The sequence below is a fragment of the Balaenoptera acutorostrata genome, chromosome 12 (assembly GCF_949987535.1).
Source record: "Balaenoptera acutorostrata chromosome 12, mBalAcu1.1, whole genome shotgun sequence".
NCBI classification, from domain to species: domain Eukaryota; kingdom Metazoa; phylum Chordata; class Mammalia; order Artiodactyla; family Balaenopteridae; genus Balaenoptera; species Balaenoptera acutorostrata.
The window spans coordinates 33,651,011-33,795,189 of record NC_080075.1 but is presented as its reverse complement, the minus strand read 5'-3'; the positions used below and the strand labels follow the sequence as shown (position 1 = coordinate 33,795,189).

Here is a 144,179-nt window from a genome sequence, read left to right as displayed (position 1 = left end):
GCAACTAAGCCTGTGCGACAACTACAGAGCCTGTGCTCTAGAGCCCGTGAGCCACAAATACTGAGCCCACGTGCCACAACTACTGAAGCCCGTGCGCCTAGAGCCTGTGCTGTGCAACAAGAGAAGCCGCCGCAATGAGAAGCCCGCGCACCGCAATGAAGAGTAGCCACCACTCGCCACAACTAGAGAAAACTCGCGTGCAGCAACAAAGACCCAACACAGCCAAAAATAAATAAATAAATTTATAAATAAAATTAAATTAAATTTAAAAATATGAAATGTTTAAAAAATATCTATACCCACATACACACATGCTAGTGGATGAAATCAACAGTTTGTGGAAAGTACGATGGACGTTAAGCCAAGAGCACTTGCAAAGAGTAGTAAATAAGCCCTAGAGATTTAATGCACAGCGTAGTGAATATAGACAGCAATACTGTATTATAATCATCAAATCTACTGACAGACTAGAATTGAATGGTCCAACCATTAAGAAGAAAGGATAGTTATGTATCATGACAGAGGTGCTAATTATTGCTACAATGGCAATCATATTACAATATATAAAGGTATCAAATTAACATGTTGTGTATCTTTTTTTTAACTTCTTTTATTCTTTTTTTAAAATATGTATTTATTTATTTATTATTTTTATTTATTTTGGCTGTGCCAGGTCTTAGTTGCGGCATGTGGGATCTTCGTTGCCCCATGTGGGCCTCTTAGTTGCAGCATGCAAACTCTTAGTTGTGGCATGCGGGATCTATTTCCCCGACCAGGGATCGAACCTGGGCCCCCTGCGTTGGGAGCATGGAGTCTTAACCCCTGGACCACCAGGGAGGTCCCAACATGTTGTGTATCTTAAATTTACACAATTACACAGTGTTGTATGTCAAATATATTTCAGTTGGAAAAAAAAAAGCCAAGAGCACTTGTCAACAGGTCCAGTCTGCCCCTTCAGAGATCTCAATGTCCCCATCTGTAAAATGGGTAGGTTGGCCTAGACAGGCCTAAGGCCCCTTCCAACGTGGACACTGCAGAATTCTAGATTGAAGTCAGACTCTGCCTTAAATTTTGTGTCTGATTCCCCAGCTAGAGAACAGGGCTGGTTCCCTCGCTAGTGCAGATCCAATGCTGTTGGCCATGACGGAGACAACTTTTGAAAAAGAAATTTCCTTCTGCATCCTATCTTGCTTATCCCCACCCTCCTCACTCCCACCCTCCTCATGTAAATCAGCCTGGGGAATCAGATCTTGGAGAAACTTTGATCTCTTTATCTGAAGGCACAAAGATAGCATTGCAAAGCCTGATGCTGGTGTGGAGGTGGCATGGTTCGGAATGCTTCACATTCTTCTAGCAAGTTTCACTGCTACTGTATTCTCAGAGGAGGGACCTTCCTGCAGCAAGGCCCTGGGGAAACTGGTGATGGAATGTAGGGAAGAACAAGGACAGGGTAGGAGGGAGCCTTCTTTGAAAGGAAACATCAGCAAGTTCTGATATGCAAAGATTTGAAAAATCCTTCACATCAGTCACTCAGAAAGAACCTGGGACTGGGCTACGGACTTGGCTCTCTCACTGTATCATTAAAAAAAGACGTTTCATGTTTCCAGGCTACTAAGTGCAACAGGCCTCTCACTGAGCCCCTGAGTCCCTCCAGCCCACCATCTGTCTGCACGGCTGCCAGCGCTCGCTCTGAAATGCACATCTGACCATGTTCCTCCCTAGTTTAGGATCAGTCTCCAGCTCGACTCCTACCCCGCAGCCTCCATGATCAGTAGGAAAAAAAAATCTAAACTCTTCTCTACGTCCTTTGAAGCCCTTCAAAATCTGGTCCCAGGATGCATTTTTTTAATCTCATCTGCAGATCTGTGCCTTTCTCCTGCTCTCCAGACCACTGAACCTGTTGCCCTACCACCCTGTGTGTCATATCCGCCTCTGGACAGCCATGAGCTCCACCAGGAAGGGCAGTGGCTGGGTCCCTCTGGCCGTATCCATCCTCCAGCACCCATTCCAGTTCCTGGGACACGGACTCAGTTAAGGTTTGATGCCTGAATGACCAACAAAATGAGCAACCATGTAAATTAAGGCCCTTGTACTGGACAATTCCTAAATTCTCTTCTGGCACTAGCTTCTGATAACTGTTCCCCAGGGCCGAGCTCAAAACTGCTTAGAACTTGACCCAGTTCATACTAACAGTCACTGCAGTTTCCAATCCAGAAAAATAGAGACAAGTGGTCTGACAAAGGGTTTAAAAGTTTTTGTTTATTTTTAGTAAATCATAAAAATTTTTAGTAAGTCCTATGGTTGCATAACAACATGAAAGTACTTAATGCCACTGAACTGTACACTTAAAAATGGTTAAGACAGTAAACTTTATGCTATGTGTTTTTCACCACCACTTTTTATAAAAGACCTCTCTGAGTGTTCAGTTGCTACCACAATGCCCCTAGCCCTTCTGTCTAGTGAGATTTCAAGGTGATCAAACAAAAACCCCTTTGAGTAGGAAAGGTATCAAAACCTTTATTCTTAAAGAAAATGGAGAAAGAGAGGATTCCTGGTTTAATAAAATGTTCAAATGCAGTGATACTCAAAGTACCCTAATATCACACATTTCCAGAAGCTTCAACTATCTATCGCGGAGCCCAGGACTAAGAAATAAGCAAAAATAGCCTCTGAGTGACCACAGTAAATGTCACTAGACATTAAAGAACAGATTTTATGAGGTAGGCGATCATCTCCACTTCATGATCAAGGAACTTGGGGCTTAGAAAGAGTTACTTGCCTACATTTATACAGCTGGCCAGTTAAAGAACCAAGATTCAAGACTACTCTGGATGTGGAAAGATTTTAAAAAGAAAAAAACCCCAAGTTCATGCTCTTTCTACTTCACCATGCCTCTACTTCTTGGATGCTATAATATTTATAATGTCTTTCTTGTTTCGCTTGGTTTGGTTTTTGTTTTGTTTTGTGTCGTTTTTATTGAGGTATAGTTGATTTACAATATTATATTAGTTTCACTTGTACAACATAGTGATTCAGAATGTTTACAGATTATATTCCATTTAAAGTTATCATAAGGACTTCCCTGGTGGCGCAGTGGTTAAGAATCCACCTGCCAATTCAGGGGACATGGGTTCGATCCCGGGTCTGGGAAGAAGAGAAGCCACGGAAATGAGAACTCCACGCACGGCAACGAAGAGCAGCCCCCATTCACGGCAACTAAAGAAAGCCCGCGTGCAGCAACGAAGACCCAACACAGCCAAAAATAAAATAAATAAATAAAGTTATTATAAAATATTGGCTACATTCCCTGTACAATATATCCTTGTAGCTTATTTATGTTATACATAGTAGTTTGTGTGGTTTTTATTTTTTGTTTTTGTTTTGAGTCCTCCCAAAACAACTTTGACTACCTGCTCCAAATGGGACTTTATTGGAAGGAGACTGTGGGCTCAGAGAACTGAAGGAACAGTTAGCAAACGGGGCCAGACTGGCAGGAACCGGGCAGCTGGGGGACCGTCTCTCTAGAATGTGGCAGTTCATGTGACGTACACCTGAGCTTGCCGGGCTCAGAGACTCTCTGTTCAGGTTTCAAAGTCCCAGGAGGGAGAATCGGTTTGCCTGCCTGGGTTAGGTGTCTACAGCCCTATTAATCAGCTCTGGCCAGGGAAGTGGAGGACTGGACACCAGTTTTGGCCACTGGGGCTCATCCTGGGTGTTGGCTCTTCTCAGAGAAGGGGGAGAGTCCCTGTGGGCCAGGCAGACCCCCAGATGTGTCTTCAGAAGGAAATTTCCTGGGGGAGGGAAGAAGGCAACAGGAGTACCCTGGCACCCCGAGAGGCCCCTGTGGAAATGCTCTGAGCTATAAATTCAGCCTAAGCTTTGCATATTGTTCCATTCACAGTTTCATCGTTATCCGGAGTTACAAACTTTGACAGCATATCTGCAATTTTGACCTCAGCGGACTTAAAGTGTTAAAATTCATCTTACCTGTGCCAAGGTGGTTGCTCTGGAGCTTGCCTTCCAAAGTAACCGTATAGGGGGTTTAGTGGGTCAGAGGGCTGCTCATGGCAGGAAGAAATGAAGGCCTACAATCCAGAAAGCTCAGAGCTGCCTGGGTGGCAGGCTGTGCTCACTCTCCAGGAACCCCTGAGGGCTCTCTGAAAAAGACAATTAATATGTATGTCATGCATTTGACTCCATTTAACTGTGTGTTTGGGCTCATTGCATAGAAACCTGCCCCACACAGCCAGTCTCATCAAGCAATAACCAAGCCTGGCCTAAATTCTAAAACTCATTTAAGGCTATTAAAACCATTAGCTCTAACTGAAGTTCAGCTTATAGGCACAAACCACTAACCACATTAAATGGCCAGTAGTTCAGTCACCCTTTCAAAGTCAGGAAGGCCTGTATGTGAATACACAGCAGCAGCAACTACCATTGCACAGCACCTTACTGCTAATTCAATTTCACGTCTCTACAATCCTGAGAAAGCTGCTATTATTAAAACTATTTATGGATGAGAAAAATGAGAGGCACAGAGGAGTTTTGACTTGGCCCTAGAACAGCATATTGGGAAACTCCATATAGAATGAGGTCTTGAATTCAGGTCTTCTAACACCAGAGTATGTTACCTAATGATTCTTCACCTTTACACAGAGGGACTGGCTTCTCCATGCCAGTGTACCTTTAAAGAATGCATCCGATTAGTTTCTCTGCCCAAGAAAATAGTGTCACCCTTTTCTTGGGCTCTAATTGCAAGAACAGCTGAGCTGGAGCAGATCCTGTTGACCATTTGTTGCCAAATCCCGGATTACACAGTAGACAAGAGGAGTTTTCTAGGACTACATTAAAGTGAGTATAGTTAGGGTGAGGATTTCAGGACCATGGAACTAGAAAGAACTTTATTCTAAACCTCAGGATTGAAATCCAAAACCAGTTTTTGCTTTTGCCTGTTAGATGTCAATCAAAGCTTAGTTCAGCTTCAGTGCTTAAACACAAGGTCTTCAGTGTTCTCTATGGATTGACGATTGTCTGGCCTCTCCATCACCCCTGGGTGTGGGAGATGAGTGAAAGTGGCATGGAAGTTGGTACGATTTGGGGAGAGTGAAAATCAGCCTCTTCATGGTTCTGATCTGGTGTTTTGCAAACTCTAGGTCAGGCTCCACTGATGGGTTAAGTCAATTTACTGAGCCAAGACTGACACCTTTTTTAAATGAAATAGAATAGAATTAGTCAAACAGGAAATAGACTATATCACATGTAGTCAGGGTAAGTAATGTTTCATGAAACATTTTAAAATACATACATTTTTTAAAAACCAATTTTTTTTTTAATTAATTAATTTTTTTTTTGGCTGTGGCTTGCGGCTTGCGGGATCTTAGTTCCCCAACCAGGGATCCAACCTGGGCCCCAGCAGTGAAAGCACCAAGTCCTAACAACTGGACTGTCAGGGAATTCACTGAAATAATTTTTTAAAATAAACATTTTTGTGGGTAGTGGCTTGCAATGTAAAATTTATTTTTTACGAGTCACAGTTAAACAAAAAAGTTTGAAAGCCACTGGCTAGGTGGACTGAGCTGGAATGCCTAGGTTTATAATCCTCTCCACTTAATACTAGGTCTCAGCTGTCAGGGAATATCATGGGGGCTATTTAAAACCTGCCACATAGAAGCATGAAACCAAAACCAAAAGCTGCAAAGAAAAGATTTAGAAATTTGGTTTTGAAAATATTTCTAAATTTTCTACATTAAAAGGTGTAAAACAGAATTGAAAGGTAAAAAACTGAAAAAAAAATACTTGCACACAAATTTCAGAGTAAATGTTCTTAATATAAAAATGACTATACTAACACAACATTGCAAATCAACTATACTGCAATAAAATAAATGTTTAAAAATGATTATAAATCAAAAAAAAAAGTCTAAATACCCAATAGAAGGAAAAAGGGCAGAGGCAAATCATTTAAAAAAGGGAAATAAATGAAAATGTGTACAACTTCACCAATAATGTTAATTAAAACAAAATATCATTTTTTCACCTCCCAGTGTTTTGTTTTTGTTTTTTTTTTAATTTTTATTTATTTATTTATTTTTAGTTTTATGGCTATGTTGGGTCTTCGTTTCTGTGCGAGGGCTCTCACTAGTTGTGGCAAGTGGGGGCCACTCTTCATCGCTGTGCGCGGGCCTCCCACTATCGCGGCCTCCCTCGTTGCGGAGCACAGGCTCCAGACACGCAGGCTCAGTAATTGTGGCTCACGGGCCCAGCCGCTCCGCGGCATGTGGGATCCTCCCAGACCAGGGCTCGAACCCGCATTCCCCGCATTAGCAGGCAGACTCTCAACCACTGCGCCACCAGGGAAGCCCCAGTGTTTTTTTAAAATACCCAGTTTTGTCAAAGATGTAAGAATATAAAAGGCATCACATACAGCTGGTGAGACTATAATTAGATAAACTGGAGGAAAAATTGGCAATCCACACCAGAAGCCTTCAAAATCGTGTACCCTTTGACTCAGTAATTCCTCTTCAAATAATTTATCTCAAGGAAACAATCATGGGTGTGTTCAAGGTTACCGACAATAGTAAAAACTGGGAAAACACCCTAACTCTCCAATAATAGGAATGTTATGATCTCCTTTGTGTAAAAATTGAAATAAATAAATAAATAAATAAATACATACATACATACATACATACATACATACACACATAGCAGAGACTCCTAGCTAAGCCCAGCCTGGGCTTAGAGTTCGGGCCATTTGTGGGGCTGGAAGGCTGGTAACTCCTCTGGGAGTTCATTTTCCTGAGCTGACAGGTGAAGGCAGGAGGAAGGAGGAGTTTGGGGAACACAGGACTGGGGGCCGGGAAAGGCAGACAATGGGACTGTTGAATATCAATGGAAAGAGAGATTTGAGACAGAAGCAGAAAAGTTGTTTTCATGAGGGACTTTGTGAGACTTTAAACTGTTGCCTGGGATGAACGAAAAAGATATCATAGGTGTGGTGGTGAAAACTCTTCTGGAGAAAAGTAAAGCAGATAAGAGAGTATAGGGAGTATGGGCGATGGGGGACTTTGCAGGTTTATTTAGGGTGGTCAGGGAAGACCCCTCTAATGGATTGACATTTGTCAGAGACCTGAAGGAAAGGTGAGAACTACCAAAGGAGTCTAGGCAGAGGGAACAGCAAGTGCAAAGTCCCTGAGGCAGCAACACACTTGCTGTGTTTGAGAACCAGCAAAGAGGCAGTATGGCTGGAGTGCAGTGAGCCAAGGGGAGAGTGAGAGAAGACAGGTCAGTGAAGTAGACAGGTCAGTGAAGTAGCCAGGTCAGGTCATGTAGGACATTGTAGCCATTCTAAGGATTTGCCTTTTACTCTGAGTGAGTTGGGGAGCTACGGTGGGATTTTGGGTAGAGAAGGGACATGACCTGACTTACGGTTTTAAAGGATCGCTCTGGAGAATGCAATGTAGTTAATAGACTTAGGGGTCAGGTGTGAGGGCTAAAGATAGAAGTTGAAGACTAGTTAGGAGGCTACAGCAATAACCCAGGCAGAAGGCAGTGGCTTGGACCAGGGTGATGGCAGAGGAGGTGTTAAGAAGTATTCATATCCTAGATATATTTTGAAGGTAGATTGGCAGGATTTGCTAATGGATGGGGTGAGACGTGTGGGCTTATGTGTGTTTGTGTGTGCGTGTGTGTGTCTACATTGGGACCCCCCCCCTCATCTCAAGTGAATCAGATCGTCTGCATGCAGATAGTTCATGATATTTCTTGAAAGTTCCCCAGGAGATTCTAACCAGGGTTGAAAACCAATGCTCTAAATTGGTATAGGTTATAGGAAACTTTTGTTCTTTTTTAATCTTTATTTTCTACAATAAAAGTTGTAATAAGGGGGAAAGATATTTTAAACAAAACATCTCTCTTCCCCCACTCTGGGATATAAAATGTGGGTAAAATAACAACCATAGGGCTTTATTTTAATGATACCTCCATTTGCCAAATTCCTACCACCCTTCCACGACCAACATAAATGCTACCTTCTCTCTGGAGTCCCTTGAGCTTCCCCAACCCCCTGTGATGGCTAATTTTTGCCCATTCCTGTGGCCCGTGGCCCTTCCTCTTGGAGCTTAGTTCTCTAGTGTTTGTGCGCGGAGTCTGCGTTTGGCTAGAGGGAGTGGTCTTGTAAACCCAGTCTGGAAGCTGTGAAAGCAGGCCCTGAGGGGTTCTATTTGTCTGGAGGCCACAATCCAACTGGAAGAAGTGGTGGAGAGATGACCTGGAATATCAGCAGGGGGAAACAGGCAGGCCGAAGGCCAGCCCTGGATCTGGGACAGGCTGTGGCCTCCCCTTAGGCACTTGGCTCCGGGTTCATCTGTCCTGAATCCCTGACTCTGGGGAGGCAGGGAGTGAGCTATTTGTGTAAGACTCTGGCCCTGGAATGTATCCCAAGTTCTCCGGCACCAGGCGCCCAATTTGGAGGCCTAGTAAAAAGCTAAGAAAAGAGGTGGGGAAAGCTTCTTACCCTCTTACACCTCTTCTCCACATGCACTATTTAGTATCCTGCTTTTTAAACATTCATGTCAAATTATGACTAGTTTCCCATGTCATTAAACATTCTTCAGAAATATAATTTTGATGACCACATATTATTCCCACTACCTAACCATCCTTTAGTCATTCCCCCATTGTTTAAAATTTAGATTATTCTGGGAGGGGGGGAAATAAAAAATAAATGAAAAAGAAATAAATAAAAAGAAATAAAATATAGATTATTTCTAGCTTTTACTACTATATTTAATACCATATATTTGATCTAAAAGGAAGAATTAGAATGCCGTCCCCAAATTTTGAGAATGCAACCAAGAGGAAAAGCTCTCTCATTTTCCAAAGATTTCCCCAATTTTTTTTTTCTGCTTTGGAAAGGCAATCACTCTTGCCAGCATCTGAGTTATATTATCTTTACTATTATTATTTAGATCTGTATATAGCTTTACGGTTCACAAAGCACTTTTTCACACGTCATCTAATTGACGCACCAACACTATGAAACAGGTTGTTATTCCCACTTTACATTTGGAGAAATTGATGCTCGGAAAGGCTATATGACGTGTTCAAGATAACAATTATTGAGTGTCAGAGCTGAGACTTGGGTCCAGGTCTTGGGACTCCTAAAACCATATCCTCTACGATGTACAAAGTATTATGCTGGGGGTCGTGGGGGAGAGGTAGACAGCAGTAGAAGAAGGACAGGTATGGAACAACTGTACAAAGCAGAGTGGTCAGTGCCATTGATGAGATACAGATAAAGTGCTACCAACAGTGGCCTTGCAAGAACAAAGCGGTTCCTCTCACTGGGGGACATTGTAGAGGCTTTTAGAGAAAAACGACTAGAAGTCAGGTCTTCAAGGATTATTAGGATCTGGATATTTAGAATAAGACGGGGGCTTTCCAGGGGCGCAGTGAGAGGGAAAGGAAAGTGTGGCTGATTGGGGAAAGGACCAGCACAGGGAGTGGGAGATGGGGTGGGGCTGGAAGGAATGGAATGGTAATTGTAGCCTCACAGAGGCTAGAGCCAGAAAGGCCTTGGAGCTCATCTGGTGAGGAAATCAGAGATGGGAAGGAATATGCTGAAGGCAGTAACAGGCAAGGAAAGGGCAGGGTCTCGATTCTACCCTGGTCTCTGGTCACCCAGGCCAGTGCTCCTTCCATGCAAGAGACTTTTTATCAATCTCCAGAAACCAAGGGGCCATTTCCTTGGCATAGTCTTTGCGATGGATCAACGGCCCGCAGCAGGATGAGGGATCAGCACCAGAGCTTGGGAGGAGACGGCCAGGAGGCTACTGCAGTGGCCTGGCAGGGTGACCGATGAGGCCCGAAGAAGGAGGAGTTGGAGGAACAAAGAGGAGGGATCAGAGAAATAAATATTGCAAAGGTCACACTGCCAGGACCCAGCACCTAATCTGATAAGGGAGGCAATCCAGAGGAAGGGACTAGACCTGAGTTTCCAGCCCCTCAGAGAAGGCAGCTTTGGTGGTGTGAGGAGACCAGAAGCGGAGAGGGGCTGAGAAGTCAGGTGAGGAGCCAGAGAGAATAGGTAGACTGCCAAGAAATCCTGCAGCATTGTAGAGCAGTCTGCACCTCTGGCTACTGTTTGTGAAAAATATATATGTTGCTATAATTCTTCTGGAAAAATACGCAAGGAAGTGGTATCACTCGGGGGCCTTGGGAGGAAAATGGGTGGTTAGACAGGGGTCTGTTGTCTCTCCCTTTTAGATTATAGCGTTGGACAATGAGCCATGGGCATGTAATATCTAACAGCAAAATAATTAGAAGAAGGTTTTCAAGTTGTGTAGAAAATTGAAGGAAAGAAGTAGGACACAAAGGAGTAACAGCTTCTTTTTTCCTTATGAAAGGGAGACTTGAGCACCTTTGGAAGATGAAATTGAAAATGGGAGGGGGAGGGGGGAGGTGAAAAAGGGCCCGGGAGTGGAGTGGGAGGAGAGAGCTCCGAGGCCCAGGAGGAAGTCAGTCTTGCCAGGGAGGAGAAAAGACCTTCAGGAGGAGCAGGGTGGAAGGGAGGGAAATGGAGGAGACGTTGCCGGCGGATTCCATCTCAGAAAGCAGGCATGATGAAGTGACACTGACACCCGGCGGGCCGGCAAAACGCTCATGGGCCTGCGGAGAATGACCTCTCAGACCTCACTGGTGAAAACGGGAATTGTTCCGGCTCTAGGGGCTGGATATTCAAGACAGCACCGTTTATGGTGGTAAAACACAGGAAACAAAGGGAAGAGCATAAACAACAGAATTATTAATTAAACCGAGGTGCTTTCATGCCGTGGATTAATATTCAGCCATTATTAGGGAGAATCCCAACTGGGATTTGGGGTTTCCATGATGTACTAGAAAAGCAAGACGCAGAGTAGTGCAGATTATATGAAGCCATTTTGGAAAACAAAAGGAAGTACTGTGTGTGTGTGTGTGTGTGTGTGTGTGTGTGTGTGCGCGCGCGCGCGCGCGTCTGATTTTACGTGGTCATGGGGAAAATCACGTAAGTATATAGGTTAAAATTGGGATAGTGGAAGATCAGGAAGGGAGAGGGGGAAAATCCTTCCAACTTACACAGTAAAAGGAGCAAGTGCAAAACAAAAGCAGAAACTACCCAGGTCCCGAGATCGGTGATAAAGACCCTGAGGCCAAGGGTCGGGGCGCAGTCAGAGGAGCAGCAGAGCAGTGGAAGCGCCCGGCAGCGTCTTTTCCAATTCGTGGGCGTCGGTGCCGGCTTCCTCCCTGCTCTTTGTTAAGGAGGACGTGAAGAGGGGAGGGCGTGCCGCGCCGCGAGCGCCTGGCGAAGGGCAGGGGAGGGTGCGCGGGCGGGGTCCGCGACCCTGCCGGGCCTCGCCCCGCCGTCCGTCGGCCGGGCCCTGTGCCCGGGTTAGCGTTTCCCCGCGGGCGGCGTTCCCCTGCCTGGGCCGCCCCGCGCCCCGCCTTCGCCGGGCAGCTGCCGCCTTCTGCTCAAAGATGCCTGCGCCGGGCGCGGACCTCCGGCGCCCCGCATGCACCTCCGCCGGCCCTCTGTCCTCCTCTTCCTGCCGTCGCTCGCCGCCCCGCTCCCCTCCGAGCGGCCCTTTGCTCCGCACCCACTTTTTTTTTTTTTTTTTTTAAATCTCCTCTCCCTTCCGCCCCTCAGCTCCCGGTAACCTCTTATCTACTCTGTCCATCTCTACAAATTTGTCCGTTCTAGGTATCTCATGTAAGGAATCGCACAATATTCCCCCTTTGCGTCAGGTTTATTTTCCTTAGCATAATGTTTTCAAGATTCATGTTGTAACGTATATGAGGATTTCATTCCTTTTATTTTTTATTTTTTAAAATCTATTTATTTATTTTTGGCTGTGTTGGGTCTTCGTTGCTGTGCCAGGGCTTTCTCTAGTTGCGGCGAGCAGGGGCTACTCTTCCATGGGGTGCGCGGGTTTTTCATTGCGGTGGCTTCTCTCCTGGAGCACGCGCTCTAGGCGCACAGTCTTAAGTAGTTGCGGCGCGCGGGCTCAGTAGTTGTGGCTCACGGGCTCTAGGGCACAGGCTCAGTAGTTGTGGCACGCGGGCTTAGTTGCTCCGTGGCATGTGGGATCTTACCAGACCAGAGCTCGAACCCGTGTGCCCTGCATTGGCAGGCGGGTTCTTAACCACTGCGCCACCAGGGAGGCCCCTCATTCCTTTTACTTTTTATTTTATTTTATGTTTTTGCGGTAAAATGTACATAACCTGAAATTTACCATTTTAACCAAATTTAAGTGTACGGTTCAGTGACACTAATTACATTCACATGGATGCGCAACCGTCGCCACTGTCCATCTCCAGTACTCTTCCATCATCCCAAACTAAAACTATGTACCCATTAAACAGTAAGTCCTCCAGCCCCTGGCAACAACCATTCTAATTAGTCTCTGTGAATTTAGGGCATCCATCACCTTTGTGGGGTATCTGCAATTGCCCGTGTTCCCTCTTTGGGGGTTTGAGGGGGACAAAGCCATACACTGGAGAATATCCAGATGTGGATAACGAGGATGAAAAACCTGGTCATAGGAGAAATCATATATAAGAAAGAGTAGAGGAGACTAAGAATATTCAAGAAAGTGAGGTCCTAGGATGATTTTAATTCATGTTTTAAAAATAAATAAATAAAAGGAAGGCAGACATTTAAAAAAACCCTCAAAACCCTGGAGGTTTTAAGTTAACAACAAATTTTTTAAAAGTCAACAACAGGCTCCCTTTCCTTCACCTGAGGACATAGCAAGAAGATGGTTCGCCATCTGCAAGCCAGGAAGAGGGTTGTCACTAGACAGTAAATCTGCTAGCACCTTGATCTTGGATTTCTCAGTCTCCAAAACTGTGAGAAGTAAGTTTGTTGTTTACACCATCGGAAAAAAAAAAAAAAGCCAACAATGTGCTGTGACTGGAAAAGACTCAAGGGACCACAAAGACTCTTCACCCAAGTGAAGGATGGCAGTGGAGGAAAATGGTTAGAACTGTCCTGTCAATAAAAATATAAAGTGATTCATATTTAAAATTTTCTAAAAATAAAAAAAGGAAAACAATAAAAAAATAAAATAGGGAATTCCCTGGCAGTCCAGTGGTTAGGACTCTGTGCTTTCACTGCCGAGGGCGCGGGTTCGATCCCTGGTCAGGGAACTAAGATCCTGCCAGCCATGTGGCGTGGCCAAAAAAAATAAATATAAAATAAAATTTTCTAGTGGCCACATCAAAAAAAATTTTTAAGCAGTAAAACATTTTACTTAGCCCAATGTATTAAAAATTATTATTTCAACATATAATCAATTTACAAATTAATCATGAGATCTCTCCCATTCTTTCATACTTGGGCTTCAAAATTAGGCTGGCCACATTTCAAGTGCTCAGTAGCCACATATGGCTACTGTACTGGCCAGTGCACGGTTGGAACCTGGGATGGGTGTCAGATACCAAGACCCATATTCCATCCCTTACTAAGGCTGTGTAATCACAAATTACTTGTTCTCTCTTACCTGTTTCTTCATCTATAAAATGGAACTAACAACAGTACCCACCCTATAGGGTAATTGTGAGGATTAATGGCACATGACGCACTTAGTACGTGCTCAGTAAATGTTGATTATTATTAGTGGTAAATTAGGTGATTATTAATTTGAATTAATGAGATTTTGGTATTACTGTTAGTGTGACCTCATTCATTCCCATCAGATGGTGTGCTTTGGAGACAGTCCAGAGGGACAAAGTTAAAAGAAATGGACAAACTGGGAAAACTTATTTGCAACATATATGATAAGCAATATGTTATTTTCGATATGTAGGAAGTGCTTGCAAATAAATAAAATGAAGAATATGACTGGGGAATTCAAAAAAGGACACAAACATCTGAAATTTTTTTGTTTTTTTTTTAAAGGAAGACCCATTTGAAGTTAAGTTCAACTATCCTAGGGACTGGATGAAAATAAACACATAATACCATTGTTCAGTAACAAATTGGCAACAACCAGAATTTGGTGGCACCTAATATTGAAGACGGTGTGAGGAGATCAACTCTCTATTCAAATCAAGATTTTCTGAAGTTTCCATCCTCAGATCTGATCCTAGATTATCAGGGTAAACAAGCTGAGTTCTGGCTTCAAGGGGGTGCTAGCCAGACACCCTTTTCTACCCACCTTTTCCGTCTTCCAGGTGAAACTGAACAGCCACAAACACCTTCTAGCAAGTTTGATTTATGTTTCTTTATCACATGTGCAGTCACTTCATATTTGCTTCGCTAATAGTCCTTTACCACTGTTGTTGACATTTCACATGGCTTGAAATAGCCCCAACATTGTTCCAAATTTGGGCAGGGCTAACTGACATTCTTACTTAAGCCACAAAACCCCCAGAATGTTCTTAGGCTTTGGCTAACTCCTTCAGGAATGTTTTATCTGCCAGCAGGTTCAGCTACATATTTGTGGGGCCCAGTCTGAAATGAAAATGTGGGACCTCTTTTTCATAAAAGAAGGAAAAAATGCTTTTCCCTTTCTTCTGCAGTCTCTCTCTCAACCTGTTATGGTGTTTTTTATTTGCTATGTTTTTGTTGCACTCTCAGGCATGGGAATACTCAGGGGGCAAGTGCAGACCCTCACAGGTGCCTGGGGCCCTGCATTCTCAGTCTGGGAAAACTTGATCTTCTGGTAGGGGAAGAAACTAACTCAGACTGATCTAAGTCGGTCTTTGCTCTCTGAATTCTGCTCTACAGCTGTACGTTGAGGTGAAAGATGCCTCATGGTGCAGTCATCTCAAAGGGAGGGAGGGTTACAAGTTAACAGGAAACAGAGAAAAAAATATGTTGGTTAGGAGGTCAAAATATTATCGCTGCGCATCATCAGTGTCTGAGAGTTGGGTTAATGAGTCAGCCCCCAGAGAGCTGATCCACTCTTCGCGTGTTAATAAATCAGGTCTTGAGCCAGGCAAGGCTGAGGGCCAGTCAGACTAAGCTCTGAGGTGAGTTGACACCACGGGGAATCTCTGTGGATGGTCGGCCAGTCTTACGGTGGTGACCCCATTCTGTCTCCTTTCACACACTTATAGGAAGTTCCTAGACTGTTCAGGGGCCCAAATAGGAGAGGGGACGGTTAGCTAAAATCCTGTTTTATTGCATCACAAGATGCCTCTCTTCAGGCACTTCCAGGCCCCTACTTTGGAGGGAAAAGCTTTCTGTACATTCAGTAAAAGATAGTTATGTTAGAAGACAGGGCTAAGGATGCCTTCAGTTACAGTTTAGGGACCAACGTGTCCCAATTCACGTAAAGCCAGTTTCTACACGTGTGTGTTCCCTGCCTCCCCCATTCCCTGGAAGTCCAGCATTAAAATAAACCAATGCAGGTCCCTCACTTTAGTCAGCCAAAGGATGAGAAATGATTCTTTCCTGACTCAGAGGGATGGGCCTAACACCCAAACACTGGCAACTACATGAACCAAAGAGGAAGGCAGGAGGGGGGGGTGGGAAAGCACCAAGCTGGCCTCATTTGGTGTCCTTTCTGACATCTCCCCCGCCCCTGCAGTGTCCTTAGGGCTCAACTCTTCCCTGAGAGAGTTCCCTCCTGTCTGGTCGTTATGGTCACCCTCTGCCCCACCTGGACCATGTTCCTGTGACCACTTGAGCTTTGAGAAAAAGAGTGAGAAAGTTGAGGGCTTCTTATTAGTCAACATCACTCTTTTCCTGTCGGCAGCATTTATATTATTAACCATCTTCTTCTGAAAAGCCTTTTTCCTCTTTTTCAGGGGGTGGGGTGAGGATATATTATCTCTATTCTGGTTCATTCATTTGTTTATTCACTCAATCGTGCCTGTTGTATGCCAGGCATAGTAATGGATATGGGGACAAAAGGTAAGACTCCTGGTGTCTGTCTTCAGGTTCATCACTCACAAAGGATCTCCCCTTTCCCTGGCTACTTTTCCACCTCCCCACTTCCTCCTCTTCTTCCTCTCAGTGCTTAAAGATGACATCTCCTGAGGCTTTTTCCTTTGCTCCTCTTCTTTTCTCTTGCATGCCTTCCTTCACTCCCATAAGTCCAATGCCACCACAGTGCAAAAGTCTCTGAAATCCTACCCCCAGTGTAAAACTCTCTCCTGGCTTACATTAATTGATTTTTCCAACAACTGACCAGTTATCCTGGATGTCCCACAGTAACTCAATTAATATGGTCCAAGAAAACAATTCTCTAACTTTCCATCACTCCCACCCCGTCCTGCCTCATGCCTCCTGACCACCTTATCCTACTGACTTGAATGCTTGTGTGAGCATAAACACTCTTTCCCAGGATAAAAAGTATGGTTTGTTTGACTCATTACCCATGGCCCTGCCCTTCCATAGCCAATCAGTGGTCAGTTTCTATAGATTGTACAGCCACGCTGTGTCCCACAGATGTCTCTTTATTTTCATTCCCACCTCCACCCTGGCTGAGTCTCTCCTGGACTGCTAAAAAGCCATCTATCTGGTTTCCATGCTTCTGACTTTTCCTCTTTTTAATACAGAGCTCCCAGCATGCCTTTTTCTTATCTGCAAAGTCTTCAGGGGTTCACCACTATCACCAGAATAAAATGCAGAATCCCAAACCTGGCATCCAAGGCCTCATCAAAACAGCCCTCTCCTTTCCCACATATTCTACTTTTCCTCAACACAGGCCCTGAGCTTCAGCCAAACTGAACCACTATTTTCTCTTTTTTTGCTCATACTGTTTGTTCCACTTAACATGCTTTCCTAACTCCTATTTCTCCCAGTCCAAATCAAAGCCCAACTCGGATCTTTCCTATTCCATGAAGACTTTTTCTCCCAAATAGTTGAATTTTCTTTTTCTTCTCTAAAGAATCACAGCCCTCAATGTGTACCTGAGAGCCACTCATCTTGTTTTGTCCTACCTGTCCTAATGAAGCATAATCCTGAGGCAAGAAGAGTTGATTTCCCATGGCTGCATCTTCCAGGGCCTAGCACAGAGCCTTATATAGAGTAGCAAAAAAATGAAGTAGAAAGAGCAAGAACTTACAATGAGAAGGCCTGGTTACTGTTAAACTTAGGTCATGTCACCTAATCTTTCTCAGCCTGTTTCCTTATCTGCTATTTCCTACCTCATGGGGTTTACTGTACATCAAGTAGATATATATGTGAAAGGCTTTATAGATAGCAAAAATAACCTACATGAATTTATTTAGTCAATAATATCAATATTTATTTCATTGAAAGGGAAAAGGTTAAGGAGAATCATAAAGGGAACATGGGGAGATATTCAGGAATAAGAAAGCACAGTGGTAAGCACTATCGTAGAGGGCTTCTACTAAGTTGCCTAAAGATTCTCCCCTCCGATTGCACCTGGTCACACGGTGGAGACAAAGTCATCAGGCCCACTCCTAGCATGTGTGGGGCTTGGGACAAGCATGTAAATGGAGGCCCATATACCATATGCCACATACCTTCATGACAACAAAATTGCAAAATATGAGTGAAACTATGGCTTTATACAATTGAAAGTCTCACCAAAGTCGACCGAATTTAATTACTTTTACATATATTGAAGTATACTTTGATAGACTGCTAATATAAAGTAATAAACAGAAACTTAATTCTTAAATTATCATATGTTCCATAAAATTATTTTTCTTGTACTCATTTTGGCAAAACCTCTAAAGATGTGTTATAAGTGTAAAATACACATGGATTTTGAAGACTCACTACGAAAAAAAAAAGAAATGCAAAATATCTCATTGATAATTTTTCTATTGATTACATATTGAAATGATAATATTTTGGATACATTGGGTTAAATAAAATATATTATTAAAATTAATTTCACCTTTATCTTTTACTTTTTAAAATGTGCTACAGAAAATTTAAAGTTATGTTTTAGCTTGTGTTATATTTCTGTTGCATAGTGCTGACCTAAGGATTAAAGATTAAAATGTATTTGAAGTGTATAAAATTTTAATAATTCATAAAATTTTAAACTAATGTAAAATATTATTTTTCATGTTTTCACAAATATTTCTTCTAAGATATTGAAAAATATTAAAATTAAAAGGAAAAATATAAATTATAATTAATGAATATCAAACATTTAAGTCAAAATTATTTAAATGAATTCAAAATTTTATTTAATTTTTTAAAAGTTTAAACATAATGACATATTTCTATAAAACCAGAACTATTTATAATTCTAGGAATATATATATATTGACTTTACAAAGAATTATGCATGTTACAAATACATTTATGTACATTTAAGAGTAATATGAGTCTTTTAATATTGCAAAAGTTCATTTCCTAAGGTGTCATATGCAATGCTGTGAATATTTGGTAAGTCATGACTATGTCTGTAACCATGAACTAGAACACAAAGAAAGAAAATTGATAATCTGCACTACTGGGAAACCATACTTTATTTTGCAAGAATCTGTTGTATCTCAGCTATGGTACGTTGATGGTAGAGAAGGCCTTATCCTAATCCCCAGAACTTGTGAATATGTTGCTTTTTACGGCAAGAGAAATTTTACAAGTGTGGCTAAGGTAAGGATCCTGAGTGGGGGGATTATCTTTGTGGGCCCAATGTAATCACAAGGGTCCTTATGAGGAGAAGGCAGGAAGGTCAGAGAGAGAAAGATAGATTGGAAGATTCTACATCACTGGCTTTGAATATGGAGGATGGGGCCATAAGCCAAGAAATACAAGTGGCCTTTAGAAGCTAGAAAAGGCAAGGAACCAGATTCTCCTCTAGAGCTTCCAGAAGGAACCGAGACCTGCTGACACCTCAGTTTTAGGACTTCTGATCTCCAGAACTGTAGGATAATAAACTTGTATTGTTTTAAGCCATTAAACTCGTGGTAATTTGTTACAGCTGCAATAGGAAACTAATACTCCTGCTATCTGAGAAGGATCCAACAATTAATTTGTTTTTTCTCGTAATAAAGTGGTCTGTTCCTCATATCTTCCCTGACCCCCAAAGCAATCTTCCAACACAGAGGCACACAACCCACAACCTTCATAGCATCTGGATGTAGTCCCCTTTTGTGTTGAGGACACAGGTTAACAGATGGAGAAGAGTGTTTCCAAAGGCCTGAATACAGTTAGTCATAAGAGTAGGTGTTTAGGGTTATGAGAGGGACTGGACTGGAATTGAATACAAGATCCTGAGTGACAAAGATTCCTGTGAGTTCTTTAAATAATTTATTATTGGGCTTCCCTGGTGGCGCAGTGGTTGAGAATCTGCCTGCCAATGCAGGGGACACGGGTTCGAGCCCTGGTCTGGGAAGATCCCACATGCCACGGAGCAACTAGGGCCGTGAGCCACAATTACTGAGCCTGTGCGTCTGGAGCCTGTGCTCCACAACAAGAGAGGCCGCGATAATGAGAGGCGTGCGCACCGCGATGAAGAGTGGCCCCCGCTTGCCGCAACTAGAGAAAGCCCTCGCACAGAAAGGAAGACCCAACACAGCCATAAATAAATAAATAAATAAAAAATTAAAAAAAAAATGTTGTGAAAAAAATAATAATAATTTATTATTTTATGTGTTTGTGATATATGGGGCCCTCTAAAGTATAGGTTACAGACTAGGCACTTCTTGCTTTAGTCTAAGCTCTAAAAGTAACAATTTGTTACAATTCAGTAACAAAGCAGGAAAGAGTGAATTAGTTGGGTTTTGTTTGTTTGTTTAGCACTGATCTAATTAATTTCAAATCTAGAAGCAAAGGCATTGACAGAAGACCTCTTTTTTTATGACTAAAAGATCATAGAATTGTCTTGTAAAAGTTTGCAAACCAATAGTTTGATTATACTCAATGGAGTAATTCTAGAGTTATTCCTTTAATGGCTAGAACAAGGAAAGAATGCTCACTATTTTAAAACATTGTTCTAGAAATTCTAGCCACTGCAGTAAGACAAGAAAAAGAAGATATTTGAAAGAAGACAAAAGTGTCAATATTTGCAGATGATATACTACTTTACCTGAAAATATTAGAAAAATTTCTGAAAAACCACTAGCATTAATAGGCAAATTCTTGATTATGTATATCCCAATTACAAAATATCTACAAAATAAACATACACAAAAGTGACAGATTTTCTATATGCCAATAATATAGTTAGAAAATATAATGGTAAAAAAAAAAACCCCGGGCTTCCCTGGTGGCGCAGTGGTTGAGAATCTGCCTGCTAATGCAGGAGACACGGGTTCGAGCCCTGGTCTGGGAAGATCCCACATGCCACGGAGCAGCTGGGCCCGTGAGCCACAGCTGCTGAGCCTGCGCATCTGGAGCCTGTGCCCCGCAACGGGAGGGGCCGCGATAGTGAAAGGCCCGCGCACCGCGATGAAGAGCGGTCCCCGCACCGCGATGAAGAGTGGCCCCCACTTGCCGCAACTAGAGAAAGCCCTCGCACGAACCGAAGACCCAGCACAGCCAAAAATAAATAAATAAAATAAATTTAAAATAAATAAATAAATAAAAGGCTGCTAGTAAAAAAAAAAAAAAAATTGTTTAAAAAAAAAAAAAAAAAAAAAAAAAAAAAAAAAAAAAAAAAACCCTCAGAAACACGCAGAGCCTATGTGAAGAAAACTATCAAACATTACCTAAAGACTTAAAAGAATAACTAGAGAAACATTCTGATTTGCATGGAAAAACTAAATATTATTCCAATGTGTGTGTTTCCAACACCACCAAATACTTCTCTAATTCTTAGTGGACACTGACTATAATTTAACTCAATTCTGACACTATCTTCCTGGAGGAGGTGTCAGATCCCACAGGTTAAGGGCTCAGTCCCACAAGGCTGCTCCCACTTCAGACACCAATTGCAAGTCCAGGTTGTTACCTGTGCTTCTGAGTGACCAGCTATAAATTGGGAGGCTCTCATGACCCCCTCCTTGGGTTCAATTAGTTTGCTACAGTGGGTCACAGAATGCAGGAAAACAATTTACTTACTAGATTACTAATTTATTACAAAGGATATTAAAGGATAGGAATGAACAGTCAGATGAAGAGATGCATGGGGCAAGGTTTGGAAGGGTCCAGAACACAGAAACTTCTGTGCCCGTGGAGTTTGGTATATGCCACCCTCCTGGCAAATAGATACATTCTGATTAAGCAAACTGGAAGCTCTCTAAATCTCATCTTTTTGGACTTTTTATGGAGGTTTCATTACATAGGTATGACTGATTAAATCATTGGCCATTGTTGATTGACTCAACCTCTAGCCCCTCTCCCCTTCCTGGTGGGTGGGACTGAAAGTTCCAACCTTCTAGTAACGTGGTTGGTTCCCCTGGCAACCAGCCCTCATCCTTAGATGCTTTCCAAAAGTCACCTCAGTAACATAAACTCCAGGGGACTTCCCTAGTAGTCCAGTGGTTAAGACTTCGCCTTCCAATGCAGGGGGTGCGGGTTCGATCCCTGGTCGGGGAGCTAAGATCCCGCATGCCTCATAGCCACAAAAAAAAAAAAAAAAAAAAACCAAAACATAAAACAGAAGCAATATTGTAACAAATTCAATAAAGACTTTAAAAATGGTCCACATCAAAAAAATCTTTAAAAAAAAAAAAAACAAATACACATAAACTCCAGTGTGGTTCAAAGGGGATTGTTATGAATAACAAGACACTTTTTTGCTCTTATCATTTAGAATAAAATTCCAAGGGTTTTAGAAATGGGATGAAGACAAATATATTTTTTTATTATAAATCACAATAACCCAATTATAAAGATGTCAATTTTTCTCTGTGGTAAACTGAGAAATGGTGCCCTCAAAGGATATACACGTCCTAATCTCTGGAACTTGTAAATGTTACCTTATTTGGAAAAACTGTCCTTGCAGATGTGATTAAATTAAGGATTCTGAGATGAGGGGACTGTTCTGGATTATCCAAGTGAGCCCCAAATGCCATCGCAGGTGCCCTTATGACATAGAGGCAGAGGGAGATTTGACACGTACTGAGGAGGGGATGATGTGACCACGGAGATCAGGGTGATGCAGAATTTTATGTTATATGCACATTTGGTTAGAGAAATAACTTGAAAGACAGATCAAAAGTTAGCAGTAATTTTTTGCAGTGGTACGAATATGGGCTATCTATATTTTCTTCTTTTTACTTACCTGGATTTTTTTTAAAACAATAAACATGCATTGGTTCTAAAAAAAAGTATTTAAATTTATGTGATTACTCTATTTAATTAGGAGCAATCAAAGTATCTTCAAAGTCAAGGAAGGCCAGTAGCCACCAGAAACAAGAAGCAATGAATGGATTCTCCCCTAGAGCGTCCAGGTGGAGTGTGGCATTGTTGACACCTTCAGTTCTACTCAGTGACACTGATTTCAGACTTCTGGCCTCCAGAACGATGAGAATTAATTTCTCATCGTTGTTGTTAAGCCATAAAGTCTGTGGTAATTTGTTATAGCAGCCATAGGAAACAAATACATCCTCAAAGGGATGTATAAATTAAATATAATTCAATTTTTCATCCAATTCCATTTTTCTAGAATCTGGAAAAATTATTCTAACATTCTGAGAGAATAAGAAAATTTAAATGGCCAATACATTCTTGAAAAAAAGAACTGTAATGAAGAAGGACTTATACCAGTAGATATTTAAGCGTACGTTAATGAAATTGTGATTACTGCATGAGAACAGAGAAGCCAATCCGCAGAATAGAATAAAGTCTAAAGTCAAATCCATCTATACATATATAAGGATTCAGAATATGATTAAGATAGCATTTCAAACTGGTGGGGTAAGTGTGGCTTGTTCAGTAAAGGATGTGATGTTGGGCAATTTGCTAACTACCCATTTGTAAAAAAAATAATAATAATTTAGATTACTTACCTCATACCATGTATCACCATTAATTCCAGAAAGACTAAATATTTATGTGTAAAAATATCTACGCAGAGAGAATTTTTAATAAATTATTGTAAATCCAAAGGATGACATACTAGGCAGTCATTTAAAACAATGAGAAAAATATTTTATGACACGGAGAGATGATTGCAACCAAAAAGCATGTACAGCACCATTCCATGCAGAATTTTATATTATATGCACATTTGGTTAGAGAAATAACTTGAAAGACAGATCAAAAGTTAGCAGTAATTTTTTTCAATGGTACAATTATAGGCTATCTATATTTTCTTCTTTTTACTCATCTGGATTTTTTTTAAACAATAAACGTGCATTGGTTCTGAAAAAAAGTATTTAAATTTATGTGATTATTTAATTAGGAACAATCAAAGTATCTTCTTTTTCAAGATTAAATTCTAATATGCCCAGTTGCAAGGTATATTTTTTCACTGAGCACCTACTATCTCTCAAGTTCTTTGTATATTATTTAATCTTTCACAATAATGTTATGGGACAGGTAATAAAAATATAAAATAATCCCCATTTTATGGATGAGGCATTGAAGGCCTAAAATCAAGCATCAGACTAGGATTTGAAGGCACATCTGTTTTTTTGGGTTTTTTTGCTTTTTTAAAATTAATTAATTAATTAATTAATTTTTGCCTGCGTTGGGTCTTCATTGCTGCTCGCGGGCTTTCTCTAGTTGCGGAGAGAAGGGGCTACTCTTCGTTGCGGTGCGCGGCTTCTTATTGCGGTGGCTTCTCTTGTGGAGCACAGGCTCTAGGTGCGCAGGCTTCAGTAGTTGTGGCACGCGAGCTCAGTAGTTGTGGCTCGTGGGCTCTAGAGCGCAGGCTCAGTAGTTGTGGCGCACTGGCTTAGGTGCTCCGCGGCACGTGGGATCTTCCCGGACTAGGGCTCAAACCCGTGTCCCCTGAATTGGCAGGCTGATCCTTAACCACTGCGCCACCAGGGAAGCCCGGCACGTCTGTTTTTAAGGTCCATGCCGTCATTTGTAATACCAAAAGACTGGAAATAACCTAACTGTCCATCAGGTGAACCAGTTAAATTACAGTACATTCATACAATGTAAAACTCTGCAGCCATAAAAATAAAAATGAGAATGCTCTCTATACACTTATAAGGAAATGTTTCCAAGACATAGCGTTAAGTCAGGGGGAAACCCAACAAGGTGCAGCAGGTATGCATAGCATGGCACCATTTATGTTAGAATGGAGTAAAGAAGAGCGTATGCCTGTTTTAGATTGTCTATGCATAAAAACATCATTAGAGGGATAAACAAAAACCTAGCAACAGAGTTATCTATATGGGGTGGGGGAAATGGACAGATGGGGCACAGGAACAGGAGAGAGACTTTTCACTATATACCTTTTTATACTATTTTAGTTTTGAGCCATGTATATGAATTACCAATCCAAAAAAGTAAATACGTATAAACATTTTAAAAGCAGAATAAAATTAAAAAAGACTCCTGTCCTTTCTGCTCTTCCACATGCCTTAGACATCTTTGGAAGGCAGTCTGCATCCGCTTTTCAATGAGACACGCAGGGCAGCAGGCCTCTCTGGACTCCTCTGGTGGCTGGAACAACAGCGTCAGCACACAGACCAGGAAGACTGCCTGGCCAGCAAGCAGCGCCAAGCCAAGCACAGCCTCTTTCCTTATCCCTGACTTAGAAAAACAAAACCAATACACAAATCCACTCATCAGCATTTCTGTAGCCAGCTGTTAACCAATCCTCTTCCTGCCCTTTACTCTTTCTTTTCTTCCTTTTTCCAGAAAAACCTGGAAAGCTCTGCAAAACTTTGTAAAAGGACTTACTAGCTCTGGCTGCCTTGTTGTTTTCCTTCTCTCCTTTGGCCTGTGTCATCCTCTCAGGCAAGGACCGCAGTCTGACTTCCTGCCAGTTCGCCTGCTGGGTTCATTTCAGTGTCTTTAAAAAAAACAAAAACAAAAAAACCCCAACTATATTTTCCTAAACCTACAAACCTCAAGTTAGAGGTCATTTTGTCCAACTTCATCCAAAGTAGAACATCCCAGTTGTAAAATTTAGCAGAGTAAATGTATTTGGTTTTAAAAACACAGTCCCTTGGTTTCACTTTGTCTATCCAATCAACTCGGAGTGACAGCTCTCATAAAATATCTGCTCTTGCTAAGAATCCCACGGGGCAGGTCTATTTGTGTGTGGAGTTTAGCAGAGCAGAGGGCCCAGTAAATTTCCATTTAATAATTCAGTGACTGTCAATCAACACCTAATATGTATCCGTGGCTGTCTGAGGCCCTGGGCTGGGGACAAAAACAAACATGACACTCAGCTCCAGCCCTCAATCACTAATAACCCTGTTAGGGCACCTTCAGTTCATTAATGTGTCTGGACTCATTCGTTCTGTTCTTTAAATCCATTTGCAAGGTAACAAGTATATCACTAAGTTGTGGACATTTTCATGGTTAGCTGTGTGTCAGAAATATGATGTACAAGAATGGCTTTCTCCAGCTTCTCCCTTTTTTTAAGATTTTGCGGAAATAGCTTTTGCATTACAAAGATCATAGTCAAGAGTTCAAACTCTAGGTAATGTAATCCACACAAGATTCTCTAACCTTTTAGGGTGTTAATTAGTTGTAACAGTGTCAGAGCGTTCAGCTTTCATTAGCTATAATTCCTTGGCTCATATGCAGGAAATTTGAGACATATGTCAGGTGCATTCAATGAAAGGTTCTGCTCAAATCAAGTGAGTCTAAAAGCAAGTCATTCTCAGTGACACTGAGCCTGGCAGGGATTCAGGTGTCCAGAACCATACCATATACCTCCCCTGAGGGTGCTGGGCCAGAACACTGCCATCGAGCGAGTGCTGCTAAATTTGCTGGGAACATGGGGCAGAAGGCCCCATGGAGACTGCAGGCCCGCTCCTGTTACACAGTGTACAGCATCACCACGAATGATACCATGAGATCCATTCTGTACTGGCTTATTCTCAGAGGAAAACCCCAACCGGATTGAGAATAAGGAACACCGCAGACTGAAAGAAGCAGCCAGAAGCTACTGCACCACTGTGGCTTCCACAGATACATACAAAACACACTGGCAGGAAGGAGTGTTGTGTTTCTCAGGTTTCCTGTCAGGACATCCTGGCTTGAAACACAGTTTGTCACTGAAAAATATAAGCTAATTGACAGATGGGAAACTGCCAGATTGTGTCCTTGAGAATCTCAGAAATCTGTCAGCTTGCAGAAGAGAGCTCAAAAGCAGGTATGAAAATAACCCATTTCCATTAATAACAGGTAGATTTTCTTCCAGGGAAAGAAGAACACGGGAACATGGGGGGTATGAATTGATTCAAGGAATGTGGCTTGGGGAAGGTTCCATGTACGGATCCTGAGCAGCAGGGCCCTATCGGTTTTTTCATTTTGGCTGTGCCTCAAGGCTTCTGGGATCTTAGTTCCCCGACCAGGGATTGAACCTTCGTCCCCTGCAGTGGAATCGCAGAGTCTCAACCACTGAACCACCAGGGAATTCCCAGGGCCCTGACTTAAACAGCCTTGGACCAAATTTACAATAAGATTTGACAAACTCGGGGACTTCCCTGGTGGTCCAGTGGTAAAGAATCCGCCTTCCAATGCAGGGGACGCGGGTTTGATCCCTGGTCAGGGAACTAAGATCCCACATGCCACGGGGCAACCAAGCCCAAGCGCCACAACTACCGAGCCCACGGGCCCTGAAGCCCACATGCCACAACTAGAGAGAAGCCTGTGCGCCACAACGAAAGATCCCGCAGGCCTCAACGAAGATCCCGCGTGCTGCAACTAAGACCCGATGCAGCCAAAAAAGTAAAAAGAGAAAAAGAAAAGAAATTGTTAAAAAAAAAAAAAAAAGATTTGACAAACTCAGAGTACAAGCATTACAGCATAAGGTGGTAGGCCCCATTTTGCTTGTGATTCTGAAGATCACCTGTGAATTCCCCATTGCCCCATGGACTCTGCTACCCACATTGAACAGTTCAGTTCAGCATAACAGTATAAGGCTATATATTGAACACTATAAGCCATCTCCCTGGGAGAACTGCAAGATAAAAGAGGACCCATTAAAAGGAGAGTGTAGGCCAGGGCCCTGTTCTCCAGGTTTTTCATGGCAAGCTCCGGATTACACAGAGCACTCATACATTAATTAATTTATTCATTTACTCATTCAACAAACATTTTATAGAACACCTCTGAGGTTGCAAGCACTATGCTAGGTACTGGGAATGCAAAGGTGCATAAGACCCAGATCCCTGTCTTTGAGAAGTTTACGGTCAAATGGTGGAGAGCCAAGAACACCAACACTTAACAGTAAGGCAGTATGTGGATGTTTGCACAGAGTGTGCCTGCCTTGCTCCAAACGTGGTGGCACAAAGAGAGTTAGGGAAGAGTGATCAGAGACTGTGATGCTTCAGCTGAACACCTGAAGAGTAAATACGAGCCAGCCACGGGAAGCAGGGGAAGGAAAGAATGTTCAGGCAGTGAGACCAACATGTGCAAAGGTAGAAGAGCGAGAGTAGACATGGCTGTGTGGATGGAGAATAGAGGGTGGGGTGGAAGAGATGAGGGTGGATGAGGAAATTAGAACCAGGTGACCAAGGCTCTTGTTGTCATGCTTAGGCAGGGGCTGAGTCTCATGTTCGTTTTTGTCCCCCATGGGGCTCAGAGACACTGGTAGATACGTATTAATTGCCAATAAATATCTGAAGACAATGAGGGGCCACTGATGGGTTTTAAGCAGGGGAGTAACATGACCAGGTCTGCACAGGACACAGGCATATCCGGGGAAGACTTGAAGAGGCTTAGAGTGGAGGCAGGAAGACCATGGAGGCACCTGCAGTGATTGAGGTAAGAGATGAAAATGGGCTGAACTAAGGTAGTGCCAGTGGGAGTGGAAAGAAGTGGGTGGACACAGGATGGGTACATCATATAGGAGAGAGGGGGCTGCCATTTTTAGATCAAAGAGTATGGATATATCTATCATGTCTCATGGGCACTGCCAGACCACATGCAGAAATTATTGGTCAACCTGAAGATTCTTCAAAACCAGAGACTAAGACTATAAAGCTGGTGGTCTCCGCTGCCCATTACTGTGTCTGGGTGAGATGCCACTTCTCAGGTCCCCACAGAACTTCTCTTGTGCTTATACCCATTGCCTCTTCTGTGCAGAGGAAGCAAAAAGGGAAAACACTGTTCAGAAAAGAAGGACACCTGATTAAGTGACCAACCTCTGTCCACATGAACAGGTTGGGTTATAAATGAAGAGGCCCCCATCTCTTTACAGAACGTCTAAGGGAACAACAGGGATCAATTCACGTCCTTCTTGCACAGAAGAGGAAGCCAGAACTCCAAGAGGGAGAGAGACTTGCCCAAGGCCAGAGCTAGAGAGGAAGAGAGATAGCCAAGAACACCCCCCCACCAACAGAGGAAGTCCTTTAACTCTGCCCCGACCTTATCATTAACAGAGGGGGGAGGAGGAGGGGAGAGGTGAAGCCAGGAATGTAAGCCCAGCAAAGTTCAGTTACAGGCCACACCCACTTCCCCAGCTTCAAAGAACAGAGATGACTACTGACTTTGACACTTGCAGGTCAGTGTAGACTTTTGAGGCCCTGTTGTACATCCCTCAGCCTTGTTCCAGTGGGTACTGTTAACACTCGTAGTCACACTATCCACCTTTAATCTCTCCCTCCTCAACCACAAGCTTCTACCTCCTTGACTATTCTGTCTTATCATGCTCATAAGCCATCAAAACATCTTCAGAATGCCAATATTTTCGTCCCAATTTCACATCTGGCACCAAGAAGGAGTATGATAAACTTTATAGCTCTGAAAGCCTTGGTCAGAAAACAGTGCTGTGACGCACAAGGTGGGCAGGCTGAGATCCCTCCTCAACTTCGTATCGCCAGCCTCACAGCCCCATCTGTGAACAGGGAACCTCCTGAGGAAACACATGTGGTCTCTGCAGATTCCACAGCCACCCTGTCTCAAGACCTGACTTCCTCCCCTCCCCTCCCCCACCCCCTGAGCAGGAAAAAGAGCATAGAAGGTGCTTCTTTAGCTCTTTCCTCTTCCCCGCTTAGCTCTATCACATCTCACGAGGTCAACACCTATTTTCTTAGAACCATGATGTTTATATTTAGGGGTTTAGGGTACAAGTCTGTTTTCCTCTATCATTGCACCTGGTTTTTCTGGCTTTCAGAAGAAGTGCTCCATTCATAGATCGTGGCTTATTTTTCCCCAGGCAGTGAGTCATATTCACAGACAAATTTTATCTCCTCGGTCACAACTTGGTCAGCTCCCGCAACTCACAGAAAATGATCAAAGACTATGTGTACTTTTACCTTTATATTAGCTTGCACATAATTCATTAAAAATTTAGAAGAAAAACACCTCAGCACATCCTCCAACCTCCCCACCCCTTGCTTTAATTTTCTCCACAGCATATCTGATATACTGTATAGCCCTTCATCTAACCCTCCTTCTTTCCCTCCCTCCTTCAGTCTCTTCTTTCCTTCCTTCCTTTTTTTTTTTTTTAATACATTTTAAAAAATTATTTATTTATTTATTTAGTTTTGGCTGCGTTGGGTCTTCGTTTCTGTGCGAGGGCTTTCTCTAGTTGTGGCAAGTGGGGGCCACTCTTCATCGCGGTGCGCGGGCCTCTCACTATCGCGGCCTCTCTTGTTGCGGAGCACAGGCTCCAGACGCGCAGGCTCAGTAGTTGTGGCTCACGGGCCTAGTTGCTCCACGGCATGTGGGATCTTCCCAGACCGGGGCTCGAACCCATGTCCCCTGCATTAGCAGGCAGATTCTCAACCACTGCGCCACCAGGGAAGCCCCCCTTCTTTCCTTTCATAGTCTTTCTTTCTCCTCACTAGAATGTAAACTTTTTGAGGGTAGGGCTTTTGTCTGTTTTGTTCATTTCTATATCCCTAGGACACAGCTCAGTGCCTGGCACATAGTAGAAACTCGATAAATGTTAAACGAACAAACTGTTGAATGAACAGTTGATTTCCCTTCCTTTTCTCTGGAGCCTACCACTCCCTCTTCTGCCACAACAGTGTTTTTTCTTTGGCTAACAGCTAAGAGATCAGATGACCATGTATTTTACATCAGCTCTAGAGGGGAACTTCACTGAAACGGCAGTGGGTATTTCTTCTCCACCTCCAACGTCTCCACCTATTGAAATCGTATCCATTTGTCAAGTCCTACCGAACTCTTCGGTGGCAGCATCCTTTAACCTCCTACAGTAATCTCCCCTACTGAAACCACAGCACTCAATGCCTGCATCACTCATCTAGAATTCAGCACCTCCTGCCTTATGCTGATAATATAATTTTCCTGAATGTGACTGCAACAGGAAGGTCAACAATAAGACAAGGGTAGTATTTCCTTGGCAAAGCTGGCTTCCTGCCCCTGCTCCCCTTCCTTCTACCCTCTTTCCCACAGATCCCCACTTAGCAGTGCTTATCTTGCTGAATTGAACAAGGACCCAGATCTGGGCCTTACACTTTCAGGCTGGCCCATGTGAAGGGACCCACCTCTCAAACACCTATTAACCAAGTTCACACAGAGGTCGCAGGGCATATAAACCAAATGCCAATGTACTGATGCATACCAAGGAACGGTGGACATTCTATGGACTGGAATGCTTGAATTGGCCTGACTAGCTGATCTTTTCCTCATGGGCTAAAGAGTGTTTGGTAAACAGGGACTCAGAACAAAAGTAACCGACCTAAAGTCACCTCTCTCCTTTATGGCAGGGCCCCCCTTCCCTGCTACAGGAGCAGTAGGACCAAGGCAATCACAGCGCTCAAGTCCCCTTAGTCAAGACCTGCCCTTCCTCAGGCAGTACCAGGCCCACTTCTTTACTTCAGAGGATGGCCAAGTCCCTTCTGCTCAGTTCTCCAAACTGCTTTATAACTTAACCTAAATTACAACCACTTTTCAGCCCTTCCTTCCTGAGATTGCTCCCAGACATCTGATTAGTGTTCAGAGTGTCCTCAAACATTTGGGCAACAACTTTACAGACACTTTCTAGGTTTACTTTCATGGAGAGCTAATCATCCATTACATGTGGGTTTTACTGGTCTGAAAGCAAACTTATTTCCTGTCACTTAGGTATACAAGCTACACTGACAAAATAGAAGACATTTCTCCAAATAAGCACCTGAGGGCCCATGCCTTGTAGATTTCAGTAAGTTCCTATGACAGTATAGAAAGGACTGCTTTGGCAGCAAAGAGGAAGAAAAGAAACTCACCCTCCATTTAAAGTGGCCCAGGGTCAACTAATGAGGCTCATCTGCTCTCTTGATCTAAAACACAAAAGCTATCTGCCTTGCTCAAAACCAAGGAGTATTTACCTACAAAGCCCTGGGTTTTGAGGAATGACTCCAAAATACCTGGGCCCTTATTAGTTTACCTTATCTTGGGAATTTCTCTACCTTTTGCTCTAGCCAAGTTCAAGAATTTACAAAAAGAAAGAAAAGAAAAGAAAGTGGAGAGGGGACTTCTGTGTTTGTTGCCTTTCTTTTGTCTCTTGCAGTTCCACGTACAACTTAGCAGTGAGTATGGGCTGCCATTCTCAGGACATAATACAGAGAACACAGACCCCCCCGGAGGTAACAGTGAATCTAACTTACACAGGCACCACATTTCTGCCCTTCGCACCGTTGACTGGCAAATGAGCAATGGTTTGCAGATAGAGCAGGTGCAGGAGAGGTGGCTCCTGCCAGATGGTGCTAAAAAAAGGCCCAAGTGTGATACACAAGAGTCCTTCCATTAACCCATCCATGACCAAGGCAAAGTATGTGGGTGGGGTTGCTCTTTCTCTGACTTTTGGGGCTTCTAGAGTCTCAAAGGGTACCCTTAAGTGATCCATCGCTTAACCTGGTTTTGCCTTGACACAAATGGCAGGGATGGCCTAGAGACAGGGGATATGGAGGGGAAGCCTTTAGTGTAATATGCCTTCACTCATACCTTCTAGATGGTCCTGAGCTTCTCATACCCCAGAAAAGGGCTGACTAGGTACTGCCGCTTTCTTGCCAGAGTCCTGCAGTGGAACTTCAGTATGGCCTCTGAGAGCACTTCGTCTACCATATTCTTGCTGTAAGATGTGATGCATGCCATTTACCCTGCTGAACCAGTTTCTTCCTCTATATAAAGGGAGAATTCCACCTAGCTCACACGACCAGCTGTGGGAATCTAATGAGATAACTTGTGTGAAAAGGCAAATACAGTCTCCGATGCATGCTAAATAAGCACTCCAAGATACATCAGTTTTCTTCTTTCCAGGAGATAGTCTTGCATTCTGTTTACTCAGACCAACTTCCTATAAACTACTGGAGGCTAGCTTGTCCCCAGGGCTCGGGCCATTCCAGGAAAGATGTCTTGCCCATAGCAGTGTAACATGAGATGAAAAATTCCAGGAAGGGGCAGCTAGAGGAGAAAGACAACTGAAGAGTGCCACAAGGCAGAGTGTGCCCTAGACAGGACTCCCAGCAGGAAATCCTGCGGCTTCTCACTTCAGCAGTATCACAGATGCTTGGGCCCAGAGAAAATCCCCCTAACCACCCTTCCCTAAATTCTGACCAGACCCCAGGTTCAACTCATCAGATCATGGATGAACCCTATGCCTTTTCCTCCAAACCCACTGGGCAGGCTGTGGAGCTCATGCTAGGAAAAGGGAAGCTTCTGTCCATTAAAAATCAGTACAGGGAACCACACAAAGCCTTTTGTTTTAAGGACTACCCTGGGATTAATGCCCCTGCAAAGTGGCTCTAAGGACCCGGTGAGAAAAAGTGGAAAAGCAATTTTTATATTTTGACTGACCGACTACCACGTGCTAGACACAGACTAGTGAGTCTGTGGAGTGGGTATTTTGCAAAGGAGAAAACCGACAGAGATATGAACGACTCGCTCAGGGCAAACAGGCTGGCCAGAGCCCACGCTCCCTCTCGTTCCCCACCTGGCAGGCCAGCCAGGGCGAGGCTCGGCCAATACCGGGAAGACGGGAGGGGCCCGGGTCCCCGGACGCAGCTGCTCCTTCCCCGCAGAGCCGCGCTGTCTGCAGCTCAGGGTGCGGCCCGGCCCCACGTGCCCCGCCGCCCCGGCGGACCCGTGGGCAGGAGTCCAGGATCGGCCCCGCCCGCACGAGGGTGCCAGAAAGTCGGTGCCCAGCCTCAGAGCGGATCTGAAGGCACCTGGGGCACGCCTGGGGGCCCGGCCGACTAACGACCTCGGGAAGGCCTCGCGCCGAGCCCCGGCACCCCTCCCCTCCCAGCTCGCCTCGTCAGCACCTTTCCCGCAGCCCGGCCCGCCGCCCTGGCCCACCCCGGCCCCACAGTGGGTCACGAGGCAGCGCCGGAGCATCATCGACGGGTGCGGCCCGGTCAGTCCTGGCGGGGCCAGCGCTCGGCGCCACCCCCCGCCCCCGCCCGGCGCGCGCCACGTCCCCGGCCCCGCCCCCGCGAGCCACGCGGGGAACCCCGGTGACGTCACCGTCCTCCAGCTCTCGCCTTCCCGCGCTCTCCAGAAAAGACGCGAAGGTGGTGACGTGTCCGGGGGTTTAATGCGGCTGCGCAAGAGACGCCCGCAACAGAACGTCCTGCGGCGCCGCCTGGTGGAAGAAAAGCACCAAACCCGCCGGAAGCGGCGGAGCGGGCGAGAGGAGAACGTGACTGACATCAGCTCGCTGAGCCGAGGGGGCGGTAGCCGCGTGACCAGCCCCCGCCCTGGGCGCTGGGAGCCTTTCTCTTCCTCTTTTTTTCAGTACAGTGTGGAAGCTTGATTATTATGCCCCTTCTTTTAAGGTTAAAACCTTGCCTTTTCTCTAACTTATCAATAGAAGTTATATTGCTCTAGAAAATTTGGGGGGGAAAATAAAGGAAAAGATATGAAGATAAGGAGTAACAGTACCCCTTTTCATATTTACTTCCAGACTTTCTTTTACTTTAATCTTGCTGTATAGCAGTGTAAGTACAAAAGCTCTTAAGGAGGGACAAAAAGCAGAGCTAAGTTAGAAAAACACCGTAGAGACTTCCCTGGTGGCGCAGTGGTTAAGAATCTGCCTGCCAGTGTAGGGGACACGGGTTCGAGTCCTGATCCGGGAAGATCCCACATGCCGCGGAGCAACTAAGCCCGTGCGCCACAGCTACTGAGCCTGCGCTCTACAGCCTGCGAACCACAACTACTGAGCCTGCCTTACCTAGAGTCTGTGCTCCGGAACAAGAGAAGCCACTGCAGTGAGAAGCCTGCGCACGGCTACACAGAGTAGACCCCGCTCACCACTAGAGAGAACTTGCGCACAGCAATGGAGACCCAACGCGGCCAAAAGTAAATAAATAAGTAAGAAAACACGGTAGAAGAGAGAAGTGCAGAACAATAGGCGAGACGAAAGGGTAATAGTATTTAATAAGCGTTTAACAGACTATCTTATTTACTCTGCACATCATCCAGACGAGGAAACTGGGGCTCAGAGAGTTAAATAATTTGCCCAAGGTTGTACCGTTAATAAGCGGGTAGCAGAGTGGGGGTTTGAACCCAGGGGTTAAAATCTGAACCTTAAGATGGTGGTCTGGGGAGAAGGGCGAAAAACAGCAGGGAACATACGTGGGAGCAGACTGGCTTTGTACTTCTGTAACTGTCGGATGGGAACTAGTTCCTAGGAACAGGGCTACTGCCTCCATCAGTTGGATCAGGTTTGCAGGAGCGTGCCATAAAGCAGCCCAGACTAATATGCTGCCTTGAAACACCTGGCTATATGCAAGGGCCACTAGTTGCGGAGTGTCACTGACCCCAGCACTGCCAGTGAAAGGTGGGGGTCAGCGCCTGCTCAGGTATTAGGTCCTGCAACTCAAAGTGAGGCTTGCAGTCCGGCAGCGTTTCTTCAGTCCATCAGCTTTCTTCATTCAGCTTGATGTTACAAATGCGGAGTCTTGGACCCTACCCTGGGACTTCTGAATGAGAATATGCTTTCTAACTAGATCCCTGGGTGATTCCTAGGCACACTAAAGAACTGTTGTTAACATGTCACCCTGCTCCCTTGGTGATACAGGTGGGATGGTAGAAAGATGTGAAGGGAGCTTGTGGAGCTGGATGGTGGGAGGGCAGGGACAGGAAGGAGGTTTTGGTTTTTTGTTTTGGCTGCGCCGAGTGCCCTTTGGGATCTCAGTTCCCCGACCAGGGATTGAACCCAAGGCACAGCAGTGAAAGCCTGGAATCCTAAGCACTAGGCCACCAGGGAACTCCCTGTAAGTGGGTCTAAAAAGAGGATCAAGTAAGGAGTATCAGCAAATATCACAAGATGTGAAGGAAGAAAACTAGGAAATCGGAATCTGGGAGATTTTTTTTAAAAAAGGAGTATGTTGAGGGGGGAAGCAGGTCCATCTTGGGAAAATTCACCAAAAAAATAGACACAAGGGCTGTTCTCTGTGACTGACTTTTCTGTGTTGTCTGTGACTTATGCCTGAGAGGGTCCATTCACTCGAAGGGCTGGAAGAGGGCAGCCCTTGCCCATTCCCTCACCTTCAGCACACAGAGTGGGATTTCTCTGAATTCTAGTGGAGGGCAAATTTTGGCCTGTTTCTGACATGGGACACCAGGCAGTGACAGCAGAGTGCTTCTTGGATGACATATACAGGTTGCACTCTGTAAGTGGCCAGGCCTGGGGGCTGGTGTGGGTGCATGTGTATGCACATGTGGGCTGGAGGGGAGGGAAGTGATTGGCAGATCAGACATGACAGGAATCAGTGAGAGATGGGGTGGACATATGTGACTGGAAATTGCTAGGCCCAGAAAGTCACAGAGCTGATGACATCGGGTACCTTGAGAGAGCCAGGTGGCAGGCCTACAGAACTTCACTTAGGTGGGTGCTTCTTGGAGTCAGATTTTCTGGAGGTCTCTGAGTGGCCTATCACTCCTCTAAATAGTAGCAAGCTGTTGAGATGATAGCAGTTCTGGTAGAGGCAGGTGTGAACCAAAGTGTTCTAGGTGTAGGAATAGCAAGCTGTTCTCATGATGCCCATCATGTTAGGGCCCCCCCCCCCATGTTGCCTGGAGGAGGAGTTAAGATGCCATCCATCTCAGACCCAGCAATACACTCAGTCTGAGGATGGTCCGTCTGTGCAGTAGACAGGAGGCTGTGTGGACCTGGAGGGTCTTGCGCTGCTCACTTCAGAACACAAATAGTGGCTGCAGCTTGGGAAAGCAGCAGGTGGGCAACCCTCAGAGCTGGGAGATTCCAACAACTAATGGGGGTGTGCAGTGGATGGTACAGATGGGAGTATGTGTGGGTGGGTGCAGGGTTTGAAGAGCACTGGACTGATGGGAGTAGCTAGGACCACTCTACTCTTCTGGCATGGGGCAAGTCTGAAATGAGGTCAATACTGATGGTATCCCAAAGGTGTCTGGATGCTGGGAGTGGGTGCAGCGACCCTACTGGTACTCCTAGGACCATGCTTGACCTGGTAGAGAGGGTATCAATGTAGAAAAGGTCAATGTAACTCTGAACCCCATTTCAGATTATGATGAACTGTGTCGGTGGGCTGGGGTGGTCCTGGGTGGAAGACCTTAGCACTTGAGTGGGGGCCTCTTTGGGTGAATTATTTGCCCCAGCCATGTGTTTTACGGCTCCTGTGGTTCTTCTGGCCCCTGTGGTTGGAGTCAGGTACTGCTAGACCCAGCCAGGATTTGCCTGTCACTCACAGGTTTGGCTTGATCAAAAACTGTGACTGATGTCCTCAAAAGTACTCAGGTTGAAGGACTTCTCAGAATAGGCCAACCACTGTGTTTCCTTGGGTGTTTTTGCTTTTCAGGCAGACACTCTGCCTCACCTAGTTTTAATTTCTCCTCTTCTCTATACCTATCCAAGCCCTTCCTCTCCTTTATTTTATATTTTATTTTATTTTGTCCGTGCGGCACGGTTTGTGGGATCTTAGTTCCCCGACCAGGGATCAAACCCATGCCCCCTGCAGTGGAAGCGTGGAGTCCTAACCACTGGACCGCCAGGGAATCCCCACCTTCCTCTCCTTTAAAGCCCAGCACAAGGTCTAATTCTCCATGGACCTCTGGATTCTCCTCAAGGATTTTCCCCATTGTCAGAAGCACTTGGGAGCTCCCCACACAAGCTAGCTCCTCAGTCGTAGATAGACAACCCTTAATTTGCCTACCCATCCCCCTCTTGTAGGGGCACAGCTCCCCCTTGTACCTAAAATGCTCACAGACTCCCCCACCCCCACCCCAGTTAGGCCCAGCAGAGCCTTTCTTTTGGGGATTTTGAACTTTGGATCAGGGAGAGTAGAGCAGTCAGTCCTGCTCTAGTGTGGAAGTGAAAGCCATACTTTTAGGTGCATTAGGAGCCAGAATTCCTACCAGAAGGAGATGCTCGGTGCTGAGAGAGAGTGAAGCCTCAGGAGAGGTGGAGATGGGTCAGATGGACCCTGGCTGCAGGGCTTCAGAGGCCTAGCCACACCCCAGCTCCACCCCAGGATGGTTGTCCAGCCCTATTTTAATGTCCATGAACCAGTCATTCATTCGCATTTTTGCCTGAGCTGGTTAGAGTTGGGTTTTTGTTATGTGCAATCAAAACAAAAAGCCTACCTAAGGACTTTTCTTGTCTTCCCAAGGACAATGAATTATAAGGAATTTATATTATAAAGCAACATGACAGAGTGGAAAGAACATGCACTTTGGAATAAAATGAAACATTTTTAATGCTGTTTCCAGCAAGATACTTAATCTCAAAGAGACTGTTTAAATTTATAAAAGAAGGGGTGATGGCTAAACTCAAAGAATGATGAGGACTAAATGAGAAAAATTATCAAATGAGAATCTAAATGAAAATGCCTGGAATGTAGTAGGCAAACAGGAAATGTTGATTCCCTTTTTTCTCCTTAAAGGCAGGCTTTCATTCTGTATCTTTCAGTATCTCCATTCTGTGATCAATGAATTAAAAAACAGGAATTGAATTTTACCACCTGTTAAACTTTTTGGAGAGTAAAGAAGGAAATAAAAATCAAGTAAACAAGCAATTACAAGCATTAGTTTGAAATGTCAAATACTGCCTTGACACCTGGATCTCTTTTTCCTGTTTTACTATCACCTAAATCTCCCGAAAGGTTTATAATTTTATAATTAGGCCAACATGAGATATAATTTGGAAAAACTAGTGACACTGTGCTTTGAGAAGAGAATAAAAGGGCATGACTGGAATTCTGCCAGGATGATCTTCAACATTCTGCTCTAACCAGGGTATTATTAACTTTCCAACACTGCTGGTGTGAGGTGAGTGCTGCGAACTTCTTAGAGAATTAGGAAAAGATTGAAACAAACTCTAAAGGTGAGTTCTTCGAGAAGGTATGTGGCCTGGTTTTCTTTTTGTTCCTTTAAAAACTAGCCAGGAATACCACCCAATTTATAATGAAGACTATACACAGCAGCACCAAAAGGGCTATGTACAAGAAGAGTTTTTCTTCAACAGAATCCACTTGAATGTGTTGAGAAACCACATCTTAGCTAAGAGTAGTTCAGTAAGGAACAGAGCCATCTAAGTGCCTAACTAGTATTTAAAGTTGTCAAAGGGTGGGGATGTGCAAATTTAGCAGCGAAAGACTCTTTTGTTTTGCCTCAAGGGAAAGTGATGGTGGTCAGAGGGGCCAGTTCCAAGGGCTGGTCCAGGGGGGGCCGCTGTTCTTGGTACTCCGCCACATGCCCATTGCGGTGGTGACCATACTCAAACTTGATCCGCAGCTCGCCAATCTTGGATTGGGGAAGAATATCTGGGATCCACTCAATGATGAAAGGTGTTGGCTCCTTTTGATCTGGGGAAGTGTTGCCTGAAGAAAAAAAAAAAGAAAAGAAAAAAGATTGATTAGTACAATTCCAAAATAAATTTGAGTCTGGACAGGACTTCCCTGGTGGCACAGTGGTTAAGAATCTGCCTGCCAATGCAGGGGACATGGGTTCGAGCCCTGGTCCAGGAAGGTCCCACATGCTGCGGAGCAACTAAGCCCATGTGCCACAATTACTTAAGCCCACGTGCCACAACTACTGAAGCCCGTGTGCCTAGAGCCCGTGTTCCAACACAAGAGAAGCCACCGCAATGAGAAATGAGAAGCCCACGCACTGCAATGAAGAGTAGCCCCCACTCGCCGCAACTAGAGAGAGCTCGCGCACAGCAACAAAGACCCAATACAGCCAAAAATAAATAAATTAATTAAAAAAAAATTGAGTCTGGACAGATCTTACCCTGTTTACAAATTTTAAAAGGAAATGAAAAAGAAGTTTAAAAAATATATATATATGAGGAAAAAAAAGGGGGGGGCAACAAGAAGAATCAAGGGAAGGGAAAAGTGATTACTGCTGTATCTATCCAAAACAAAGTTTCAGGGAACTGTCTGGCATCCTCGAATAAAATAAGACCCAGCTTTTATGAAAATAGGGCCAAAAGAATCATAAGGAGAGCCCAGATGAAGAGGAAAAGAATGCTTTTGAAAAAATATAAAATACTAGCAGAATTAAAAATAAGCATATGGTATCACCTTCAAAACTATGGAGACAATTAAGCATAGAAAACATAGTCCATTTAGCAAAAAACAGAAGAACAAAACAAGGAGACAGAAGACCAACTATATCAATTATAATAAAGGGGATAAACTATTGAAATTGGACAAAAATCAAAACCAACAATATAACATTGATAAGAGATTCAATAAGAACAAAGTGTCACAAAAAAGTTAAAAGGATGGCAAACATCAGAAAAATGTAAAACAGAAAGCTGGTGTCACCGTTGTAATATTGAACAAAGATGAATTTAGGGCAAATGTTATTTTTACATTGATAAAGTATTGCTATAGACTTAATCTACATTCTCCCAAAATTTCTCCCAAATTTTGTATCCTCCCAAGATTCATAAATTGAAAACCTAATCCCCGATGTGATAGTACTTGGAGGCGGGGCCTTTGGGAGGTGATTAGGTCATGAGGGCAGATGAATGAGATGAGTGCGCTTATTTTAGACCCCAGAGACATCCTTGCCCTTTCTGTAATGTGAGGACACAAAGTGAAGACTGCTGATGGCCGTCTTTGAGCCGAGAAGCAGGCCCTCACCAGACATCAGATCTGTTGGTGCCTTAATCTTGGATTTCCCACCCTGCAGAACTGTGAGAAATAAATTTCTGTTGTTTGTAAGCCACCCAGTTTATGGTATTCTGTTATAGCAGCCCAAATGGACTACGACAATATATTTACATTGACATCTTCAATAACTCTGACGTACCAAAAACATTGCATTACAATACTCAAAGCCTTTTTGCAATATCAGAAGACATTTAGAGAAACATAACTGTAGTAGGAAATTGTATCACAACTCTGCTAAGTTGTACAAGTCTTAAAGCTACACAAGACTTTACATTGGATAAATAATAACATCTTTGCTAGCACAAATTAATATCATACATTAGGTTAGTGAGAAAATATTTTTAAATCCCTAAAATAAATAGAAATTGAAAAGGCACATCTTCTGACCTCAAAATAATAAAAGTAGAAATTGATACCTAAGAATATAAAAATCAAACCAACCCAACCAACTGGAAATTTTAAATACAAAGTGTTGGGGACTCAGAGAAACTAAACTATGATTAGAGACTATTTAGATATTAATAATAAGAAGAAGAACCTTAAATGTTCTTATTATTGAGCATGAATTTTAAAAATTAACTGATAATTCCAAAAGGTATAAAAATTTTAAAATTCCAAGAAAATATTAGAAAAAATTTTTAAAGAGTTAGGAGAAATTTTTACAGACAAAAGCATAAAATAGTTCAAAACAGACATTCAGATAAATACAAGAGCCAGTTCTTTGAAAAAGACAAAAAATTCTTGGAGTATACAACTATAGACCCAGGTTTTAAAAGTTATGTGATTATCCTCTATACCAAAAATTATAAAAATGTACACAATTTACATTTTGAACAAAAATAGAAGAATTTTTTTGGGAAAAAACAATTAAATTGACTAAAGAAGATATAGACACCGTGAGTACAAATATAAATCAGAAGAAATTAAAGAAGTTTTTAGAGAACTGCCTGCAAGTAAAGGTTAGGTCCAAGAGAATAAATTCTTTCAAACACTCAAGGAACAGATATTTCCTAAGCTATTTTTTTTTTTTTTTAAATTTGATTCAGTAACAACCAATTGCATACCTCTTTTTTTTAAAGGATTTTCTTATTTATTTATTTATTTATTTATTTATTTTTGGCTGTGTTGGGTCTTCGGTTCGTGCGAGGGCTTTCTCCAGTTGCGGCAAGCGGGGGCCACTCTTCATCGCGGTGCGGGGGCCACTCTTCATCGCGGTGCGGGGACCGCTCTTCATCGCGGTGCGCGGGCCTTTCTCTATCGCGGCCCCTCCCGTTGCGGGGCACAGGCTCCAGACGCGCAGGCTCAGCAATTGTGGCTCACGGGCCCAGCTGCTCCGTGGCATGTGGGATCTTCCCAGACCAGGGCTCGAACCCGTGTCCCCTGCATTAGCAGGCAGATTCTCAACCACTGCGCCACCAGGGAAGCCCCTAAGCTATTTTTTAAAATTAATTTTTATTGGAGTCTAGTTGATTTACAATGTTGTGTAAGCTTCTGCTGTACAGCAAAGTGAATCAGTTATACATATATCCACTCTTTTTTAGATTCTTTTCCCATATAGATCATTACAGAGAATTGAGTAGAGTTCCCTGTGCTATACAGTAGGTTCTTATTAGTTATCTATTTTATATATAGTAGTGTGTATATGTCAATCCCAATATCCCAATTTACCCTCCCCCCCAAGATATTTAATTTGGTCCAAAGCTTTCTAAAATCATTTTCTATATAACTATTATAAAAACCCAAAAAAGATAGCCTCTAAAAAAGAAACTGTAGGCAGTTAATACTTATGAATCAATAATAAAAAATCCTAAAGAAAGTATTACCAAATAGAATCTACATACATATTAAAATAAAAAAGACCACACAGGATTTATTCCAGAAAGGCAAGATTACTTCAATATTAGACATTTATTCATAAAACTCACATTGTAAATCAATTATACTTAAATAAAATAAATAAATTTCATTGCACTTGGGTCAAAACCATTTATCTTTTGAGGTTTCTCAAAAGATGGTAAAAAGGTATTTCAGGGCTTCCCTGGTGGCGCAGTGGTTAAGAATCCGCCTGCCAATGTAGGGGACACGGGTTCAAGCCCTGGTCCGGGAAGATCCCACATGCCGCGGAGCAACTAAGCCCGTGCGCCACAACTACTGAGACTGCACTCTAGAGCCCACGAGCCACAACTACTGAGCCCGCGTGCCACAACTACTGAAGCTCGTGTGCCTAGAGCCCGTGCTCCACAACGAGAGAAGCCACCGCAATGAGAAGCCCGCGCACCGCAACGAAGAGTAGCCCCCTCTCGCCGCAACTAGAGAAAGCCCGCGTGCAGCAACGGAGACCCAATACAGCCAAAAATAAAATAAAATAAAATAAATAAATTTATTAAAAAAAAAAAGGTATTTCAAAAAATTAAATTCTAGGGAGTTCCCTGGTGGTCTAGTGGTTAGGATTTGGTGCTTTCACTGCTGTGGCCCAGGTTTAATCTCTGGTTGGGGAACTCCCGCAAGCCATGTGGTGAGGCCAAAAAATAATACATAAATAAATAAAAATAATTTAAAAAACAACTACATTAAAAACAAATCAATTCTAGTTCCTAATAAAAATACTTAATAAACCAAGAATACGATATGCTGTTATAATAAAAAATTTTATCTGAAATCAATAACCAATAGTTCATTATTTAATAGTGAAACACAGAGCAGCTTTTCCCAGAAAAATTCTATGAAATGCTAATGGTATTCCCCTGAAAAGTGTTGACCGGTCAAATAAGCTGGGGAAAACTTAAGTTAAATAAAGTTCAACAGGTATTTTAATTTCAGAATCTTTTTAATATGCAAATTTATAGGATGAGTTACTAAGAGAGATACATTATATTCTAAGACACTACTTTCTACTGCCTCCCTACTCCAGTTGTAACATTTTCTGAGATCTGAGTATATCATACAACCAGGGATGTTCTCATGTGGCAAAGCTTCTTTTCCCACCAAAAAAGTTACTACAAAATTGACTGAACATCTTACAGTCAAGGGTCTTAGAATCAAAGAAATACAGTATGTAGCATTTCTCAAACTTATCAGATCATGGAACACTTTTTTCACAGCATGCTTATCACTATCTCTTCTTCAAGACAGAGTTGGAAAATGCTATGCTGGAGGAGTTTTTACTATAGTAAAAATGATAGTTTTACTATAGTAAAATGAAAATCTCAGCTGCTAGCTTTACTATTATTCATTGTTGCTCTTGAAGTTGTAGCTAATTTAACAAGAAAAAAACAATGAGATATAAACATTTGAAAGGAAACAAAATTATCATTATTTTTCAAGTGATACAATTGATTTCCCAGAAACAACAGGTAAACAACTATCATCACTACTAGGAACTCATTAAGGAGGGCAATTTGATAGTAATTATATCAAAATCAAGAGCTTTTCATACATTGGCAGTAACAAGTTAGACACATGATAAACATCTTATTCACAAGAGCAGCCAAAATATATTTCACAAGAATTTGACAAAATAATTATAAATTCTAAATTTCTTGGTGACACAGTTCACTGCCCTGACAGTGCTTATAGCCTAGTCAGTGGAAAGACAGGTAAGTGTTGGATGGCTAGGAGTGAAGGCTCTGGAGTCCAGAACTGCCTGGGGTTGAGGACCAGCTCCACCACTTTACTAGCTGTGTAACTCTGGGCAGGTTACTGCACCTGTCTTCACCTCAGTTTATTCATCTGTAAATGGGTATCACAGAATCTACCTCTGAGTGGGCTGATGAGCATTAAATGGATTAATCTAGGTAAAAAACTTAAAATAACAGCTGGCACAGAGTAGGTGCTCATTAAGTGCTACTTGTTATAGTTGTCATTATTATTATTAAATTATTATACCCAAGTTAAAAATAGACAAAGAAAAAGCAATTCATCAAATACAAATGACTAATATGAAAATTTACTCTCATTAACATTTGAGGGTAATGCAAATTAAAAGAATGATAGAACATTTTTTGGCCATCAAATCAATAAAGATTAAAAAAAGAAACTCTTGGGGACTTCCCTGGTGATGCAGTGGTTAAGAATCCTCCTGCCAATGCAGGGGACATGGGTTCGATCCCTGGTCCAGGAAGATCCCACGTGCTATGAAGCAACTAAGCCCGTGCACCACAACTACTGAGCCCACATGCCACAACTACTGAAGCCCGTGCACCTAGAGCCCATGCTCCGCAACAAGAGAAGCCACTGCAATGATACGCCCGTGCACCGCAACAAAGAGTAGCCCCTTTCTCGCCACAACTAGAGAACGCACATGGGCAGCAATGAAGACCCAACACAGCCAAAAGTAAAAAATAAAAAAATAAAAAAAGAAACTCTTTCATGCATGGCTAGCAGGAGTAAACTGTAGAAATATTACAATCTTTCTGGAGGTCAGTGTGACAAAAACAATCAAAAGTCCTAAAAATGTACATAACCTTTGACCCTCCTGTTTAACTTTTAAGAATTTACCCGAGGGCTTCCCTGGTGGCGCAGTGGTTGAGAATCTGCCTGCTAATGCAGGAGACACGGGTTCGAGCCCTGGTCTGGGAAGATCCCACATGCCACGGAGCAGCTGGGCCCGTGAGCCACAGCTGCTGAGCCTGCGCGTCTGGAGCCTGTGCCCCGCAACGGGAGGGGCCGCGATAGTGAAAGGCCCGCGCACCGCGATGAAGAGCGGTCCTCGCACCGCGATGAAGAGTGGCCCCCACTTGCCGCAACTAGAGAAAGCCCTCGCACGAACCGAAGACCCAGCACAGCCAAAAATAAATAAATAAATAAATAAATAAATAATAAATAAAATTAAAAAAAAAAGAGCACTGCTAAAACCACTGTTATAAAAAAAAAAAAAAAAAAAGAATTTACCCGAAAGAATATCCTAAATAAATTAGGAAATAATTAAGGCTATAAAAGTTTTGTCTAAAAGGAAGTTAATTACAAAAGGAAGCATTATTCATAATAGCAAAAAGTTTGAAACAACTTAAATTCAGGATTGACTAGAGTGAGATAACTTAATGAATGAATTTTATGAAGCTGTTTAAAAATGTTGTATTCACAACAGCCAAAAGGTTGAAGCAATCCAAGTATCCAAACAGATGAATGGATACACAAAATGTAGTAGATACATATAATGAAATATTTTTCAGCCTTAGAAAGGAAAGAAAATTTGTCACATGCTACAACGTGGATGAACCTTGAAGAGATTATGCTAAGTGAAATAAGCCAGTCACAAAAGGACAAAGATTGTATGATTCTAATTTGAGTAGTCAAATTCATACAGACAGAAAGTAGAATGGCAACCAGGTCTGGCGGGAGGCAGGAATGCAGAGTTAGTATTTAATGGGTAGTTTCAGTTGAGAAAGATGAAAAAGTTCTGGAGATGGATGGTGGTGATGGTTGCACAACAATGCAAAAGTACTTAAGGCCAGAAAACCTTATGCTTAAAAATGGTTAAAATGTTAAGTTTTATATTACATGTTTTATAATAATAAAAAAAGTTTAAAAAATACTGTTGAAGACAGACATGGAAAGCTGTTCATGATATATTTTTAAGTGAAAAAAGCTGTTGAGATATGATCCCATGTTTTAGAAACCCTTTTCTTTTTCTTTTTTTTTTTAAAATTTATTTATTTATTTGTTTGTTTTTATTTTTGGCTGCAGTGGGTCTTCGTTGCTGTGGGTGGGCTTTCTCTAGTTGCGGTGAGCGGGGGCTACTCTCCTCTAGTTGTGGTGCGCGGGCTTCTCATTGTCGTGGCTTCTCTTGTTGCGGAGCACGGGCTCTAGGCACGCAGGCTTCAGCAGTTGTGGCACTTGGGCTCAGCAGTTGTGGCTTGCGGGCTCCAGAGCGCAGGCTCAGTAGTTGTGGTGCACGGGCTTAGTTGCTCTGCAGCATGTGGTATCTTCCGGGGCCAGGGCTCGAACCCATGGTCCCTTGCATTGGCAGGCAGGTTCTTAACCACTGCGCCACCAGGGAAGTCCCTAGAAACCCTTTTCATGCACAGAAAAAAAAGTCTGAAAGAGTATACACCAAAGTCTTAATGATGATGTCATCTACAGTGGGTGGGATTACAGGTGGTTTTTATTTTTCTCCTCCTTTATGCTCTATAATGAAATCTATGATTTCTGTATAATGAACAGGTATTACTTCTCTAATTTTATTTTTTTTTAAATAAATTTACTTATTTATTTATTTATTTATTTTTGGCTGTGTTGGGTCTTCGTTGCTGTGCGCAGGCTTTCTCTAGTTGCGGCGAGCGGGGGCTACTCTTCGTTGCGGCGCGTGGGCTTCTCATTGTCGTGGCTTCTCTTGTTGCGGAGCATGGGCTCTAGGTGTGCAGGCTTCAGTAGTTGTGGCACATGGGCTCAATAGTTGTGGCTTGCGGATTCTAGAGCTCAGGCTCAGTAGTTGTGGCGCACGGGCTTAGCTGCTCCGCGGAACGTGGGATCTTCCAGGCCAGGGCTTGAACCCGTCCCTTGCATTGGCAGGCAGATTCTTAACCACTGTGCCACCAGGGAAGCCCTCTAATTTTATTTTTAAAGTACTGGCTCAAATGAAACAAAACACCTTATCCCATGACTGCCTTTACAAAATGTGTGAATGTGTCTTCTTTGTTCAAGGTCAAGCCCCAAAGTCGAGGATAGCGTAATACACACAGGTGACCCTCAAAGGAAGGTGTGCTATTGAAACCACCAATTTACTTACCAACTTTGAGAAAAGTTTTTAGTTCCAAGGGTCGCAGCACTGGTTGCTTTTCTATACGACCATAGGTTTCTGCTATGCTCTCTACTTCTACTTTAGGGCATTTAAACAGCTCGTAAGTCCCATCCCGGTTCTGGATAAAACTCCGGGTGATTTCCAAAGGCATCTGCATATGGAGACAATACCAAGAAAGGTGAGAAAGGAAAAACTTTCAAAGTAGACAAACATTTGATGACAACAGATTTTATTCATTCTTTTCTGCTAAGTACACTCAAATTAACTAAAATTTCCCCTTGTATTTTCAAGTAAATTTTTTCAACAGTTCTGCCTTTCCTTTTTCTCTCTGTAACTTTCATTTGAACCCTTACCAAACCATACTGAACGCCTAATACCTTCATGCTACATGACTGCTACTGGCACAGACCTGCTCTAAAATCAGTTTTATTCCCTCCCTACTGCTCTGCTAGCAGCAATCTTCTCCTAAAAACCCTACCAATGGCACCTATAGCTGACCTCACATCCTGTGTGCTTCCACCATCCTTGGGACTAAGCCAGACAGAGCTTGAACTGAATTTTGCCTTTGCCACTAAACAGCAGGCTGAGCTTCTCATAGCCTGTTTCTCATCTGCAAAATACAGTTAATACCAGTGCATGGTTGTGAGACTGAATGGGGTGATACAGGTAAGTAACGTGCAACACAGAAGCTCCACGACTTGACTTTGCTCTGGGGCTGCTGCAGTGCCTCCCTGAACCCCACCCTTTTCAGGTTAGAAGCTGTTTCTGCGACATCCTGCATTTAAAGAAGTTCCTCAAGTGTCTTTAGTGCGAACATAGGCCTTTCCTAGAGTTCCCATGTAAGTTCTATAGTTACCAAACAATTTACTTTCTGAACATAACAGTGCCTCGCAGTTCAGCTAATCTTAATGTATTAAATCACATGATGCTGAGTTTTCCACACTATTCCATTGTCATAGGAAGGGAAAATCCTCACATTTTTAGGATCTGCTTGAAAAAAATGTTTAAAAATGTCTAATATTGCCCCTGTGAAAAAGAACACAAACTAATTAAGAATCATTTCTCTAATGAGAACTAAATTGCAGTTTGGAGAGGAACATTGAATTGTGCTGGACCCACGGACTTCACAAACAGTATATCATCTCAAATTATATATATACTTTCTAGCTGCTTGCCAGTTAACCTAGGGCTCACCATGGCTAGTAGGGGATCATTATTTAATTTACAAGAAAAAGCATCCCTGTTTTCTGATCCCAAAGGCAAAGAAAAAAGGATACTCCAATTTAAAATACAGCCTCAAGCTACAGGGAATACCTATTAAAATCAGAGTTGGAACAATAAAGCCATGAATATTTCTGAATAATCTTAGTATGAAAAAAGGAATTCTCTTTGGTGTCCATGACTCAAGGAGCTGGTGCAAACATACTTCCCGCACTTGCTTCCCTCTCTTCCCCTCTCTGCCCTCCCACTACTGTAGAAATAAACTCTTACCTCTGGGGTATCTAAGATTTGTTTAACTTGCAGGATATTCGTGATATGCCAGGTATACTTGGAAAAGGTTCCCAGTGGCAAAGCATCTTTGCGAACAAAAGCTTCAAGGTAAAAAGGGGGTAAAATTAGACTATCGAAAAATAACATGCTCTTTCACTGAATTTGTTATCCAGTTTCTGGAGAGTTCAGTGAAGTGATATTCCTGCCTTATAGAATCTCAGCCCTCTAAAAAAGGTATTTTATACACACACACACACACATATATGTTTTGGGTTGGCCAAAAGGTTTGTTCGTTTTTTTCCATAAGATGGCTCTAGTATTGCTTAGTGGTCTTTAACTTCATTTGAAACAATCTTGTTAGATTGTATTGTGACAGCTGTCATATCAGTTGCATTTAAAAAAAACTTATCAAAATTGGTGAATTTTTGTGTAGCCATTTTAATATTGAAGATGGAAGAAAAAAAGCAACATTTTCGGCATATTATGCTTTATTATTTCAAGAAAGGTAAACACGCAACTGAAACACAAAAAAAGATTTGTGCAGTGTATGGAGAAGGTGCTGTGACTGATCGAATGTGTCAGAAGTGATTTGTGAAGTTCTGTGCTGGAGATTTCTTGCTGGACGATGCTCCACGGTCGGGTAGACCAGTTGAAGTTGATAGCGATCAAATAGAGACATTAATTGAGAACAATCAACATTATACCACGTGGGAGATAGCCGACATACTCAAAATATCCAAATTAAGCGTTGAAAATCATTTGCAGCAGCTTGGTTATGTTAATCGCTTTGATGTTTGGGTTCCACATAAAAAAAACCTTCTTGACTGTATTTCCTCATGCAATTCTCTACTGAAACGTAATGAAAATGTTCTGTTTTTAAAACAAATTGTGACAGGCGATGAAAAGTGGATACTGTACAATAATGTGGAAGGGAAGTGATCGTGGGGCAAGAGAAATGAACCACCACCAACGACAACAAAGGCCAGTCTTCATCCAAAGAAGGTGATGTTGTGTATATGGTGGGATTGGAAGGGAGTCCTCTATTATGAGCTCCTTCCAGAAAACGAAACGATTAATTCCAACAAGTACTGCTCCTAATTAGACCAACTGAAAGTAGCACTCAATGAAAAGTGTCTGGAATTAGTCAACAGAAAACGCTTCATCTTCCATCAGAATGACGCAAGACCGCATGTTTCTTTGATGACCAGGCAAAAACTGTTAGAGCTTGGCTGGGAAGTTCTGATTCATCTGCCGTATTCACCAGACATTGCACCTTCAGATTTCCATTTATTTCCGTCTTTACAGAATCCTTTTAATGGAAAAAACTTCAATTCCCTGGAAGACTGTAAAAGACACCCATAACAGTTCCTTGCTCAAAAAGATAAAAAGTTTTGGGAAGATGTGGGATTATGAAGTTGCCTGAAAAATGGCAGAAGGTAGTGGAACAAAAGGGTGAATACGTTGTTCAATAAAGTTCTTGGGGGCTTCCCTGGTGGCGCAGTGGTTGAGAATCTGCCTGCTAATGCAGGGGACACGGGTTCGAGCCCTGGTCTGGGAAGATCCCACATGCCACGGAGCAGCTGGGCCCGTGAGCCACAATTGCTGAGCCTGCGCGTCTGGAGCCTGTGCCCCGCAACGGGAGGGGCCGCGATAGAGAAAGGCCCGCGCACCGCGATGAAGAGTGGCCCCCGCTTGCTGCAACTGGAGAAAGCCCTCGCACGCACCGAAGACCCAACACAGCCAAAAATAAATAAATAAATAAATAAATAAATAAATAAATAAATAAATAAATAAATAAAAATTAAAAAAAAAAAAGAAATACTTAGAAAAAAAAAAATAAAGTTCTTGGTGAAAATGAAAAATGTGTCTTTTAATTTAAAAACCGAAGGAACTTTTTGGCCAATCCAATATATATATTTTTTGTCCCTGCCGCGCAGCTTGAGGGATCTTAGTTACCCCACCAGGGATCGAACCTAGCCCCGGCAGTGAAAGTGCTGCGTCCTAACCACTGGACCACCAGGGAATTCCCTAAAAAAGGAATTCTAGAAGCAAATCTATAATAGAGTTTTGGCAGAAATGTGATGAATCAAATGATAAGGATTTCTGCTATAAAAAGTCTCTGATGCTTCTTTTGAGATACTACTTATTTTTGACATCTTGGAAACTTGTTTGTTTTGGTAAGTCTATACACAGAGGACTCTTATTATAAAACAGCCTCTTACAACTTTAGATAAGTCACAGGTCAAATCATAGTCCTTAAAATAACTACATAGAGTTTAAGCCTGCTCATGTGGTTGCCAATCTATTGCCCTGCCTCCCAGATTATAAAGGGGTTCCACTGAAGGACCCAAAAATATCTAAGCAATGGGTTAAAATTAATGTATTAGGCCTAAAATGGTTTGTTTTTGTTTTTGTTTTGGCTGCACTACTCAGCATGTGGCATCTTAGTTCCCCGACCAGGGATTGAACCCATGCCCCCTTCAGTGGAAGTGTGGAGTCCTAACCACTGGACTGCTAGGAAATTCCAGGCCTAAAGTTTAAACTGGAAGCATCAACACTGTCTTAAGGGACTTCCCTGGTGGCACAGTGGTTAAGAATCCACCTGCCAATGCAGGGGACATGGGTTCAAGCCCTGGTCCAGGAAGATCCCACATGCTGCGGAGCAACTAAGCCCGTGCGCCACAACTACTGAGCCTGTGCTCTAGACCCTGTGAGCCACAACTACTAAGCCCACGTGTCACAGCAAATGAAGCCCACGCACCTAGAGCCTATGCTCGGCAACAAGAGAAGCCACCAGCCCCTGCTCGCCGCAACTAGAGAAAGCCTGTGTGGAGCAACGAAGACCCAACATGGTCAAAAAAAAAAAAAAAAAAAGATAAATAAATTTATTAAAAGAAAAAATACTGTCTCAAAAGTCAGATAGATAAGGTGTAAAGACAGAGATTTTTATGGCCCTAAACAGAGAGATTCACAGCTTGTACTATTCAAAGACAGAATTAAACATCAGTCCTGGGAATTCCCTGGCGGTTCCATGGTTAGGACTCTGAGCTTCCACTGCAGGGGCACAGGTTCGATCCCTGGTCAAGAACTAAGATCCCGGGCTTCCCTGGTGGCGCAGTGGTTGAGAATCTGCCTGCCAATGCAGGGGACACGGGTTCGCGCCCTGGTCTGGGAAGATCCCACATGCCGCGGAGCGACTGGGCCCGTGAGCCACAATTACTGAGCCTGCGCGTCTGGAGCCTGTGCTCTGCAACAAGAGAGGCCGCGATAGTGAGAGGCCCGCGCACCGCGATGAAGAATGGCCCCCACTTCCCGCAACTGGAGAAAGCCCTCACACAGAAACGAAGACCCAACACAGCCATAAATAAATAAATAAATAAATAAATAAATAAAATATTAAAAAAAAAAAAAAAAAAAGAACTAAGATCCCGCATGCTGAAAGGCTTGGCCAAAAAACAAACAAACAAAAACACTTCAGTCCCTATTACATCATCAAATAACAATTTACTGAAGAAATAGCTCTGATTTCTAGCTGTAGTTACTCTTGGGCTATTTGTCCCTGAGCAACCTTTTCCTTCTCCTTTTCTCTCCCTTATTTCCTTATACTACCAAATAAGTATCTTGAGATCTCTAGTAGAAAGATATTATATAAAACCAAGAAATAAGTATCAGAATACTGTAATTATAAAATGTTCCAAGCCTAAGAATCACTCTAAAAATAAAATCTCTCTTTATCATAAATGGGGAATCATGAAAAACAAGTTTTAGTTTTTGACACATACTGTAATATGCTTCCAAGAAGCCAGCCCAAACAACAATTGGAGCCTGCAATGCTTTTGTTGAAACTGGTTCATATCCAGAAAATATCCAACTTCTTGGTGGGCACCTTCATTGTGCTTCATTGGTGATTCTTTTACCAACCTTGTGCTTTCGGAATCTTTCCATCAACTCTTACTAGCATAAGCATGCGGCCTTTGAAGAGTGTGATCATTATTCTAAGAGCTGATGGGCTAAGGCTTCATGCTCTGAGCATGTAACTAGAAGTCCTAATCATGAAAATTCCACACAATTTTCCCCAAACATTATTCTCTAAGGTCAAGACATCTATTGCTATTCCTGAGGGAAAATCCCATACCTGTGGTAGAGTTGGGAAGCCGTTTTTTTGCACTTCCTATGGATATTCTCTGTTGCAGGGCATCAAAAAAGGACTGAGGAATGTGGAACACCAGTGGCTCTGGTTTGCCTATAGGAAATAAGAAGAAGCTCATTTAAAGAAACTCAGTGGGCTTTCTGGTGCGTAGGGGAAGGTGGAAGAAATGGAATTGATGGGTAGTAATAACTAAAAATACCACTGAGATTTCTTTATACAGGGGCAAAAAGAAGGCTTTGATTGACCTTTATGAGTCAAGCACTGTCACCTGCCCTACTCTTGATCCCTTGCAATTATAACACATACAGCACACCCTTGTCATCTACCAAAGATAACTTTTCAAATCCCTAATTTTGTAAACACTGCCACAGCACAGACTTCTCCCTTTAAAGAGGACATGAAATGAGATGAGAACATTGAGGCTGAGTTGAGAAGGTAAACTTGATTCACTCCTGCTCACTATCCCAGGCACCTGCTGTTTGCATTCATTTTCTCAGATGGCCAGGACCGTGAATACCAGAGACTGCAAAGTTAGGACAATTTATCCAATAAGCATCAGTCTTCTCTCTGATGTGAAGACAGGCAAACTGTTTGAAAATACATAACAAACCTCTTTTAAAAAGTTGCAAGACACTAGGTCAACAAAAAGTCAACAGAAAGAGTGTTCAGGGGAGAGGGTGAAAGAGTTCAGAGTTTTCCTTAAAAACTCTGCCCAAGAAGCAAGCTCCAACAGAGGGAAAACATCCAGAACCACATGGCTTAACATGTAACTTCCACCTGCCTGTAGAAGGTGTACTTCTTAAAGACAGTTCAGCTGCCTTTCTGAAATAAAGATCAAGCCAAGAAAAATGAAAATGAAAGGTTTTCTAGAATTCCATATTAAGGTGTTACATTCTATCAACTGATTTTACCTACTTAATTGAATGCAGAATGCCAATGACAAAACTGTCACTGCTTCTGAGCCACTAAAATTTTTTTTTTAATTTTTATTTATTTATTTTTGACTGCATCAGGTCTTAGTTGCGGCACGCGGGATCTTTTGTTGTGGCACGCGGGCTCTTCATTGCGGTGTGCAGGCTTCTCTCTAGTTGTGGCGTGCAGGTTTTCTCTCTCTAGTTGTGGCGCATGGGTTCCAGAGTGCGTGGGATCTGTAGCTGTGGCGCCCGGGATCCAGAGCGCGTGGGCTCTCTAGTTGAGGGGCTCGGGCCTTAGTTGCCCCACGGCATGTGGGCTCTTAGTTCCCCAACCAGGGATCGAACCAGCATCCCCTGCATTGGAAGGCAGATTCTTTAGCACTGGACCACCAGGGAAGTCCCAAGTCCCTAAAATATTAATATCTGGGCAGTTTCGAGAAGTCACTACAGAAAGGTTTTTAAAATCTTTCATCTTGAAATTAGATTATGGGCTATCTGCAGAGATCATTACAACTCTAAAACTGCTAACTTACCACAACTCAGGTGATGGGATGCTAGGGTTTAGGTAAATTAATCTTGAAAAGTCCTTGTACAAGACACGGAATCACAGTCCAGGAGAGAGCTGACGGTGACTTTGACAAAGGTGGTGGTAATGGAGATGGTGAGAGGGGCTGTTACAAGGAATGGGATGAAAAAGGACCACAGTTTATAGCTTACGTTATTGTCAATGTTCTGGGAGGTGGGTTAGTAGGTATTTATTATATTATTTAAAACAATATATAAATAAATTTTTAAAAGAAAAGGAAAACATAGACTTTCTCTTTAACCTTCCCTAGCTTATTTTGTTTTTCTAAAAAGTAACTTCTGAAGTTTTATTTATTCTGAATTAATATAAATAAAACTAAGCATGTATTTCAACACCTCCATTCTTGTCCCTTTCTTCACCATGAAGCCACAACTGATCTAATCCTTCAAAACTCATGTCCTCCTACTGAGTGTCTGCAGTTGGGCTACTATTCAGTTTGGGGTGCTTTATTTTTAAAATGATGTTCATAAACTTCAACATGTTCAGCAAAGAACATCAAAATGATGTGAGGTTTGTAAATATGCCGTGAGGAGTGTTTGAAGACCTGAGATGTATCACTTGGAAAAGAGAAGACCTGTCAGGCAGAGCAAAGGGTGTGTGCAGTGGCAGGGACTGTTATTTGAAAACAGGAACAGACTTATTCCATGTGACTAGAGCACAGAATTAGAACCAACAGGAAGTATTATCAGCAAACATTTCCACTTAGTATGAGGAAGACCTTCCTCACAGTTCTCACTGTCTAACAATGTCAGGAGCTGCCTCAAAAAGCAGTGAGCCGGGGCTTCCCTGGTGGCGCAGTGGTTGAGAATCTGCCTGCTAGTGCAGGGGACACGGGTTCGAGCCCTGGTCTGGGAGGATCCCACATGCCGCGGAGCAATTAAGCCTGTGCGCCACAACTACTGAGCCTGCGCGTCTAGAGCCTGTGCTCCTCAACAAGAGAGGCCTGCGATAGTGAGAGGCCCGCGCACCGTGATGAAGAGTGGCCCCCGCTTGCCACAACTAGAGAAAGCCCGCATGCAGCAATGAAGACCCAACACAGCCAAAAATAAATAATTAAAAAAAAAAAAAGAATAACAATGATTTTTTAAAAAAAGTATTAAAAAGCAGTGAGCTGCTCATCACAGTACAAAGCCTGGAAAACCATCCATCAGGGATGCTTTTAAGGCAATGGGCAAGACTCGGTTGGATGGTCCACCTCTGAAACTGCTGAGGTTCTATGAGGCTATCACGATCAGCCCAAATCCAGCTTGTGTTCTCCGATCTTCCTTAGCATGTCTGTGTAATTTTATATGACGATATTAGTCTCACAGGTTTAGATTTTTTCTAAACTTTTTCCTCCCTTGCTTTAAGTTTGAGGGTTAGAATGATCTTCTAAGGTTTTGGTATCTCCCTTACCACACACCCATGCATACCCCAAGACCAAGACTCTCTACCTTTACTTATTATTTGCTGTGGTTTTTCTCTTCCATCTCTAAATTCATTTTGCTGGTCCTGCATTTTGATTATGTGATTATTCCTTCTTTTCATTTAGATTTCTACTCTCTTGAGGCCCAGTGCACTCTAGACTAAAGCCCAATTACTTTTTCTATCAAAACAGAGTAGACCTATAACACAATTACTTTAGTTTCTCCTACTTTCAGCAGTAGCCCAGTTGGATGACCAATACTTACCATCAAACTGATAGTGCATGGTTTGATGGATGCGTTCTGTGACACTGGCCAGCCAGTCCTGGAAGGATAAGGTCACTTGTGCCTCATCTAACAGCTGACTACAGCCTAGGGAAAAACAAAGCAAAACGCTTCATTAACTTTTTTCTTACAGAATTTAACAGTTAATTGAAGTTTGAAAAAGCTAAGGAGTTTATACATAAAAGAGGAACAAGCTGAAATTCAAAGAAAGTAGATACAATAAGTGAAATGGAATATTGCAGGATTCTTTTAAATAATCCAACTAGAAAAAGAAATAGAAAGCTCTGAGAGACTAATGGGTTTAAGATTATTAACCACAAAAAATTTGCAGCCTTTCAACATCAAACTGCAAATTGAAGAATGGCCTTGTATAATGGTTGTTTTAGAGCCAATAATTGGCCCTATTCCTGATGAATATGTCTATATACCCAATGACCTACCATTCTATTCTATTTCTTCTCCTGAAATGTTTTCATATGACTGAAGTATATATCCCATTTTATTATTATTATTATTTTAATAAATTTATTTATTTTATTTTTGGCTGCGTTGGGTCTTTGTTGTGGTGCGTGGGCTTCTCACTGCGGGGGCCTCTCTTGTTGCGGAGCACAGGCTCTAGGCGCAGAGGCTTCAGTAGTTGTGGCTCGCAGGCTCTAGAGCGCAGGCTCAGTAGTTGTGGCGCACAAGCTTAGTTGCTCCGCGGCATGTGGGATCTTCCCAGACCAGGGCTCGAACCCGTGTCCCCTGCATTGGCAGGCGGATTCTTAACTACTGTGCCACCAGGGAAGCCCTATCCCCTTTTATAAAGAGATAATGATGCCAAAACTACTATTCATTTAAATTACAATTCTCATAAATAAATGCATATAGTGATAATTTGGATTAAAAGCTATTTTCTTTTTTCTTTGCACCAAAGTGATAAAAATTTGTTTAAAATCTGCTACCAGATACTTTTGATTTGTTTACTTCCTGACCTTCCAAAAACATTTATTCTTGGACTGTGTAAGTTCTTAATTAATTAGTCAATTAAGATTTGGTCTTGTATTGTTTGCTATTTATGTATCGGTCTTGTCTTCAAAACCAGAGTATGAGGGCAGGGATAATGTCTAATTTTTAACACCCAGCCATATTATACGAGAGTTAAGAAAATGTCGACCCCCAAACATACAAGATTAACTATTCTGAGTAGAAAATTGACGTATATAAATTTATAAGTTATATTCAAATTAAGTCATTCTGTCTCTTAAATGCTACTGCTTTTAGGTGTTTTCAAAGTGCACTAACTTTGGAGAACAGACTATATTTGTCTTCCTCAACAAATATTTTCAGTATAATTGTAAGATATGTTTCTTCTTCAATTTGGAACCCCTATACCAAATTGCATATGGGTAATCAGCAACAAAAGGAAAATATTTTACAAAATATGTGCTGCCAAAACATGTCAGTAATTTTTGTTGCATTTGTTATTTAAAGACAATTTGGGGGACTTCCCTGGTGGTCCAGTGGTAAAGAAATCACCTTACAATGGAGCGGACGCAGGTTTGATCCCTGGTTGGGAAACTAAGATCCCCCATGCCACGGGGCAACTAAGCCCAGGTGCCACAACTACTGAGTTCGCGAGCGTCAACTAGGGAGCCCGTGTGCCGCAAACTACAGAGCCCATGCATTCTGGAACCTGCACGCCACAACTACAGAGCCCACGCGCCCTGGAGCCTGTGCGCCACAGCTAGAGAGAAGCCTGCACACCACAACGAAGAACCCGCGCGCTGCCACGAAAGATCCGCACGCCTCAACGAAGATCCCAGGTGCCGCAACTAAGACCCGATGCAGCCAAAAATAAATAAAATAAAGAAGTAAATAATAAATAAATCTTTAAAAAAAAAGACAGTTTGGTTTTGAGCCTGATTTGAGACCAGTGGGACCGACAGCACAGATCTTAGCCTCAGTGCCTGCTAGTATTTATCTAGGGGGACAATATGCAGCATTTCTTTTGATTATATTGCTTTGGGCATCTTTTTTTTTTTTTTGCCACCCTGCTCAGCCTGTGGGATCTGACCAGGGATCCAACCCACGCCCCTTGCATTGGTAGCGCAGAGTCTTAACCACTGGACCACCAGGGAAGTCCCCTCTTTGGGCTTCTTCAGGATGATTTTCCACCTCTTTCGCCTATCCTGGGGAAGAGAAACTTACCCTGCCTTTTTAATGAAGAAGCAACCACAGGCTTTTTCAGGCCACTTTTCCTTAGATTACTGCTCACTGCATCTTGAGGCAGCAGTGAACTGTTCGTCTGTGCACCTAAACCACAAATCATTATAGTGTTTAATAAAATGTCTACAGAATATAAATCGATTCAATATTAATTTCTGAAGTCTGAAACATAAAAAGTCTTTGCTAATTTCTAAGTTACCTTCAGTTTCTAGAAAGAATGAGCATTAGCCTTTATACATAACATCTTAAGTGTCTCACACCCTTTACAGGAAGTTGGTGGGGGGGCTAGAAGTGAAAGGAAGAAAAAAATTCACCCTTTGTTCCCACCTTTCATACGATCACTATTAATTTTCTGGTGAACTACTGTCCATTTTCCTTTTTGTAAATAGTTTATTTTGCTGGTTTTGTGCTTTAAGTAGCTCTAATTATACCGGGATTGCCAGATTTAGCAAAAAAAAATTTTTTTTGAACTTCAAACAAACAAATAATTTTTTAGTATAAATATGTTCCAATGATTGCATGGGAAGTACTTATACCAAAAAATTATTCACTGTTTATCTGAAATTCAAACTGAACTGAGCACTATGTACTCTATCTGGCTACCCGAGTGAGCTAACATTTCTCCAAACTCTTTATAGTCATTTTTCATGGCTGCCTGCTATTCTATCAAGTGGTTTATCATGGGTCATTTAACTATCCCCAGTGGTTGGCCCTTAGTTGTTTCTAATTTTTCAATATTATAAATAACTACACAATAGGCATCTCTGGACAAAATGCTTTTCCTGTACAAAGGATTATTTCCTTAAAAAAAGATTATTTAGAAGTGGGATTACTGAGTTAGAGGGTAAAAAACAATTTTTTTAATTTCAAGTTTTCCTGGGAAAGACCCATAATCAAACATTTAACCACAATCTCTGCTCTATATTGCTGCCAGAATTACCCCTCAAAAACACAGAAATAACCATGTCGCTTTGTTTCTCCATCTTTCTCCAACTTCCCAGCACCTGAATGCCTGTGCCTGACCATCTGACCCACCTGCAGCAATACTCCCTCTATGGGTAGGAACATTTTTAAGGTTCTTAGCAGATACTACAAATGATTAAAGCAACTTACACTACACTAGCCATGCTGAAGAACACTGATTTTACCTTTGCCTCTGGTCTCGTCGCTTAAATATCTTTGCTAATTTGGTATCCCAAAGTATCTTGTTTTAATTCTGCATTTATAAAATGTTTGCATTTCTCTCTTCACTAGTGCATTTGGAGTTTGGTCCTCAGGTGCGGACCGGTAATATTTTCCTTTTGTTTACAGCCTAGGTCTTTTTTTTTAAAATTATTTTTTAAAAGATTTATTTATTTGGCTGCGCTGGGTCTTAGTTGTGGCATGTGGGATCTTCGTTGCCACGTGTGGGATCTTTAGCTGTGGCATGCTAATTCTTAGTTGAGGCATGTGGGATCTAGTTCCCTGACCAGGGATCGAACTCAGGGCCCCTGCATTGGGAGCACAGAGCCTTAGCCACTGGACCACCAGGGAAATCCCTAGAGCCTAGGTCTTTTAACGCTTACCGACTAGGACACTTCAGCATTTTCATACTGATTTATATGCGTCTTTAACTGACACTGATATATTTGAATTTAAAAAGAAAAAAAATACATATATGGTGCCACCTGCTGAAAATGCAGATAACTATATTGCTAAATTATCGTTGAAAATATAATTAACCATTGTCACAAATTTAAAAAAATATATCTATTGATGAAAATTTCATAACACTGTCCTAAGGCAGAGTAAGGTGTAAGACTAGTCTGAATGATTAAGGGATGAGAAAACTAAAAGTGGAGTTTGGTCAGATCTTATACTTGGCCAGTAGGACCAACTCTTAGCTTTACTTGAGAAAGAATCATCACGGGAGAGTAAAACTTTTTTCAGGAAACAACAACAACATTATTTCTTATACTTGCTGAGATTCAGTGAAACACATAAAACACAGTAAAACCACCTCTAAAGGTAACACCACCAAACAAACAAACCCAACAGCTTCTCACCAGATACTTCCTCCTTTTTCCTCTTCTTTGGCTTACAGGCAGTAGACTCACAAGCTGATACTGTTGATTCTGAATGGCAACCTAGCTGGGGCACAATAACCTCCTTTAGACCTAAAATATAACAAATTTCTGAATTATTAATACTACCCAAGAGTAAGTATGGGTCCCTATCTAGAGAAAATTAATTTCTAAAAATCCAAATCCCCCAAATTATAGAGTGACCGTCTTCTTTAAAATCAGTTCCTTTAAAGAACTCTCCCTAACATATGTTTTTGTTCATAGACCATTAATATGATAAAAGGCTCTACAGAGAAATGTAAAACTAAAAAGTTGGGAGCTGCTGCCAACTAAAGATCGTTCAGAAATGAAAATAAAAAGCATCTACAAGATAAAAATGTAAAAAACATAAGATGATGTAGAAACATTTAAAGATCTTTTGAGCAAGGTACTAGTTTTCCCCATCTTCAAAGATAAGAAACAAGCAAGCAAAACAAAATAAAAGGGATTTTGTTTGTTTGTTTGTTCTTTGTTTTTACTAACATAGGGCATCTGTGGAATAAAAAAATCAAAGCAAAGCTAACTTTGCTAGATTCATTGTTTCAATGAAAATGCACAAGTAGTCTCTTGATCATTAATTTCAACTAACCAACCAACCAAACTTTATGCAAGTATGCTCACTGGGATAAAAAGAAGGAATGCTTTTCATTTGATTTATCTAGCAACTGCTTCTGAAGGTTGCTAGGACAATCTCCAAACGCCATCAGTGGGACACTTTCATTGCCATTTTAGAAAAACAGAGTAACTGTGTCAACGACACCACCTACCGCTGGAATCAAAATTCAGGAAGTCTGAGAATTCCTGAGCCAATGTCTCGTCACTGGCAAAGGCACAGATGCAAGCAAAGAAATGAATGCATCTCTGGACCGCCTCATCCTTGGAGGCATTCGACTTCTGTGATTTCAGAGTCTGGCAGGAGCAGAAGAAACGGCGCTCAGGCAAGCTTTTGGCACTGATTTTCTGCACAAACGATGTATGCAAATACCCCAAACTATGCTTCTGGCTTGCCTTGCATTTCACCACCAAAATGTTTTTAGTAATCCTCTGTACAAGGGGACCTGTGGGTTCCGTGGCCAACTGCCAGATGGTTTGCTTGGTTTCTGGGGAGGCCTGCACTGCATTCAGGACCGAGCTCTTTAGCGTCAGAGGGGTGGCCTCTGCCCGGCAGTTCACGGCCAGCTTGATGTGCTGGCACTGGTTTTCCACAACACCCTGGGTGGCAGCTTTCAAGCATGCGGGGACGTAACACCGTCCAGAGCTCAGCTGAGTGATGATCGTCCCATCCACTGTCTGGATGGTCGTCTCTGAAACACCTAGCTCCACAAAGCATCGGTAATCAGGGCCCCGGTCTCTTTGCCGCACCGAGTAGACTTGCAGATCAGAGCCTGTTATGATTTTGACAGCTTCAACACTAGGCTGCTTCCGCGCACCATACCGGAAGATGGTTCCACATGTCTTGTTCTTACAGCTCAGTCCCCGGGTTCCATTGTATGTGCCACAGCGGGGACACTTCCTGATTCCCCTCAATGTGGCCTTCCCCAAATCAGATAAGAAAGCTGGGACTTTTGTCCTTAGAGAGTTTGGTTCCATTTTTCACAGGTCCTAGAAAAGGCAATAAGCCCATCAGCATGAGTATACATGCACACACACACACACACGAAGTTAAAATCACTTATGATATTTAGTATACAAAGTAAAATGTAAGAAGCTATCCACTATTTTCAAATTGTACCCTCAAAGAGAACATCCACTTAAACCCTCAAGCAAAATAAAAGTGGGAGGAGATATGGGGATATACGTATATGTATAGCTGATTCACTGTTATAAAGCAGAAACTAACACACCATTGTAAAGCAATTATACTCCAATAAAGATGTTTAAAAAAAAAAAAGTGGAGGAAACTTTGCTTTTCACATTTCACATCTCTCTCTCTCTCTCTATATATATATACATAATTTATTTTTTGGCCGCATCTCATGGCATGCGGAACTTTCCTGACCAGGGATCGAACTTGCGCTGCCCCTGCGGTGGAAGCACGGAGTCTTAACCACTGGACCACCAGGGAAGCCCTCTCTCTATATTTTTTAAGTCCTAATGTAACAACTGAAGCATTTTTCTAGATTCAATCCTATTCTATACCACAACCTAGATTAGTTAACCTACATCTTTTTCTGTTTTTTTTTTTTTGGCCACGCCACGTGTCTTGCGGGGATCCTCAGTGGTGAAAGCACAGAGTCCTAACCAGGGAATTCCCTAGTTAACCTAATCTTTACATGCACAGATGTCTGACTTGAGCAAAGACTGGAGAATGGGAAAGATGAGTTCTTTCCCTTCCACCATTCCCCACAAAACCCAGCCCAATCCTACCTCTATCAGTTGCCAGAGCATCCAGAAAAAGTGTAACCTCAATTCATAAGACCTAAAAGGTGCTTCATTAGTTTGTGATGATCATATAGGACAGACGAAGACATAATCATGTGCATAGTAAATGACACTGCTTAACTCAAAGTCTTCTGAAGTTTGAGCTCTGTGGTGTAACAATGCAGACATTCTGCCTTCTCCTTCTCAACCAGCCAATGGCAAAGCTCATGTCCAATGTTCCACAGTCAAAGATTCCCACTGCCCTAAGTGGAGACCTTGGCAGTCTATAAGTAAAACAGGAAAAAAATATTAAAGTTATACAAAGACAGAATGATTCTTTCATCCTAGAAAAGGAATCTAAGTCTTTCACAAATACTTGAGAAATATTTGATAGAAATTGTTATGGTTGCTTTATACTTTGAATCTCAAGAAGGTAAAACAGTGTTAATGTCATTACACAGGGAGTTGTCAAGAACACCTAGAGCCATGGTATATAATTGGTTGAACACTCATCCTTCCTAATAGTAATGCACTGCATTTTTAGAGTACTTTATGCTTTTCAAAGTGATTTCACATTCACTATTTCATTTGAACCTCACCATATTAGTATCTTTTTTTTTTTTTAAATTACACTATACTAGGTGTGCTTTATTTATTTATTTATGGCTGTGCTGGGTCTTCGTTTCTGTGCGAGGGCTTTCTCTAGTTGTGGCAAGCGGGGGCCACTCTTCATCGCGGTGCGCGGGCCTCTCACTATCGCGGCCTCTCTTGTTGCGGAGCACAGGCTCCAGACGCGCAGGCTCAGTAATTGTGGCTCACGGGCCCATTTGCTCCGCGGCATGTGGGATCTTCCCAGACCAGGGCCCGAACCCGTGTCCCCTGCATTGGCAGGCAGACTCTCAACCACTGCGCCACCAGGGAAGCCCACCATATTAGTATCTTATTTGAGCCAAACAACAATTGTTCTTCAGATGAAAATCAAAAAGTTAAGTAACTTGCCTGAGGCCACCCAGCAAAATCAGCAATGTGGTTTCTACTAACCCAGAGTCTGCTAAAAAGAGTGCGAATCTGTTTTTGATTTCCCCCAATATTATGAAAATTTTCAAACATATAAAAAAATTGAATTATACAGTCAATCTTCATATACCCACCAACTAGATTCTACAATTAACATTTTACTATATTTGCTTTATTACATACCTACCCATCCCTTTCTCCATCTATCAATCCCTTTCATATTTTAATGCCTTTCAAAGTAAGTTACAGGTATCAGCTTTCTCTAGTTGCGGAGAGTGGGGGCTACTCTTTGTTGTGGTGCGCAGGCTTCGCATTGCGGTGGCTTCTCTCGTTGCGGAGCATGGGCTCTAGGCGTGTGGGCTTCATTAGTTGCAGCACGCGGGCTCAGCAGCTGTGGTGCACGGGCTTAGTTGCTCCGCGGCATGTGGGATCTTCCCGGACCCGGGCTCGAAACTGCATTGGCAGGCGGATTCTTTTTTTTTTTTTAATTTATTTGTTTGTTTGTTTGTTTGTTTATTTATGGCCGCGTTGGGTCTTCGTTGCTGCACACAGGCTTTCTCTAGTTGCGGCGAGTGGGGGCTACTCTTTGTTGCGGTGTGCGGGCTTCTCATTGTGGTGGCTTCTCTTGTTGCGGAGCACGGGCTCTAGGCGAGTGGGCTTCAGTAGTTGTGGCACGTGGGCTCGTGGCTCGTCAGGCTCCAGAGTGCAGCCTCAGTAGTTGTGGCACATGGGCTTAGTTGCTCCGCAGCATGTGGGATCTTCCCGGACCAGGGATCAAACCCTTGTCCCCTGCATTGGCAGGCAGATTCTTAACCACTGCGCCACCAGGGAAGTCCCAAGAATGGTCTTGATAAAAGACTCTCCCTTCACATCTTCTATAGTCCACTGATTAACAGACTGGGAAGTACAAATAAAAGAAGCCTAAGAATGCCCACCTTCTCATTGGCTATGAACTAATCCCCCAACTGTAATATCTGCTGAGTGAATAAAGCTTTGTGAAATATGATTTACAGCAGGGTTCTCCACCTTGGCACTACAGACGTGTAGGGCTGGGTAACTCTTTGTTGCGGGGGGCTATCCTATGCATCACAGGATGTTTAGTAGCTACCCGGGTCTCCACCACCAGATGCCAGTAGCAGTCAACACACTTTCCCCAAGTTGTAAAAAAACAAAAATGTCTCCAGATATTGCTAAATGTCCCCCTGGGGGCAAAATCACCTGTTAAAAACCACTGACCTAGAGACATTAGCCTGTTTACACAGCATTTCCTTCTTAGGTCAATAAACTTCTTTGATAGGTATTGTCATTCAGCCAAACATGGGTTCTTAGGAGAAAATGTTCCAAAGTCAATTATCTCTGTGACCAAGTCTTTTAACTTCTGAGCTTCAGATTGTTTTATATATAAATCAATTCTTTAAAAACCTTTTTTATTTTTAATTTTTAATATTTATTTATTTTATTTTGGCCAAGTCGGGTCTTTGTTGTGGCACATGGGATCTTCGTTGTGGCATGTGGGATCTTTCATTGCGGTGCACGGGCTTCTTTCTCGTTATGGCGTTTTCTCTTTTCAAGTTGTGGTGCGGGCTCCAGAGTGCATGGGCTCTGTAGTTTGCGGCACAGCAGGCTCTGTAGTTGAGGCACGCAAGCTCAGTAGTTGTGGCGCGTGGGCTTAGTTGCCCGGTGGCATGTGGGATCTTAGTTCACCGACCAGGGATCGAAGCCACGTCCCCTGCATTGTAAGGCAGATTCTTTACCACTGGACCACGGGGGAAGTCCCATATAATTCAATTTTAAAATTACACTGATGATGATGATGTCATATTATTAAAGTGTAAAAACAGAACAACTTTGCTCGTTAAGGGAGGAATTATTTGCCAGTTATAGTTTATTTTGTAAATAAATCATGTAGAGCCGTGGTGTTGTGCTGTGGGGAAGGGATTTGTAAACCCCAGAGCGAGGTTCTGCCTACCCGAGGCCACTGCTGTGCAGAGACTCTGGGGGAAACCACCGTCACCATGTCTGGCCAGGAGGCAAAACCTTCAACTGAGGACTTGGGGGATAAGAAGGAAGGAGAATATATTAAACTCAAAGTCATCGGACAGGATGGCAGTGAGATTCACTTCAAAGTGAAAATGACAACACATCTCAAGAAACTCAAAGAATCATACTGTCAAAGACAGGGAGTTCCCATGAATTCACTCAGGTTTCTTTTTGAAGGTCAGAGAATTGCTGATAATCACACTCCAAAAGAACTGGGAATGGAGGAAGAAGATGTGATTGAAGTTTATCAGGAACAAACAGGGGGTCGTTCAACAATTTAGATATTTTTATTTTTTTTCTTTTCCCTTAATCCTTTTTTATTTTTAAAAATAGTTCTTTTGTAATGTGGTGTTCAAAACAGAATTGAAAACTGGCACCCCATCTCTTTAGAGCATCTGGTAATTTGAATTCTAGTGCCCATTATTCATTATTGTTTGTTTTCATTGTGCTGATTTTTGGCGATCAAACCTCAGCCCCATTCATATTGCCCTCTCCTTTTTAAAAATTACGTGTGTGCACAGAGAGGCTGCCTTTTCCAGGATTGTGCATTTACAGGCTTGTGATAAATAAGATTGACTAATGCGAGTGTTCATAATGACTTTCCAATTGGCCCTGAAGTTCTAGCATGTGATCGCTTCACTCCTGGACTGTGACTTTCAGTGGGAGATGGAAGTTTTTCAGAGAACTGAACTGTGGAAAAAATGACCTTTCCTTAACTTGAAGCTACTTTTAAAATCTGAGGGTCTGGACCAAAAGAAAAGGAATATCAGGTTGGAGTCAAGGTGACAGAGGTGGTGAAAATAATGACTAACTCCAAAGATGGCTTCACTGAAGAGAAAGCATTTTAAGATGAGAGAAAAATCTTGTCAGAAGATCCCAGAAAAGTTCTAATTTTCATTACCAGTTAAGTTATTCATGCAGAAGTGTATACAGCAGAACGCTGTTCTTTTTGACTTTATTTGTACTTTTTGGCCTGGGATATGGGTTTTCAATGGACATTGTCTGTACCAGCTTCGTTAAAATAAACAAAATATTTGTAAAAAAATAATAATAATAAAAAAAAATAAATCATGTAAATCTATGATCTTTTCAAAAATGCAAATTGAAAAAAATGTTAAAAGACAAGAGTCATCTTACAAAATAACAGTGTAAAAGCAAACTAAAAAGCTAAAGACCCTTTTATGCCCCACTATTATCACTACCACTATCCCCACATGCCCCCCAAAATCCTCACTTTTCAAGAGTAAATACAGTTAACAGGCTGCCATATATCCATCAGATTATTTTCTTTATAAATGAATAAATACATATATGTACGGATGTGGGTTTTTGTTTTTAGAAAAATTGAATTATATTATACTCATTGTTCTGAAGTTTGCCTTCTTAACATTTTTCCACAGATTTCTTCCCATGTCAGCACAAATGGCTTTAACACCATCTTTAGCTGCTGAACAGTAATCTGTAGTGTGAATAGACCATAGCTGAACCAGCTCTACCAGTGGGTTTTTAGTTCTAGACAATGCTGCAATGAACATCCTAAACACTGACCTCAGCACATAGATGCAAATATTTCAGTAGAAAAGATTCTGAACATTGTTTTTAGTTTTCTTAATTTATTGGGTACAGAATAAGATTTTATTGGGAGAAAAAAGTTCTACTTCTAAAAATATTATCATCATTAAATATATCTTATTCATCCTATCTCACTTTCTATACTCAAATACATTCCAGGCAGATAGAACATTCAAATACAAAAGATGGAACTGCTAACGCAGTAGAATAAAAAAAGGAGAGAGTATTTTTCTTAAAATATTTTTTAGGGGGCTTCCCTTGTGGCGCAGTGGTTGAGAATCTGCCTGCCGGTGCAGAGGACACGGGTTCGAGCCCTGGTCTGGGACGATCCCACATGCCGCGGAGCAACTGGGCCCGTGAGCCACAACTACTGAGCCTGAGTGTCTGGAGCCTCTGCTCCGCAGCAAGAGAGGCTGCGATAGTGAGAGGCCCGCACACCGCGATGAAGAGTGGCCCCCACTCGCCGCAACTGGAGAAAGCCCTCGCACAGAAACGAAGACCCAATACAGCCAAAAATAAAAATAATAAATAAATAATAAATAAAAAATTAAAAAAAATATTTTTTAAGGATATCAGATTGAGGATGGCCTAAATGACACAAAACCCAGAATCCAGAAAATATTAAATATTAAATCCAGAAATGATTAATATTTTCCTATTTATTTCAGTGGCTTTTTTTTAAACTTCTTTATTGAGGTACATTTTACATACAATAAAATTCACCCATTTTAAGTGTACAATTCAATAATATTATAAAATTTATAGAGTTAGGTATTCATCACTACAATTAAGTTTTGGAACACTTCCATCACCCCAGAAAGATCCCTCTTGCCTTCTGGAGTCAATCACCATGCCCACCCTTACGCAATCACTAATCTACTTTCTGTCGCTATAGATTTACCTTTTCTGGACACTTCATATAGATGGAATCATATGATATGTGGCCTTTTTTGTCTGCCTTCTTTCATTCAACATGATGTTTTCAAGGTGAGACCACATTGTAGCACATATCAGTACTGCATTCCTTTATATTGCTGAACAGTATTCCATTGTATGGTTATATCATTTTGTTTATCCATTTACCACCTTATAGATACTTGGATTGTTTCCACTTCAGGGCTATCACGAACACTGTCGAGAACATTAACATGCAAGTCTTTGTGTAGACAAATGTCTTCATTTCTCTTGGGTAGATACCTAGAATTAGAATTACTGGGTGGTAGGGTAAGTTTAAGTATAAGTTTTTAAGAAACCGCCAAACTGTTTTCCAAAGTGATTGTGCCATTATACATTTGCACCAGCAACATATGAGGGTTCCTTTCTCCATTTCCTGGCCAACATGTGTTACTGTCTCCTTGGTTATAGCCATTTGATTATAGTGGGTGTGAAGTGGTATCTCACTTGGTTTTTATTGCATTTCCCTAATGAATAATGATGTTGGCAAAATTTCACGTGCTTACTTAGCCATATGTCTATCTCTTTGGGGAAATAACTATTCAAATATTTGGCCCATTTAAAAATTATGACTCATTATATTTGATTACCTAAAAATGAAATTTTTCTGCATGGAAAGAAGTACCTTTAACTAAGTCCAAAGATGAAAACAAACTAAGCAACAAAAGCAGTGCATGACTTGTATGATGAAAATTACAAACCATAATTGAAAGAAATTAAAGACCTAAAAAATGGAAAGACATCTTTTCATGTTCATGAACCAGAAGACTTGATATTGTTAAGAGGCACTATTCCTCAAATTGATCTACAGATACAATGTAATGTATCCCTATCAAAATCCCAGAAATTGACAAGATGATCCTAAAATTCATAGGGAAATGCAAGGGACCTGGAAGAGCCAGAACAATCTTGAGAAAGAACAAAGTAGAAGGACTTACACTTCCTGATTGCAAAATTTACTACAAAGCAAATTAAGACAATGTGGACAGAGAAGGACAAATACTGTATTGCATCACTTATATGTAGAACCTAAAAAAGCCAAACTCATAGAAGCAGAATAGAATGGTAGTTGCCAGGGGACTAGGGGATTGGAGAAATGGGGAGATGTTAGTGACAGGGTACAAACTCTTCCAGTTATAAGATGAATAAGTTCTGGGGATCTAAAATACAGCATAGTTATTATAGTTAGCAATACTGCATTATATACTTGAAAGTTGCTAAGAGTAGATCTTAAATGTTCTTACCACAAACAAGAAATGGTAATTATGTGATGTGATGGAGGCGTTAGCTAATGCTATGGTGGTAATCATTTTGCAATATAAGTGTATCACACTTTAAACTTACACAATGTTATGTGTCAATTACATCTCAAAAAAGCTGGAGAAAAAAAAGACATTGTGACTTAGACATACATATACACAAATCAGTGAAAGAGAATTGAGAATTCAAAAGTGAACCCTCACATTTACGGACAATTGATGTTCAACAAGGACGCCAAGATCATTTAAGGGAAAATGACAGTCCTATCAACAAATGGTGCTGGAACAACTGAATAGCCACCTGCAAAAAAATGAAGTTGGACCCCTGCCTCACACTGTATATAAAAATTAACAAAGTGGATCATAGGCATCAATGTAAGAGCTAAAACTCTTAGGAAGAAACACAGGCATAAATCTTCGTGACTGGGACTTCCTTGGTGATCCAGTGGGGAGGACTCCACGCTCCCAATGTGGGGGGCCTGGGTTCAATCCCTGATTGGGGAACTAGATCCTGCATACATGCCACAACTGGGAGTTCGCATGCCACAACTAAAAACAGTGCCACAACTAAAAGATCCCGCATGCCAAAGTGAAGACCCTGCATGCCGTACCTGACACCCAGTGCAGCCAAAATAAATAAACAAATAAATAAATATTTTTTAAAAATATAAATAAACAAATAAATCTTGTGACCTTGGATTAGGCAATGGTCTCTTAGATATAACACCAAAAGCATAAGTGACAAAAGAAAAAAAATGGAAAAATTGGTCTTCATCAAAATTAAAAACATTTGTGCTTCAAAGGACACATCAAGGAAGTGAAAAGATAGGGACTTCCCTGGTGGCACCGTGGTTAAGAATCTGCCTGCCAATGCAGGGGACATGGGTTTGATCCCTGGTCTGGGAAGATCCCACATGCCATGGAACAACTAATCCCGTGCGCCGCAACTACTGAGCACAAGCACCACAACTACTGAAGCCCGCACACTCTAGGGCCCACATGCCGCAACTACCGAGCCTGTGTGCTGCAATTACTGAAGCCTGTGTGCCTAGAGCCTATGCTCCAAAACAAGAGAAGCGTCCGCAATGAGAAGCCTGTGCATTGACAACAAAGAGTAGCCCCCGCTCGCCACAACTAGAGAAAGCCCGCACGCAGTAATGAAGACATAAGGCAACCAAAAAATAAATAAAATTAAAAAAAAAAAAAAGGAAACTGAAAAGATAACCTACAGAATGGGAGAAAATATTTGCAGTCATATATATGATAAGGGACTTATAAGTTAACAACAAAAAGACAAATAACCCAATTTAAAAATGGGCCAATGAGACTCCCCCTTGTGAGAGCACCAGATTCACAACTAACTGCTGAACAATCATCGACAGGAAGACACTGGAACTCACGAAAAAGGATACCCCACATCCAAAGACAAAGGAGAAGCCACAATGAGATGGCAGGAGGGGCACAATCACAATAAAATCAAATCCCGTAACTGCTGGGTGGGCGACTCACAAACTGGAGAACACTTATACCACAGAAGTCCACCAACTGGAGTGAAGGTTCTCAGCCCCACGTCAGGGTTCCCAACCAGGGAGTCTGGCAACGGGAGGAGGAATTCCTAGAGAATCAGACTTTGAAGGCTAATGGGATTTGATTGCAGGACTTTGACAGGACTGGGAAAACAGAGACTCCACTCTTGGAGGGCACACACAAAGTAGTGTGAGCGTCAGGACCCACGGGAAGGAACAGTGACCCCATAGGAGGCTGAACCAGACCTACCTGCTAGTGTTGGAGGGTCTCCTGCTGAGGTGGGAGGTGGCTGTGGCTCACCGTGAGGACAAGGACACTGGCAGCAGAAGTTCTGGGAAGTACTCCTTGGTGTGAGCCCTCCCAGAGTCCGCCATTAGCCCCACCAAAGAGCCCGGGTAGGCTCCAGTGTCGGGTCGCCTCAGGCCAAACAACCAACAGGGAGGGAACCCAGCCCCACCTATTAGCAGACAAGCAGATTAAAGTTTTACTGAGCTCTGTCCACCAGAGCAACACCCAGCTCTACCCACCACCAGTCCCTTCCATTAGGAAACTTGCACAAGCCTCTTAGATAGCTTCATCCAACAGAGGGCAGACAGCAGAAGCAAGAAGAACTACAATCCTGCAGCCTGTGGAACAAAACCCACATTCACAGAAAGATAGACAAGATGAAAAGGCAGAGGGCTATGTACCAGATGAAGGAACAAGACAAAACCCCAGAAAAACAGCTAATTGAAGTGGAGATAGGCAACCTTCAAGAAAAAGAATTCAGAATAATGATAGTGAAGATGATCCCGGACCTCGGAAAAAGAATGGACGCAAAGAACGAGAAGATGCAAGAAATGTTTAACAAAGACCTAGAAGAATTAAAGAACAAACACCAGAAGAATTAAAGAACAAACAAACAGAGATGAACAATACAATAACTGAAATGAAAAATACACTAGAAGGAATCAATAGCAGAATAACTGAGGCAGAAGAATGGATAAGTGACCTGGAAGACAGAATGGTGGAATTCACTGCCACGGAACAGAATAAAGAAAAAAGAATGCAAAGAAATGAAGACAGCCTAAGAGACCTCTGGGACAACATTAAACGCAACAACATTCGCATTATAGGGGTCCCAGAAGGAGAAGAGAGAGAGAAAGGACCTGAGAAAATATTTGAAGAGATTATAGTCGAAAATTTCCCTAACATGGGAAAGGAAATAGCCACCCAAGTCCAGGAAGTGCAGAGAGTACCAGGCAGGATAAATCCAAGGAGAAACATGCCGAGACAAATAGTAATCAAACTGACAAAAATTAAAGACAAAGAAAAATTATTGAAAGCAACAAGGGAAAAACAACAAATAACATACAAGGGAACTCCCATATGGTTAACAGCTGATTTCTCAGCAGAAACTCTACAAGCCAGAAGGGAGTGGCATGATATATTTAAAGTGATGAAAGGGAAGAACCTACAACTAAGATTACTCTACCCGGCAAAGATCTCATTCAGATTCGACAGAGAAGCTAAGAGAATTCAGCACCACCAAACTAGCTCTACAACAAATGCTAAAGGAACTTCTCTAAGTGGGAAACACAAGAGAAGAAAAGGACCTACAAAAACAAACCCATAACAATTAAGAAAATGGTAATAGGAACATACATATCAATAATTACCTTAGGGCTTCCCTGGTGGTGCAGTGGTTGAGAATCTGCCTGCTAATGCAGGGGACACAGGATCAAGCCCTGGTCTGGGAAGATCCCACATGCCGTGGAGCAACTAGGCCCGTGAGCCACAACTACTGAGCCTGCGCGTCTGGAGCCTGTGCTCCGCAACAAGAGAGGCCACGATAGTGAGAGGCCCGCGCACCGCGATGAAGAGTGGCCCCCGCTTGCCACAACTAGAGAAAGCCCTCACACAGAAACGAAGACCCAACACAGCCAAAAATAAATAAATAAATTAAAAAAAAATAACAAATGTTCAAAAAAAAAATTACCTTAAACGTGAATGGATTAAATGCTCCAACCAAAAGACACAGGCTCGCTGAATGGATACAAAAACAAGACCCATATATATGCTGTCTACAAGAGACCCACTTCAGACCTAGGAACACATACAGACTGAAAGTGAGGGGATGGAAAAAGATATTCCATGCAAATGGAAATCAAAAGAAAGCTGGCGTAGCAATACTCATATCAGATAAAATAGACTTTAAAATAAAGAATGTTACAAGAGACAAGGAAGGACACTACATAATGATCAAGGGATCAATCCAAGAAGAAGATATAGCAATTATAAATATATATGCACCCAACATAGGAGCACCTCAATACATAAGGCAACAGCTAACAGCTAAAAAGAGGAAATCGACAGTAACATAATAATAGTGGGGGACTTTAACACCTCACTTACACCAATGGACAGATCATCCAAACAGAAAATTAATAAAGAAACAGAAGCTTTAAATGACACAATAGACCAGATAGATTTATTTGATATCTATAGGACATTCCATCCAAAAACAGCAGATTACACTTTCTACTCAAGCGCGCACGGAACATTCTCCAGGATAGATCACATCTTGGGTCACAAATCAAGCCTCAGTAAATTTAAGAAAACTGAAATCATATCAAGCATCTTTTCTCACCACAACGTTATGAGATTAGAAATCAATTACAGGGAGAAAAACATGAAAAACATAAATACATGGAGGCTAAACAGTACATTCTAAATAACCAAGAGATCACCGAAGAAATCAAAGAGGAAATCAAGAAATACCTAGAGATAAATTACAACGAAAACACAAAGATCCAAAACCTATGGCATGCAGTAAAAGCAGTTCTAAGAGGGAAGTTTATAGCAATGCAAGCCTACCTCAAGAAACAACAAAAATCTCAAATAAACAATCTAACCTTACACCTAAAGGACCTAGAGAAAGAAGAACAAACGAAACCCAAAGTTAGTGGAAGGAAAGAAATCATAAAGATCAGAGCAGAAATAAATGAAACAGAAACAAAGAAAACAATAGCAAAGATCAATAAAACTAAAAGCTGGTTTTTTGAGAAGATAAACAAAACTGATAAACCATTAGCCAGACTCATCAAGAAAAAGAGGGAGAGGACTCAAATCAATAAAATTAGAAATGAAAAAAGAGAAGTTACAACAGACACCGCAGAAATACAAAGCATCCTAAGAGACTACTACAAGCAACTCTATGCCAATAAAATGGACAACCTGGAAGAAATGGACAAATTCTTAGAAAGGTAAAATCTTCCAAGACTGAACCAGAAAGAAATGGAAAATATGAACAGACCAATCACAAGTAACGAAATTGAAACTGTGATTAAAAATCTTCCAACAAACAAAAGTCCAGGACAAGATGCCTTTGCAGGTGAATTTTATCAAACGTTTAGAGAAGAGCTAACACCCACCCTTCTCAAACTCTTCCAAAAAATTGCAGAGGAAGGAACACTCCCAGACTCATTCTATGAGGTCACCATCACCCTGATACCAAAACCAGACAAAGATACTACAAAAAAAGAAAATTACAGACCAATATCACTGATGAATATAGACGCAAAAATCCTCAACAAAATACTAGCAAACAGAATCCAACAGCACATTAAAAAGATCATACACCATGATCAAGTGGGATTTATCCCAGGGATGCAAGGATTCTTCAATATACGCAAATCAATCAATGTGATACACCATATTAACAAATTGAAGAATAAAAACCATATGATCATCTCAATAGATGCAGAAAAAGCTTTTGACAAAATTCAACACCCATTTATGATAAAAGCTCTCTAGAAAGTGGGCACAGAGGGAACCTACCTCAACATTTTAAAGGCCATATATGACAAACCCACAGCAAACATCATTCTCAATGGTGAAAAACTGAAAGCATTTCCTCTAAGATGAGGAACAAGACAAGGATGTCCACTCTCGCCACTATTATTCAACATAGTTTTGGAAGTCCTAGCCATGGCAATCAGAGAAGAAAAAGAAATAAAAGGAATACAAATTGGAAAAGAAGAAGTAAAACTGTCACTGTTTGCAGATGACATGATACTATACATAGAGAACCCTAAAGATGCCAGCAGAAAACTACTAGAGCTAATCAATGAATTTGGTAAAGTTGCAGGATACAAAATTAATGCACAGAAATCTCTTGCATTCCTATACACTAATGATGAAAAATCTGAAAGAGAAATTAAGGAAACACTCCCATTTACCATTGCAACAAAAAGAATAAAATACCTAGGAATAAACCTACCTAGGGAGACAAAAGACCTGTATGCAGAAAACTATAAGACACTGATGAAAGAAATTAAAGATGATACAAACAGGTGGAGAGATATACCATGTTCTTGGATTGGAAGAATCAATATTGTGAAAATGACTATACTACCCAAAGCAATCTACAGATTCAATGCAATCCCTATCGAACTACCAATGGCATTTTTCACAGAACTAGAACAAAAAAGTTTCACAATTTGTATGGAAACACAAAAGACCCCAAATATTTGCAAATGAAGCAACTGACAAAGGATCAATCTCCAAAATATATAAACAGCTCATGCAGCTCAATATTATAAAAACAAACAACCCAATCCAAAAATGGGCAGAAGACCTAAATAGACATTTCTCCAAAGAAGACATACAGATTGCCAAGAAGCACATGAAAAGCTGCTCAACATCACTAATTATTAGAGAAATGCAAACCAAAACTGCAATGAGGTATTACCTCACACCAGTTAGAATGGGCATCATCAGAAAATCTACAAACCACAAATGTTGGAGAGGGTGTGGAGGAAAGGGAACCCTCTTGCACTGTTGATGGGAATGTAAATTGATACAGCCACTATGGAGAGCAGTATGGAGGTTCCTTAAAAAACTAAAAACAGAATTACCATATGACCCAGCAGTCCCACTACTGGGCATATACCCAGAGAAAACCATAATTCAAAAAGACACATGCACCCCAATGTTCATTGCAGCACTATTTACAATAGCCAGGTCATGGAAGCAACCTAAATGCCTAATGACAGATGAATGGATAAAGAAGATGTGGTACATATATATAATGGAATATTACTCACCCATAAAAAGGAATGAAATTGGGTCATTTGTAGAGACGTGGATGGATCTAGAGACTGTCATACAGAGTGAAGTAAGTCAGAAAGAGAAAAGCAAATATCGTATATTAACGCATATATGTGGAACCTAGAAAAATGGTACAGATGAACCGGTTTGCAGGACAGAAATAGAGACACAGGTGCAGAGAACAAACTTATGGACACCAAGGGGGAAAAGTGGCGGGAGTGGTGGTGGTGGTGTGATGAATTGGGCGACTGGGATTTACATGTATACAGTAATATGTATAAAATGGATAACTAACAAGAACCTGCTGTATAATAAAATAAATAAAATTCAAAAAAATAAAAATGGGCCAATAATCTGAATGGATACGTCTCCAAAGAAGTTATACAGATAGCCAATAAACACATGAAAAGATGTTCAATATCACGTCATTAAGGAAATGCAAATCAAAATGTCAGTGAGATGCCACTTCACAGCCACTAAGATGACTAAAAAAAGATAGACAATAACAAGGGTATAGAAAAACTGGAACCTTCATGCATTGTTGATGGTATTACAAAATGGTGCAGCCACTTTGGAAAATTGATCGTTCTTCAAAATGTGAGAGTTACCATATGACTCCCAAGAGAATCTATATCTGTATCTATATCTATCTATCTATATCTATATTTATATCTATATATGCCCAATGGAATTGAAAACATACAAAAATTTGTACTGGTGTTCACTGTAGTAGTATTCATAAAAGCCAGAAAGTAGAATCAATCCAAATGTCCATCAACTGATGAATGGGTAAACAAAATGTGATATATCCATACAATGAAATATTATTTGGCCATAAAAGGGAATGAAGTTCTGATACATGCTACAGCATGGAGGAATGAGCCTTGATATATTAGGCGAAGTGAAAGAAGCCAGACATAAAAAGCCTTACATTCCATTTAAATGAAACATCTAGAATAAGCAAATGCACAGAGACAGAAAGGTTGCTAGGGCTGAAAGGGGGGACTGGGAGTGACTGCCATTGAGAGTGACGTTTCTTTCTGGGGTAATGAAAGGTTGCACTACTCTGTGAATATACTAAAATCGCTGAATTGTAACATTTTAAAAGGGTGAATTTTATGTTATGTGATTTATGTTTCAATAAATCTGTCATTAAAAATAAAGGGAAAATATTTGGAACACAAATAACAAAGGGTTAATTTCCTAAAATAAGAATTTTTACAAACCAATAAGAAAAAAGAAGCAAACCCACTAGAAAAAATGAGCAAAGGGTACAAAAAGACAACTTATGAAAAAGAAAAAAAAATGATTTTTTTTTTTTTTTGGGTGGTGTGGCTTGTGAGATCTTACTTCCCCAACCAGGGATCGAACCCAGGCCCCCAGCAGTGGAAGAACTGAGTCCTAAACACTGGACTCCCAGGGAATTCTCGAAAAATGATTTTAAACGTCCAAAATTCAACCTTACAATAAGCAAGAGGCAAATTAAAACAAGACTTCAGCAAAGTGACAAAAAAGATAAATGTTATCACATGAAGATGTGGAGAAATAGGCACTGTACATTATTGTGGGAGTGTAAACTGCAATATCATCTTTAAAGGGATGTAAATAAAATAAACTTAAAACACACTTTGACTTAGGAATTCCACTTTTAAGATTTCACGAGTTCTAGTCTCATATGAACACAAAATATGTACAGGGGTACTCCATGCAAGGCTGTCCATAACTGCACAAGAACAGAAGCAGCCTAAGAGCTAACTAAATAAATCATGGTGTAACCATACAATATGCTACTATAGAGCCACTAAAACAAATCAGATTTATATGTACTGATAAGCAACAAATATCAAGATATACTGTGGAGTAAAAAAAGGTACAATACTTCGTGTATAATGTGATACTCTTGGTTTAAAAAAGAAAAAAGACAGGGGAGATGCACACATACAGAATATGTTGCCTCAGAAGAAGTGACTGGGGACTTGAGAAATAGAAAGTGGGAAGGAGATACACATTTCACTGTTCCATACGATTTGAATTTTAAACTTGTACTAGTATCACTTATTACAGATTCTATATTGAAAGCATATATAAACAAGTAACACAATTTGTAAATGATAGGGATAGAGTAGGATTAGTTAGTTTAGAAATCCCACTAGGGGATTAAAGACAGAAAGGGAATTTTAAGGGAGTTTGGGAGACTGTTGTAAGCTAATGACCACTCAAGAAAAGAATCCAGTAACCTAGCTACAATCTACACTATCTTGAAGGAAGACCAGGTGCATCCAAGCACCAGACATACTCAAGCCACAAATCCTGGTAGTTACAACACAAGACAATAGATATGGGGTCTGAATCTTGTTACATGAAGTCAGGGAGTTAATGATCCTTGAAGAGTAGCATTTCTGCATGTAGCCAAGACAGGAATATAGATGAAAGGGGAAAGAAACTAGGTGAGAGGGGACATTATACAAAAACTTGAGATGAATTACCATATTTTAGTATAATTTACCACCTTTTTGCTAATATACATATGATTTAAATAGCGCCAAGGCAGTCCGGGTTAGACCAGCTAGGGTCAAAGGAGGAACTGATGATGTAAGCCTTGACGTCTGCCCAAGACTGAGGAAGAAGGTGGTGTTCTCCCCTCCCCACTTTTTCTTTGATTATAAAAATATAGCCCTCTTTGTTCTCAGGGCTGTGCTCCCCTGCTGTCCAGCTCGTATCTCTCACAAGCCTCCTATGCTAATAAACTCACTCTTCACCTGCCACTTTGCCTCACGCTGAATTCTCTGAGCTTCAGTAAGTCCTGACACCAGGTGAGCAGTTTCAACTAAAAGACAGTGGGTTCGAGTCCCCTCCTAAGTCAGGGATTGTGGGTTCAATTCCCAATGTGAGGTGCAGGTGGGTTGGAGCCCCGGTCTGAGTTTTGGTTGGGTCCCACCCAAGAAGGAGTGCAGTTTCATAAAGAACCTGTATTTGAATCCTGCCTAAAAAAGGGTCTCCTCTCCCTGGCAAGTTTACTAAACAGCCTCCTCAGATGGTGTAAACGGACTGGTGCTGGAAGAGCTACCCTACGAACACTCCCTGTAGTGCTGTGTTTTCAGCCCCGTACTATTCGGCTGTAGAACTATATACAGTTTGGTGAATGCTGTTTAAGGCTTGTGAAGCACAGTAAGTGAAGAGAACGATCACCATAAATAAAACATAAACTTGCTAACGTTTACTGAGTACAAGTAAGCTTTTCCCATGCATTTACTCATGTAATGCTCACCACGATCCTGTGAAGTAGGTATTATTTTACCTTAGAGATGAAGAAACTGGCTCAGAGAAAATAGTGATTTGATTAATGTCCCTCAGCCAGCCTCTAGATAATCTAACGTGAGTTTGGAATCTGCTGGATTCCGTCAAACCACAAGTGAGAGGAAGGGGCAGGACTAGAAGCCAGGACTCTCAACTCCAGGTCCAGGGTGCTTCCATTGCCCCGCACTGCCTCGGAATAGTGGAGAAAGGCCTCCGGGGCCATGCGGACAAGACCCCTGTCATCCGGCCTGCGGGACCCACACCTCCCACCTAGCTTCCGGGATGCGGCCAGCCCCCGGACGCACCCACCCGGGGACCTGCTTCCCGGCATCCTCCCCGCGCGACCGCTCACTTCCGGTCCTAAGTAGGCCCAAGCAGAAGCATCACCTGGCCAGCACCCTGCTCTTGGGAAACGCTATCCGCCGGGATTCCCAGCTGTACGCCCTCGTCCCATCGCCGCCCCCGCCTTCTGTCAACACAGCCCCCTTACCTGCCCTGCGCCCCCCACCCCGCCGTCCCAGGCCCCCAGCTGATAACCGCCCTCACCTCCTCTCTCTTCGCCTGCCACGGCCTTTTACAAACGCGGCCAAACTGTTCGCTGTAACGACAGTCGTTATTGGTCAGAGCCGCCCACGCGCGGCGAGAGCCCGCCCACCTCAGCTCGCGTTGTCTGACGGGAGTTGTAGTTTCCTTCTCCGGGAGGCGGCTGACAATTGTTGCGGAATCCGGTGGTGGAATGTGCGCCTACCTGGCGGCTGTACTACTTAGGTTCTTTGCTGTGGAAAGAGTGCTTCTGGCCAACCCTGCTGGTACTGGAAGGCACAGACAACTCTAGGGCTGGTCATGACTGTTTCAGGCCTGAGTGAGTCCTATTTCTGAGTAGAATTCCATTGGTCATTGATGCAAAAATCGCCTTAGATTTTCTACATTATTAGCAGATGCTGGCTGCGATTTAGTGTTTTGTCAAGGGGGTCTTGTCCACCAAAGTATTCGCTGTTTCTATCACTTGTGTGTTTGCATCAAGTTATCTTTTTCTCCCTTAATTATACTCTGACATATTACTTGAACGTTTTCCCATGTAAGGCGTTGGAATTGGGTTCTGGTATGACCTAGTTTTGGTCCTTGGAATCGCACAGAATAAATCTAATAAATAAATCTAATCAAATAAATAAATTTGTGCTCCTGAGTACAAATGTGTTAAGGGTGAGGCCTGTGTGTGTTGGAAAACTCCGGAATGAGATTTCCTGCACCTTTAGCCTTCATCCTGCTACTTATTAGTGGTGGCACTGTGGGCTGGTCGCCTGAGAACTGTCAACGGAAATAATAAAAATATTTAAAATAAAATAAAAATGTGAGAGCTGTGAGTTTCAGTTTTATTCAGGGACTTACTTAGGACTATAGTCAGGGAGACAACCTCTCAGATAGCTTTGAGGAAGTGATCTGAAGAGGTATGGCAAGAGGTTAGTACATCTGTGATTTTGGAGAAGGGTTATGTGCAATCAAGCACACAGCTTGGTAGAAGATTGCTGCTGGTCACAAGGCACAGATAATGATTTCAGTGTTTTTCTAAGTATGGGAAGATGCAAGAAACTGGGTTCATAAAATCTCCCGAAAATATCTGTATGAAGTCCTATTCTGCCAGTTTTCCCAGAGCATGGAGTGCCCCATTTCTGATCTCCACCCTGGACTCCTTTCAGGGTGTATTGAAGGTCAGTGACTGCAGTGGCTAATGACTTAATCCTTGTTGAGCCAGGTGAGTGACATTCTTTAGCTGACAGAACCGTAGTCTTCTCAACTGTTAATAAGAGAAGTGGTCCCTTTCATGATTAAGGTTTACTATGTTGTTTCTTAAACTGGAGGTAGGGGGAGAAGGGCACATTTTTTTCCAGGAAATTTTTCCAATTTTGTCTTTCCACTTCAATTATAAGGTTTTAAATGATCATCAGTATATCCTGTATCATCTAGATGATCACCTAATAATACTGTGGGGTTTCAATGCCTGGTTGTGTTTATGATTTTATTAGTACCAAGTGATTATCTAAAGCAGTTGTTCTCAACTGGGAGCACTGCTACACATCTAGTAGATGCCATGGAAGATCCTGCAATGCACAGGACAGCCCTTACAGCAAAGAATTATCTGGACCAAAATGTCAGTAGTGCCACAATTGAGAGACCCTGTTGTAAAGAGAGTGTTTAAATTTTTTTTAATGGAATTGCCCAAATGTGTCCTAAGAGATCTGTGGGTTTTCAACTGAGACACATTATCTGTTCCAGTCAGAAAGGAAGCTATCAAGCAACCCCATTCTAAAAGAGCTTTCTTTCTTCCAAGCCAGACACTCAGGGTTCTTCCATTCCTTCTTCAAAGAAGGGCCTTTGAAGAAACATTGCCATCATCGAAGTCCTTTCTGAGCCCTCGTCTCATAAGTAGGATTCTCAGAATTGCACAACATTCTCAAGTTATGGTCCATTTTGGTATGTTAATTTTCAGTATGTTAATATTTACCCAGTCACTTTACTTAATTCTCGCATTGGGTTTTTTTTTTTTATATATAGACTATTTTTTTAAAGTTTATTTTTGTCTGCGTCGGGTCTTAGTTGCAGCGCACAGGCTCTCTAGTGGCGCACAGGCTCCAGAGTGCGCGGGCTCTGTAGTTTGTGGTGTGCGGGCTCAGTTGCCCTGTGGCATGTGGGATCTTAGTTCCCCAACCAGGGATCAAACCCACATCCCCTGCATTGGAAGGCGGATTCTTAACCACTGGACCACCAGGGAAGTCCCTGCCCATTAATTTCTAACCTTTCTTTTCTAATATAAGCATTTAAGGGTATACATTATTTTCAAAGTGCCATTTTACTTGCATTCCACAAATTTTGATATACAGTATTTTTATTTTCTTTAAATTTTAAATAATTTTATATTTTCACCATGGCATCTTCTTTGACTCGTAAGTTATTTATACATGTGTTTTCGTACTTGATTTCTAACCTAACTTCATGGTCAGAAAACATGATAAGCTACTTTTTTTTATCTCATAGAAACTCTGCTTTATTTATTTATTTGTTAATAGATGAATAATAGCTTCTGATATTTAAAGGCATTTCCAATAAAAAGAATCTGTGTGGTATTTGCACATTAGAACAAATATTCACAGTTCTTTGATTTTTGCCAATTGGCAATAATTATTCATCAACTTTCCTTACCCTTCTAACTCCTGTGACCTTTTAAAACCAATATTTTCTTAAGTATTCCATGTGTGCTTGAGAACAGATGTGTATATATTTTCTTTGCTATTAATTTGGCTACATCAGCTTCATTTAGGGTTTCCTGGTATATATCTTTCTGCATACTTTTGTTTTAGATGTTGCTTCTAAGCAGTGCATCTAGATTTTAAAAATCCAATTAAACAATCTCTTTTATTAGTTTAGTACATTTATTATGCATGTTAATCCATTTGGAATTATTTCTACCATCTAATTTTATTTCTACCATCTACCACCTAAGATTGGTTTGTCTGGCTTTCTCTATGTTTCTTTTCTTTTTCTGCCTTCTTTTGGATTTCTTTTGTTACCTCCTCTTTTTGGAAGTTATATGCTCTATTTTTATTATTTTAGTGATGATCCTTTACATTTTAACTCAAGGCCAAAGCTAATACATTTTTCTGCTCTTCTCCTGAAAAAAATACAGTGATCTTAGAACACTTTAATCACCTCCTGTCATATATATTATTATTATCCAGTATTTTATTTTAGTTCTCCCTTAGAAGAAGGCACTATTATTGTTGCTTTAGATTAAACTACATATGTATAAATTTCTTTGCTTACCATTTCTTTTTGCAGCTCAGACTTTTGTTTTGGGATTTTTTTCTCCCTGAAATATATGCTTTAGAAGTTCATTTAGTATTGGATTTATTGTTGGCAAATTCTCTTGGCTTTTCTTTTTCTATTTCATCCTCATTCTTGTATTATTGCTTTAGGTTGTTGTTTCTTTCAGCACATTGAAGATATCCCTCTGAATTCTGGCCTATCGTCTTGCTGTTGAAACATTTGATGTCAATCTAATTGTCATATCATTGTAGTAGTCTTCTTTTTTCTCCCCCTCTCTGCTGCTTTTAAAATCTGTCTTTGATAATCTGCAACTTGACTATATATGTAAGCATGGACTTCATTTTATTTATCCTTCTTGGGATTCATTGTGGATCTTGAGTCTGAGAATTCCTACCCTTCAATAATTCTGGAAAATTCTCAGCCATATCTCTTCGAATATTTCCCATCCCAAATTGTTTTCTCTCTTTATGGAACTCCAGTTAAAATATATTTTAGATTTCCCATTCTATTCTCCATGCTCTCTTCATATTTTCTACCTCTTTGTCTCTGCACTGTTGTACTGTTCCAATTCAGATTTCTTCAGCTGTATCTAATTTGGTTTTGTCAGTCCATTGAATTTTGAATTTTAGCTTTTGTGTTTTTAATTTCTAGAGGTTCTACTAGTTTCTTTAAAAATTCTGCCTAATCATTCAATAGTCACTTCTTCCTTGCTCATATTTTTACTGCATCTTTTATTTCTAGACATATGAAATATAGTTATTACATATTCAGCATGTGATTATTATAATGTCTAAAAGTCCTTGGAGGTCAAATGGACAAAGGACACAGACAGGTCACAGAAAAGAAACACGAACAGCCAACTATCATGGGAACAAATCACTAACTTTACTTACAATCAGGGAAATAAAAGAGATCATTTTACATGCATCAGATTGGCAAAAATAAAAGCTTAATAACAATCAGCATTAGTAAAAGTAGGGGGGCAAACGAGTGCTTTCGGACATTATTGGTTGGAGTGTAAAATGGTACAGCTTTTAAGAGCTGTACCGTTATAAAGAGCTGTACATTATAATGTACCAATATAATTTGACAACATATATCATACAATTTTTACAATTTACATTCTTTAATCCATCATTCAATTCTGAGTATCCTAGAGAAACAGTACACACATGCACACAAACGCATTCTTTAACTGTTCCGATTTTCTATATAAAACGGAGGTGAATGTTTTTTGTTGTGTATTTCCGAATGAGTGAAGAGTGGGGTTGTTTTTTTGGTGGTCATTCACTTATCTTTGTGATTTATTCATAGTTTATTGTATTGAGATTTTTAAAAGTTATTGCTTTCTTAAACCCATCTCCTCTGTCCTCTCTCCTTCCGTCTATAGCCCACTGAATCGGGAAGGCAGTCTGCACTAGTTAACTATCCCCCACCTCCCACTCCTTAACCCAATACAGTCCACATTTTGCTCCTACTACTTCACTGAAAATGCTCATTTTTAAAGTCACCAACTACTTCCTCATTGCTAAATCCAGTGACTTTTTTTCACAACTTGTATTTTTCCCCTCTGCCATATTTGACTCTTGACTACTCCTTGAATGTTTTCCTCCTTGATTTCTGCAACATCATGGACCCTCAGTATTTCTCCCACCTGTCAGGCAGCTCTTCCTCATTCTCCTTTGCAAGCTTCTCTGTCTCTGCCCCCTTCAATACTGATAGACCTAAGAGTTCTGTCCTCAGTCCTCACTCTAGTGTCTCTCTGGGTGATTGCCACTCCATGGGTTGAACTACCACCTAAATGCTGATGACTCCCATCTCTATGTCAGCCTGGATCTCCCTTCCAAATTCCATATCATTACCTACTGGCTATTTCTACCTGCATGTCACACATGTCCAAGTACCACATTTTGAAAGGCAGACCTAATTAGCTTTCATCTTCTGCCCTCTAACTAGCATCTATCCTTACCCTCACAAACTGCTCTTCTTCCTTTTCCTACCCTAGTAACTAGCCCCAACCATCCATCTAATTGCTCATGCCAGGAACTTGGAAGACATCTTGATTAAAAACAAATTAGATCAATGGCTCCCTAGGACCTTTAAGATAAAAAAAAGTTCAAATTACTTGGCATGGCATAAAGAATTGGCCCTGGTTTGGTCCTTTAGTTTTAGCTCTTATCACCTCATACCCAGTACTCTAGCTGGTGGTACTATCAGCACATGGTAGAAATCCATTTGGTTAAAACAAGATTGAGATAATTAAATTAATTGATTGATTTACTACCTACTGGGTATATACAGCACTGAACAGTCACCAGCTTTTAGTGGGCAACACAGGTTTCAAAGATATAATCGCACAAATACATAATTTAAAATGATGACAAATGCTATAAAGGAGAAGTAAACATAAGATGGCTTGAGAGGCTACTGATTTAGATTGTGGGTAAAGAAAGGAAGGCATTTTATTTTTTTATTTTATTTTATTTTATTTTTTAAATTTATTTATTTATTTTTGGGTGTGTTGGGTCTTCGTCTCTGTGCGAGGGCTTTCTCCAGTTGCGGCGAGCGGGGGCCACTCTTCATCGCGGTGCGCGGGCCTCTCACTATCGCGGCCCCTCTTGTTGCGGAGCACAGGCTCCAGACGCGCAGGCTCAGTAGTTGTGGCTCACGGGCCCAGTTGCTCCGCGGCATGTGGTATCCTCCCAGACCAGGGCTCGAACCTGTGTCCCCTGCATTGGCAGGCAGATTCTTAACCACTGCGCCACCAGGGAAGCCCAAGAAAGGAAGGCATTTTAGAGGAAGGGACATTTAAGTGGAGAGCTGAAGACAAAGAGCAAACAAAAGGCAATTCACATGGCAGGGCTCTGCAATGGGAGTCTTGGTCCCCAATCCACCCTTCTTGGCCTTGCTTTGTGAAACATTTCTTCTTTGCCAGTTGGCTCAATGTTAGGCTTTGTCAATAGAGGGCACTGGGGGAACATGGCAAGGTGACGGTGACAGGAAGGCACATTCCTTATGGGTTCTGGTTCTATCTTTTTATTCAGTGTGCAAGCCAATGGATCAGTGTACAGAAGACCCAGTGGCCCTCCCGTCAGTGGTTCTCTGGACCTGCCCTGGCTGCACCCTCAGGCCACACTTTCCTTACCTGCAGCTGTTTCCATGGCAGCTTTGGCTGCATCCCTCTCGAGGACTGACAGATAAAATACAGGACACCCAGTTAAACTTGGATTTCAGTTAAACAACAAGTAACTTTTAGTATGTTTCTTGCAATATTTGCGATTGTGCTTTCACTTGCTGAATCTGGCAACCCTAGCTCCCCCACCTGGTGGACCATTTCTAAAGACCATCTCCAGCCCACCCACCTCTGGCCAATGGTAGGCAGCTTCTAAGGACCAGCTCTGGCCCATGCCCTCTGGCATGTTTGTTCACCAGGCGGCACGTTCCTATGATAATCAAGCCCACTTTGAAGAGGTGAGAAACTCAGTGCTCTCCTAAACCCTTCGTTTCTGCATTGTCCACTCTGTCCATAAATAGTAGCTACTTTTTTTTGCACCTGCAATTTCTGGATCCCTTTTAGTAGTTAACCACTTTTTACTATTTAACAACTATTCACATTAAAATCTCCCTTTTCAAATTTTAGTGTTGGCTTCTGTCTCCGGACTGGACCTTAACTGATATAAAGTGTTTACTTATTCAGGAAACTGAGATGACCATGGAGCGGAAGGGCTTATGGGAGACTGGAGAATGGCTTGATGTGAAGTTGGGTAAGCACAGATTGCACTTTAGAAAGCTCTGCAGGCCACATTAAAGATGTTAGATTACTGCTAAATACAATTTGAAACAAAGACTTTCAAGCAGGGGAGTGTCATGATCAGATTTACATCTGTTAAAAGATTCCTTTGGTCTTCTGATTCTGGTAGAAATGTTAGCAGCCTGGTTCTGGATCTTTCCACTTCTCCTGGAAACCACAGGGAGCGACAAGGAAAACATATGACCAACTGACTCCCACAAACAGTATCTTAAGTGAAACTAGGGATGCAAAGAAAACTTATACATTCCACATTGAGTGGAAGTGTGGTACTGGATGGGAGGCCAACTGAGTGCCATGGGGGAAGGACAGGGAGTGAGGAGGGGGCTGGTGGTGGCAGATCTCAGAAATCACTCGCAAATATTCACTCTGAGAAGAGAGCCAAACCCTGAGTGGAGCCTGCTGTGGGGAGGACTGAACAAGCATATGAGTGTGGGAGAGGCAGGGAGGGAAGGTGTGTGAAGTGCCTAAGGGGTGCAGAGGTGATGTCTTTCAGAAAGCAGTCAGGGGATCTCCCTGAAGACAGGAGTTAGGTCCCTTAATGTAGCAGATGAAGGAACCAAGGGAGCTCAGAGCTGGCACAGAACTTCTGAACAAGATCACATCCCAGAGAAGACCCATGGCTACACTTTTAAGGAGACAATTCATTGTAGCCATAGAGGGAGGTGAGAAACTTCGACAAGGTCTTTCCCCTTCATCCTCCTGCTGGTACTTGGTCTAGGAAAAACCAACTGTTTCAAATATGAACAAATAGAAATAAGCACAGCATTTGTACCAAGATACTGTAATTAAAAATAAGACAGCAAAACTTACCTAGAGTTTCCCTGGAGAAGACTCACAGGAAAAATGTTCCCACAAAGCAGTTGAAAATAATATAGACATTCCAATATGAATTTTAAAAATCTAATGAAGTAAGTGCAGCTAAGAAAAACAAGAATTCAGGGAAGAGACATCCCTGAAGTCAAACAAAAATTGGTGGAATTTAGAAAACAGAAAAAAAATTTATTTTCAGAAATGAAGATTACATTAAAAGGAACACAAGTGAGTCTGGATACCACAGGAGGCATATTAAGGAACGGAGATTAGAAATGAAAAAAGCAAACAAAAAGATAAAAATAATTAAGAACAAATGATAGAAACCGATGTCAGGCAGAGGAAATCCAACACACAATTGGAATTGCCAAAGAAAACCAAAGCAGTGGAATAGTACTGATACAAATATTTGTGAATATAATTCAGGAAAACATGAAATATTACCTTGATGCATGTACTTGGCTCAGGGAATGTTTCCTTTCTTATAGAATGCTTTCCCTGACAATTGTCTCTTTCCATTTGCCTGATTTTCTTCCAGTATTTAGTCTTTTCACATGCTCCATAGTTCCATAAAACATCTCACAATACACAGGCTGGCGTCTCAGATAACCTTAAGTCTAGCCCTCTGACCATCAGTCTGGATTGGCTGCCAGGTCGCTTCACAGCTGCAATCCTGGGACTTCCCGTTATCTCACTCGTGTTTGATCCTGTTTCTAGACGCTACATCATATTTTTTCTTTGATTTACTCTTATTTTGATGGAGTTTATCCAGTAACTGAGAATCAGTGAACAAGAAGAAAATCTTTTGAGAACTTGCATGTCTAAAAATGTCTTTATTCTATTGTCACCTAAGACATAATTCATTCAAACTTTTGAAGACAGCACCCCATTGATCCCTAGGTTCCAATGTTGCCATTGAGTATTTTCCTCGATCCTTCTTCTATCTGGTAAATTTTTGAATATTGTCTTTATAGGTCTGGCATCCTAAAATTTCATAATGGTATGGCTTCGTATGGGTCTTTTATATTTATTGTGCAAATTCAACATTAGCTTTTTTTTTAACCTTGAAACTCAAAATTTCATCAGGGAAATTTTCCTTTATTTAATAAATTCTACCCAATCCTCTATTTTGTTTTCTTCCTGGAACTCCTATTGATTTAATATTAAACCTCCTGAATTGATCCATATTTATTTTTTTCCCTATACTTTTGATTTGTCATAGAACATCTCATCTTTTAATATTCTCACTGAATTTATTCATATTCTAATTTCTTGTTGTGACATTTTATTAGTATTCTGTTCTAATTTCTTGAGTACAGTATCTTATTTGAGGATATGATAGCTGTTGAAGTTTTCTGATTCTTGAGAGTTGCTTTTATTTAGCTCTACCTTTTACAATCAAAGTTTTTCTCAATTTCTGGTGATCTTTGGCTGTCTTTATTTAGAAGTGAAGCACTAAAAACCTGTTTGGAAGGTTTGTGTACGTGGGCAGGGCTTACTGATTGGTACGCTCCACTGTAAGGGGACTCTTGGCCAGTTACTATTTGGAGGGGACCCTCAAATGTCAGCATCTGTCTTTTCACTCAAGAGTTGCTTAGTTTTTCCACAGTAGGAGCCTCCAAATCTTGCCTGGTATGTTTAAGTGTGGCTGCTGGTTTTCTAGAGCTGAACACAAATAAGGAGCTAGGGATCTCATTTATCTAGTATATAAAACTGCTTAATAACTATTTTCTGCACAGCCTCTCACCCGAGCTTATTAACCCTGAGTCAGAAATCTACTTTTCCCTTTCTTAGGTGAATTACTATCAGAATAACTTCAGCCTTCAACTTTAGAGACCATAGCGTAAAGTTCTATTCAACTCAGAAACATTCACATACATTTTATCAAGGCTCTTAAATTAAAATTTGTTGTTTTGGAGGTATGTTCTTCAAGTTCTAAATAGTCAAAATGCAGTGACTGGAAAAAACGTATAACAACCCCCTACAAAAAGATTTTGTTTTTAGAAATCATCACTCTTTCATTGAAAGGGTTTGTTCTTTATTTCCTACAAACACATTTTATTTTTCCAATGCAACTGTAACCTCAAGAGCACCCTGTAGCTCTTGGTAAACTTAACTCTCTTTGTGTATGCAAACTAGTCCTTATCAACCGCCTTCTCAAAAGTAATAGAACTCTAATACATACAAAAGGAAGCTAAGTAAGCACAGGGACAAAACAGGAGAAGAATAAAACTAGAATGTGAATCTCATTTTCAACAGGGAGAGAATATTAACAAGGAAAATGAGATCCAGATTTCATAGTGAGTTAAATCTACAGCAATTCTTTGTGGTATCAAACAGTAACCCAATGCAAACCATGGTTTCTGAAATAAGATTAAAAAGAAATCTAACAAATACCTGAGTGAATATAACAATATGACTAGACCAAAAAGAAAAAAAAATCTCTCACACACAATAATCACTGCAAGAAGATCCCAAAGGTTATAGAAAACATAAAGGAACTTTAATATCCAAACAGTCAGGGCAAAGAATACTGGATTAATGACCCATTAAGTGTGAACCACTTTAGGTTCTTTACAGTACCAGATGTATTTTAAAGTAAAATCTGAATGCTTATTGCAGAGAATGAATCCATTTAAAAAACTTTAATTTCCTTACCTGATACTAATACCAGTATGATTTTTAGACTGTAAATTTTTTAAATGATTTAACACTGAGAGTAAGATTTAAAGCAAAGTTAGCAATGTTCCTGAATTGCAAATTTGTTCAGTAGTAATAAGCCTTTGAGTAATGCTACTTTCTTCTCAAAAAGTAGTCAATGTACATTTTAGAATTGTGCAATAAGAAAATATTGGCTAATAAAAAGTGTTATTTCTTGAGATAGTCAAGATGAAAGAAAAACTATACTTTTGCTTGGATTATTTATGCCCAAGTAATTTACCCTGCAATCCACAGATGTATAGGACATAAAATACTTTTGAATAAGAGAAAAGTGAGGGTCCTAAAATAGGAACATAAACCAGAAGAATCTAAAAACAGCATCCTGTTATTTTATTTTTTGAGTATTTAAGCTGCTTTTGGTTGCATGCCCTGATCTGTAGAAGGTTAATTAACAAGGAAATAAAATTTCCAAGTGTTTAAAAAATTTACTCATCTTCCATAAAGCAACTTTTAATGTATCAACACTTAGAAAATACACAGTGACTTGATGAAACATCAGTACAACTGCATAGAATTGAGCTCCAGAGAATTATACATTTATGAGCTGTCTTTCCTGGGCTCTGGTTTACAGGAGGATTGGCTTAGAGACCAGCTTCGAGTCATCTGCTCCTACCTGGAGGATACAGGCCAGGGAACTCTTAGGATTCCATGGGCCTTTTCTGTTCCTAAATAAAACACCAGGAGCTCTCTGGTCTTAAAAACAACGAAGCATCCAAATATGTATACTGGGGACCCTTCCCCTTTGTGAGTCAAAGAAGAGGAGAGTTTGTGACTTTCGCTGAAAACAAAACAAAACAAAATCTCCCACAATTCTTCTAAGAGACTGAAATATACTAGAAATTTCAAAACTAGAACAATGCCATCAAAGATTAAACCTCTTAATGCTCGGAGCCACCCCAAAATAATAAAATTGGGAACTCCAGGAAAACAGGTACCAAAAGAATCAAAGTAATGATTGCACTGAGGATTCTCCTCTTTGAAGGCTGTTTAAGGAGGTAGGATTTCACGGTTTTTTGTTTGTTTATCTTTTGGCCTCTGAACATTTAAAAAATGCTTTGCCCGGCTGGTCATTCAGGCTAATTTTGGAGTTCACAAGAAACTCCAAGCCTGACATAAGGATATTCTACAGTTTCACAGCTATCATTTGTACATATTAAAATCAAGTTGATTTACTCTTTTTGAGTAAATATAACTAGAATATGGCAAATTAATATATTTCTTTACATACAACTTTGTGTCTCAAAGTTCTTGAAAAACAAGAGCAGATGACTTTGTATTCAAAGACTACCAAAGTGTGTATTTGATATTCACATGCAAACAAAACCTTATAAATCTCCTGTCAACTCTGCATGATGCCTTTAAGGAGGAAATGACATACAAAGTTTGCTAACTGTGCAAAATATTAAATTGCTAAAACATTTTACATAATGAAATGATACATGTAAATGTAGAAGTTGACACATGAAATTAACATGGGTTCATAAGAACTTATCACATTTCAGAGATTTTCTTTAGTAACAAGTTTTTGTTTTTATATTCCTGGTACACAGCAAAGTTTATCACAGAAGATAAAAACCCTTTTAAACAAATTCAACAGGGAATTCTTGAGGCACCTTCTCATATAAAACACAAGATGAATGCAATTATCAATCCATCTGAGAAAAGTTTTCAATCTAAAGATCATTTTTTTCCATTTAAGTATACTTTATAGAACTTTAATAAGGCAAGACAAATTTGTGAAAAAAATGTAGATACAAAAATGATGTAAACTAATAACTTATATTTAAAAACCCCAAAGGGAAAACAGTGGAGATGGGACAGCTCAAACAATGCCTATTTCAAAAAAACCTAAAATAGAATTGTGCATAAGCTGAAGATTACAAAGAACTTCTAGACTCTGCACAGTTTTGGTTTTCCTTTTTTCTTTTTTTTTTTTTACATCTTTATATTACATGTTTTAAATCATATCAGGAATGCAAACTAGAACTGCACACTACTTCAGTGGAAAAAAGTTCAACATTGTGCAATTTTCTGCCTCAATTTTAAAAAAGTGGCAGCAATCCCTGCATTTGTATTTGAAACAAGGATTTGAGAAACTTTATCAAAAAAGGTAATGAAGGCAAAAATTGGCAGACATCCAGCATATTGTTTCTTTTTAAAACAATGCGGATGGTAAGTAATTTCATGATTAAAAAATGAATCTTTTAAATAAATACATTGTATCTGACATTTGCACTGACTGATTTGATAAATCTTTAAGTAAACAACGGCTTTACTACACTCCCTGTAGCCTTAAGCCACTGGCTTTAGATTCTGGAGTCCTTTTTCACTGGGTTTCATACCCTGCGACTCGATACCCTGCAGGCTGATTAGGCATCATGCTGCCATTCTGTCCTGGAGGCGGCTGCACTCCATAATTTGGTCCCATCCACGGTGCAGAAGACTGTGTCTGACTGGTGGAGAACGTGAAAGAAGCAGAGGGGAGGGGAAATCCACTGGTTAAAATAAAATGTAATGCCAAGAATAAATAACACATACGTGGGAAATATCCTTTTTCTTAAGCCCAAATATAAGAATAATTGTTATGCCAGAGAAAGCAAAGGCAAAAGGTTTTTTCTTTTAAAAACAAGCATCCTTGTAGCTTTAATTTGTACAGTTTAATTCTGTTAGTTTAACTATAGCTAAGAAAATATCCTTTATCTATAAACATTTATTCCCTTGAACTCAGAAAAACTCATCTCTAATCTCAGAAAACTGTCCATCGGAGGTTTGACATATGTTGAACAAGCCACTACCTGAAGGAAACGTGATCATTTGGTATGATACAGACTTGCATTTATATTACTCAAAGAAGAAATTAAGATAATTATTAGTATATGTAAGCTCATAAATTTTTTCAACATTACAAGATTCCTTTTAATAAAAATGGCAAAGCGTTTTAATTTCCAGTTTTTCAGAAATTTAAGTAAAATTGTAATTCAGGATGTATAAAGAAGCTTTCATATAACAATGTATGAATAAACCCTCTTGCACAAAAAAAAAGCATAATGAATAAAGCAACTAGGATCAAAATAACTGTATCCAATAAGCCTAGCAACTATTAAGTTCTTATTTCCTTACTTAAATATTTGTTGATTCACTGCCAAGCATTACCAAAATTCTCATAACGCTGGTTATAAATCAAGACAACACATTTCTAGGCAAAATTTTAAAGATATACACTTAAAACTATAAAGTAAAAACCTCTCTAAGTCTTTCAAAGGCTATGCTTTAGAAAGAAGGCACATTACCTACTAATTACTTAAAATCTCTTCCCAAGTTCTTGACATTTTCAAAGGCTAATAATAAAAGAAAAGAACAAGTATGCTTACTTAAATCCCTGCTGGTTCCATGGCTGGCCATACATTCCATATGCAGGTACTTGCCAACCATTAGGCATATATTGGCCAATTTGTTGTGCATTCCCATACCACTGGCCCCACTGGCCATAAGCTTGTGGATATCCAATTTGATTTTGCTATTAAGTAAAATTGTAACAGATAATTTAATATTATTTAAAGTTATAGGTGCACATACAGTCCTAATATATCACAAATACATAGCCATAACACATAGGGCCATCATTACAATTAAAACTCAAGGATAGGGCTTCCCTGGTGGCGCAGTGGTTGAGAATCCGCCTGCCAATGCAGGGGACACAGGCTCGATCCCTGGTCTGGGAAGATCCCACATGCTGCAGAGCAACTAAGCCCCGGGCGCTACAACTACTGAGCCTGGGCTCTAGAGCCTGTGAGCCGCAACTACTGAGCCCGTGTGCTGCAACTACTGAAGCCTGCGTGCCTAGAGCCCATGCTCTGCAACAAGAGAAGCCACCGCAATGAGAAGCCTGTGCACCTCCACAAAGAGTAGCCCCCACTTGCGGCAACTAGAGAAACCCCATGCGCAGCAACAAAGACCCAACACAACCAAAAATAAATAAATTAAATAAATAAATTTATATATATATTTTAAAAAAACCACTAAAGGACAAAGAAAAGTTTATAAAGTCACGGCTAATAAAAAAAAAAGTGAGGTTATACTGCTTTAACTCTACAATGATGCTCTAAATGGCATACTCTTTGTAAGGCAGTAAGTTAGGGTTAGGGTTATTAAACTCAGGATAATGTTTAGGTGTTTTGTAAATTATCCATATGACTGTTTCCTTTAGCTAGGGAAGATAGGGAAGATAAAGACTATTTATTCCTATATTCAGTTTACTTAACAAAGTTATATACTTTAGGATTTTCTTACTCCTATCTTGATGCTCCATTTCCTCATAGAAATGTTTGTGGGATCAAGTTTTAACCACTAGAACTGCCTGGAAAAACAAAGGCAGCAAAATCTGGAAGAAAATGCCAACGTCCTAAATATATTCATAGCTTTTGTTTCAACTGAATCAAACATGCTTGTGAGGACTTCCCTGGAGGCGCAGTGGTTATGAATCCGCCTGCCAATGCAGGGGACATGGGTTCAAGCCCTGGTCCGGGATGATCCCACATGCCCCGGAGCAACTAAGCCCATGTGCCACAACTAGTGAGCTTGCGCTCTAGAGCCTGTGAGCCACAACTACTGAGCCCATGTGCCACAACTACTGAAGTCCCTGTGCCTAGAGCCCATGCTCTGCAACAAGAGAAGCCACCACAGTGAGAAGCCCGTGCATGCAATGAAGAGTAGCCCCCGCTCGCCACAACTAGAGAAAGCCCACGTGCAGCAACAAGGACCCAATGCAGCCAAAAATGGGTAAGTAAGTAAATAAATAAATAAATAAATAAATAAATAAATAAATAAATAAAACATGCTTGTGAGTTCTCCAAATAGTATGTAAATAAATCTACTAAGTATTAGAAAAAATTTAATACCCTGTTAAGTTTGTTGCAGCATTTTAAAATCCACTGTGTGAGCATGAGTCAATTGAGGTGGTCACATTCATCATGTCACCCCTGCATCCATGAACCACTACTCTGGAACTATAATACATGAAGAGCCCTTATATGCTATCATTTTAGCTAGAAGCATTAACGACGATTATCAACAATTTCATTTAAAAATACCTATTAGCCCAGCAATTACTCTGCAAAGTCAAGAACCTTCTCACCTGTTGCACGGGATTTATCATATCAAGAGTTTCTTTGCCCCAGTAGCATTTCACAACATGGCCTTCAATGGTAGTTCCGTTAACAGAAACAATTGCATGTGCTGCACTTTCATGGGAATTGAACCTATTGAAAATAATATTAAGAATTACCAATATAAATTGTTTAGTATACATATAGCTGATTCACTTTGTTATACAGCAGAAACTAACACAACATTGTAAAGCAATTATACTCCAATAAAGATGTTAAAAATAAATAGTTTAAAGTGCTTATGAATAAAACCTATTTTTAAAAATCAAACTGAGCCTGAAGTATAACAGGAAGTTAATATAAAAGAATCAATAAAATGGAATATTTTCATTTTTTTTTCCCCTTCAAAGATCTTATAGTTCTGGGGAAACTTCTTTTAATAGAATGTTTTATTTGCCTTGTGTTGGAAGGAGGGAGCTATTAAAAAAGTGGCAAATATGATAAACACTAGAGAAATTTCTATTTCTTTATAACCAAAGTAAATTTTAAAGAAAACCACTAAGTTAAATGTTCAAAAATGATCTGGGGGGAAACGTTTTTTTAAAAACCACCCTTACCGAACAAAAGAATATCCTTTATCTGGAAAGACTCGAATTTCCATTATTTGCCCAAATGGCGAAAAAGTCTGACGCATTAGTTGTTCTGTTAGACAAAAAACAAAAACAACCTGCATTAAAATCCTACAAATACCAAGCCTTTTAGTTTAAAAATTAATATCAAGATGCCACATAGGTAAAGCCCCCATACCTGTTAGCCCAGAAGTGACACCTCCACAATATACAGTACAGTTGCTTGGACTAGACTGATTTACGACCTCATCATATGATAGCTGTTTGGTGTTTGCTGGGGAGGAAAAATTTAATATTTTTAATTCATTAAATAAAATGTTCAGAAAGAGTAAAGCAACATTAACTACACTACTGTAATGGTAATATTTACCTTGATCAAAATGCTTATTTAATACATATTACATTTGATTGAGGATTAAACCTCCCCCAAGAATGTCTAAAAATTACTCAATATTCTCTATTTAATAGGAGACTTGACATTAGAGATATAATTTATTATTTATAATTACAAAAATGAAAACTAAGTACATTTTTGAACAGTAGTCTTGATTTGCTTCTCATCTATTTCTGCAATAAGTCTCCGGGAACAGCTCTAACATTTAAAATCTAGTGTATTTTCCTCCAAAATTCCACATTTCCTTTTCTTCTCCAATTCACCTACACTCATATGTACTCTTTGGAGCTGGAGGCTTTCGGGTTGCCCAGTTAGTTCTGATTTGTCTTCCACCAAGCCACTGGCCACCCATCTGTTGAATGGCGTTTTCAGCATCCTGTTCCACACAACATTAGAAATGACAAAGAAGCCACTATTAGTTGACGTTAAACAATTGTTAGCAATAGAGAAAACTCACGGTTGCTTTTCACAAATGTTTTTTTAATGAAATGCTTTGTGAAATACACAATATATGACAGCTTTCCTAAAACACAATGGTGCTTTTAAACTGTCTTTCTTTTACTTGGATATCAGACTTTGGGAATGTTAATCACCTGAAAGACTCGAGCCCAAAAGCCCTTATGAGGTAGCCATTGTAAAGTTCATGGAACAACCCATACTATTATGGATGAAAATTGCACTTTATACAATCCAACATGCTTTTAATGACAGTGGTTTCTCATTCATCTTACAAGTAAATACTGAACAGCTATCATGTTCTAGACAGCAGGTTAAGTGCTAGGGAAATGTTGGTCAATGAGGTAGACATGGTCTCTGCTGCCATAGAACTTACATTCTTTTGCGGGGGACAAATAAAGTAATTACAGATTGTGGTAAATGCCATGACAGAAACAAAAGGTTGAGAGAGAGAATATCCCATGCTGAGATACAGGCATGGGAATCTACTTTAGAGCAGCATGATTAGGGAAGGTCTCTGAAATGACATTTAAGCTGAAGTAGAGAGGAAGAGGAGCTAGAAAAGTCAAAACACCAGGGTGTTCCTGGTAGAGGGAAAAGCACTGCAAGGTGTGTTAAGGCAGGAAAGTATTTGGTACGCATCTTAAAGAAGCATGCGAAAGATGACTAGTTTTACTGGAATCTAGTGTGCAAAAAAGGAAAAGTGCCAGAGGGAAAAACTGATTATTTTAAGAAAGATTATCATGATTCGATTTATGTTTTAAGAAGGCCATTCTTATGTTTTAAGAAGGAGAACATTTTGGGGAGATAGTAAAAGGAAAAAGACAGTTTATGAGACTAATGCAATATCCAGATTAAAAAAAAAGTCGGTGACCAGGACTAATGCAGTAGCAGTGGATGTAATCTAAAGGAAGAGTCAAGAGAACTGGTGGGGAGGGATGTGCACAGTAAGTCAAAGGGGAGGAATCAAAGATAATTCCTAGGTTTTGCCTGGGCAGTAGGGAGGATAGTGCTAGCATTAATGGAAATGAGAAGCCTGGGAGGGAGGAGGGCAACAAGTTTGAGGAAGAAACAAAGACGATTTAAGACACATTAAGTTTGAGATATCTGTAAGACATCCAAATGAAGACCATTTGTTAGTAAGTGTGAAGTAAACGGAGCTGGAGATATAAGATTCAGAGTCATGAAGAAAGACTAGAGAGAAAAGAAAGCATCCTGGGATAGAGTCCTGAAAAACAGCAAAATCTGAAATCTGGGTAAAGGAGAGATCACTAGCTAAGGTGACTAAGAAGGAATAGCCAGTGATGAAGGAAGAAACCCTCAAAAATCTGTCAGAGTCAAGCAAGCAGAAGTCAAGAGGTGAACTTGAAAAGGGTAGTGCTGGTATAGAGTAAGAACAAAAGCCACCTTAAGAGTAGACTGAAAGGGACTTCCCTGATGGCGCAGTGGTTAAGAATCTGCCTGCCAATGCAGGGGACATGGGTTCGAGCCCTGGTCCGGGAAGATCCCACGTGCCACGGAGCAACTAAGCCCGCGCGCCACAACTACTGAGGCTGCGCTCTAGAGCCTGCACACCTAGAGCCCGCAAGCCACAACTACGGAGCCCGCGCACCTACAGCCCATGCTGTGCAACAAGAGAAGCCACCGCAATGAAAAGCCCGCGCACTGCAACGAAGAGTAGCCCCCGCTCGCTGCAACTGGAGAAAGCCCGCACACAGCAACAAAGACCCAATGCAGCCAAAAATAAATAAATATACAAAAAAATAAATAAACTTATTAAAAAAAAGAGTAGAGTGAAAAGTAGATGGGATTCAGCTTTGGTTTGCATATGTCAAATGTCAGCTTAAACCAGCACAAAAGAACAGGCAAACTAAAAGCTGTTCTTGAGACACAAAAAGGAAATGCATATTCTTAAAAAAGAAACAAATATTGCTTACCACACTAACAAGTCTGAACTCCATACAATGTTTAATTACTGTTGTGGGTTGAACTGTGTCCCTTAAATTTATATGAAGTTCTATCTACCCTGCCAAATAACTGTGAATGTGACCTTATTTGGAAATAGGGTCTTTGCAGATGTATTAGTTAAGATGAGGTCAATACAAATTAGGGTGGGCCCTTTAAGAAGGGCCGTTGTAAGAAGAGGAGAAGCTAACGTGGACACACACAGAGGGAAGAAGGCCATGTAAAGACCAAGGCAGAGACTGGAGTGATGCAGCTACAAGCCAAGGATACCAAGACTGCCAGTCACTGCCAGAAACTAAGAAGACGGAAAGAAGGATTCTTCCACAGTCTTCTGATGGAACATGGCCATGATGACAACTTGATTTTGGACTTCTATCCTCCAGAACTTTGAAAGAATACATTTTTGTTGTTTTAAGTCATTCAGCTACTTTGATACAGCAGCCCTAGAAAACAAATACAATTACCTGCTCACAGAAGAGGGAAAATTTTTTCTGTGGGGTGTATGTGTATCGTGAGTGGGAGACAAAGAAGTGGAAGAATATGCAAACAACTCTTTTGAGAAGTTGGATTCTGAATTATTAAGAGAAATGGGGATATAGATAAGGAAGGGATATGGGGTTAAGTTTATTAAGAGACACCAGAACATGTTTTTTGGTTGATGGGAATGATTCAGTGAAGAGGGAAAGACTGATGACACAGGACAAAAGAACAAGCAGAGCACATATTATACAATTCCATTTATAAAAAATGTTTGGAACAGGGAAATCTATATAGACAGAAGGCAGATTTAATAGTTGCTCAAGGCTGAGGGGAGAGGGTGTAGAAGAAAAAAGCTAGTGACTGCTAATGAGTATGTAGTTTCTTTTCAGGGTCATGAAAATATTCTAAAATTGTGGTGATAGCTGCATAACTTTGTGAATATTCTAAAAACCAATGAGTCATATACCTTAAATGAGTGGATTTTATGGTATGTGAATTATATCTCAATAAAGCTTTAGTCGGGAAAAAAACCAGAATAACCACGTGATCAAAGTCCTTAAAAAGGACGGAGTGGTGGGACCCCAATCATAAGTGATTTGGTCTTTTACAGGACCTTTCCTCCACTGTAATAGGAGGAAGAGGGAGAAGGTGAGTGCATTTAATGTAGGTTTGGTGGTTGAAAGCTCAGGGAATTCCTGTATGATAGCTTCTATTTTCTCAGCTGAAGCTCAGGGTGGTGATGGAGAAAACAGTGAGGAATATCCGAGGAGAAATGAGGGGGCATGAAATAGTTATCAAAGAACAGGAAATCAAATTTGCTAGAGAAATATAGGTTTGCAAAGACAGTAACATGTACTCATCTAATGTGTGACCATTAAATTAGAAGCAAAACCATTGACTCAGTTTTTCTCTAGCAATACTCAATTACTTCAGAGTAGGCAGAGAGGCTATGTTCAACCAGTACTGGAGTTTGCCTAGCACACACAACACAGGAAGAGGCAAGGGAGCCAGGGGTAATTTCAGTCAGCGCTGTGGCACTGAGAATGCCTACCAATCACATATCCCAAATGTACAGAAATTGAAATATAAATTTGGGAAGATCACATTAAATCACTTGCTCAAAGTTACACCTATCATATGATGATTGTCAGGATTACAATCCATCTCTGGCTAACTCCAGAGGCCACACACAGACATCATTTGCTATCTGACTTTCATACTAAATATGCATTAAATAGTGACTTTGATACAGCAGGGGTACATATTCCATAATCTCAAATGGAAAAAATGAGCTCTTAGTCAACCCAAAGCCCTCAACCTATTTCCCCAAGTAGCACAAGACACTAATATCCTATTTATCAATCCTTTAAGGAACTCATATTAATTGTGGCTATCAATCCATTGTATGAGGTATTTTTCTACCTTTCCTAAGTATTATGCTGTGATTAACAGTAAAGCTTTGAGAACCAGCTACATTCTCATAGTTTTTATTTTCTTATCTCATCTTATACTTGGTAGATGGGACACATACATGACAGAGCTTTTACCCCTTCACCTCTCAATATGCTTTACCATGTGCAACTTTTCTTCTAATATACAGATTTTTCCTGACCTCTTAGGCTAACCTACTTCTTAGAAGACATTTTCACTTCATGAGAGGAAGATGATAGCTATACATTTAAACAATGTGATTGCAAGATATGATGTTACTGTGCAAACAGCGGACATACCATTACAGTGCATTCTACCCTCTTTTGCCTTAACTTACAAGCCATGTAAACATTTTTAGGGCAGATTTTTTTATTTGAAAAGTAAATTTGGGGCAAAATAGTTGCAAGCTGGCTGCTATAGCAAGTATCTGGATAGTAAGAGTTCATAGGGAGGAATAACCAAACAGTTTCAATGTAAGCAGACACAGGAACTAGAAAAAAACAAGACAATTTGACACTATTTGGCATAACTGCGAACGGGTGTATTTTTAAAAGACTCAGAATGATGCTCATAAATTTGACCTGAAGTCATCAAGAAATGATATCTATTTCAAATACTCCATTTAATAAAGTAAGAAAATCCTTTCTAAAATACATTTTATATCATCAAAAATTTTAATGGCTCATTCTAAGGTACTCTTACACAGAAAGTACAATATTTTTGTAGTAACTGTTGGCAAACAACAGTCGTAACATAGAGGCAATACAATAAAATCTAAGGTTAATGAAACCTTAGTGTATACTCCAAGATTAGTGCATTAAATTCTCCTACCATCCATCCCTATATTTTTAGAAATGTGATATCTCTGCATTTAATTGTTTGGAACCTTGAGTTATCACACTAAAAAAATTATTTATTTGAATTTGTAAATATTTATAAGGTTCAAACTTCAAACAGTACAATACAGATAGAAGCCTCCTGCCCTGCTGCCCATCTGCCTAACTCTCATTACCTACCCTCCGAACAGGAAACCCTACAAGTTTCTTATTATCCCTGAAGGGGGAAAAGAAATCACACACACACACACACACACTCCCTTCTTTTTTACACAAAAGAGCTTTTTCACCTGACAATATACCATGGAAATCTTTCCATAACCAGTACTTACAGAGATTCCTCATTCATTTTCTTTTTTGTAAACAACAGCACAGTATTATATTGTATGGAGAACATACCAAAGATTTTATCCAGCCGTCACACTACATATGAGCCTTTTCCTTCTTTATACCCTCCTTTCACCTCTCATTTGACAAAATGCGCTATCCTTCCTTTTCTCTGCAAAACCCAGAAATTTCAAGTCCATGCAAATTCATGTTCAGTAATGTTTACTGAATGAAGGAAATGATGAGACATTTTCAAATACGTTAACATACAATTTTAAGAAAGGTTCCCACCCACTGGAACATTTTATTAGCTACTTTTGAATTACCATGGGAATATGAAACAGGGACGTAATGAATTAAATATATAAATGAGATTATCAATATCTAACTTTGGCTGATGATTTAAACACCTCTACTTTCTATATTCTGAAAACATTTTATCAGTAGTTTGCATGCATCAGGTGCTAAATAAATGCTGACTAAATGACCAAACAGGAGAAAAAAGATATCTTCTAGTAAGGGTATTAATTATCAGTGAAATGAACAAATGGCAGATGAGGAAAATGATTAACAATCGAAACAGAATGAATATTTTTATCCTTTACTCTTAAAGCACTACACATGCACTTTTTATTTAGCTCACCCATTTGTTGAAAAAGGAGACAAAGCCATATCCCTTAGACTTTCCTGTTGCCATGTCTTTTACCACTCGGGCATCTCTGAAATCAGAAACAATCGGAAGTTTAGGTTTGCAAACTCTCCTCTGGATATCAAGTGAGAATTTCATACACAACTCATTTTCATGTTTCATCTTCATTAAAACGAACCTTTAATGTAAATTCACCTTTTATTCTATAAAATTTATCATGTATTAGCAAATGAGGCTTAATTTTATAAACATGCAAATCAATAACTTCTTAAATATACATGTATACATTGTACAGAAACTGCCTCCCACTTCAAAAAGTTTTTTAAATTTTAAATATTAAGCATGGTAAAAGCAGCTATTCACATGAATTTTACTTAACTTATAGGGTTCACAGGCACACTAAATGAATGGCTTTCTTTAACCATGCAATTTATAATTTGCTATTTGATACTATATACTTACTACCTAATCATTAAAAAATTAAAATAGAAAACTGGAAACTAAAAGAATGAAAAAGTTGTATATTCCCTAAATTAATTAAATTTTTTCATTTTCTCAGATCAGTTCATACCCCCCTTCCGGACTATGGGTAAATTTTGAGAACTTGACTTTTCAGAAACGTTAAATCATTGAAGAAAAATACTAGACACACACTTTAGTTTTATACTATATAAGAGAAGATTTTATACTAAATTCTAAAATAGCAATCATATAAGAATGATTGGAAACTATAAGATATAAAAGCAAAATTTTAAAAAGTCAGAAAGTAAAAAAGCACGCCAACATTTATCCACTGTGAACCGTAGCTTGTAGTTAGCCAGGGCAATTCTGTCCATTCTTCAGAGATACTCTGCAAAATAACCAGAGCCCTATTATTTGAGATTGAGTAAAAAACCCAGCCATGATAGCTAAAACTCCATACCTCAAAAAATTGGACTCAAATTGTGCTTCACAGGCAATCTGCTTTTAAGTTAGCCAGGTATGTCACAATGCTTGTTCTCTCAGGACACATGAACAAAACAGGCACTTTTACAACAAAAACCCAAGTCAGAAAGCCATGCAATATAATTTTATATTAAAGTATACATAAGCATATTTTGATCAATTTAGGAGTGATTTATTAAGTGTTTAGGGTCAAAATGACAAAGAGGTGAAGGTGAAAGGGGAAAACTAATGCAAGCCACTTCTCAATATGTAAAAATACTTATTAAAATTATCTGTATGGTACACATGCATTTAATTTGTAGCTGATTCATTTCTATAGCAAAATGTTAGACTACCCTAAACTCAAGGAACAGGAAAAGTTTAAGCTATATAAATTAGGGAAAGAAAGTACTGTATTTTATATACTAAATATTTTAATAGGCCAACATTTACTACACACCTTTTATAAATCAAGCACTGTTGTAGGATCTCTACAGGGAATACCTGACTATCATGAGAACCTTTCAATATATATATTTATCAACTTATCTCCTTTAATTGAAAATCAGGAAATGATGCTACCAACTGAAAATGGTTCCTTCAAATTTAGAAACACTAACTCTTTGGGTAGCCTAAAACTTAGACATTATCTCGACTGAAAATTATAAAACTTAAAGGCCTTACCAAGAAAAAATGATATATACATCAGTAATCATAGTTGACTCTAAGAAAATCTACAGACTATAATTATGATACCAACATATTTAACAAAAAGAAATTATTGATCCTTGATTAAAAAGTAATGAAATTACTAAAATTTGAATGTCATTTAACTTAAACTCACCAATTGTTAAACAATCTTTATCTAATGCCAAACTAAAATTCCCATGCTTTCAGAAAAGCTACTGCAATCAAAATCGAAACATTTAATAAAATAGCATTTAATCTGTTAAAATGTTAGAAAAGCCTTTTCTTTTTAAAGGTAAGTTTCAGGGAATGTTAGCCTTGAAATATATTTAATTCTTACTTATATCTGAAAGGATTCTCTAAGGAAGAAGCAGCAAAGATCTATATCAGAGTTCTTTATCTTTTATGGTCCTGTGACTAATCTGAAAATAGGATAAAACTTACAAAGATACTCCACACCAAAATGAAAACAAGCATAAAATTTTGCATACAGAGATTTATAGAAACTTTGAGAGGCCAAAGGTTAAGACCTTTCCAATCTAGATATTTGAAAGCCAGCTAGAAAGCCAGCTAACCATAATCAAAGCCCTAAAACAGATTAAAAGGAACAGTCAAGAAATCAGAACTTTATTTTCCTGAAGTCAGTTCTAAGAGACAAAGAAAAATGTCACCTAACAGAAGAGTCCACTTGTAAACCGTAATCGTGTGACTGCCTTTAAAGCTGGCCCCTTACTTATGGTCATTCCTTGGTCACTATGCATTTTCATCCTCCTACCAATGAACTAAAACTCTTCAAACGAAAACTTCCAAAATTCAACACCAATACCAACAGCTTTTACTGTCCAGTCTCCTTCTCATCTCTGCTGTTGGTCTGTTCATCAAACCAAACCAAAGCTAACATTTCCTTTTTCCTACTCTTCTAGCTGGAATAACAATAATAAAGCAACGAGAAACTCTAAAAATGTTGTTTTCTAAATTCAATGATTACTTCTAAGAACGTACAATCATCAACTTATTATTCTTACTCTATTACAGGCATGCTTTTCAAAATATAAAGTTCTTTTATGATGAATACTCCTTGAGTGAGCTTTTTATAAAAGGCCTAAACTATACAATTAATAACAAATGCAAGCAAGACAGTGCTTCACAAAACACTAAAAGGCATTATTATTATTGTTAATAGCAACAACAACAACAAAAGGATAGATACCTGGGAATTAACATTTAATAACTGCGTTTTAGATTGAATTAAGGTTTCTTTTTGTTAAAATATATTAACAGAAAATGCATGGTATCATAGAAGTGCCAAAGGGTCTAAATTCCTTAGTCATAGCACAAGTTCACTAACGATTATGACCAAGCTAGCAAGACACTCATATAAGAAACAATATGCACAACAGCACATTTGTCTCTTAAAAGCTAATGCTAATTGAAAAAGACTTCTAAGATAATTGAAGACCAAAGATTTATTTATCAATGGGAAAAAAATCTTTGGCTGTTAACTGCTTGAATAGTCTCTAAACAGTACACTTATTCAAGTGAATATTAATACATCACATTCAAGTGTTAAAATTAATGTCCAAAATTCACAATAGATTTTCAAATTACTTCTACGTAAGATTGTTTCTAATATAAAGCATTTAAAATTTATCTTCTGTTACTTACGATATTCTTCCAAATGGTGCAAAAGCAGCTTTTATGTCTTCAGTTGTAATTTCTGGACTGAGATCACCAACAAAGACATGGAAATGATCTTATAAGGGGAAGGAAGGGGAAGTGAAAAGAAAAACATAATTTTAGAATTTTAAAAAATGCTAAAATCTATTCAGTAAAGTATTCTTAAAATAATTTATGGATTATAGTAAAGTATAACACTATCCTATACCTAGACAAATCCTATCAGTTTTAAACATATGAATCAAGGTGACAATACAGGAAAGATTTTCCTAAGGACTGTGATATATCTAATGGGAAACTGACAGTTATATTTCTACTTATAGCCAATTATTATACTGGCCTAAGAAAATAAACTAATAATAATAAGTTTTGCAAAAAATATATATATATATTTATGACTTCATTACCATTCTAATAGTACTTATTTACATTTATTCAGTTTACCTATGTGATATACTTGGTTTAACCATATTTTGTGAAGAACAATCAAAGAAATACCTTGCATTGCAACAGTTTGATGTTAAAGTATTTGACAGTTTTCTCAAAAGCCAACAGTTTTGGTTGCCCAGACATTACACCATTCAGTTTATGTGAATCCATGTGCAAGTGAACTAAGACTGAAGGCAACAGAATGAAAACAGTAATCCCTTCACTTTATATCAGAGCCATTAAAAAAGCACTGGAGAGAAAAAAACGTTCCCATATGTGAAGTTTTCTTAAAAAGACAATGCTCAAAAAAAAAGAAACACTTTAAAAATACAAAATAGTTGGATCAACACTTTAAATGGACATATATATCAATTCTGACAAAGTATATTTGGAAAGAAAAGTTACCCCTATTTGGCAGGCCTTAAGCAACATATTGGGTTGCCATTTGGGAAACACAGTTTCAGGAGCAACTCAAGCAATCAGAAGATCTGGTATGAAGCACAGATCATGACCTCAAGGAAACAGGGTATCCTGCCCTTCAGTGGTGAAAGTATTTCTAAGGCATCAGCTGCTACCAATGGGGATCAGAGAACTTAAAATACCACCAAAGTAGTGGACAAACCACACTTGGTCAACAGTGGGAAAAAGGGGGAAAAATATTGCCAGAGAGACAAATAGAAATACGACCCCTCCCTCCCCGCTCCCCCCAATATCAAACAAAAAAACTTCAGGTGGTTAGTGAATACCCTTTCAAGAGATTTCATTTTATGTTTAAGAAGATACAATTACCTTGTGAACGCTGTGTGCTGACAACGGTACTACCTGATGACAAAGATTAGATTTGTTCTTAAATTTATTAACACAAACACATTCAATCATATCTTAGGATAACGATCAAAACATTACTGCAAATGTATGATGTTTATATGCTTTACAATAAAACTACTATGTACAATAAACACAAAAGTTCAAAGAGTATAAAATATACTTACTGCTTGTATCTTTCTTTTGACTGCTGGGGGTTGTTGCCCAATTCACTTTGACTTCCTAAAAAAATTTTTCTACATTTATACTCCATAAAAATAAAGGTAATAATCAGATATTACAAGATTTGCATCTATGAACACATAGGTATATGTTTGAGAGGAAGCATTCAAACTTTCTGGTCAAAATTTCAATACTTATTTTTTAACGTACACTTATGCAAATAATGTTAACAAATCCTAACTATACATACTTCTTTGTTAACATTCAACTAACCTTTCTAAAGTACCAATAAATTTTTTTTCTTTTATTCTTCCCCATTAGTATCCAATGTTCCTAGATCTTTCATCAAAGCTTGAATAATTCAACAAATGTCTTAGTATTTACCATGTGCAAGGCACCATGAAGAATACTAACATAAACATACCCTCTAAACGCTTTATCCCAGCTTCTTAATATTAATGTGATCATTTTCTGTAAAGCGAATACAATGCTTCTAAAAAGGAAACAAAACCGTATACAACTTAGAATTTTCCAGTGCAAGTCACCTTCTTTAATTATGACAGCTTACCTTACCCATTATCTTCCGCCCATTCATAGCAGCTAGTGCTGCAGCTGCATGACGATGCTCATAAAACTCCACAAAACAATATGGATCATTTCCAGCTGTCTGTTGAAGAAGAAACACAAAAGCCAATTTTAAGTTTTATACTCCCAATACCTTAAAACTATACAAAGTTTTATACATCTCAGTATCAGGCCATGGAGAACGAAGGGTCTTTTCTGCAAATAAATGTTTCCATAAGGCAGTAAACACTAAAAAATGAACTATTTTTATAGAAAGCTATCTTCTTCAACAGCTTATACTATACTACTATATATAATTTAATCTTTTATTAATGACTAAGTGTTCTAATTAACCTTCTTAAACCTGTTACTAAAATGTAAGTAAACAGGCTCTGAAAACTGAAGAGGTTCTCTGGTAAGTAAAGTTTTAGAATAGGTTTTAGAATGTGGACTTTCTGACATCAAAATTTTTGCCTGCTTAGAAATCTTTTAAAAATAAAAATTCTCGGGAATTCCCTGGCGGTCCAATGGTTAGGACTCTGCGCTTCCACTGCAAGGGGCCCAGGTTCAATCCCTGGTCGGGGAACTAAGATCCCACAAGCTGCCGTGCGGCCAAAAAAGAAAAAAAAAACCTCTCTCCTCTTTTCTACTGGTGTTCCAAGTAGTTGAGGTCTGATGACAGGTGAAGCCTGGATGTTTTCTGATAAATTAAAGAAGCAGAAAAAACACCCAATATTTTACACCCATCAGTACAAAATACCAAATGACTTTTTAATTCTTTCCATAATCTCCTAAGCAGAACTGTTAAAATAAGAAACTAATTGAAAAGACTAGGATGATAACAGAAGAAAGAAATATGCCATTTTGTTTCAAGCACAATTAACAGTTAAAAAAAAGTCACTGGCAATGATTTTAAAGAATTTTAGAGCAAGGAGGCAACCACAAAATTGATGACATTGAAACTATCCATTATTTTATTTTAAAAACATTAGAGAATATAAAAATGTTTTTAAAATTGTATAATCAAACTAATGCTATATTTAATGGGAATTCTATTACCAAGATCAATGTTGACAGGCATCAGAATGTGGTTAGAAAAGTGGCTTACACCTAAGAGTAGGACAATCAAATAAATAAGAATGTTCATTTTACTTAATTTGTACCCAGAAAAAAAAAAACTACTTTTTAGATTAAAAAAAAATTCTAAGCATATACATTATCAGCCTTTATACTCTAGGGAGTATAAAATTCCTAAATATGAACATCAGTGCATCAATGTGAATAGACTGGAATTTAGACTTTAATAATAATAAAATAATGATAAGGAGGAGGAGAAGGAATAGTTAATCTAAGCCTTTGAGTGACCAAATCCAAAATTTATACAAAGTGGCAGAGGTAACCTAGCTAGCCTTTTTTGTAGGTCCAGCAGTCATTAACATTTTGCCTAGTGATCTTTAATAGGCAAATATCTAGAAAGACCCAGACACAGAGAGAATAGCAGCCTACAGACCTATGGAGAGAATAGATCAATCTGGGTTTACATCCTTGCTTTGCCCCATTTCTGTATATATTAAATAGGAAGGGCTTCCCTGGTGGCGCAGTGGTTAAGAATCTGCCTGCCAATGCAGGGGACATGGGTTCGAGCCCTGGTCCAGGAAGATCCCACATGCCGCGGAGCAACTAAGCCCGTGCGCCACAACTACTGAGCCTGCGCTCTAGAGCCCGTGAGCCACAACTACTGAAGCCCGTGTGCCTAGAGCCCATGCTCCGCAACAAGAGAAGCTACCGCAATGAGAAGCCCGCACACCGCAACGAAGAGTAGTCCCCACTTGCCTCAACTAGAGAAAGCCGTGCACAGCAACAAAGAACCAAAGCAGCCAAAAGTAAATAAATAAAATAAAATAATAAAAAAAAAAGGAATAACATCTGCTTTGTAATGTTTCTATTGAGCATTTGTGATAAGGCATCAGCATTAAAATAACAGGCAGTAGGCATTCCATAAATGCTATCACTAAGATAAGGAAGGAGCCCCAGATGAAAGATTGGTTTTAAATTCTCCATCATAGTCCCCTATCTCTCCCTCTTGTCTTTCTCTAAGGGTACAGAAATCTTTTCTTCTTTATCCAAAGGCATACAGATATTAAATGTGATAAGAAAACACTTCAGAAGAGTGTAAAGGACAAAAAACATCTGTTGAATCCATCTATATTATATGTAGGTGACCCTACCACATTAGGAGAAAGTTTTTTTTTTGGTTTTTGGCTGCACCCTGCGCCAGATGAGATCTTAATTCCCTGACCAGGGATCGAACTGGCATTGGAAGGCAGAGTCTTAACCACTGGACCACCAGGGAAATCCCAGGAGAAAGGTTTGACATTTTAAAATCTGAGACAACAAACCAAAGCCAACTGGCTAAATAATTATTTTTAAAAATACCAAGTAAAAAAAAGTTAAATTGAAATACAATAGAAGAGAAAGTAGTAGATACAGACACATATGATTTTCTTTCCTGGAGAAAAGAAAATCAAAAGTTTAAAGGTAGGAGAGACCAGGGATAAAAGGATTTCTCTTTAGCACTGTTGTTCTCATCAAAAGAATTTTAAGGTGCCTTTTAACACACATTATGACTCAGGATTAATACCAATTAGATGAGTGAATTCTATGTTTTTTCTATACATTAAGGTCTGATGGATGGGCACTGCCACAATACAAGAAAAACTTGCATCATGACCTTCAAAATTAAGTTAAAAACACTTTCACAGTATCAAAGTCTATTATTTTTTTTACCCAATTTCCCATTTTAATTGTAATAACTGAATTTCTAGTTTAGCCAATCAACTGATACCACATATAAAACAAACAATTCTGATGCCTCAATACACTTTAAAACAAGAGCCCACATATAGTTGTCATCTGCTTTAGACATGATTAGTACCATTCTCTTCTTTACTTACTAAAACAAACTTTGTGGCCAAAACGGATTCATTACAAATTTACTAAAACCCCTATGAATTTAGACTGTATAAACCAATTTAAGAGTTCCTGGAAGTAATGGATTTAAATAATGTATCATGGACAACCTCAAAGAAAAGAAAAAAAAGAAAGTTAACTAAGTAAAATACCCTTACATCCATAATCATTTTGCAGTTTTTACAAGGTCCAATCTGGCTAAAGAGCTGGAGAATTAAAGCTTCTGTCACATCTCGGGAAAGGTTACCGACATATCTGAAACACAAAGAAAAACAATTCATCATTTTAAATATGCTTCTTTTTTATCAGTTCCTGAAGTTGATTACTGGAGAGTGAATATGGGGAATAGGTAGATCTTTGGGATCTACTATTTGGGATCTACTATTTGGGAACTTTTTAAAAGTTTGTGAAAACTTCAAAATCTCTTTCAAAACATATGGAAGATACGTTACTTGCAAATATATTAATGAGACACTGTTAGCAGAGGGGAAGCTAGTGTGTGTCTGTGTTTTTATTCAAGGTTGTACAAATAAAACCTGTTGCTTGTTTCTAAGTTTCTAGGCTTACCTTAGGAAGATATGCTTAAAATCTCTCAAATGAATCATTAAATGTGTAGAACATTTTATACAATCGATCCTGGAAAGCTTTGCAATTATTTCTACTTCTACAGTATTACTGAGAACATTAAATTTTCTTCAATTTTTAATTCACATGATTTCCCTAACACTGTCCAATTTAGGTATACTTTGGCTTACACAGTAAACATATTTTTGAAAAATCATGGATAAATCACTTATCAGGTGTTGTACATGCTCACAAAAGAATCGGAAACCTTTCAATGGGAAACCTTTCAATGGGAAACCTTCCACTGATCAGTGATAATAGAAAGGGAGTAGAAAGAGTCTAGGAGAGACTTTTAACAGATAATATGAAGTGGTGACTAACAAACTTAATTAGTGTAAATAATGTATTATAAGACCACATGACTGGGATGATCCTTACTTTTTCTGGGGGAAGGGGGATGATCCTTATTTAAAGGGTTTATAAATAATGGGATTTTAAAATGAGATTACCTCCAGACATGTTAGAGTTAGAGGTTTATTACTTCTGAAATCAGAGAATGTTGTCTCCCAACAACTGTAGTTTCTCATTCTTCTGCTAAGAATCCTTCAGGGAATGTGATGAAAGGTATGGCCTCTCTCCCCAGAAAAATAAACATCTATACATGCCAGAAAGTGTGGATTCAATGCCTTCCTTCCATTTACCCATTCAACAGAATATTGAATGCTTACTGTGAAGGCACAGGTATAGGTTAAAATGGCAAAGGGAGAAGTGCTGAGTCTTAAGGAACAATGAACAATTCCTTTATAGAAAAATGCTAGTCAATAAATGTAGACAGAGAGCATTAAATTAGCAATGTGTAAGCCCGACTGAAAAACTGACTCAGGCATGAACCATTAATGGATATAAAACTATTAGGTGAAAGGTTGGTAAGAAAATGGATATTTGCAGGGTGCCTAAGTTATCACATAGATCACTTAACAACTGCAAACGGAAAACCCACCTTAAAAGTGAGAGCTTTTGGCCACTTTGACCCAGTGTTCAAACTTTAAATCATTTTATGGATAAACAATGAGACATTGTGTGTACAATATGAATTATATAAGATCATCTATGAAGTATTCAAATCAGAAATATCTAATTGACTCTAGCTAAGCTTAAATTTAGATCTAAGTTTACAGGATATTGGGCATATAAAACAATTACACAAATCCAGATGTGGGATATTATATAAGGTGACTTATTTGATTATCTTCAAAAGATTGTCCTAAAAAAAAGTAAAAAGAGGGGAAGACTGTTTTTGATTAAGAGGGACTTAAAAGACACTGACAACCTAATACAATGAATAATCCTTGACTGAATTCTAGATTAGGGTTGGGGGGGGGCAATAGCTTTTTCCTACAGAATTCTAATTAATAAATGTAGAAGAAATGAGAGAAATCACCATTAAAACACCTTAGTAATAATCGCTACTGGCAAGAATTCTTTGATACACCTCCCTCTCTGAAGTGAAGCTTAATTTCCCTCTCCTTGAGGGTCGGCTACTCTTAGTGACTCAATTCTAACTGACAGAGTATGTCGAGAAAAATAGTAATCAGTGTACAGTGGAGAAACAGTACCCTTCAAAAGTGCCACAGTAATGAAAGATATCTCCTTACATATTACAGGAAAGAGACATGACAACTGAACACAATGTGGTATCTTGGATTAGATCCTGGAATAGAAAAAGGACATTAGTGGCATGGGGAAATGGTAATAAAATTTGTAGTTAACAGTACTGTACCAATTTTAATTTCTTAGTTGTGATAACTATATCATGGTTATATAAGTAAGATGTTAACATTAAGAGAAGCTGGGTGAAGGTCAAATGAGAACTCTGTACTATCTCTGCAACTCTTCTGTATCTATTCTTACCCGACTCTTGTGCCTATAAGAAATCCTAAGGATTGCATATGTCTAAATGAAAAAAATGGCTCTTCTGAAAATTTAATTCTAACATCTGCTTTGCTAAAGGTAGATAACCTAGTGACAAGTTGAACAGTATTTAGGGAACCCGGAGTCTATCATTTACTCTTTGCAAAACTTTAAGATTTTCTCAGAAATATTTTCTAAGTGATTTACGTAGTTTGAAGATAGCTAATAATAATAATAAAAGATACTTTAAAAAGCACTAAGGTCTGTATGGCCTTTATATTTGTTTATTTAATGTGGCCTGCTATATACTATATGTTCCAGGAGGCTTTATCAATTAACTCTACACACAGCTGTTTAGAGAAAGTCTCTTCAGAGGAAGTTACACAACTTGCTCTCAACCTTCGACACCATTACAATAAACTACAAGTAACATATATACTTGTAGTTCATTCCCATTTTTATATAAAAATGTTTCTTTAGTTGTCCCATACTTTGTCACATACTATTCTGTTTCTGAAGTGAAAGGATTTCCTCTTAACAGCATGGATTTAAGTTACCTGTGTAACAGATTTTTTTTTTTTTTAGGCTGCCAAATATCTTCCTGTTTTTAGAGAAATCCTCACCCTGTGGCAAAGCCTGACTCCTCTTCAGAAGATGAAAAGGCTAAATATGGTTATATAGTCTCCCTTGCATGTGATCTGGGCTAGCTCAATTACAGATACCAGTCCTGAACACAGAAGACAAAGATAGGGGTGAAAGAAGCAGAGGCTGAAGAGAATCCACTTTGGTGGCAAACAGCCGCAGAGTTCCACGCCCAGTGAAAGTGGAAGCTGTAGTATCAGGTCCTCAGTAGGTGTGGCAGTAGTATCCTTTCTGGGATGGTCTGTGGCTTGATTAGGACTGTAGGCCTGACAGTTAGTTGTCTCTCTTTCCTGAACATTTTCTAAGCCAGGTTCCATAACCTTCCTGCAAATTCTGGGAGTGTCCAATATCTTTTTAAACAAATTTCTTTTATGCCTGAATTTTTTTGCAGCTTGCGTTTAAGAAAATTCTGAGTGATACAAAAATTGATACTGGAGCAGTTGTAAGCCAAGATTCCCTGTCACAATGTCAACTGGACTACTAAACAAAAATGTAAATTTCTTACATTTATATAGTTTTAATTTTTCAAGATGCTTTTTATTCAAGAACGTTAAAATATCCCTTTCTATGTGTTCCATGAACTTTTTGTTAACAGCATAGACTGAAGTATCCCATATTGATATTTATTATATCACCTCTGAGATCATGTACCAATCTGGTGCAGAACTGGAAAGTAAACATCCTCCTTGGGCAACTGGATAAAATATGAGTATAAACTGTGTATTAGTTAACAATGCTGACTCCTTAATATGTAGTCTCCTTAATATGAAAATTATATTGCCGTTACATAAGAGAATGCCCCTATTCTTAGACGTATTTAGCCCCTAAGCGTCATGATGTCTTCTCAAATGGTTCAGCAAATTTGGCTATTAGCAATTGGTAAAGCCACATGAAAGTTATCTAAGTCTACAACATACTATTTTTGCTACTTTTCCATAGGTTTTAAATTTTTCAAAATAAAAAGCTTCCTGAGGGACTTCCTTGGTGGTCCAGTGGGTAAGACTCCGTGCTCCCAATGCAGGGGCCCTGGGTTCAATCCCTGGTCGAGGAACTAGATCCCACATGCATCCGCAACTAAGAAATCTACATGCTACAGCAAAGATCCCGCGTACAGTAAAAATAAAAAATAAAAAATAAATAAATCTAAAAAAAAGCTTCCTGAGAAAATTCAATGGAAAAAGTCATCAATGCTAGTGAAAACTTGACAGTTCTGGGATAGGATTTCATGTAATTTAATATATATTTTAAAAGCTGATATTAAGTTCAAACAGTTATAACATTGGAATCCAAAACATTTTAAATATTCATTTTGATTAGTACAGCTCTAGAAAATTTAAGCTACAAAGAAAAATTTACAAGGCAGAATGCTGTATTGGGTTTGTTATGAGCCACAATCGTTGTATAAAAATGCAGACTTTAAAAAAAAAAAAATGCAGACTTTGATATGAGGCCTCTGAAAATCTGAGTGAAAAACATGAATACATTTTAATCTAATGATAAATTTTGTAAGAGTAGATTTTTATTTTCATTCATACTATATATCTACTATCTAGAACCCTGCCTGGAATATTTAAGTGCTCTATAAATATTTGTCAAAGAGGTAACTGTACTCTCTCAGAATTACTTTTGAACATTTGCAATTTGCTAGGGAATTAACCCATTTTGCCTGAGTCACTCTAGTTCAGGGGGAAAAGGTGTATGTCTCCTACTAATTATGAAATTATGACAAGAGTATATTATATGTCACAGGGAATACAGTCAATATTTTCTAAAATAACTATAAATGGAGTATAACCTTTAAGAATTGTGAATCACTATACTGTACACCTGTAACTTATATAACATTGTACATCAACTATATTCAATTTAAAAAAAGAAATTATGTATGACAGTAAATGCTTGTTGTACATAATACAAATACTATATACCAGCATCATAACCTTACTATTTTTTTTAAATTAATTTATTTATTTATGGCTGTGTTGGGTCTTCGTTTCTGTGCGAGGGTTTTCTCTAGTTGCGGCAAGCGGGGGCCACTCTTCATCGCGGTGCGCGGGCCTCTCTTGTTGCGGAGCACAGGCTCCAGAGCAGGAGCGCAGGCTCAGTAACTGTGGCACACGGGCCTAGTTGCTCCGCGGCATGTGGGATCTTCCCAGACCAGGGCTTAAACCCGTGTCCCCTACACTGGCAGGCAGATTCTCAACCACTGTGCCACCAGGGAAGCCCCAACCTTACTATTATTTAACAACTGTCTACTCTTCACAAAGGACACTCTGTTGCATGATAGCTGAAACCCTCTTATTTTATCAGCTAGCACCTCCTTCACTTGGAGATCAGACCATATGCAGCCAGCCAACTCTTGGTACTCCCAGGGGATTGGTTCCTGGACCTGCCCCCTCCCATGGTTACCAAAACCCATGGATGCTCAGGTTTCTTACAACTGGCCCACCATATCTGAGGGTTCCACTTCAGTGGATACAGAGGGCCAACTGTACATGAACCAGTCTGAACGGAAGTATCTAACACTATGCCCAGAAGACTTATTAATAAGATATCCATGCTCTCAGGACAGTTCTCGTTTTTAATTATATTTTACAACAAACTAACATTCTAGATGGCTGATAATTACGCGTTTGCAAATTAAAGTTATTGCCGACTTCACTCTCATATTCAACATCCAAACCACTGGCAATTCTCTATTTTCAAAACATTTCCAGAATCAAACCACTTCTCACAATACGGTTGACCCTTGAACAACATGGGTTTGAACTGCGTGGATCCACTTACACACATGGAATTTTTTCACTAAATATGTACTACATGATCCACGGTTGGTTGAATCCACAGAAGCAGAGGTCTGACTGTAAAAGTTATACATGGATTTTTGACTGCTTGAGGGCTGGAGCTCCTAACCCTTGCATTGTCCAAGGGTCAACTGTACATTTCCAGAGTACTGCTGACAAGAAATTGAATACTGGCAGTCTCTAACAAGGCACTGCTGAACACTCATTTGTGGCAAAGGAAGGCACTTCCTCTGAGCCATTCAGGTACACAGGTAATACTGAAATTCAGACTGTATCTTACCCTCAAGAATGAGTAAAATCTTGATTCACTGCTTGAAACTGTACCAGTTTTTAAAACAAATTTATTGATCACTTACCATGGACCAGACATTGCTAAGAACATATTAAAAGCCTCTGACTCCCAAGGTTTTTCAAACAAACATTTTATATTAAAAATAGAAACATTGCTGGGAAAAATTAGGGATGAGCACCTACTCATATTTAATCAAGATTGGTCTGACTGGAAGAATGGGAGTTTTGGTTGAGAAAGGTAGAAGCGAGGGAGGGGATAATAGGAAATGTTAAAGCATGGACTACTTTGGGGAAAAGATTTTTGGATGGGGTGTTCTAGTAAAGCATACAAAGCAAAATTAGTCATGAATGTAAGTGTCAAGAGTTGAGGACAGCAGAGTTGCAGGATGATGAACAAAAGGGTATATGACTTGGGATGAGTTACTTAAATTCTAAGCTTAGCTTTTCCTCAGCTGTAAAATGGACCCATTTACTGCAGAATTCTGATGAGGATTACACAAGCTCATAAAGCACTTAACAGAGAACACATGGCAAACGGTAAGTATTCAATAAATAAATAATAAATAATTTAAAATAAATAAATAAATAAAACTTCATTAATTCTCCTGCAATGGTTGGTCCCCTGTGCCCAAGCTAGTACTGCTTGCTTTTGTAGACTGGCCTGGGAAAGCTTAAGTTGTCTTCATTATTTGATACTCCCAAATCAACGTACTAAAAAGGTTAAGTTCTCAGATTATTTTTGGCAGTTTCTGAAATTAAAAATTTCAAAATAAGAATCTTAAAGACATTATAAAAGATGAGTTCTTAATCCAATATGCTGCTGGCTATCATACTTCTAGCGAAGAGGCAAGAGGGAAAAAAGGTTTCCATAAACTCTATGGGGCTGATTTTTTAGGGAGTATTCATCTACAGATATAATCTTTCAAAAGACAAAAGTCATGCGCTAATTGCTGCATCCTATTAAAAAGACACATAATGTAACTAACATTATGAGATAAACTATCAAAAGTTTACCTATTCATTAAGAAAACAAGTGACTATATTTCTCATATAGATTACAAAACTGAAACTATTTTGGTGGCAAAAAAAATAATTGATTACGTTGTACTTCGTAACAACTGTGATATCCAGAGAGTTGCAAAAAGAAACCTAAGAGTGTATTTTTATTGCCTTGAGTTCTCAAACTGCCAGTATTCTAAGAACAAAAACAAAAAAGCTACGTCAAAAACTCATCGGGCTTTTTCTTCTTTTCGAGAAAAGCAACAAAGGCAGGATCACCTCAGCGGATAATATTTCGAAAAAAACAAAGGAGAGGGGGCGGGGAGAGCAACACGACAAAGAAAAGATCCCAAACTAAGATCACTTAACACTAAGTCTAAAAATTCTCAGAGGTGACTAAATATGTTAAGGTACTTATCAATTGTTGCTTCATTAAAAACTCCCCGCTCCTTCAACGACATGTCAATCAGAAAAGTAGCAAGCGACGACAAAAATGCATTGTATCCACTTCCCCTCAGTTGATATATACCTCCGGGGTCGAGTTCCATTTTTAAAAAGCAGTTTCAAAATCCTTAAGGGGTCCGATTTGGGGCTTTTTGATCGGGGGAGGGGGTGCCACAGAAGGAAAGCCACAGAGAAGTTCAAGAAAAAACATTTGGCTTTTTTCCAGTTGGCAACTGCGAGAATAAAGTTTAAGTCCCTGAAAATCAGTATAAGCATTTTCAAGACAAAAATTCTTATCAACGAAAGACAATGAAAGAAAGAGTTTCCAGAGAAAATGAAAGTAAAATGAAAGGGAGACGGCCGTAAAAATCAAGAGGTTAATCGAGAAGCGGGAGAGGGGGATGGGGGGAGAGAAGAAAAGCGTAGAACAAAAAGGCTAGCCGAGTTCTAAAAACGGGTTTGAATGAAAATCTTTTCTCCACGCCTAAGACCACAGAGGGCCCGGGACGAGGCCAAAAGCCACGCTGTGGGGTAGTTACGGTGTAGGGACTAATTTAGAGGGCTGAGCCCCGTCTCCGTCCATCTCGTCTCCTCACAGCCCGGGTCTCGGTCCCTAGGCATCCCGGTGAGCGCTAAGGAGAGGAACCCATGATATCGCGGCGTCCGCGGGGAACAATAGGCTGGGGAGAGGCGCAGAGCCGAAGCTTCGCTCCGGGACCAACACCATCCCGCCCCCCTCATCGCTGCCCCAGACTCACAGAGTCTTAGGCATTTCGTCCTCCATGGCTGCTGCTGTCGCGGCGGCGCCTCCGGGTCCAGCTCTCTACCCTTTACTACCTCACAAATCTTTCGAGCTGCTATGTCTGTGAAATAGCGGGGATTCTCGGCCGACCAGAGATTACTCCGCCCCCTGCTTCGGCGGCAATTACACTAAACCACCCGGCCCAGCGCGAACAATGAAGCCCCAACACAAGATGGCGGCGAGCCGGGAGCCTTGGAGCAGCCAGCGAAGTGACCCGGGCGGCGCAGGCGCAGAAGAATCTTGCACTTTCAACCTTCTGGCCGCCAGGCTGCACCTCAGTCCTTATATTCACTCGTTGCGCAGCCGCTCTTCCAGCGACGCTCGGGGATGTCTCAGATTGCGCAGGCTTAAAGGTTAACTAGTTCATGACTTGAGTAAACTTTTTTGAATTCCACCTCCAGATTCGAATGTGTCAACAGTAATTTATAGTGAAATATAAATCTTCATGGAAATGAAAAGTAGTGTTTCCAGAAGAAGAAAGATTATAAAAATTATTTAAGGGAAGGACAAAAGTTGAATGCGCCGCCCGGGAATCGAACCCGGGTCGCAAGAATGGGAATCTTGCATGATACCACTACACCAGCGGCGCTCACGGAAGCTCGCCTTGCTGAAATGCTTTAGGATTACGTACAAGCAAACGTTTATTCCCGGAAGATTTGTTTATTTATTTAAAAATAAAAGTTAATTGAGAGTCCATATAATCTGTTACTTTTCATATAAGAAATGATTTCTTTTCTCTCATTCCGATACAGTTGAATGGATGTTCCTGCTTTTTCTGTACGGAAAAAATCTCATTAAAAAAAAATTTTTTTTTTTTAACTTAAAAGAGTTTCAAGGGACTTCCCTGGAGGTGCAGTGGCGGGACTCGGCGCTTCCACTGCAGGGGGCTTGGGTCCCATCCCTGATCAGGGAACTAAAACCCGCAAGCCACACAGCGCGGCCAAAAACCAAAAAGTTTCATTAAGAATTTGTCTTCTTCATATATACACTACCAAATGTAAAACCGATAGCTAGTGGGAAGCAGTCGCATAGCACAGGGAGATCAGCTCGGTGTTTTGTGACCACCTAGAGGGGTGGGATAGGGAGGGCGGGAGAGAGGGAGAAGCAAGAGGGAAGAGATATGGGGATATATGTATATGTATAGCTGATTCACTTTATTATAAAGCAGAAAGTAACACACCATTGTAAAGCAATTATACTCCAATAAAGATGTTAAAAGAATTTGTCTTCTTGGTGTTAACCAAATTTTTGAGAGCCTGGAATGTATTTCTAGATCTTAGCGGAATTTTTCTTTATATTTGAATTTCCTTGGTATATTCAATGTATACTGGAAAATATTTAAGAAATAGTTATTTAATGCAAATAGGTCCCAAGAATTCTAAAACCAACTGACTCAGAATATATACAAATTTCAGCCCTCTTCCAGGGAAGCAGAAAAATTAGGGCTCTGAAATGTACTTCAGTATACTCATTATGTATTTTGTATTGCATTTCATAAGTTATGTAAAAGTTTTTAAACATTGGAAAATGTACATGCCCCAAAATGTGGTGTTTTCTTTGGACTAGTTCCTTTAGACTTCGATACTTTTGGATAACCATTTTTAGAATTGTCTTTAGAGTCTGGTGCACATTCTTGGGATTTTATTCAAAGATATCAAATATTAGTCTTTTGGGGATGAATAAGACAAATGTTAATAGTGGATAGTATTTTAAAACAACTTTTTGAGATGTAATTCACATAACATACATTTCTTCCATTTAAAATATACAGTTTGGGAGTTCCCTGGTTGCCTAATGGTTAGGATTCCGGGCTTTCATTACCACAGCCTGGGTTCAACCCCTGGTCGCGGAATTGAAATCCCCCAAGCTGGCAGCCAAAAAGAAAAAAAAAAAAAAAAAAAAAGGAAAAAAATGTATAAAGATAGAATGTACAGTTCAGTGTTTTTTATAGTGTAATCACAGAGATGTGCAACCATCTCTATAATCAATTTTAGAACATTTTCACCCCCCAAAAAATGAAAACACTTACCAATTAGAAGTCACTTCCTGTTCCCCATTCCACCCCTTGCCACAACCCACTAATCTTCTGTCTCTACAGATTTGTCTATTCTGGACATTATATTGTCCATGAAAAATTTGATTAATAGTCAATCTAAGAAAGAAATAGAGAATTTTATTTGAGCCAACCTGAGGATTATAGCCCGGGAGACAGTCTTTCAGAAAGCTTTGAGGACTTTTCTGCCCATTAGAAGTTAATGCACAGGGCCGCCCGAGGCTGCTGCCGGTCAGGTGAGCTCCGGTCTGTCTGCGCTGCGGCAGGGAGGCCGCCGGATCAGCGAACCAAACCAATGCTGGGTGTGGAGATGGTGCCTCAGCGTCCTCTGGGAAACGAGCAATGGGAATTTGCACTGGTCTCCTCTAAGCCATCACCTCACCTCTAACCTGGCTCAGGATGGGATCAAACTATTAGAGACTTAAGGTGATTGAAATATATGACTTGACTAAAGTAAAGTTAAAATATTGTGGTGTGCATTTCAATTCTCAAGCCATAGCTCCCACCACTGAGCAGATTGACCAGTTTTTCGGTGCAACCCATCCTGGAGTGTACAACTCCACTGAGCAGCTCTTCCACCTCAACTTCAGAAGACTGTCTTTCTCTTTTCAGCTAGATTCATGGACCAAGGCTCCCAAGTACGAACCCAGTTTTGCCCATGGTCTGGCTTCTCTCCAGACAACCCAAGAAGCAATTGTGAAACGAATGTACATCTACAGTGGAAACAGCCTACAGGATACCAAGGTTCCCATGATGCCCCTGAGCTGTTTCCTGGGCAATGTGTGTGCTGAGAGTATAGATGTTCTTTGAGATGGAACTGGACCCTCAGGTTTATGACTTCGCCTACTTGCTGCGGGTTGCGGACCCAGCGTATTAGCAGATGCCAAGATGTGGGTATTTGAATTCTTAGTGTATTTTGGCAATTCCTGCCAAGATGTTCTTAGCATGCTTAGCTCTCCACACAAGGTCTTCTACAAGTCAGAAGACAAAATGAAGATTCATTCTCCTTCTCCTGATAAGCAAGTTCCATCCAAGTGCAATGACTACTTTTTAAACTACTTCAATCTTGGAGTGGACATCCTCTTTGACGCGAATATACTCAAAGTGAAGAACTTTGTCCTACACGCCAATTACCCTGGACATTATAATTTTAACATTTATCACCACTGTGAGTTCAAGATCCCACTAACTGTAAAGAGAGAAAACACAGATGGTCAGACAGAAACATGCATGACCTACAGCAAGGGGGGCAACATCCAAGAGCTTCTGGGCCATCCTGTGGAGAAGCCTGTTGCCCTGCACAGGTCCTCCTCCCCAGACAACACCAACCCCTTTGGCTCCACATTCTGCTTTGGTCTTCAGTGGGTGATCTTTGAGGTCATGCAGAACGACCACATTGCCTCAGTGATCATTTATGGCCCTCCCAGGCCTGGTGCACACCTGAGGACCACGGAGCTCCCCTAGGATCAGCACCACCCATGCCCCTCTGCCCCATGGAACTGTGCATCGCATCCTATTCGGCAGGCCACCCTGTGGGTTTTCTTGGACACCTTGTCAGTGTGGAAGGGCTGTTGTGATATTTTGAGTTGGAGCTCAGGCTGGGTGCTCTGCCATGGGGTGAGAGGCCCAGATATTCCTCTGTCCATTCTCAGCCTGCTGGTGCCTACAGGGGACACAGACTGCAAAGAGAAGCACAAACTCTGAGCCTTGATACCTGGACCCAGGAGCTCTCGGCTAACATGTAAGGGGAGAGTGGTCTGTCTCCCCTGACCCACACACATTGGGAAAACTTGGGGCTCTTTCTGTGGCTGAGGACCCAGGCACCCAGGACAAGGACAAGGTCCTGCCTTTGGCCCAACATTGCCACATGACCCTTAAGGCAAGCAGGTAGCATGTCCATAGTACTTGGTTGCAACTTTTATACTACATCCACTATAGTTACTGGATGAGCTGGCTGTGGCCAAGGTGGCCTTCCTGCCCTTCCCTGTTTCTTTCTTGCATGCACTCCCTGCCAGGCCCAGTAGGCACACCCAACTGGTTGAAACACAACTTTCTCCCATCAAGGTACGTGCCCAGGCCTGGTTCCCACCTCTCTTGGAGCCAGGCTTCAAGGCCGCCTGTTCCCCTACTCTGCCCCAACCTGGCTGGCAGGGCTGCATGTTTCCATCCTGTTTGCCTCTTTTATTTAATGCCAGAGTTGTAGCCAGAGACAACTTCCTCCTTTTTTGTGTTTCAGCATTCTGCTCTGCACTGTGGGCTTGACTCCCCTTCCCCGACTCTGGGCAGTGTCCCCTGGCCAGGCCCATTCATAGCTCAAGTCCTCTGGGGTTCAAGGAGGGCTGGGCTGCTCAGTCTCTTCGTGGAATTTGCTAAGGAAAGTAGCATATGTGCTTTAAAAATATTAATCCTTTTGAAAAGAATTGAGAAAAGAAATGTATAATTTTATTCCATTTTTAATTATTTTCATTTAGCAACTTGTGATACATAGATGACAATTTTGTGAGTTTTTCAAATGTGTGTACAGATTTTTGTAAATATGACTCTTTTGTAATTAACTCATGTACAGCCTCATCCTGTATAGTTGAACAATGAATGTGCAGGGGACCTGCCCCGGGCGCCTGTATGGTGCCTGGGCCTACAGCCAGGCTTGTGTGGCATTCCCATGACTTTGTGACTGATTGGTGTCTTCCCATGTGGACTGTGGCCTGGCCAGAGACCCCCCCCACAACCCACTGTGGGGCAGCCAGGACTGTTCCCATCCTCTTAGAATGGGGGAAACTTCCTCATGCCCTGCCTGTACCCCTCCTCCAATAAAGACCAATGCCCGGGGCTTCTCTGGTGGTGCATTGGTTGAGAATCTGCCTGCCAATGCAGGGAACACGGTTTCGAGCCCTGGCCTGGGAAGATCCCACATACCGTGGAGCGACTAGGCCCGTGAGCCACAATTGCTGAGCCTGCGCGTCTGGAGCCTGGGCTCTGCAACAAGAGAGGCCGCGACAGTGAGAGGCCCGTGCACCACGATGAAGAGTGACCCCCACTTGCCGCAACTAGAGAAAGCCCTCGCACAGAAACGAAGACCCAACACAGCCAGAAATAAATAAATTAAAAAAAAAAAAAAAAAAAAAGACCTATACCCTCAGCAACAGCTTACCACGTGCTGTTGCTGGGATGTCTGTACTTTGAAAAAAAAAAAAAAGAGAGAAAATGCACAGTTATATACATTTTGAAGACAAAGAGTTATATATCAAATGATGTATTGACAGTTTACATAGTCCAGATCTGCATGTACAAGGCAAGTAGTGAGTCATCTTGATTAAGGATTAAGAAAGCAATGTGGGGATTCCCTGGCAGTCCAGTGGTTAGGACTCGGCACTTTCACTGCCCAGGCTGTGTCCAACCCCTGGTCGGGGAACTAAGATCCTGCAAGCTGTGTGCAGCAGCCAAAAAATAATAGCAATAAATAAAATAAAATAAAATAAAATACACTTGAGCTGGAAGTGAAAACCCTGTTTAGTTGAGAAGGAAAAGAAATAAAACACCCCCATGTTCAATGCTGCCTCATCCCTCATGTTATGTCTGATCCCTCATGTTATATCCTAAGGAATTACCTTTCTGGTGCCAGGAAGAATTGCTCTTTACCATCAAGCAGGCATTCCTGTGTCTTTTAAGGAGATCTGGTTTATGTATAATTGTAGAAGCACAGTGCACACTAAAAAGGAGCATTGGCCCAAATGAGCAGAGAGAAAGTTTCATGTTTAAAATTTTTTTGTCCTGCCTTAAAAATAGTTTTATTTCATCAATTCCCTCTTTTGATCATTAATGTTTTGATAGAAAACATTAGATGATCAAATATTTGGTCCCTTGATGCCACCTGTGGTTGCTTACCTGCCCTGGGTCTGTCATGTCCTTCCATTCCCAGTTCTAAAAGCCTGGTTCTTTCTTTCCTTTTAGGGAGATTGTACTGGTGTAATGTCTGTCAAGGACTGACAGTGAATTCCAAGTTGCCCAATAGGACTTATGTCAATTTTACATTGCATGTGCATTGTGCATGTTCATTATTTTATAGAGAACTATAGATGTAATCAATAGTTTTAAGCAGTTTAGATATTATTTTAGTAGAAGTTGGTGATACATAGCACGAAATGCAAGAAACCATCACTTTATAAGTTACACAAACTGTAGTCAAAATTACCAACAGGAGTAAGAATGCCATTAGTAAAGATTTAAAGCAAGATCCCCCCGAACCAAACCTTTTTCCTAGTATTTCTCCTAAACTGGGAAGAAGATCATTTAGAGTGGAAATTTGCGTTTTCATATGTGTCACAATATGGGTTATATTAGAAGACTCTTGGGAAGCAGTTAAAATATCTAGGGCCATGTGATTTTATAGGACCTCTTTTCTCATCGTGGAAACTTCTAAATTGAGCAAGCTAATGGCTTGGTTACTATCATTTAAGGCTTGCTGGGTGAATTTTGTTAAAGCCTCTGTGAATAATGACATCTTCTATTCCAAGTGAAGGGATAAATATTGTGGCCAAACGATCATACCAGTGGAAGACTGATTGATCCCAGTGTGTTCACATTAAAGGCAAATTGGCAGGGACAGTTTCAAAGGCTACCTCTAGGTGACCTTGTGCATGAGTAAAACCAATTGTGCATCTTCCTAACCAACCTGGGGAGAGACAAGGCCATAAAATTGTTCGATAAATCCATTGGATCCTAGTAGGAGCTAAGTAACATATATATATATATATATATATATATATATATATATATATATATATATATATATATATATATATATTTATATCCATTACCTCTTTTTTTAATTAATTAATTTTATTTTTATTATATTTTTGGCTGCATTGGGTCTTCGTTGCTGCGCACGGGCTTTTCTCTAGTTGCGGGGAGCAGGGGCCACTCCTCGTTGTGGTGCACGGGCTCCTCATTGCAGTGGCCTCTCCCGCTGCGGAGCACAGGCTCCAGGCGCACGGGCCTCAGTAGTTGTGGCAAGCGGGCTCAGTAGTTGTGGCTCACGGGCTTAGCTGCTCTGCGGCATGTGGAATCTTCCCGGACCAGAGCTCAAACTCGTGTCCTCTGCATTGGCAGGCGGACCCCCAGCCACTGTGCCATCAGGGAAGCCCTAAGTAACATATTTAATATCTAGTGAAAAGGAGTATTTATAGTCAGGTTCTGAACAAATGTCATTAATTGGCTGAATAAGAGGGTCCCACTTAGTGATATCAGTGGTAGCTGGCACAGTCCTAGCATATCTTTCTTCTAAAATAAAATTTCTAAGGGCCATCCAGTTAGAGTCTTGGAGAGAAGAAATCCACCAAGGTACACCCAGAAGAATCAGCCGTAGATTATTGACTGTAAAGCCAACAATTGAATTAATTTTAAACCCTACTTAGGCTTTGTGCCCATGATAGAAAAAAATTGATATATGCAAAAGTCCACGAAATCAATAAAACACTATAAATAATCATATAAGTCAGGTCCAGCATCTCAAGATAGCTGTCTACTTCTGATGTCATTGTCTTCTTGTCCTAGTGTGGGTGTAGTTTCTCTTCTATTTGAGTACTGTTTTAAAGTGAGTTGAGGTCAGCAGTCTTCTCTATAGACCAGCCCAGTGCAGGGCCCTTCTAAAGTGGGAAATAAGAATCCAAAAGTCAATTTCCTTTAGTTATACTGTGTATGAGCTAGTCAAGTGTACCTGGTAAGGGTCTTTCTATCTAGGTTGGAGATGGCCCTTTAAATAATGTCTTTTCCCAGTATGCATAATCTGCCTGGTTGCAGGTCATGGGGCACCTGATCTTTGCCCAAAGACAGACTACTGGGATAAGCTTCAGAAGGAAACTTAGAATGTCCTTTAAAAATTTAATTAAACTTTACAATAATATAACATAGTAATGAGGAGCCCTTCAGGAAGTGAGTCTTAGGTAGTAAATATAAAACCCCAAAGGCACGAACAGCACTAGAATTTAATATCCACAAGTAATTTTTCTCTCTAAAATTATCCTCATTTCCACCAAATATAGCCAAATTAAGACTAATTTGTTTGCAAAATAAGCCTGGCTTCAATAAACATCTTAATTATTTACATAAGTGTAATTGATTATATAGGCTCTTTAAATTGGCTTTGCTGGAAGTTTTCATAAGGAATCTCAGGTTAAACTTTTAAAAGGCCTGTCAAGGGTGGGCAAGCCACATCAAGGTCTTGCTATCAGATTCTGCCTGTGGTATCTATAGATTTGGATGAATTCCTCTCTTCTCAAGGTCCCCAAAATATCTCGAGATTCCTGCACCAGCCAGCAGGTGGACTTCTTTATTTACCTGGTAAGGCTGCTGAGAACACTGAAAGCAGGGTACCAGGTTGTTTTCCAAGGGGCTTTATAGCTCCATAAAGTTCACCTTAGTTCTTTAAAGTTATTTGGTCATATCTGATTCTATCATATTCTGTAATACAACATTCCAGTCAAAACCATGGTAATATAACCAATGTTTCCAATTATGTCCTGTTATAAGGAGAACAGATTCTTATTGAACTTATACAAATAACTATACTGCCTAAAAATAAGAATATTCACTAAGACTTTCCAAATTCTGGAGTAATTAAGTTGAGAGAAAGGATAAATATTTCAATTCTGCTTAAAAACGTACAACTTACCAAGTTGCTATAAGTCATTATTAGCTTAAGAGGAAAGATTTCCTTAAAACTGGAAAACAAAGATTAAAAGCCAAAAATATTTCAGACAAAAAGCCATAAAAATTATAACCGTATTCATCAGTTCACTCAGTCCTAAGTAGCTAATCCTTGTTGATCTTGATCATCTGTTAACAGTTTATGAAGCCATTTGGTTTTCCATTAGAACTCTTTAATTTCTTACCCAGATTAGTGGTATGATTTGAAAGATATCAGAAACCTGTACTTGTCACAAGGTTCTTTCTATGAATATTCTTGAAGATGAAGCATTTTTTTTCAAAAGCATCGGAGTACAACAATAGCTGTCCGTAAATGATAAAAAGACTTTAAAAGGTACGGTTTGGGCTTCCCTGGTGGCGCAGTGGTTGAGAATCTGCCTGCCAATGCAGGGCACACGGGTTCAAGCCCTCATCTGGGAAGATCCCCTATGCCGCGGAGCAACTGGGCCCATGAGCCACAACTACTGAGCCTGTGCATCTGTAGGCTGTGCTCCGCAACAAGAGACGCCGCGACAGTGAGAGGCCCGTGCACCATGATGAAGAGTGGCTCCCGCTCGCCACAACTAGAGAAAGCCCTCGCACAGAAACAAAGACCCGACACAGACAAAAAAAAAAAAAAAGTATGGTTAAAGATCTAATTACAATGCAATTGACAAAGAAACTTGGTTTCATCAAATCAAGTTCTTTTTCTTGCTGGCAAATTTTTTAACAGAGATTATAAGATCTTATTTGACTTCTAGTAAACCTAGTACTTAATGTTGATGGTTCCACAGACATATCTGTTATCAGTTAAACCAAAAAATTTAAACTAATTTTGATACCAAATATTAATTTAACATTAAATATTTTACAGATCATGTGAACCTGAAATTCATTTGGGTTAGTTTCTTTTATATTGCTGAGTATTTACATAAGAGCTCAGTTTTATTTAAGCCAATTAAATAGAGCTAATTTACATTAATTGGCTTTTAATTTTGATAAAGCCATCTGAAGGTAAAGATATATCATATCTATAATGTACACACGTATAGACAGACACAACCAAAGATCTCATAGCTTCATTTTCAAATCTAGTCATGAATCAGGTATTACAATATAAACTCACTAGTTTGTAAATAACAATTGGAGTAAGTTAAGTTTATCTGCATGAGTTTAAAAAGGCCTCTTTTCCACCTTTTTTCCTCTCAGTCTCAGGAATTGGAGATGGTTTATATAAGAGTAAGGTAAGAGTTCCTGAGAGTCCTGGTAGAACATTTACATCTCAAGGCATAGGGAGAGAAAAGCAAGTCCCTCCTACAAGATCTTGTTCCCTTAGGGTCCGAATTCTGAGAAGATGTTTATCAAGCTGGCATTATATAACTACATATGCAAAGCCAGTTTGGGAATGTCAAAAAGAGCCCCATCTTGGTCATTTTCAGGGCGTGACTTTCCACAGTTCCCAACTAAGTAAGCTCTTGCAGGTATCAGTTCCATAAGTGTGATACATAAGCCCAGCTGGGGTTCCCATAGGTGCCTGTCTGTCAGGGAGCTGTTTGGCCTTTGAGGAACAATTTCCCATTATTAATTTGGTAGCCTAATTCAACACCTTTCTGAGAACAGTGCGGTGGATCGCATGCGTGCTGCTTCTGAGAATAGCTCCTCAGAGAGTTAACCTTGGATTGGTTTGACTCTTTTACATGTCTCTGTTTTTCCCTCTGATAGTCTAAAACTGCTTTGGGTGCTCAGAGCACTAGATGATCAGTCTTTACATCATGTGTCTCAGGAAGAGCAGAAATGACTTAATAGTTGTACTGGGATTCCCTGTGAGACTGCTCCACGTCACAAGGATTAATCCTCAGGCATTTCCACTAAGTTCTCAGTTGCCTGAGGACACCTTGTGGCCAGAAGGAGCAAATGTCCCTTTTCTTCGGAGTGGAATAATTCAGCCTCTCATTTCACTAGCCATTTGTTTAGACCATATATCTACTTGTTTTTCAATTAAGCCAAATTTAACAAAAACCTGGCCACCTATCTGGGTTTCCCTGAGCCTCCCACCCAGATCCCCCTAAGTTCCTGCCTAAGAAATGTACCAGTGCTCCTTAAGACTCCAAGTCTTAAGTAAAATCAGCTTGAATAAAATTTGTAGGACCATCACTTAAAACAATAAGATCTGGATATCAGGAGAACTCACTGGAACACCTGCAAAGTACTGAGAAGCCAGTGGAACTCAAAGGACCTGAGCTGGTACTGAACAACAACCAGTTCAGGTAGTCTCCAGGTGTCCTCTGATGGGTATCTCTGATATCCTGCTGGCTATGCCATGCAAATGTCTATGAAAAATTATTAGTAGTCAATCTAAGAAGGAAATAAAGAATTTTATTCGAGCCAATAGAAGACAGTCTTTCAGAAAGCTCTGAGGACTGTTTTGCCCCTTAGAAGTTAAAGCACAGTTATATACATTTTGGAGACAAAAGGTTATATATCAAATGATGTATTGACAGTCTATGTAGTTCAGATCTCCTTGTGTAAGGCAAGAAGTGGGTAATTGGTGACCCCTTACAAGATTAAAAAATAAATGTTATATCCTAAGAAGTTACCTTGCTGGCACCAGGAAAAAATTGTTTTTATGGTTGAGCAGGCATTCCTACATCTGCTAAAGAGATCTGGTTAATGGATCATACAGATGTACAGTGCAAGAGGGGTAGTAGCCCAAACAGGCAGAGAGAGAATTTTATGTTTAAAAATTTTCTTGTCCTGCCTTAAAAATAATATTATTTCATCAGTATAAACAGAATAATAAAATATGCAGTCCTTTGTGACAGGCTTATTTCACTTAGCATTATGCTTTTATGGTTCATCTATGTTATAGCATGTTTCAGTACTTCATTCCTGGGCTTCCCTGGTGGCGCAGTGGTTAAGAATCCGCCTGCCAATGCAGGGGACACGGATTCGAGCCGTGGTCCAGGAAGATCCCACATGCCGTGGAGCAACTAAGCCAGTGGGCCACAACTACTGAGCCCATGCACCACAACTACTGAGCCTGTGCTCTAGAGCCCACGAGCCACAACTACTGAGCCCGTGTGCCACAACTACTGAAGCCCGCAAGCCTAGAGCCCGTGCTCCGGAACAAGGGAAGCCACTGCAGTGAGAAGCCCGCGCACCCAACGAAGAGTAGCCTTCACTCGATGCAACTAAGGAAAGCCCGCGTGCAGCAACGAAGACCCAACGCAACCAAAATTAAAAGAAAATACTTCATTCCTTTTTTTTTTTCCAAATAAAATTCCTTCCTATGGACATAGCAGAAGTATTTTTTTAAGCTTTGAAAAGTTTGTTAAAACTTTATTATTTTATTATATATTATATTTATTTTAAAAGCTTTATTAAAAACTTTAATAAAGTATTAAGGTTACAACTGTGTTGTCCTAAATTAGAAATAACATCCAGAAAAGAATCAGGGTTATCTTGAAGCAAAAAGACAGCTTTATTGTTCACAGGGTTTGCAAACTGGGGATACGCAGCCCTCAGCTGAAACTGAAATTGTGTTCTCAGTGAGGGAAAGGGGTGAGGGATTTTTAAAAGTGAAACCCTCAGAAGCCATAGCTGGGAGACTTGTAAGGGGATTGGATGGCCCTTGCAGAATGACTACAAGTCCTCCCATCATGATCAATGATTGGCTGTCATTGGAGCTTCTTGATTGGGGCTTTTCTAAGTAGGACCCTTAGCAGAATAAAAGTCTTTAAAGTTTTTGTTCGTGGTTTTTCTACGAACACGGAGTATGTGACTGAACCCCAGGTCTGTCATGACTGCCTGCCCCATTTTATTTTTGGCCCCCGTTAGCCACACTGGTCCATTTTCTATGTTCTTCCTTGGGAGATTTCTCTTATTTTTTACTTTTTCTTAAAGGACCTTATTTTATTTTCAGAAAAGTAACACATGCTCACTGTCACAAGTGGAACAATGTAGATAAATAAGGAAATGATTAATAATCACCTTATCCTCCCCCCATTAGTTTGTAAGCTTCCACATCTTATTTTGCATGCATACAGATGCACATGTATATAAGTACTTTGGAGTTTTGTTATTTTAAAAAATGTGGTTACACCATGGATATTACTTGCAACTTCCTTTTCTCGCTTAAACTTGCATCATAGATATTCTCCAGTTCAACTAATATGTATCTAATTAATTGTTATTTTAAAAGCAGCAAAGAGTCCACAGAACATGCCACAATTTTTTCTGTGGCAAATTGAATAAGTGATAAATGGCATTCATTGACATACATTCAGGTTTCACCTGTTTTTTATTTGTTTGTTTTTGTACCTTTTAATCTCCCTCACCTATTTCACTCCTTCCCATGACCTCTCCTCTGACAATTACCTGTTCATTCTCTGTAACTATGATTGTGTTTCTGTTTTGTTATGTGTGTTCATCTGTTTGGTTTTTTAGATTCCACATATATGTGAAATAGTACAGTGTTTATCTTTCACTGTCTGATTTATTTCAGTTAGCATAATTCCCTCTGGGTCCATCCATGATGTCACAAATGTCATGATTACATTCTTTTTTCTGGCTCAGTAATATTCCTTTATATATATTATGTATAATATATTCCTTGCTACATAATATATAGGAAGGAATATCTAATATATACTTTTATATATATCTAATATATTTCTTTCTATATATTTTTTCTATATATATTTATTTTATATATTCATTATATATAGTAAATATATATATCTATATGTATGTATATTTATATACTTCTCTATCCATTCATCTATTGATGGGCATTTAAGATGCTTCCAAGCTAAACGTCCATCAACAGAGGAATGAATGAAGAAGATATGGTACATATATACCATGGAATATTACTCAGCCATAAAAAAGAATGGAATAATGCCATTTGCAGCAACATGGATGGACCTAGAGATTGTCATACTGAGTAAAGTAAGTCAGAGAAAGACAAATATCATATGATATCACTTATATGTGGAATCTAAGAAAAGAGTACAAATGAACTTACCTATGAAACAGAAATAGAGTCACAGATGTAGAAAACAAACTTACAGTTACCAGTGGGTAAGGGTGGGGAGGGACAAATTGGAAGATTGGGATTGACATATACACACTACTATATGTAAAATAGATAACAAATAAGGACCTGCTCTATAGCACAGGGAACTCTATTCAATACTCTGTAATGGCCTATATGGGAAAAGAATAAAAAAAAGAGTGGATATATGTATATATATAACTGATTTACTTTGCTGTACACCTGAAACTAATACAGTGTAAATCAACTATACTCCAATAAAATTTTTTATAAAAAGATGCTTCCATATCTTGGCTATTGTAAATAATGCTGCAATGAACATGAGCGTGCACATATCTTTTTGAATTAGTGTTTTGTTTTTTTCTGATAAATACTCAGAAGTGAAGCAGCTGGATTGTATAGTAGCTATATCGTAAATTTTTTTGGGGGGGGAGGCGTGCTGCCCACCTTGTGGGATTATTTCCCCTACCAGGGATCGAACCCAGGTCCTTGGCAGTGAAAGCACAGAGTCCTAACCACTGGGAAGCCAGGGAATTCTGTAAAACTTTTTTTGAATATTCAAACTGTTTACCATAGTGGCTGCCCAGGTCATATGCCCACCATCAGTGCACAGCAGTTTCCTTTTCTCTACATCCTCACCAACACTTGTTATTTGCTGTAATTTTTTTTTGTTTGCTTTGGCGATACCGCTTGGCTTGTGGGTTCTTAGTTCCCCCACCAGGGATCGAACCCAGGCCCTCAGCAGTGAGAGTTTGGAGTTCTAACCACTGAACCACTGGGGAATTTCCCATTGTTGTCATTTTGATGATACCCATTCTGACAGGTGTGAGGTGATATCTCATTGTGATTTTTATTTGCATTCCTGATGATTAGTGAAGCTGAGCATCTTTTCATGTGCCTGTTGACAATCTATATGTCCTCTTTGGAAAAATGTCTATTCAGGTCCTCTACCTATTTCTTAATGGGCTCGTTTGTTTTTTTGATTTTGAGTTATGTGAGTTCTTTGTATATTTTGGATATTAACTCCTTATTGTATATAACATTTGCAAATATGTCCTCCAGTTGAGTTGGTGACCTTTTCATTTTGTTGATAGTTTCTTTTTCTGTGGAAAAGTTCGTAGTTTGATGTAGTCCTATTTACTTATTTTTGCTTTTGTTTCCCTTGCCTGAGGAAACACATCCAAAAAATATTGCTAAGACCAATGTCAAAGAGTTATATGTTTTCTTCAAGAATTTTTATGATTTCAGGTTTTACATTTAGGTCTTTAATCCATTTTGAATTTATTTTTTTGCATGCTGTGACAAAGTACTCCAGTTTAATTATTTAGCATGTAGCTCTGTAAAAAAAGAGCTACATGCAAAATAATTTTTTTTTAACTTTATTTATTTTTGGCTGTGTTGGGTCTTCGTTGCTGCGCGTGGGCTTTCTCTAGTTGCGGTGAGCGGGGGCTACTCTGTGTTGCAATGCGTGGGCTTCTCATTGCGGTGGCTTCTCTTGTTGCGGAGCATGGGCTCTAGGCGTGCAAGCTTCAGTAGTTGTGGCTCACAGGCTCAGTAGTTGTGGCTCACAGGCTCTAGAGTGCAGGCTCAGTAGTTGTGGCGCATGGGCTTGGTTGCTCCACGGCATGTGAGATCCTCCTGGACCAGGGCTCGAACCTGTGTCCCCTGCATTGGCAGGGGGATTCTTAACCACTGCGTCACCAGGGAAGTCCCTTTTTTTTAATTTTATAAATTTATTTATTTATTGGCTGAGTTGAGTCTTTGTAGCTATCCACATTTCCCATTGTCATTTACCGAAGACGTTCTTTCCCCATTGTATGTTCTTGCCTCCTTTGTCATAGATTGATTGCCCATACAAGTATGGGTTCATTTCTGGGCTCTCCATTTTGTTCCATTGATCTATCTGTCATTTTTTGGTGCCATTATCATACTGTTTTCATTGCTGTGGTTTTGTAGTATAGTCTGAAGTCAAGGAGTATGATACCTGAAGTTCTGTTCTTTCTCAAGATTGTTTTGTCTATTCAGGGTTTTTTGTGTCTCCATACAAATTTAAAAATTATTTGTTCTAGTTCTGGGAAAAATGCCATTGGTATTTTTTTCTCAGACATTTTAATTTTTTTATTTTTATTTTTTATTAGAGTTTAATTGCTTTACAATATTGTGTTAGTTTCTGCTGTAAAATGAAGTGAATCAGCTATATGTATACCTATATACCCTCCCTCTTGGACCTCCCTCCCCCCCCCATCCCACCAATTAGGTCATCACAGAACACTGAGCTGAGCTTCCTGTGCTTTATAGCATGTTCCCACTAGCTATCTATTTTACGTGGTAGTGTATATATGTTAATCCTAATCTCCCAATTCGTCCCACCCTCCCCTTCCTGCCCCTGTGTCCACATGTCCGTTCTCTATGTCTACATCTCTATTCCTCCCCTGCAAATAGGTACATCTGTACCATTTTTCTAGATTCCACATATATGTGTTAATATATGATATTTGTTTTTCTCTTTCTGGCTTACTTCACTATGTATGACAGACTCTAGGTCCATCCACATCTCTACAAATGACCAAATTTTGTTCCTTTTTATGGCTGAGTAATATTCCACTGTATATATATATATACTACATCTTCTTTATCCATTCATCTGTTGTTTGACATTTAGGTTGTTTCCATGTCCTGGCTACTGTAAATAGTGCTGCAATGAACATTGGGGTATATGTGTCCTTTTGAATTATGGTTTTCTCAGGGTATATGCCCAATAGTGGGATTGCTGGGTCATATGGTAGTTCTAGTTTTAATTTTTTAAGGAACTTCCATACTGTTCTCCACAGTGGCTGTATCAATTTACATTCCCACCAACAGTGCAAGAGGATTCCCTTTTCTCCACACCCTCTTCAGCATTTATTGTTTGTAGAATATTTGATGATGGTCATTCTGACTAGGGTGAAGATACCTGATTGCAGTTTTGTTTTGTTTTGTTTTTTACATCTTTATTGGAGTATAATTGCTTTACAGTGTTGTGTTAGTTTCTGCTGTACAACAAAGTGAATCAGCTATATGTATACATATATCACCATATCTCCTCCCTCTTGTGTCTCCCTCCCACCCTCCCTATCCCATCCCTCTAGGTGGTCACAAAGCACCGAGCTGATCTCCCTGTGCTATGCGGCTGCTTCCCACTAGCTACCTATTTTACATTTGGTAGTATATATAAGTCCATGCCACTCTCTCACTTCATCCCAGCTTACCCTCCCCCCTCCACATGTCCTCAAGTCCATTCTCTACGTCTGCATCTTTATTCCTGTCCTGACCCTAGGTTCTTCAGAACCTTTTTTTTTTTTTAGATTCCATATATATGTGTTAGCATACGGTATTTGTTTTTCTCTTTCTGATTTACTTCGCTCTGTATGACAGACTCCAGGTCCATCCACCTCACTACAAATAACTCAATTTCGTTTCTTTTTATGGCTGAGTAATATTCCATTGTATATATGTGCCACATCTTCTTTATCCATTCTTCTGTCGATGGACACTTAAGTTGCTTCCATGTCCTGGCTATTGTAAATAGTACTGCAGTGAACATTGTGGTACATGACTCTTTTTGAATTATGGTTTTTTCAGGGTATATGCCCAGTAGTGGGATTGCTGGATCATATGGTAGTTCTATTTTTAGTTTTTTAAGGAACCTCCATACTGTTCTCCATTGTGGCTGTATCAATTTACATTCCCTCCAACAGTGCAAGAGGGTTCCCTTTTCTCCACACCCTCTCCAGCATTTATTGTTTGTAGATTTTTTGATGATGGCCATTCTGACTGGTGTGAGGTGATACCTCATTGAAGTTTTGATTTGCATTTCTCTAATAATTAGTGATGTTGAGTATCCTTTCATGTGTTTGTTGACAATCTTCATATCTTCTTTGGAGAAATGTCTATTTAGGTCTTTTGCCCATTTTTGGATTGGGTTGTTTGTTTTGATATTGAGCTGCATGAGCTGCTTGTAAATTTTGGAGATTAATCCTTTGTCAGTTGCTTCATTTGCAAGTATTTTCTCCCATTCTGAGAGTTGTCTTTTCATCGTGTTTATGGTTTCCTTTGCTGTGCAAAAACTTTTAAGTTTCATTAGGTCCCATTTGTTTACTTTTGTTTTCATTTCCATTTCTCTAGTAGGTGGGTCAAAAAGGATCTTGCTGTGATTTATGTCACAGAGTGTTCTGCCTATGTTTTCCTCTAAGAGTTTTATAGTGTCTGGCCTTACATTTAGGTCTTTAACCAATTTTGAGTTTATTTTTGTGTATGGTGTTAGGGAGTGTTCTAATTTCATTCTTTTACATGTAGCTGTCCAGTTTTCCCAGCACCACTTATTGAAGAGGCTGTCTTTTCTCCATTGTATATTCTTGCCTCCTTTGTCAAAAATAAGGTGACCTTATGTGCATGGGTTTATCTCTGGGCTTTCTATCCTGTTGCATTGATCTATATTTCTGTTTTTGTGCCAGTACCATACTGTCTGATTACTGAAGCTTTGTAGTATAGTCTGAAGTCTGGGAGCCTGATTCCTCCAGCTCCGTTTTTCTTTCTCAAGATTGCTTTGGCTATTTGGAGTCTTTTGTGTTTCCATACATATTGTGAAATTTTTTATTCTAGTTCTGTGAAAAATGCCAGTGGTAGTTTGATAGGGGTTGCATTGAATCTGTAGATTGCTTTGGGTAGTATAGTCATTTTCACAATGTTGATTCTTCCAATCCAAGAACATGGCATATCTCTCCATTTGTTTGTATCATCTTTAATTTCTTTCATCAGTGCCTTATAGTTTTCTGCATACAGGTCTTTTGTTTCCTTAGGTAGGTTTATTCCTAGGTATTTTATTCTTTTTGTTGCAATGGTAAATGGAAGTGTTTCCTTAATTTCTCATTCAGATTTTTCATCATTAGTGTATAGGAATGCAAGAGATTTCTGTGCATTAATTTTGTATCTTGCTACTTTACCAAATTCATTGATAAGCTCTAGTAGTTTTCTGGTAGCATCTTTAGGATTCTCTATGTATAGTATCATGTCATCTGCAAACAGTGACAGCTTTACTTCTTCTTTTCTGATTTGGATTCCTTTAATTTCTTTCTCTTCTCTGATTGCTGTGGCTAAAACTTCCAAAACTATATTGAATAACAGTGGTGAGAGTGGACAACTTTGTCTTGTTTCTGATCTTAGAAGAAATGGTTTCAGTATTTCACCATTGAGAACAATGTTGGCTGTGGGTTTGTCATATATGGCCTTTATTATGTTGAGATAAGTTCCCTCTGTGCCTACTTTCTGGAGGGTTTTTATCATAAATGCGTGTTGAATTTTGTTGAAAGCTTTTTCTGCATCTATTGAGATGATCATATGGTTTTTCTCCTTCAATTTGTTAATATGGTGTATCACATTGATTGATTTGCATACATTGAAGAATCCTTGCATTCCTGGGATAAACCCCACTTGACCATGGTGTATGATCCTTTTAATGTGCTATTGGATTCTGTTTGCTAGTATTTTGTTGAGGATTTTTGCATCTATGTTCATCAGTGATATTGGTCTGTAGTTTTCTTTCTTTGTGACATCTTTGTCTGGTTTTGGTATCAGGGTGATGGTGGCCTCGTAGAATGAGTTTGGGAATGTTCCTCCCTCTGCTATATTTTGGAAGAGTTTGAGAAGGATAGGTGTTAGCTCTTCTCTAAATGTTTAATAGAATTCACCTGTGAAGCCATCTGGACCTGGGCTTTTGTTTGTTGGAAGATTTTAAATCACAGTCTCAATTTCAGTGCTTGTGATTGGTCTGTTTATATTTTATGTTTCTTCCTGGTTCAGTCTCAGAAGGTTGTGCTTTTCTAAGAATTTTTCCATCTCTTCCAGGTTGTCCATTTTATTGGCATAGAGTTGCTTGTAGTAATCTCTCATGATCCTTTGTATTTCTGAAGTGTCAGTTGTTACTTCTCCTCTTTCATTTCGAATTCTGTTGATTTGAGCCTTCTCCCTTTTTTTCTTGATGAGTCTGGCTAATGGTTTATCAATTTTGTTTATCTTCTCAAAGAACCAGCTTTTAGTTTTATTGATCTTTGCTACTGTTTCCTTCATTTCTTTTTCATTTATTTCTGATCTGATCTTTATGATTTCTTTCCTTGTGCTAACTTTGGGGTTTTTTGTTTTTCTTTCTCTAATTGCTTTAGGTGTAAGGTTAGGTTGTTTATTTGAGATGTTTCTTGTTTCTTGAGGTAGGATTGTATTGCTATAAACTTTCCTCTTAGAACTGCTTTTGCTGCATCCCATAGGTTTTGGGCCGTCGTGTTTCCATTGTTATTTGTTTCTAGGTATTTTTTGATTTCCTCTTTGATTTCTTCAGTGACCTCTTGGTTATTTAGTAGTGTATTGTTTACCCTCCATGTGTTTGTATTTTTTACAGACTTTTTCCTGTAATTGATATCTAGTCTCATAGCACTGTGGTTGGAAAAGATACTTGATACGGTTTCAATTTTCTTAAATTTACCAAGGCTTGATTTGTGACCCAAGATATGATCTGTCCTGGAGAATGTTCCATGAGCACTTGAGAAGGCAGTGTATTCTGTTGTTTTTGAATGGAATGTCCCATAAATATCAGTTAAGTCCATCTTGTTTAATGTATCATTTAAAGCTTGTGTTTCCTTATTTATTTTCATTTTGGATGATCTGTTCATTGGTGAAAGTGGGGAGTTAAAATCCCCTGTTATGATTTTGTTACTGTTGATTTCCCCTTTTATGGCTTTTAGCATTTGCCTTATGTATTGAGGTGCTCCTATGTTGGGTGCATAAATATTTCCAATTGTTATATCTTCCTCTTGGATTGATGGCTTGATCATTATGTAGTGTCCTTCTTTGTCTCTTGTAATAGTCTTTATTTTAAAGTCTTGTTTTGTCTGATATGAGAATTGCTACTCCAGCTTTCTTTTGATTTCCATTTGCATGGAATATCTTTTTCCATCCCCTCACTTTCAGTCTGTATGTGTCCCTAGGTCTGAAGTGGGTCTCTTGTAGACAGCATATATACGGGTCTTGTTTTTGTATCCATTCAGCCAGTCTAGGTCTTTTGGTTGGAGCATTTAATCCATTTACATTTAAGGTAGTTATTGATATGTATGTTCCTATTACCATTTTCTTAATTGTTTTGGGTTTGTTATTGTAGGTCTTTTCCTTCTCTTGTGTTTCCTGCCTAGAGAAGTTCCTTTAGCATTTGTTGTAAAACTGGTTTGGTGGTGTTGAATTCTCTTAGCTTTTGCTGTCTGTAAAGGTTTTAATTACTCTGTCGAATCTGAATGAGATCCTTGCTGGGTAGAGTAATCTTGGTTGTAGGTTTTTCCCTTTCATCACTTTAAATATGTCCTGGCACTCCTTCTGGCTTGCAGAGTTTCTGCTGAAAGATCAGCTGTTAACCTTATGGGGATTCCCTTGTATGTTATTTGTTGTTTTTCCCTTGCTGCTTTTAATATTTTTTCTTTGTATTTAATTTTTGATAGTTTGATTAATAAGTGTCTTGGTGTGTTTCTCCTTGGATTTATCCTGTATGGGACTCTCTGTGCTTCCTGCACTTGATTGACTATTTCCTTTCCCATATTAGGGAAATTTTCAACTATAATCTCTTCAAATGTTTTCTCAGTCCCTTTCTTTTTCTCTTCTTCTTCTGGGACCCCTATAATTCGAATATTGATGCATTTAATGTTGTCCCAGAGGTCTCTGAGACTGTCCTCATTTCTTTTCATTCTTTTTTCTTTATTCTGCTCTGCGGTAGTTATTTCCACTATTTTATCTTCCAGGTCACTCATCTGTTCTTCTGCCTCAGTTATTCTGCTATTGATTCCTTCTAGAGAATTTTAAATTTCATTTATTGTGTTGTTCATCACTGTTTGTTTGCTCTTTATTTCTTCTAGGTCCTTGTTAAATGTTTCTTGTATTTTCTCCATTCTTTTTCCAAGATTTTGGATCATCTTTACTCTCATTACTCTGAATTCTTTTTCAGGTAGACTGCCTATTTCCTCTTCATTTGTTTGGTCTGGTGGGTTTTTACCTTGCTCCTTCATCTGCTGTGTGTTTCTCTGTCTTCTCATTTTGCTTAACTTACTGTGTTTGGGGTCTCCTTTTTGCAGGCCGCAGGTTCATAGTTCCCGTTGATTTTTGGTGTCTGCCCCCAGTAGCTAAGGTTGGTTCAATGGGTTGTGTAGGCTTCCTGGTGGAGGAGACTGGTGCCTGTGTTCTGGTGGATGAGGCTGGATCTTGTCTTTCTGGTGGGCAGGACCACGTCCAGTGGTGTGTTTTGGGGGTGTCTGTGACCTTATTATGATTTTAGGCAGCCTGTATGCTAATGGATGGGGTGGTGTTCCTGTCTTGCTAGTTGTTTGGCATAGGGTGTCCATCACTGTAGCTTGCTGGTTGTTGAGTGGAGCTGGGTCTTAGCATTGAGACAGAGATCTCTGGGACAGCTTTCGCTGTTTGTTATTACATGGAGCTGGGAGGTCTCTGGTGGACCAATATCCTGAACTTGGCTCTGTCACCTCAGATGCACAGGCCTGACACCTGGCCACAGCACCAAGACCCTGTCAGCTACACGGCTTTACCCTGTGCTCCATTTTCCAGCTCTGTTCATCCACTGCTCTGATGGCCACAGGGGGAAGAAGGGGAAGGAATGATGGAGAGGCACAAGGGGGATTCACGTCTCATCTTAATCCCCTTCCTGTCAGCTCTGCCTTGATCTCCTGTTTTCTCCCTCTTTCTCATTTATCTGTGAACTCACTTCCATAATTTAAAGTAAAATACTTGTTGTTGAGGATTTTCACTCTTCATTTCTCCGTTTTCCAAAAGGGGAGGATGATCTTACTTTGTATTCCTTCCTTATCTCTTCAAGTTAAAAATAGGAAACTTCTAGTGTTGGTGGGTCTCCTGAAGAGGCAGGGGGTGGCTGTGGCTCACTGTGGGGACAGGGACACTGGCAGCAGAAGTTCTGTGAAGTACTCCTTGGCGTGAGCCCTCCTAGAGTCTGCCATTAGCCCCACCAAAGAGTCAGCATACGGGTCTTATTTTTGTATCCATTCAGCTAGTCTGTGTCTTTTGGTTGGGGTATTTAATCCATTTATGTTCAAGGTTATTATTGATATGTATGCTCCTATTACCATTTTCTTAATTATTTTAGGTTTTTTTGTGTGTGTCTTTTTCTTCTCTTGTGTTTCCCACCTAGAAAAGTTCCTTTAGCACTGTTGTAAACCTGGTTTGGTGGTGCTGAATTCTCTCAGCTTTTGCTTGTCTGTAAAGCTTTTGATTTCTCCATTGAATCTGAATGAGATCTTTGCTGGGTAGAGTAATCTTGATTGTAGGTTTTTCTCTTTCATCACTTTAAGTATATCCTGCCACTCCCTTCTGGCCTGCAGAGTTTCTGCTGAAAAATCAGCTGATAAACTTATGGGGATTCCCTTGTACATTATTTTTTGCTTTTCCCTTGCTGCTTTTCATATTTTTTCTTTGAATTTAATTTTTGTTAGTTTGATTAATATGTATCTTGCTATGTTTCTCCTAGGGTTTATCCTGTATGGGACTCTCTGTGCTTCCTGGACTTGGGTGGCTATTTCCTTTCCCATGTTAGGGAAGTTTTTGACTATAATCTCTTCAAATATTTTCTCAGACCCTTTCTTTTTCTCTTCTTCTTCTGGGCCACCTATAATTCAAATGTTGATGCAGTTAATGTTGTCTCAGAGGTCGCTGAGATTGTCTCTAATTCCTTTCATTTTTTTCCTTTATTCTTCTCCTCGGCAGTTATTTCCATCGTTCTGTCTTCCAGCTCTCTTATTTGTTCTTCTACCTCAGTTTTTCTGTTATTGATTTCTTCTAGTATATTTTTCATTTCAGTTATTGTGTTGTTCATCTCTGTTTGTTTGTTCTTTTCTTCTTCTAGGTCTTTGTTAAACCTTTCTTGTATTTTCTTGATCCATGCCTCCATTCTATTTCCGAGAATCTGTATCATCTTTACTATTATTACTCTAAATTATTTTTCAGGCAGGTTGCCTATTTCCTCTTCATTATTTGGTCTTGTAGGTTTTTACCTTGCTCCTTCATCTGTAACATATTTCTTTGTCGTTTCATTTTGGTTTTTTTTGATGGGTGGGATTGTGTTCTTGTCTTCCTGCTTGTTTGGCCTGAGGCTTCCAGCACTGGAGTTTGCAGGCTGTTGGGTAGAACTGGGTCTTAATGCCGAGATGAGGACCTCTGGGAGACCTCACTCTGATGAATATTCCCTGGGGTCTGAGGTTCTCTGTTAGTGCAGTGGTTCAGACTCAGGGCTCCCACCACAGGAGCTCAGGCCTGACCCCCGGCCCATGAACCAAGATCCTGCAAGCTGCACGGGGTGGAAAAAAAAAAAAAGGAGCAGAACAATAACAAAGAGTAAAAAAATAAAATAAGATTAGAAACTAACAGATCTGTTAGGAAAAATAAAAATATAGATGGAACAACAACCAGAAGGTAAAACAAAACCACAAAAGCAAAAAAAGAGGGAAAAAAAATTCCAGAAAAGGCCATGGCTCTGGGGGGAGGGGCTTAGGCAGAAGCAGGCTTTAGGAGGCATGGTCTAGGCTTAGGACCCATGTGTCCGGAAAAGGCCCTCAGGGAGTGGGGGTGGAGCTTAGGATCAGTGAGACAGGAGGAGCCCCAGAATGCCTCCTGCCTCGGAGGGTGGAGGACCAGGCCCGGGACCCCAGGAGGCTCCTTGGGCCCGAGTGGGTAGGGGAAAGTAGCCACATCTCCCCTGATCCTCTGATCCTGGAGGGTCCCTCCCCATCCCCCTCTCCTCTTCTTCTCCCCCCACCCTCCCTCCCATGCCCCTAGGACCCATGCAGCTGGAAGGGGTCCCAGAAGGCAGAGGACCCAACCCAGGACACCAGCAGTCTTCCCTGGGCCCTACTGGGTAGGGAAAATGCTAGTCACATCCCCCCCAATCTTCTGAACCCCCAAGTGTCCCTCCAGGTGTGGGAGCCCCTTCCCTCCCCCAGCCACCCCTCAGGGGTGCCTGTCCTGTCCAGCCTCCACTTCTCCTCCCCCCTCTCTCGCCCCCACGTCCTATCTGGTCACTCGGGGGTTCCTCCCATCCCTCGGTGTTGAGGTCCCCCACCAGCATCTGGTAGGTACCTAGTTGTGGGGAGATGTGCACTCCACGTCCTCCCACTCCACC

At 40.2% G+C, this 144,179-nt stretch overlaps 3 protein-coding genes, 1 non-coding gene and 1 pseudogene across 20 annotated transcripts; 2 read left to right on the top strand and 3 right to left on the bottom strand.

Annotated features, from left to right (window-relative positions):
- Positions 1–37,598: 37,598 nt before the first annotated feature.
- C12H2orf42 (chromosome 12 C2orf42 homolog) lies at positions 37,599–79,635 on the bottom strand. 7 transcript variants are annotated; one of them, XM_057558709.1, is made up of 11 exons: positions 79,590–79,628; positions 67,817–68,046; positions 62,293–62,570; positions 60,693–61,527; positions 59,869–59,979; positions 57,806–57,910; positions 55,598–55,702; positions 52,413–52,520; positions 48,278–48,378; positions 46,775–46,937; positions 37,599–38,745 (listed from the first exon to the last, which is right to left on the bottom strand). In XM_057558709.1, the coding sequence occupies exons 4-11, from the start codon at positions 61,513–61,515 to the stop codon at positions 38,537–38,539; spliced, it is 1,725 nt and encodes a 574-aa protein (XP_057414692.1). In that variant the 5' UTR covers positions 61,516–61,527; positions 62,293–62,570; positions 67,817–68,046; positions 79,590–79,628; the 3' UTR covers positions 37,599–38,536. The 7 variants fall into 7 exon arrangements, with proteins under 7 accessions (XP_057414692.1, XP_007175612.1, XP_057414691.1 ...); XM_007175550.3 differs by having other exon boundaries at positions 67,817–68,112; positions 79,590–79,614; XM_057558708.1 differs by lacking the exon at positions 79,590–79,628 and adding an exon at positions 70,905–70,920 and having other exon boundaries at positions 67,817–68,112.
- LOC103004390 (small ubiquitin-related modifier 1-like) lies at positions 65,307–65,814 on the top strand. Its single transcript, XM_057558712.1, has one exon. The coding sequence runs from the start codon at positions 65,319–65,321 to the stop codon at positions 65,622–65,624; it is 306 nt and encodes a 101-aa protein (XP_057414695.1). The 5' UTR covers positions 65,307–65,318; the 3' UTR covers positions 65,625–65,814.
- Positions 79,636–89,511: 9,876 nt separating the features above from the next.
- Positions 89,512–119,418, bottom strand: TIA1 (TIA1 cytotoxic granule associated RNA binding protein). Of its 11 annotated transcripts, none has more exons than XM_057557820.1 (13): positions 119,131–119,418; positions 110,870–110,972; positions 107,752–107,850; positions 107,189–107,243; positions 106,986–107,018; positions 105,756–105,843; positions 102,474–102,549; positions 96,603–96,711; positions 96,120–96,215; positions 95,930–96,014; positions 95,342–95,465; positions 93,579–93,724; positions 89,512–92,702 (listed from the first exon to the last, which is right to left on the bottom strand). In XM_057557820.1, the coding sequence occupies exons 1-13, from the start codon at positions 119,154–119,156 to the stop codon at positions 92,534–92,536; spliced, it is 1,209 nt and encodes a 402-aa protein (XP_057413803.1). In that variant the 5' UTR covers positions 119,157–119,418; the 3' UTR covers positions 89,512–92,533. The 11 variants fall into 11 exon arrangements, 10 of the variants coding, with proteins under 10 accessions (XP_057413803.1, XP_057413807.1, XP_057413804.1 ...); XM_057557824.1 differs by having other exon boundaries at positions 89,512–92,660; XM_057557821.1 differs by having other exon boundaries at positions 110,876–110,972.
- Positions 119,419–119,692: 274 nt separating this feature from the next.
- On the bottom strand, positions 119,693–119,763 carry TRNAG-CCC (transfer RNA glycine (anticodon CCC)). The gene has a single exon. It is a non-coding gene; the product is annotated as a tRNA-Gly (tRNA).
- Positions 119,764–121,522: 1,759 nt separating this feature from the next.
- LOC103003670 (phagosome assembly factor 1-like) lies at positions 121,523–122,691 on the top strand (annotated as a pseudogene).
- Positions 122,692–144,179: the final 21,488 nt, after the last annotated feature.

Bases quoted from the DNA above. Each gene is read 5' to 3' on its own strand.
- C12H2orf42 (XM_007175549.2), bottom strand. From the start codon at position 61,515: ATGGAACCAAACTCTCTAAGGACAAAAGTCCCAGCTTTCTTATCTGAT. The intron at 55,703-57,805 runs GTAAGTTTCTCT...GTTTTTCCCTAG, and splicing joins TTCTTCATTAAAAAGGCAGG to GCTGTAGTCAGCTGTTAGAT. The intron at 52,521-55,597 runs GTAAGTATTGGT...TATTTCCTATAG, and splicing joins CATGCACTATCAGTTTGATG to GCAAACCAGAGCCACTGGTG.
- LOC103004390 (XM_057558712.1), top strand. From the start codon at position 65,319: ATGTCTGGCCAGGAGGCAAAACCTTCAACTGAGGACTTGGGGGATAAG.
- TIA1 (XM_057557820.1), bottom strand. From the start codon at position 119,156: ATGGAGGACGAAATGCCTAAGACTCT. The intron at 107,019-107,188 runs GTAAGTATATTT...CTTTGTCATCAG, and splicing joins TCAAAAGAAAGATACAAGCA to GTAGTACCGTTGTCAGCACA. The intron at 96,015-96,119 runs GTATGGGGGCTT...TTTGTCTAACAG, and splicing joins TGTCACTTCTGGGCTAACAG to AACAACTAATGCGTCAGACT.